General features: G+C 41.9%; 13 protein-coding genes across 17 annotated transcripts in view; 11 read left to right on the forward strand and 2 right to left on the reverse strand.

The window, feature by feature from the left end:
• Positions 1-3,047: 3,047 nt before the first annotated feature.
• LOC139215624 (lactose-binding lectin l-2-like) lies at positions 3,048-3,645 on the forward strand. The gene has a single exon (XM_070846640.1). The coding sequence runs from the start codon at positions 3,063-3,065 to the stop codon at positions 3,546-3,548; it is 486 nt and encodes a 161-aa protein (XP_070702741.1). The 5' UTR covers positions 3,048-3,062; the 3' UTR covers positions 3,549-3,645.
• An 859-nt stretch (positions 3,646-4,504) lies between these two features.
• LOC139215848 (lactose-binding lectin l-2-like) lies at positions 4,505-8,084 on the forward strand. The gene is made up of 4 exons (XM_070846881.1): positions 4,505-4,515; positions 5,705-5,825; positions 7,860-7,986; positions 8,074-8,084. The coding sequence occupies exons 1-4, from the start codon at positions 4,505-4,507 to the stop codon at positions 8,082-8,084; spliced, it is 270 nt and encodes an 89-aa protein (XP_070702982.1).
• A 2,588-nt stretch (positions 8,085-10,672) lies between these two features.
• Positions 10,673-11,205, forward strand: LOC139215637 (lactose-binding lectin l-2-like). Its single transcript, XM_070846658.1, has one exon. The coding sequence runs from the start codon at positions 10,687-10,689 to the stop codon at positions 11,173-11,175; it is 489 nt and encodes a 162-aa protein (XP_070702759.1). The 5' UTR covers positions 10,673-10,686; the 3' UTR covers positions 11,176-11,205.
• Positions 11,206-14,553: 3,348 nt separating this feature from the next.
• cdca7b (cell division cycle associated 7b) lies at positions 14,554-21,981 on the forward strand. The gene is made up of 10 exons (XM_070846773.1): positions 14,554-14,604; positions 16,394-16,537; positions 16,629-16,729; positions 17,249-17,495; positions 17,627-17,689; positions 17,885-18,067; positions 19,391-19,546; positions 19,656-19,805; positions 21,037-21,173; positions 21,500-21,981. The coding sequence occupies exons 1-10, from the start codon at positions 14,587-14,589 to the stop codon at positions 21,519-21,521; spliced, it is 1,221 nt and encodes a 406-aa protein (XP_070702874.1). The 5' UTR covers positions 14,554-14,586; the 3' UTR covers positions 21,522-21,981.
• Positions 21,982-23,100: 1,119 nt separating this feature from the next.
• sp4 (sp4 transcription factor) lies at positions 23,101-30,965 on the reverse strand. The gene is made up of 7 exons (XM_070846970.1): positions 30,519-30,965; positions 30,183-30,253; positions 28,874-29,224; positions 27,583-28,780; positions 27,052-27,250; positions 26,109-26,308; positions 23,101-25,492 (listed from the first exon to the last, which is right to left on the reverse strand). The coding sequence occupies exons 1-7, from the start codon at positions 30,523-30,525 to the stop codon at positions 25,221-25,223; spliced, it is 2,298 nt and encodes a 765-aa protein (XP_070703071.1). The 5' UTR covers positions 30,526-30,965; the 3' UTR covers positions 23,101-25,220.
• A 17,618-nt stretch (positions 30,966-48,583) lies between these two features.
• sp8a (sp8 transcription factor a) lies at positions 48,584-50,869 on the forward strand. Its single transcript, XM_070846777.1, has 2 exons — positions 48,584-48,650; positions 49,319-50,869. Exons 1-2 carry the CDS (start codon positions 48,630-48,632, stop codon positions 50,537-50,539), a joined length of 1,242 nt encoding a protein of 413 aa, XP_070702878.1. The 5' UTR covers positions 48,584-48,629; the 3' UTR covers positions 50,540-50,869.
• Positions 50,870-51,703: 834 nt separating this feature from the next.
• itgb8 (integrin, beta 8) lies at positions 51,704-68,419 on the reverse strand. Its single transcript, XM_070846519.1, has 16 exons — positions 68,326-68,419; positions 67,231-67,316; positions 65,162-65,333; positions 64,895-65,001; positions 64,310-64,449; positions 63,728-63,893; positions 62,649-62,807; positions 61,938-62,033; positions 61,667-61,759; positions 60,422-60,562; positions 58,497-58,917; positions 58,112-58,334; positions 57,899-58,002; positions 56,766-56,882; positions 54,314-54,477; positions 51,704-53,407 (listed from the first exon to the last, which is right to left on the reverse strand). The coding sequence occupies exons 1-16, from the start codon at positions 68,417-68,419 to the stop codon at positions 53,279-53,281; spliced, it is 2,412 nt and encodes an 803-aa protein (XP_070702620.1). The 3' UTR covers positions 51,704-53,278.
• An 18,981-nt stretch (positions 68,420-87,400) lies between these two features.
• On the forward strand, positions 87,401-100,978 carry LOC139215446 (transmembrane protein 196). 3 transcript variants are annotated; one of them, XM_070846416.1, is made up of 5 exons: positions 95,665-95,921; positions 97,775-97,831; positions 99,802-99,937; positions 100,630-100,748; positions 100,880-100,978. In XM_070846416.1, exons 1-5 carry the CDS (start codon positions 95,757-95,759, stop codon positions 100,949-100,951), a joined length of 549 nt encoding a protein of 182 aa, XP_070702517.1. In that variant the 5' UTR covers positions 95,665-95,756; the 3' UTR covers positions 100,952-100,978. The 3 variants fall into 3 exon arrangements, with proteins under 3 accessions (XP_070702516.1, XP_070702515.1, XP_070702517.1); XM_070846415.1 differs by lacking the exons at positions 95,665-95,921; positions 97,775-97,831; positions 99,802-99,937; positions 100,630-100,748; positions 100,880-100,978 and adding exons at positions 87,401-87,407; positions 89,546-90,618; XM_070846414.1 differs by lacking the exons at positions 95,665-95,921; positions 97,775-97,831; positions 99,802-99,937; positions 100,630-100,748; positions 100,880-100,978 and adding exons at positions 88,933-89,017; positions 89,533-90,618.
• LOC139215687 (4-galactosyl-N-acetylglucosaminide 3-alpha-L-fucosyltransferase 9-like) lies at positions 91,743-92,950 on the forward strand. Its single transcript, XM_070846717.1, has one exon. The coding sequence runs from the start codon at positions 91,743-91,745 to the stop codon at positions 92,886-92,888; it is 1,146 nt and encodes a 381-aa protein (XP_070702818.1). The 3' UTR covers positions 92,889-92,950.
• A 2,794-nt stretch (positions 100,979-103,772) lies between the features above and the next one.
• On the forward strand, positions 103,773-106,830 carry polr1f (RNA polymerase I subunit F). Its single transcript, XM_070846412.1, has 4 exons — positions 103,773-104,106; positions 104,687-104,828; positions 105,192-105,400; positions 105,581-106,830. Exons 1-4 carry the CDS (start codon positions 103,805-103,807, stop codon positions 106,059-106,061), a joined length of 1,134 nt encoding a protein of 377 aa, XP_070702513.1. The 5' UTR covers positions 103,773-103,804; the 3' UTR covers positions 106,062-106,830.
• Positions 106,831-114,608: 7,778 nt separating this feature from the next.
• LOC139215851 (uncharacterized) lies at positions 114,609-117,407 on the forward strand. The gene is made up of 2 exons (XM_070846883.1): positions 114,609-114,696; positions 116,920-117,407. Exons 1-2 carry the CDS (start codon positions 114,609-114,611, stop codon positions 117,405-117,407), a joined length of 576 nt encoding a protein of 191 aa, XP_070702984.1.
• Positions 117,408-119,463: 2,056 nt separating this feature from the next.
• On the forward strand, positions 119,464-121,063 carry twist1a (twist family bHLH transcription factor 1a). The gene is made up of 2 exons (XM_070846579.1): positions 119,464-120,197; positions 120,676-121,063. The coding sequence occupies exon 1, from the start codon at positions 119,619-119,621 to the stop codon at positions 120,168-120,170; it is 552 nt and encodes a 183-aa protein (XP_070702680.1). The 5' UTR covers positions 119,464-119,618; the 3' UTR covers positions 120,171-120,197; positions 120,676-121,063.
• A 10,493-nt stretch (positions 121,064-131,556) lies between these two features.
• snx13 (sorting nexin 13) overlaps positions 131,557-142,811 on the forward strand; it is an 85,438-nt gene continuing 74,183 nt past the window's right edge. For 2 of the 3 annotated variants that reach the window (XR_011585512.1, XM_070846192.1), the window contains exons 1-2: positions 131,557-131,769; positions 142,726-142,811. The exon at positions 142,726-142,811 is cut by the window's right edge and continues 27 nt beyond it. Coding sequence is in view for 2 of the 3 variants with exons in the window: in XM_070846192.1 (XP_070702293.1) it covers positions 131,653-131,769; positions 142,726-142,811 (203 nt within the window). In the remaining variant the exon portion in view is untranslated. Of the gene's footprint in view, positions 131,770-132,774; positions 132,909-142,725 lie in introns of those variants that run through there. The other variant, XM_070846193.1, reaches the window with a different exon arrangement.

Genomic DNA, 142,811 nt, shown 5'->3' on the forward strand with positions numbered 1-142,811 from the left:
GAATCTACAGCTCGGCAACTGTGACATGTTCTGGTATGATTTCAACTCTATCCACAGTCTGGAGGAACCGAAATTCGTCAAGTCCCTGATCAAGAACTTTGACCCTGCTGAGGGATGGACCCGGATCGGGCTCAGTGACACCCAGAAGGAAAGAGGATGGATGTGGTCTGATGGGTCTGCTGTCAAATTTGTCTTTTGGGGTGCAGGACAGCCAGACGACAGTGGAAATAATGAAGACTGTGTCCACAGCAACTTTGATACAGATTTAAAATGGAACGACCACCAGTGTTCCCAAACATTTACTTTTGTTTGTGCATCTCGCAGAATTTGTCCTTGGCTACAAAAAGGGTTTTGTCTGATTCAACTCTTGACTTTCCACCTTTTGCTCTATGCATTAAGACTGCATGCTAAAATTACAAAAGTGCAAGTGCACACTCAGAAATCATCTCATTATCTTTCATTTTCATGAATGTTGCTCACTATAATAATTCATATATATATACACACACACACACACACACACATATACATATATATATATATATATATATATATACATATACACACACACATACAGGTGCTGGTCATATAATTAGAATATCATGAAAAAGTTGATTTATTTCAGTAATTCCATTCAAAAAGTGAAATTTGTATATTATATTCATTCATTACACACAGACTGATATATTTCAAGTGTTTATTTCTTTTAATTTTGATGATTATAACTGACAACTAATGAAAAACCCAAATTCAGTATCTCAGAAAATTTGAATATTGTGGAAAGGTTCAATATTGAAGACACCTGGTGCCACACTCTAATCAGCTAATTAACTCAAAACACCTGCAAAGGCCTTTAAATGGTCTCTCAGTCTAGTTCTGTAGGCTACACAATCATGGGGAAGACTGCTGACCTGACAGTTGTCCAAAAGATGACCATTGACACCTTGCACAAGGAGGGCAAGACACAAAAGGTCATTGCTAAAGAGGCTGGCTGTTCACAGAGCTCTGTGTCCAAGCACATTAATAGAGAGGCGAAGGGAAGGAAAAGATGTGGTAGAAAAAAGCGTACAAGCAATAGCGATAACCGCAACCTGGAGAGGATTGTGAAACAAAACCCATTCAAAAATGTGGGGGAGATTCACAAAGAGTGGACTGCAGCTGGAGTCAGTGCTTCAAGAACCACCACGCACAGACGTATGCAAGACATGGGTTTCAGCTGTCGCATTCCTTGTGTCAAGCCACTCTTGAACAACAGACAGCGTCACAAGCGTCTCGCCTGGGTTAAAGACAAAAAGGACTGGACTGCTGCTGAGTGGTCCAAAGTTATGTTCTCTGATGAAAGTAAATTTTGCATGTCCTTTGGAAATCAAGGTCCCAGAGTCTGGAGGAAGAGAGGAGAGGCACAGAATCCACGTTGCTTGAAGTCGAGTGTAAAGTTTCCACAGTCAGTGATGGTTTGGGGTGCCATGTCATCTGCTGGTGTTGGTCCACTGTGTTTTCTTAGGTCCAAGGTCAACGCAGCCGTCTACCAGGAAGTTTTTGAGCACTTCATGCTTCCTGCTGCTGACCAACTTTATGGAGATGCAGATTTCATTTTCCAACAGGACTTGGCACCTGCACACAGTGCCAAAGCTACCAGTACCTGGTTTAAGGACCAGTTCTTAATTGACTAGCAAACTCGCCTGACCTTAATCCCATAGAAAATCTATGGGGTATTGTGAAGAGGAAAATGCGATACGCCAGACCCAACAATGCAGAAGAGCTGAAGGCCACTATCAGAGCAACCTGGGCTCTCATAACACCTGAGCAGTGCCAAAGACTGATCGACTCCATGCCACGCCGCATTGCTGCAGTAATTCAGGCCAAAGGAGCCCCAACTAAGTATTGAGTGCTGTACATGCTCATACTTTTCATGTTCATACCTTTCAGTTGGCCAACTTTTCTAGAAATCTTTTTTTTGTATCAGTCTTAAGTAATATTCTAATTTTCTGAGATACTGAATTTGAGTTTTTCATTAGTTGTCAGTTATAATCATCAAAAGTAAAAGAAATAAACACTTGAAATATATCAGTCTGTGTGTAATGAATGAATATAATATACAAATTTCACTTTTTGAATGGAATTACTGAAATAAATCAACTTTTTCATGATATTCTAATTATATGACCAGCACCTGTATGTATATATATATATATAATTTCAATGGCGTGTCAAAGAAAATATTTCTATCTCTATTCTCTCCCTCTATTTCTATTTTTTTTCCTCATTGGCCCACAGAAAATTGTATAGATGTAAAAAAAAGTAATGTAACAGTTGACAATAATATGGGTTCATATATGAATCAAAGATTGTTGATGATGATCATTTTTATCTCCACAAGTCCAAAATATGTTCACTGTGGTAACTTAGCTAAGTTAACGCAGGATGTGGTTTGTCTTGGACTTACTGAGATATCTCTCATTTCACATTGCACAAATGTTTTATTCCATATATGTAGAATATGTAAAGCTGTTATGGACACAATATTGAAAGACATGAAGTAATGGGAAGAGAATGATGAAGATGTTTGCGATGAATGTATTCTCGCCTCCTATTCTCCTTTACTGCATGAACAACACACAACAAAACTGATCTCAATAGATCCCTTCTGTGTACTAAGTGTAAATTGACAGCTGGATTGTGCATGCTTTGCTTTGGCGAAAAGCAAATGAAAAGCTCAGTGCCAAAATAAAGGGACTTGGTCCAAAGGTTGAAGGGCTGAAAGCTTCCCGGCATTTCTACTGAACAAATACCAGAGATGGATTTGCCTGTTTCAAATAACCATTGAGGGATAGTGTAGAGTATAATATAATCTATCTATCTATCGATAATTATAGCTTTAATGTGACATCCCCACGTTTGCCAAGTGCCTTGGACCAATGATAACACACCAACCGTGCAAACACCCTCCCTGATGCAGATAAAAGAAAGTGGCCTTTCAACTGTTTCTGCAAGATTCTCAATCTCACCCATCAGTGCAGATCACTTACTCCAAAGACTCTGACAGAGACTCTGACACCAACATGCTCTTGTTCCTCTTCTTACTTGGTCTGGCTCTGGGCGCCGTGTCTCCTTCAGATGACCGTCAAGTGAGGCTGCTGCGCGGCAACTGTCCCATGTTTTGGTTCAACTTCAACGGCCGCTGCTTCAAGTACGTCGCCACACGTATGACCTGGGCTGATGCAGAGCTCCACTGTGTGTCAGAGGGAGCCAACCTGGTGTCTATCCACAGTCTGGAGGAACAGAAATTCGTCAAAACCCTGATCAAGAACTTTGACCACGCTGAGGGACGGACCTGGGTCGGGCTCAGTGACATCCACAAAGAAGGCAAATGGATGTGGTCTGATGGCTGTGCTGTCAAATTTGTCTTTTGGAGTGCAGGAGAGCCAAACAATCAGGGAGGGGAAAACTGTGTGGAGAACAACTTTGGCACACATCTGAAGTGGAATGATGTCCGGTGTGCTTCAGTTTTTCCCTCTGTTTGCGCATCTCGTGTAACCTGTCCTTAACAACTGAGACAGTTGCATATTGTAATTCTGATTAAACCTGGTCGCTGTTGCTCTGTAATGACACGTTAGACCTGCATAATAAAGAAACTAATCAGCACTTTTATGTTTGTGTACAGAAGTCATTTCATTCAAAGGAAATACTTTAAAAAACTCTATCTCAAAGTTTAGAATTGTTTAGATTTCGAAGAAAAGTAATTAACATTTAACATTTACTTGAATTGATATTTAACATACATGCTGTTGTTCTGGTCCACATATCACCAACCAGACTAGTGCACTTTTAACTGCTTTTTTTTTTTAGAGGCCATCTAAAACATCCCCTCGGAGCCATATACATCTAAGCTGCTGGAAAAACTCCTTGTCTTTTCTGTCTTTGTAGGAATATGTGTAGTTTACTATTTAACTGGATCCACAAAAAACTACTACCACCATAACACAGTGGTGTCAGAGTTTTCCAGTGAAAAGAAAAGTGTATATATACACACACACACACACACACACGTGCATCTCAAAAAAATTAAATATCGTGAAAAAGTTAATTCATTTATATAATTCAATTCAAAAAGGGAAACCCATATACTATATAGATTACACACAAAATGAAATATTTCAAGCCTTTATTTGTTTTAATTGTAATGATTGTGGCTTACAACTCATAAAAACCCCAAATTCAGTATCTCAGAAAATTAGAATATTACATAAAGCCAATTAAAAAAATATATATACAGAAATGTCGCCCTTCTGAAAAGTACGTTCATGTGTGCAATCAATACTTGGTTGGGGTTCCTTTTGCTTGAATTACTGCATCAATGCGGCGTGGCATGGAGGCGATCAGTCTGTGGCACTGCTGAGGTGTTGTGGAAGCCCAGGTTGCTTTGATAGTGGCCTTCAGCTCGTCTGCATTGTTGGGTCTGGTGTCTGCCATCTTCTTCTTGATAATACCCCATAGATTCTCTATGGGGTTCAGGTCAGGGGAGTTTGCTGGCTGATCAAGCACACTAATACCATGCTCAATAAACCAGGTTTTGGTAGTTTTGGCAGTGTGGGCAGGTGCCAAGTCCTGCTGGAAAAGAAAATCGGCATCTCCATTAAGCTTGTCAGCTGATGGAAGCATGAAGTGCTCTAAAAGTTCCTGGTAGACGGCTGCATTGACTTTGATCTTGATAAAACACAAAGGACCGACACCAGCAGATGACATGGCTCCCCAAATGATCACTGACTGTGGAAATTTCACACTGGACTTCAAGCAACTTGGATTCTGTGCCTCTCCACTCTTCCTCCAGACTCTGCGACCTTGATTTCCAAATGAAATGCAAAATGTACTTTCAGTCCGGCAACAGTCCTGTTCTTTTTCTCCTTGGCCCAGGAGAGACGCCTGTGACATTGTCTCTGGTTCAGGAGTGGCTTGACTTGAGGAATGCAACATTTGTAGCCCATGTCCAGGACACGTCTGTGTGTGGTGGCTCTTGATGCACTGACTCCAGCCTCAGTCCACTCCTTGTGAAGCTCCCCTTCTTGAATTCTTGAATCGGCTTTGCTTGACAGTCTTCTCAAGGCTGCGGTCATTCCTGTTGCTCGTGCACCTTTTCCGACCACAATTTTTCCTTCCACTCAACTTTCTATGAATGTGCTTGGATACCGCACTCTGTGAACAGCCAGCTTCTTAAGCAATTACCTTCTGTGGCTTACCCTCCTTGTGGAGAGTGTCAATGACTGTGTAGCATACTGAACCAGACTGAGAGGCCTTTTAATGGCTCAGGAAACTTTTGCAGGTGTTTTGAATGAATTACTTGATCAGAGTGTGACAGTGTGAGCCTACAATATTGAACTTTTTCACAATATTCTAATTTTCTGAGATACTGAATTTGGGGTTTTTATGAGTTGTAAGCCACAATCATCACAATTAAAACAAATAAAGGCTTGAAATATTTCATTTTGTGTGTAATGAATCTATATAGTGTATGAGTTTCACTTTTTGAATTGAATTACAGAAATACAGAATTAACTTTTTCATGATATTCTAATTTTTTGAGATGCACCTGTATATTAAAAAAAAGATGTTCATGGGTTGAAGCTGCAATGCTGGAAAGTAAACATACTTGTTTTTTTTATTTTGTGAACCATAAAGTGAAGCTACTGTGTGCCAGCTGTTCCAGTCATGAGTGCATCGCCACACGTATGACCTGGGCTGGTGCAGAGCTCCACTGTGTGTCAGAGGGAGCCAACCTGGTGTCTAACCACAGTCTGGAGGAACACGAATTTGTCAGATCACTGATGGTATGTAGGACATGGATGTATGTAGGAGGCTGGAGGACATGAACATTGTGTGAACAAGTATGAAGCACTTAAATGGACTGACAACCAATGATCTTCAGTCCATCTCACATAAGCTGTCCTCAGTAACTGAGACAGTTACATACATCTGATTCAACCTGGTCACATGTTGCTCTGTTGAAATGCTTTATGTCTCGACAATAGCGGCATAAATGTACACTCTTATGCTTGTCATTTCACTAACCTTCATTTTCATGGCTATTGGGTATTCTCACTGTTAACTCCACTGGCCGATCAAAGGGAATATTACAAAGGAAATATAATATACGTATGTTACTTTTAATAATCTCAAAACAAAAGATATAGCAGAAAGTGGCAATGATTGGGGTCCAAGCAGTTTGGGAGCATTGGGATGTTTGTTTCTTATTTAATTGTAAAGAAGCAAAACTCCAAGACCAAGACCAAAGAAAGATACACATGCAGGTTAATCTTTTTTTTGTTTTGCTTTTGGATATCTTCTCCAGCTCCAATACAATATAGGATATTGCTTTGACAACACATGAGCACAACTGATCCCAGTTTATCCCTTTTGTGTAAATAGACAGGACTTACTTGGTCCAAATATTTTTAAGACCTCAGCCACCTAAAAGGGCACCTTGGACTCAAATGTAAGCTTTGAGCTTTGAGAAAATGTTTAGACTAGGTGGATCCAGGAAAAACCTACTACTGTAACAAGAGTTTTTAGTTTTTCCAATGAAAAGCTCAGTGCCAAAGTAAAGGGAACTGACAGCATCTTTATTTAGCCTCTGATGAATCCCTTGTGCTGTGATGGAAGTGACTCGGACCAAAGGATGAAGGGCACATTGGACTGGAAGCTTCCTGGAATTTCTATGGAACACATATTCAGCAGGGATCGTGTGTAAACTTTATTTGTTTTGTTCCCCTATATCTTAGGCTGGTTTTGTTTGACTGTGATAACACTGATAAGAATTGACCTTATGAAAATATCATTACATAGAAAAACAAACACTTAATCAAACACTCTCCTGAATGTTCAACAACTGTTGATGAAGAGGGAACATTTATTGCTTGTCTTTATTGCCATGTCCTTGTTCCAAGTCCTGGTTAATTTTTATCTGAACATCCGTTGTAATTATTTTCCCGAAAGACATTATTATTATAAGATATTATTTCCTTTAAAGATAGACTCTGATCCCTTGTTCCCACCCACACGCCCCTGAATGGAAATGCAGCCAGCTTTGTGGACACTGATTCTCCAACTAATTCAAATCAAAAGCATATTTAAGTACTTCATATTATGTGGATGTAAATTCTAAAGACCTGAAAAAGTCTGTTTATTGTACAGAAGGTATTGCTTAAGGTTGTACATAATATTCCTGCTTTTCAGGAGTTATTTATGTCCACAAACATGACATAAAACATCCAATATGATAGTGGAAGGGACTCGATCAAGAGGAACACACACATTGTTAGCCTCCTGTCTGATAAACCTGTACGTTCAAATAAGAGGAACTTGAGCTGAATGAGTTTTTATTCTTCTATTTTTCGAAGAGAAAACTTGCTAGGAGTACAAGTTTTCACCAACATTAGCTAACGTGAGCTACTGGTAATACGGGACAAAGTCAGGCTGTAGTAGCAAAGAGACAACATTGTGTTATTCATTTTCTTATGGAACAGTTTTGCTTTAAAGATGCAGCTTGTTGTGTTCAAAGAGCACAAGAGCTCCTCTGCTGTCCTCAAGTGGCCACTTGAGGACAGCAGAGGAGTAAGTCAGTGTGATGACGTTCATCTCTGTGCTCTGGTGTCAAACTCTGTAATGGACAGGAGACCAACAGGAAGGTGTATTTACTGTTTAATCAGCCGCTGTCATGATTGTAAAATTACATCATGACAACAATGTTGTTTGAAACCTTTTTGCATGTTCAAACAAAAAAACACAAAGTTCACAATACAAGAGAGGACACGTTGAACGTCTGGAGGAACACAATTCTGTCAAATCCCTGATTAAGAACTAAGAGAGGCACCTGGATCGGACTCAGTGACGTCCACAAGGAAGGAGGATGGACATGGTCTGATGGTTGCGCTGTCAAATTTGTCTTTTGGAGCTTGGGTCAACCAGATAACGCTGGAGAAAATGAACACTGTGTGATCAAAATCTATGGCACACATCTGAAATGGAACGACGTCCCATGTTCTTTAATTCCTCCCTCTGTTTGTGCGTCTCATATAGCCTGTCCTTAACAAATGAGATAGTTACATATTGTAAGTGTGATTCAACCTGGTCACTGTTCACTTGTTGCTCCGTTGGCATGCATTTGTCCTCCACAATAAAGATATAAATAAAAACTTTTCTGTTTCTGTACTGACATCATTTCACTAACGTATATTTTCATTAATAAATTCATGCATTAACTTAACTTATTAACTTTATTAACTTATTTGGTGTGTGTGTGTATGTGTGTGTGTGTGTCGATATAGCCCTTCTTGGACCTTTTGAGATATGTATGATTAATTTCCCAATGAACAAAAGTTACATTTAATATTTTTAGCATTGCAAGAGAGCTGTAATGGGCATAATATTGAAATGCATGAAGTAATAGGAAGAGAACCTTCACAATGTTGCTGCGATCAAGATGTTTGGGAAGAATGCATTTGGACATTCCTGGCTTCCTGGTATTTCTATGGAACAGACATCATTCGACTGACCTGCATCATAGTTTTAGTGAGGAATTGTGCATAAATCTTCCTGTTGTTCCCCTCTCTGTTATAGCTCAGCCCTGTTGTGTTTGACTGTGAAAATGTTGATTTTTATTAATATGATCCAACAAAAATATCATTATGTAGAAAAATAAATACTACAGTTTTCCTGAACGTGCAAGAGTTCAACAACAGTTGATGAACAAGGAACATCTATTGTTTGTCTTTATAATTATTTCCTTGTTTTCATTTTAGAATCATAGATAATTTTTTAATCAACAATTCCTTATCATTTTTCCCTGTATTATTTCCTCTAAAGGCAGACTCTGATCCCTTGTTGCCACCAGCTCGTCCCTGATTGGAAAATGTATTGCTTCTCTTTTACTTCCTTGTTTTAATTTGGTTAATTTTTATCTCAACACTCCTACATGTTTCTCATTGGATTATGATATTTGTATTTCAATAGATAATAATCATTTTACATTGCTCTGTAAATAATATTGACCTTAACCTTTTTCAGTGACAAATGTCACATTGAGTCCTGCAGCATACGTTCTGTAGAACTCTTGCTTTGCTTAGAAGTCAGTGTCTTTTTTCACCACAGAGTTTGATTTCCTTGAATGAGTCCTGGCATGACTTCTGTCCTGTTTTCACGAAAAAGCAGATTTAACTCAGAGCAGAGATGCTTTTTGACATCATGATAACAAATTTCATTCAACACACAAACAGTCATCAAGCACAAGGTGTCCTAATCTCATTTGATGCTGAGAAGACATGAAATAGATTGGACTTACTTAGTTAACGTCATGGAAATGTTTGGTTTTGGGGACTTATATACTATTAGCCCTGCGGCTAGTGCACTGGTTAATGGCATAATGGCATATACAAACGCTTTCTCGTGTAATCTCTGTACTTGGGGTCTCAGCAGTCTTCCCATTAATGCTATGATTGGCAACCTCAAGTCACACTGGTATGTTCTGTTCATATCATCTGTTATATTTTCTCCTGTGAGAATTAAGCAGCTTACAGCGGCATATTGTACATTAAATGGTCATATTATCTGGCATAATCTATTATGTTCAATCCATCAGATCAGTGAGACAAACATACATGTTGATTAAGCCTGTGATTGACATTTTATGTCAAAAAAATTCCCACTGATGAATCACTTGTCCATCGATCTAAGTAACTTGGTCCAAACGGGAAAGAACACATTGGACTGAAAGGGTTCCTGGAACAGATATCAGAAGTAGATATGCCTGCATCATATAGTCATTTAGGGATTGTAAGTGAGCTTTCATTGATTGTCTTTTACTTCCCTGTTTTCCTTTTAGTGCTTAAGTACTTCATGTCACATGGATGTAAATTGTAAAGAAGTGTCACTAAGCTAAGCTAATCGTTTTATTCTTGAGATTCTTGCTTTTCAGGAGTCATTTATATCTACGAATATTACACAAAACCATTTAAGATCAATTATCAATAATGAGAAAAGATTGACATTGACTGAAACTACATACACATCTTTTGCTGAACAGCAGCCACTGTGGATACTAGAGACAGTTACAGGAAAGTACTTGATGCCAAACTGCTTTTTAGATAAATAGTAATTTAGCAATTAGCTAAAAAGACAAGCTTCTGTAACAATAGCACAAGTGGAGAAGAGTCAGCAACTGACTCTCCATGATACAGCTATATTTACCTGAAGTTTGCTAACATTATCTAACGTCAGCCACCATGAGCTGATTATCACACCAGACCGAGTCAGGCTGTAATAGTGTGTTAAATTGAGCAACAATATGTTTTATTGCATCATAGTTCAACTTTTCATTTGTAAGAGGAACATGGTCGCATTCCTTGTCTTCAAACTGACCCATTTTAAAGCTGATCAATCAATAAATTATAGCTTTTACATCTCAGGGTGAGCCAGTGGGCTTTTTTTGGCTTATGTTCAGATATGGTGTGGTTGTGTGACACGAAAGTGTTTGCCAAGTGCCTTGGACCAATGATAACACACCAACCGTGCAAACACCCTCCCTGATGCAGATAAAAGAAAGTGGCCTTTCAACTGTTTCCGCAAGATTCTCAATCTCACCCATCAGTGCAGATCACTTACTCCAAAGACTCTGACAGAGACTCTGACACCAACATGCTCTTGTTCCTCTTCTTACTTGGTCTGGCTCTGGGCGCCGTGTCTCCTTCAGATGACCATCAACTGAAGCTGCTGCGTGGCAACTGTCCCATGTTTTGGTACAATTTCAACGGCCGCTGCTTCAAGTACGTCGCCACACGTATGACCTGGGCTGATGCAGAGCTCCACTGTGTGTCAGAGGGAGCCAACCTGGTGTCTATCCACAGTCTGGAGGAACAGAAATTCGTCAAATCCCTGATCAAGAACTTTGACCCTGCTGAGGGATGGACCTGGATCGGGCTCAGTGACACCCAGAAGGAAAGAGGATGGATGTGGTCTGATGGGTCTGCTGTCAAGTTTGTCTTTTGGAGCGCAGGACAGCCAGACAACAGTGGAAATAATGAAGACTGTGTCCACAGCAACTTTGGCACAGATGTCAAATGGAACGACCACCAGTGTTCCCAAACATTTACTTTTGTTTGTGCATCTCGCAGAATTTGTCCTTAGCTACAAAAAGGGTTTTGTCTGTACCTGTTGTTCTATGCATTAAGACTGCATGCTAAAACTACTACTAAACCTTGGACTCGCATAAATTGAAGCTGCTGGAAAAACTTTTCTTTCTTTGTAAGAAAATGTGAAGTCTACTGTATCTATCTATCTATCCATCTATCTATCTATCTATCTATCTATCTATCTATCTATCTATCTATCTATCTATCTATCTATCTATCTATCTATCTAGTAACCATGCAGACGACCCTCTCCAAAGCATATTAAAGAAAGCACTCTTTAACCATTTACATACACATAATATCTTCAAAGCCCTGAACTTTGACCTCAAAGCAGGCAGATGGGTGTAGCCTGATGGTTGTGCCATTGACTCTTTTGGTATGCAGGAGAGCTAAACAATGTGGGAGGATACGAACACTGTGGACACACACATCATGGCAGTGTTTTGAGATGTAATGACACCAAGTGCTCTGATACTCTTCCCTCTGTCAGCGAATCTCACATAACCTGTCTTTAACAAGTGAGATAGTCACATATGTCTGATTCAACCTGGTCACTGTTCACCTGCTGCTCTGTTGACATTCATCAGGCCTCCACAATAAACATACACAATATGTAAAAATGTACACTTTATATGTCCAGGGGTTGATCAAAGGGAATACTTTCACATTTTAAAAAAAATGTAAAAATAATAATAGAAATAATACATAATAATTATCTACCTTCATTGTGAAAAATTAACATGTACTGTTAAGAGAATTAGAAGTGAAGACATTTACAGTAAACATAATGACATTTCAAGATTCCTGTGCCCTGGAGGATTGTGCAGATTTACATTGTTGAGGTGTTAATCATGTCTCCTCCTGCTGTCCATCATATGAGTGTTAAATTTGGGAACAACACAGGTTCAGTGGACAGAATCACAAGAACACTACGTACCCAGTAAGATATTTATACAGACATTTATGTACATCTCAAGATTTAGGAAATACCAGTTCTCATTTGTGATGAAACCCTGATAAGCCTCACTCTGGTGTGAGCTAGAGAAGCATAAAAGCTTCCTGTCTCTTGGGAGTCTTTATTATTTAGTTTAGTTAACATTAACACCTCCATAATGTAACTTTTTAAATATGAAGATTTGTTCAGCAAATCTTATGAAACGAATGATAATCAAGCTAGCATGGAGCTGCCTTGTTGTTCCAAATAGGACCTAGAAGAAGATACCAAAGTGTTTTCACTTGCTGAAAAAAGTCAAACAGCAAGGCACACATTTCCAGTTTTATTTGATTTGAGAGTTATTGGGAATTCTGTCAATCTGTATGTGCATATTTTATATTATATATTGTAAGATAAGGACAAAGGCAGTGAAAGGAAAATATAGAAGAAGAGGAACTCTATTTCAATTTGAAAGACTTACTGTGGAGTTAAAGCCAAAGGGTCTAAGTTGTCAGTGGAGGGGAGGACAGAGCAATTTTGCAATGTGTGAACAGCTGCTTCTGTCTCATCTCAGCTGGTTTCTGCTGGCATGAACTGTGGTGAGAAGTGGTAAGCACTCCCTGTGCTAAATTGTGTGTGTGTGTGTGTGTACGTGTGTGTGTGTATAGAGGGAAGGTCAATGGTAGTTTAGACCCAGGGTGCAGCAATACGGTTTCCTGACGCTGCTAACCCCCATCATTTTGCAGTCATCCTGACGAGTCATTTACCCAGCAGGTTTCTGGTGACTAAACAGCAGTGGAGGATGAAGAAGAAATAAGGGGAGTGAGATAAACAGATAGAACAGGCAGGCTGGGTCTAAAGCAGGTGCTGTGTAATAATCAGTCTGGCAGAGAAGCAGGGTTGTTGCCAGGCTTTTACAAATATATCATAACCCAAGTCCCCCTTCCTCTAGTTTTAGCTATATCGTCCTTATATTTCTATTTTCCAATGTGAACGTCTAAATTCACTTAATTCTCTGAGGTATATATTTCATCACTTCTTCTTGCCCTAAAAGCAGTGTGAATAAAATATGTTAAGCAAAAGTTTGACATTTTGAGAAATACTCTTGTTTGCTCTCATTATAGTATTCCACTGTGTATGTATCTATATTACTGCATTTATTTTCCGAATAGAACAATGCAATGTAAGATACATTCTAAATATTTACTTATTTATTTTATCTTACAATTGTATAACCTTTCATATACAATGCAGAAAACTGACACAGCATGGCGTCTTAAAATAATAAATGTTGTGAAAATCATGATTTTGTCAATTTTGGTTTTCATTCATTAGTGTTACAAGTTATTGGTGTGTGATTTTGAACACCTCTGTAATACTAATATATAATACATATCATTATAATACCCACATACACATAAATAATGATTATATAATATAATAATTAATAATAATTTCCCCAAACATGGTAATGATAATGGACATGATAATGGAGGACTTTCAAGCTCTGGTTTATCTGCATTCACCATTAAAAGTTTGCTAAATAGTTTGCCAAATTACTGGCAGTCTACATTTGTCTGCACTGTATTTGTTCGGTGCACACTTACTGAAGCGAAAGACCCATACTGAACTACTAACCGTAGTTGCTGATGCATTACTGTGTAAGAATCACTTCAGTGTTGTACAAGGACATCATGCTGTTCTGAGAAATTGTGATGGGCATCTTTTCTTCCAATTTTTGATATTTATAAAAGATAAACGATCAGGCTCTGGAAAATTATTGGCAGACAAATTGATAATTAAAATAATCTCTTATTGCAGCACCAACTAACTACTGTATATCATGTTTTTATAAACTGATGATATGCTGAATCTCAACTGTAAGATAATGAATGAATGTAGTGGAGCAATAGGTGCAATATTTGCTAGTAGAGTATCCTAGATATTGGCAGCATACAATTGAATATTTAAAGTACTAAAATTGACTTACGTACTTAATTACTTTCTACATAGAGCCACTGCTGAAAGTCTTTTTAAATGCACAGATATTTGCCTACAGTACAATGGCAGACTAAGACCTCCTTACAGCGTGGTGGGGGCGTGTTGCTCTCCCACGTAGTCACGCCCATATGTCGTTTTCGCGCGAAAGAATGGACTGCACCATTGTGAGTGCGGGAGGGGGGGCAGAAGAGAGACTGCTCCCAAACATAGAGAGAAACATCTTTATTAAAAAAGTGGAAGTAGGCGAAGGTTTTTTTTTTACAGTATATAGTCATTAGTGGGATCACAAAATTACAGTTATTGGGCTTAACTACAAATGTAAGTGTAAGTTTACCAACATCAAAACCCCTATTTTTGCAATAGCCGGACTTCTCTAGCGGTTAAGTTTTAAATCCACCTCTACTCATTGATTTTCATGTTATAAGACAAAACTTTCTGTTGGACGGAAATTTACCACGAAACGGAGATAAAATGACCCTCACGTCAAAGGTAAGCGCCATAGGGCTGTGTAAATGCAGTTCCTCTTTCCGTGTTGGTTTTTGTGGTTAAGAACAGGTCTCAATGAGGCAAAAAGAACACCATTGTTAACAGCTAACGTTAATGGCTCAGTCGGCCATTGAAAATAAACGTCCATATGTTTCTCCTGCGAATAAACTGGTGTTTGACTGCAGCTACTTCAGCTCTGTAACCCAGACTTCCTGCGATAATGTTATGTACTGAACACTATTTGTGAAACTTGTGTCTTTGTTTTGACGAGGTTAACAGGCTAGCTTACACGTGTTCGTGTTCAGGTGGTCGTTTTCGTTTTGGCGGAATACCCGAACGGTGAGCTAATGCTCAAAATTCAGGAGTGCAGGTTCAGTGTTTGGCCAAGGAGCTTGATCAGTGTGTCCAATCTCAGGGGTCCTCTTGTGGAAAGGTCAGAGGTCAGCACCCCTTCGGCTGCAGGGGATGGTTCAGCAGATATCAACAAGTGGTGCTTTAGACATCAACTGCACAGTTTTTTATTTAGATTTAGGGGCTTGAAAGCCAATCTTGCCCCTAAATAAATGCTTGTACACTGTTGTCATAAATGACAATGAAAGCACAACATTTTACCTCAGTATTCTGATAGGGGTCCTGGAGACCTTTGGCCCTCTTAAACACTTGAATAAACACACTTAACCTTGTTGTATCGGCTTCATATTTCATGATTTTACCTTAATTTTACAAGAATTGCTTATAAAGTTGATAATGAACTGATGGCATCTTTATAAAGCTTTCTACTGAAAATAATGAGTTTTCAGACCCCTGCTGTAAAATCTGGTTGAATACAATGGATTTGTATATGGTCTATATTTGTGATGGTGCGGGCAGTACTTTCAACACAGCAAAACCCCACGCAAATAGATATGCATATGCAGAGCCCGTATAACATAAAACTTTTGTGAAATAACTCGGGTGGATCGATATTTCCATATTTGCTCACCTTCATCAAATATGCAAGGCCATATTTACTTTTTAGATCAGAAGAAAGTAAAAAAAAAAAGGGATATGTGTATTGATTACATATACAGTATTAGGATCTGTGGGACCCCAAGCAATGAGGAAGCAAAGCCAATGTCAACAAAGCACAAAAAGTGTCAGTACAAGCTGTGTGGTGAAAGTCTTTGTTTCCACAGCATTTACTCAGTGACAGAGGATGTCCACTGAAAGAATGATGCTCCCTCTGGTGGAAAAAGTGAAAAGTTCATCTAAGAAATTGTGGCTGTGGCTTTAAAAGGGGCCCTGTGGAGTTTTCCAAACAAACAAACAAAAGTTGTAGTTATAGCCACTGTTACTCACCAAAATGCATTATTCGTATACTTGCGCTCTAGCTAACACCTTGAGGTTATTTCCTTCCTCACAAAACATTTGCAAAGCTGATTTTTAATTTATTTTAACCCATCTTTTACATCCATGTTTACTAGCTTGAAGTCTTCTTCCCAGTCTTTGCTGGTGCATTGCAGTGTATCTTGGCATCAACAACAAGACTGGGACCCACTCATAGAAAAACATAGCTTACTAGAGGTCAAAAACTCCCCATCTGCAGCACCTTTACAGCTATAATTTACACATTCCTAGGAGAGCAACATATTCAGCCTTGTGCACAGAGAGTGCATTGTTGCCACAGTCACTAATATTTACTAGTTGAATTCGGACTTCTAGTTCTGAGTTGTGATGCCAACTCAGGACTTCTTGTAGAACATGTTGTCTGTTAATACTAGTTTAAAATGATGCTTGATATGTCTGCCAACAGGCTCCATGTTTCAAATCCATGTTTATAACTGCAGAGCTGGCTCGTCTGTTCAGCCAGTCGGACAGTGAAGAGGAATTTGAAGGTTTCAGTGAGGATGAGGAAGAAGAGTGCAGAGGCTTTTTTAACAAACGGCTTAAGACCAAGGTATGATACATTTATTGTTGACTGTATTATTTGATGAAAATGTCTGTGATGTGACAGTGAAAGCACAAGGCTAAATTTTTTTCTTCTCCAGACGGTTGAGTCAGAGGAGGACAGCGATGTGGACACAGGCTTCTACTCTGATGGCGAGGAGGCCCCCCCACCAAAAAGGAGGAGTCTTTTAGTAGCCCTGAGGTGTGTTCCAATAAGTAAATAAGCAATGGGACACTTGGATCCACGTGTTGAAGTCTGCTCAGTTTGTTATAATGCAAATGCATTATGCACAAATACCATCTTTGAGCAATACCAGTTATGTCTAAATATCCCTTAGAGTTGCTAATATAAACAAAGTATCTGATTTATTTGCATAGTGGTTGGGAGGTGTCCTGTCTTTAGATATGTAGTATACACTGGAGTGCAGAGGCTTCAAATGCAGCATAAACCTTAACCCACATGATGTGTCTTTAACAGGCAAAGCTCACAACTGCTTGTCACTAGTACCACTGCACCCATTGATGAGGTTTAATTATTTGCGTCATATTTGACGCTTTGAACCCTGATCAGGCACAAATACAAAGATGCCAATATTTGTAGTTTGGTCAAAAAAAGCTTATTGTTTTTTTTTCTCCATTGTATTTGTTCTGTTACCTGTTGTTTTGTTGTGTTGATTCTGGAGTTACTGAAAAACAATCATATTTTAATCTTGCTCCTTAGGTTTCCTGTCAAAAGACTGTCTACCCCCAAACAGGAACTGCAAGAGAAAAAAGTAAAAAAGTCGGTCAGAGAAAGTCCCCCCCTGCAGAGAGGCAGACGAAGGCAGGGGATGAAGCAGCAGCAGCAGCTGCAGCAGCAGGATGAGAAAGAGGAAAAAGACGAGGAGGAGGAGGAGGAGGAGGAGGAAGAGGTCTTGTCTCAGAGCCTCAGGAAACGAGACAAGAACATCCAGGAAAACAAGGCCATGGTAATGAGTCCTTTTCAACTTTCTGTATTTTTTCCATATTCTGATAAACTGTGTGATCTGTATACTACAGTTTTATCTGTCCCTCCCTCGTCAGATGTCCTTTCACTCTGGTCTTCTCTGTTGTCTTTCAGCTGGCTAAGCTGTTTGCTGATCTGAGCACCATGGATGACTTGGCTCAGTCCACCACCCCTCAAGTGAGTAAATGCACCAGATTCTCATAACTGTATAACAGAAAAACATGCACTTTAACATGCAAGTTAACCATCCATTTAAAGGCTATTGATCACCTTTCACAGTACATTACATTCATTTGGCCATTTCATTTAAAACAAGAATGATTTTATGGGCACTGATTTGCAGACATCATCATCTTTGATTTGTTTTTGCAGAAGAAGAAGCGAGCACTAGAGAAAGCAGCACCGCGTAAACGCAAGTTTGAACCAGAGATGGGGTCAGAAAGGAGGAACCCGTCCCGTAAGGCTCGTCCTCCTGAGAACTTTGCGGTGGAGGAAAAGAGCGAGCCACTCGCCCGCAAAGGCCCCAGGACTGTGGACATCACGAGGCTGGTGGAGGTACAACAGGCAAAATGCATTTCATACTAGAGGTGCCATGATTTTACATGGACGATTACATTTTTTCATATTTATTCATATTTTGCAAACATTTTGAGAGACGCTCCAACAAAATTTTACAACTAGGAGCACTGCTACGTCTTGCCCTCCATTTTTTGTTACCATGGGGCAACACGGTTCTGAACCTTAATGATCTTCTGTTACTGCATGAAGGAGCAGAACACTGTTTCACGAACAGAGCATAGGCACGTAATTGGTGGACATGGATTCTACTTAAAAAAAAAAAAAAATGCTTTGCGCATGATGAACTAAACCCCACCCAAGGCGTAACGAGACAGCGAAGGCAGAAATAATCTTGGCAACAATTAAGAATATCAAATATCATCAGTCACTGGTAAAACAAACTGGAAGCTTTGCATTAAACTGTTCAAAGTTACACAGAAACATGATGTTTATGTATGTATGTACAGTGCTCGTATAGTTAAATTTTTTTGTATATAGTAGCTCTTATGGTATGATTATTCTGTTGTGGCTGTTGTGCTGACATTAATGTAATGACCACATACCTTATGTTGGCATTTGTAAATTTATTATTTGGTGGCGGTGTTAAACAATGCTTTTTAAGTAGTTTAACTAAATGTTTTTTTTTCTCTTAAAGCACTAGTTCACTGTATGACTTTGTCTAGGTATATCACACTTGATACCGTGAAGTCTATCTTTATAAAGAAAGGGACATAAAACCAATGATCTGTAGATCTGTACAAATAAAGGCTTGATAGTCAAACAATGGCAATGCCATGAAATAAAATGTTTATATTGACAGTTAAATCCGATTATGCATTTGGAGAGTTGTGACAGCCCTACTTAACAGAGTGTGATGACCGTATACACCGCTCCTATACCGGTCCAGTGTTTTTGTAATGCAATGATGTTAATAGGAAAGGGGAACTTGTGTGATATTAGAGGTTATTACTGAGGATTTCTTCATCTGCCATCCATACCGTTGCTGCTGTACCACAGCAATTTTGCTTGTATACTGATAAACTTACAATCACATGCTTAATTTTGTGTTGGTGTTATGTGTCATGTTAAATTTTGTATTTCAAACAGACTCATTCTCTATTTAGTCAGATGCTTTTTGATATTAAGAAGTTTAACATCTTCGGTGAAGTCATTTGTGCACTCAAAATACACTTTAGTCTCAACATGCATTCTACAAACGAATTTCAAAGAATAAATTGTATTTAAGAAAAAGTGCATGATTTTATGTATAAAAGTTTACATGAAAACCTAATTGGCCATCTGCTGGTTGTGATTGTTCAGGTGGACGAGGAACATGTCGGCGAGGGACGGAAAAAGAGGAAGAGCCACATTTTCAGGAGGAGCAAGTATGTGGTGAGGTCAGTCGACGACATCACCAAAGAAGACCTGGACAACATAGCTTACCGCAGCAAAGACAAGATCTGGGATAAGGACAACGTGAGTCACATCAGGCGTTTACCCCCTTAGTGCTGTCATGATTGTACCACACTGTCAGGTTTCCTCGGTTGGTGCAGTTCTTCACTGTGTCTGTGTGTCTTTAATCCAGGGCAGCTCGTGTCACCAGTGTAGACAGAAGACTCTGGACACCAAGACAGTGTGTCGCAGTGGAGTCTGTGTGGGGGCCAAAGGTCAGTTCTGTGGGCCGTGCCTGAAGAACCGCTATGGAGAGGACGTACGCGCTGTGCTGCTCGACCCGGTCAGTACTAATACACACCTGTTAAACAGAAAACACTTCAGATGTGGTAATCTTTAGGTGAATGTGGTGTCTTCCGAGACAGAAAAAAGACAAATTTGAATGTCAAAAAATATTGTAAGTAACAAATGGATCACAAAACCATTTTATCTGCTTACAAGTAATGATCTCTTAATTAATTATTCATTTTGGATTTTGTAACTTTTATATATAAAAAGCTCATGCAAAGTCCAACTGAAGGGATGCATAACAGCAAATAATGTGCAGGAATGTGAAAATATAGTCATTAACTGCTAGGCTAATAAAGCTGTCAGGCACAATGCTGATGAGCGTTAAAGCTTTGATATGCTGTCATGTTCATAAATGACTACAATAACATTTTGATTTTCTTTTTCATCTTTTACCCCTCTTTCTTTTGTGTTGTCTTGCTGTGTCTTTGAAACATTTCCCCTGTAAAAATGTGTAGTTACTGTGATTTTACATTTGGAAACAGTACATGATGTGTATGGGTTTTTTTATGGTTGCATTTTAAAATAACATATTTTAAGAGAGAATCAGAGGGGCTTTCAGATAAATACATTTTCTGTTATACTGATTGATATGTAGCTTGATCAAAGCTTTTATATTTTCTTTTGAAACACCAGCATCTTGCTGGAAATGGAAACCAAGTGCCCATTTTTCCTACAACAGCGCTTTGTTTTAAATAAAAGCTAAACCGAGTGGTCGGCAGAAGTAGTGAGAACCAACACAAAGGAAAGAGCACCACCTACAGAAATTTCAACTGAAATATTGGAAAATACAAGAAAAAATTTAGTAGCCTGTTAGCTGGTGTTTTAAAGCCACTTTTATTAATGACAACTAAATCCTTTTATCCCTTTTTTCATAGTGTGTTCAGTTAACAGATATATTCATACATTGCGTTTTTCAGTCTCAGTAGACTTGGTTGTTTTTAGGCACGTCTCAATTGTGTCTTCGTCTTTTTGCAGTTGGAAGCCTCTTTTTTTTTTTTTTTTTTAGGTCAAGTATCAGTGCACAGTGGGGGACTTATTACAGGGAAATGCAGTGCAAAGCACCAAATCAGTGGCACCACATCTAGTTTACATGAAGTGTTCACTTCCAAAAGCAGGCGATTTGAAAATGCTAAAAAGACTAAAGGTAGAAGGAACATAAAGCCTCAACATGAACTCACAATACAGTTGGTCACCCACATTAAATTTGGACCTTTTCTTTGCAGACGTGGTCGTGTCCCATCTGCCGACAGATGTGCAACTGCAGCCTGTGTCGTAAGAAGGAGGGCCGTTGTGCCACCGGCATCCTGGTGGGACTGGCCCGCTACAACGGCCATGACAATGTCCACGAGTATCTGGAGAGGTACATCCCTGTCGTTCTCATTGTACACGTAAATGTTCCAGACCTGAATGGGGTCTCCATAAAACTACCATGATGTGAAAGATTTAGGAATTTAATTAAGAACCTACATGTAGTCAGTGTAAAATAACTGTTGCGACTTAATTAGGAGAGTCTACAAGAATTTAACTAACTAGCGAATTAAGACTGACATTTTAGATTGAATTGTTTATAGATTAGTTGGAAAAATTAGCAACAGATGAGGACTGAGAATAATCCCTAGTTGCAGTTCTACTGAGAACTGTTCTTGTAGCAGATAGAGCTCATATCTTGTTTTGTCTCCATCACAGCATTCAGAAGGAGCTGAAGTAAAGTCCAGAGAGAAGTCCGGGGAGGAGAATCTGCTCTTACAGCCGGTACCTGGAGCAGGCTCTCATGCTGCACAGTACTGTAGAACTCATTTTAATGCACACTTTTAGGTTTAGATCAACCTTTAATCAAACTAGAAGAACAAAAGCAAAATGATGTGTTTTTTTTCCTGTGTCACCTTAACGTAAGACACATACACTGTTAATATGTTTTATATATCCTGATTTAAGGCTGCATAAGATGCAGGGATGTTTTTATTCTTTTAAAGTCAGTACTTTTGAGTTGTATATTTTCATTTGAATATTTCTACCCTTGTTCATTAGAGAAAATGTCAGGTATGGTTATTTTCTGTGTTAAAGATGCGAACAAGCTTTTTATACTAGCTACTTTTCTAAAAGTTAATAACTTTACAGCATTTTGTCAGTCCACTGTAAATTTTTAATAAAGAATGGCATTATCTAAATGATTTGCCATGTGATTTTTCATCTAGTTGTTGCAGTCTCTCATCTGTTGGATGCTTGTTTCAGCTCTAACAAATTGTACATTTAAGAGACGTGCATACAACTTTTATGCTGCTTTGTGTGTGTGTACCTGGTGTGATTTCCCCAGGTGAGTAGGGTCAGGTCCAGGTCAGCTGTGTGCTCCTGAGGTGATGTGGGAGCCAGTCAGCTGATTTCCTGTAATGACCAGGTACCATTGCTGCAGGGCAGAGGTCAACCTGGGGTCACTGGATCTTCACGAGGCTTCATTGTCATGCAGTCACAGTGAGAAATCATCTCAGTGAGAGACCATTTTATCATAACATTTGTCTACATTATTAATAATCTGTCCTCAGTGTCAGTCTTAGAGTGCACACTACAGATACATACAGATGTGCTGGAAAAAGTTTCAGCTCAAAGTTTAAGTTAAGCTTGTTGTTCTTAACATTTTGGTGTTGGATTTAATTAGCCTTACTTTCTTGGTCAAAATAGAACCCAGTATGTCATTCTCTAACATCAGTGAATTTATGGAGTCAAAACATTAAAAAACATGTTTTCTTATACTTAAAGAGCACATCACATTAAACTCCTTTTTACCTTCAAAACTCTACAAAAAATGCCCGAAGGTGCAGACGGAGGTTATACTTCACACTTTGATCGCAGCTGTGTTACACTTGGGGTGTTTAAGATCACGTTTTCTGAAGCAGACAGTTTATTGGCTCATTATCCGTCCACACATACAAAAATAACTCAATCAGTCAAAGCAGCTGTGTGGTTTCGAGTGGTTAACAGATTGTGAGTGAATGGTCACAGGTTTGATCCTTGTAGCATCAATTTGGACTCCATTAGCAGCAGAAAGAATAATTGAGAACAGGAATCGTTCCCAAAGGAAGCACAGATACACTCCCCATCACTGATGTCACAACACAGCTGAGAGATTACCCAGTAATAAGGAGGTGGTAGGCGTTTTTGTGTGTGTGTTGAGGTCAAAGTGTGCCATGTGTTGATGTTTACTTACCATTGGTTTCTATCTGATTTGAGATACACAAATACCAGAGCATCAAAGGGGAATTTAAGACAGTTTTTATCACTTTATTGTCAAGTGTTATGCAGGCAAAGCAACTTTTCCGCTTGAAGTTGTCCTTTTTTTAAATTTTTTTTATTGACATAACACGTTTGTACAAACCAGTTTTAAAAATATCAATAAACTGGAGCCTTTGAGGCTAACCTGGCAAAAAACCCATTATCAAATGTCATGGAGACGAACAAACATCATTTAGAAAAAGATTTACAAATGAGATGTCACTACAAAATATCAAAGAAAAAAAAGTTGGTTGTCACACAAAATATTACCAAAAACATCTAAATTTGTTTGGTATCAATCTTTTCAGCTTTAAACAATAGTAACTTTTTTTTTTGCTTTCTTCTTCTTTTGTTATTTATTTTTCTCCAAAAACACGTTATGGCGCAAAGAGAAGAAGAAGAAGAAATAAACAGCAATGGTCAGACATAGACAAATAAAACAGAAGCACAAAGAGTAAAGAAGAGAAGCAGCACTACGGCAAAAAACTGAAACATGCTGTACACAACCTCAGAATCAACGCGCACAAATACAAGTCCAGCAAAAGGCAAATAGTACAAATCAAGGATAAATAATAAATTAGCCGTACACACTGGGGTCCTGTGTGTTAACATATGGGGACTTTTTAAAACAATTGATAAATTCTATAAAATAAAAGCATCTTTTAATTTCAAAAAAGAATGTACGCACTGAACTAACACAGAGCAACACCACCAGAAAACATCTCATAATATCCACATAGCTAAATAGCCTGACCCACACCCACCGACAGCTCTCACCACTCTGTGTGACTTGACCTCTCTGTGCTGTGGTCCGCTCTCCTTGTCTTCCCCCGACAATGCAGGAGAGCCCCCATGTTTCTCCATCCCCTCGACGCCGAGGTTCCCTCCGTACTACAGCTTGTGTTAAGGCAATTGTGGTACGTTGGTCACCCAGCAGGGTTAGAGGTGTAGAGGGTTCATCGCCGGAGCACAGAAAGCGAAAAGCAACACCAGTGGTCCTTTTACCGCGGTCCGACGAAACTGTCGTTACATCTACCAGGTACCATCTGATGGTAATCGATCACATAAAAATCACAAACTCGCGCTGGATAGACTGCAGCTGTGATGTTAAAGCCACCCTGTAGTATCTGCAAAGTAACCGGCTTTGTTCAGACGACAGCACTGCTTTCAGATGTTTTCCCTAACCTTAGAGCAAACTGGCTTGTTTTATTAACAGAGAAAACTTCCCCTGACAATGTAAACATGGTTTCACTAGGATTGTCATTATAGTATTGCTTTCACTACACAAACAAAGTTGTAGAAAGCTAGATTGTTTTTCTCTATAGAAACCTTTTTTTTTCTAATGGCCACTGCGCCTCAATAGGAATGCATTATTTATAAATCTTTTTATATGTGCTTTTTTTCTACTCTTTTATTTCTTGTTTAGAATCAACCCTTCTCTTCTTCAATAACAGTTTATCTGTTGACTGGTCTCAAAGGAATCAACACCTGAATCTGATCTGAGGACTAAACCTGAACCATGAATAAAACTCAAATTAGGTAGATCCTTTCCACGACAGCATGGGAATACAAACGCTCGTCATCCATACAGGTTCCACACACACACACTATCCCCAAGACTGACCCCGCCCCATCACTGCTCTCCAACAATCCTGTACCGTGATTGACCCTCAGCACTGTCTGACAGGTATGAAACAGGAACACAACTTTGTGCATAGAGTTAGATTCTGTTGCGATTAAGAAAATGTCTCTCGGTATCAGATGGTTTTAGATTCAGCAGGTCCCCCTGTCTTGTGCTAATCTAGAGACTACTTACACTCCATTCCCCACCAGGCAAGGAATTATTATAGATTCATTTTATAAATGCCAAACTAATCTTTCATACGTTTAGGCTAAATTTTTGTTATTATATGTGTTAGTTTTTTTTTCTAAGATTGTGATGTTTTATAGTTCTCAGTGTCTGTTCATTGCATGATCCTGTCGCTTTTGAGTCCCTTTTCACGAGAGAGCGACATTTTTAAAATGAAGTAAAAGTAAAAGTAAAAAAACAAGAAGAAAAAGTAGCCACCCTTATAGTCCCTGCAAAGACTCCCAAAAAAACAGGAAGTCGGCCTTCCGCAAAGAGACAGGAGTCAGTTGCCTATTCGAACTCCTCCTCTTCCTCCTCCTCTTCCTCCAGGTGATTAGAGGTGGTGGGTGTCGCAGGGTCAGAGTCACGCGAGAGGGTCGCCACAGCGACAATCTGAGGGGAAGCGCCCAGGCCTTCAGGGGTGTCTTCCTCCATGTCATCAGTGGTGATGATTGCCACCGCAGCTCCACCCTTCTTGTTCTGGTGGGTCTTGATGTGCTTGGAGAGGTGGTCGCTGCGCATGAAGCGTTTGGAGCATTCGGGACACTCAAAACGCTTTTCTCCTAGAGGGGAGGAGACACAGAATTACAGAGAAATAAATCAAGAAAGAACCCCTGGTTTTCAACAAATACTCCCCAGTTGTGTAAAAAAAATCTGCTTTGGTTGGTTCTCAGAGCTCTGTTAGTAAACGGCTGAGGAATGGGCAAGAAATTATATTATTTGAATAAAGTAGAAGTGGTAGCTATGTTGTAAATTATGAAAATCCAAACTACTTTAAATAAAGGATTTGAAGGGAGTTTGTATTAGAGCTGAAACGATAAGTTGATCGAAAGCAAAATAATCAGCTGCTGTTGTCATTTTTCAAGCAAAAAATTGTGAAAAAAATTCCCCAAATTCTCTAGTTCCAGATGGTTTCCTGCTTTTCTTTGTCATACATCTCTGCAGACTGAATATCTCTGACTCTGGCTCAAACAAAACATTTGAAAATGACATCTGTGAAGTTGTGAGGGGCATTTTTTTAAAATTATATTTCATGTACCAAAATTAATTGATGATGGAAATGATTGTTGGTTAGAGTTCTTTGTGAATTCAGTATAAAGACAAAATACTGCCAAAAGTCAAACCCTACCAATGAGACTAGGGTGACCCATATCACCAGTCTACGTATGTGTTTCCTACCTGTGTGTGTTCTCCGGTGTCTCTGCAGCTCGTCGCTCCTGGTGAACCTCTTGCCACAGAAGATCCAGTTACAGACGAACGGCCTCTCGCCAGTGTGCCAGCGCAGGTGGGCCCTCAGGTGGGACGTCTTGCCGTACACCTTCCCACAGCCCTCCATGTGGCAGATGTGCTGCTTCTTCTTTGTGGGATCCCCGCTGTTCCTGCAACACACACACAGAAGTGAGCTGGAGGGTGTGTGTGCGTGCGCGCATGTGTGTTTAGTAAAAGCCATCAGGACATAAAACAAATGGGAAGGTTTTTATTATCCTAAAGATAATTTCCACAGGCAATTCTAAAATATTTGAACAGTAAACAAGCTCTGTTCTATGAAGTTCACATAGTCAGACTTTTACAAAATGGATTCAGTGATTATTCTAGCAAAGTTGAATACATTTGACTGAATATTCTCAGTGTATGTTTTGGGTGCCAGCTCCTCATTACAATGTGAAGCTCTTGGTGGTGAGAGGTCGGATCTCTCACTTTAGGGTACAAGCTGCACTGTTTTCTGACCATCTGTCAAACCAGTTCTCCCACCATGTCATCAATAATTTTGGAATAATCATAAAAACCAAAGTTAGTTCCCCTGTTTTTTCTTAGCTCAGTGAGAACTGTGGATGGGGAGAAAAAGTTAGGAGTTAAGAATTTTCTGCCCAAAGGCTGTTTCGTTGTGAAATACTACATAACAACTATACATGTATTGTTGCCTAGTGCAGGTTTTTCAAAAATGTACATTATGTGTGTTTAATTTGTCTAAACCGACTGTATCTTAAAAGCAAATAGAATAAATGTCCCTTCAAAAAAAAGAGAGACAAACCCAGTAATTGCCCATGTGACAACATGTTTCATTCTTGTTTTTTCCTTCTGCACCCATACAGGGTGCTCTGTGTTTCTCATGTGTTCATACCTCCCTTCTCCATCCCTGCAGTTTGGACAAGAGCAGGCAACACGACGAAGCCTCTTACTGGGCGGCCCCTCCTGGTCGGAAGAACTTTGTACGGAGCCCAGCTGGTCTGGACTCATCGATGAGCCTGATGCCACGTTCCCAACAGTGACCGTCACGGGAGAGGACTGAACTTTGACCCCATCCTGACCCTGTGGCTGACCTGAAAGGTGATTGAAAATTACAAGCGTTACATTCTCTGCTGGGTAGTAGAAAATATGACTTTTGAGAAAGCTGAAAAAGTAAGATTTTGAGTACAGTGTCGCACACACAATTCAACTGCGCCAGCAGGGCATTCAACTTTGAATGGTATATGTATGAAGTAGTGTGCCACACTATTGGAGATTAGAACTGGAAAGGCATTAGAGCGTCATATTTTCTCAAACTAATAATGCTTCCTCTGCCCAACGACACGGCTTCAACCAGACTTTTGTTGTGAGTACTAACAATGGACCAGTCTACACATTCACACAGTCACTCTTGGTTCTTTCTTACCCTGTAGACCAGTTATGGTGAGGGGAACACCCTGCACCTGAACTCCAGCAGTGCCCAGCCCTGCGATGCTGACCGTCTGTACCCCAGACCCAGGGTTGATCTGGGCTGCGCTCAGCGTCAGGGGAGCTCCACTCAGGGAGACCAGCCCTCCACTCCCCACTGTCGTCCCACCGGCCACCGGGGCAAGTGTTAGCTGCTGCGGCACAGCCGTTCCGAGGCCGCCCTGCAGGGAGACTCCACCGGGCAGCTGCAATGTTTGCCAGGTGATCTGCCCAGAGGGAGACAGGGTTGGGGTACGAATGAGGACCTGGGCTGGGTTCTGGAAGGCCTGGATGGGCTGCAGGGTTTGTCCTGGGGCCAGCTGGAGGGTCTGGATGTGCTGAGGTTGCTGCTGACCCTGAGCCTGAGCCTGACTCTGAGGCTGCAGCTGGATCTGTTGCACCAACTGGTGCCCCACTTGGCCCACAATCACCTGCTGAATGGCTCCTGCTGTATCTGTCTGGTTCTGCAGCCCGTTGGCCTGGTTCTGGCTTTGAGAGTCTGCCTCACTGCTCTGCACTTGGGTGTCAGCTGGTGCTCCCTCTGATACAGCAGAAATCACTTGTGTCCCATCAGATACGCTGTCACCTTCGGCTATTGCCATTGTTGAAACTGTTGATGCTGTAGCAGGAGCTGCCCCAGACACTGTTGTCACCAGCTGGTTGCCATTGGCAACAGAGAATGTGCCATCTGCAGATTGGATGAGCTGCACGGCCCCGCCCCCTCCAACATTATTTATCACAGGCAAAGCCAGGGTCATGCCACCGAGGTTTATGGGTACAGTGGTCATAACAGGAGTCTGGGAGCCCTGCAGAGTCTGCAGCTGCAGTGGGAAAGACTGTGCGGGGCGGATCTGCAGCGGGACCGTCTGATTGGCTGTACTTGTCAGGATGGCCTGCTGGTTGGCTGGCTGGAGGATAGCCTGGGTCTGGCTCGGACTCTGGGTCTGGATGAGCTGTACCTGCTCCGGTAGAGCCCCGATGGAGGCTGTCTGAGCTGGGCTGATGTGAATCTGCTGTCCATCTGCAGTCTGCAGGTGAGGGATGACCTGATACTGGACCCCGCCCCCAGCATTGGGCAGGTTCTGAACCTGGATGATCTGGAACTGCTGCTGTTGCTGATTGGCCGCAACACTGTTGGTCCCACCTAATGGCTTCACCTGCACAACGGGAAAGGACCTGCGATATAGTTAAGGGGACAAACACTGACAGTTGACAAAAAAAACATTTACTGAAACCCACTAATTCCCCACCTTGCGCCCGCCAGGTGAGCTGTCATTAGCCAAGGTGGTGGCCACCGTCACAGCAACAGGTTGATTGGTGTTCTCTTTGGCCATAGTAGGCGCTGCTGTAATGATCTGCCAGCCGTTCCCTGTGAACTGAGCTGGGACCAGTTCCAGCTGCTGAGGCACCAGGGCCTGACCTCCAGCTGTGTCCACCACTATCTGACCTTGGAGCTGGCCTGCCTGCAGCTGGATCTGACCAGCCTGGACCTGGATCGGTTGGGCCCCCACCTGGGCCTGGGCCCCCTCCGCTCCCCCCTGCCCTCCGATCTTACTGCAGGTGGCCGCTAGCAGAGCCAACGGAGAGGGCTGGGAGGAATCCTGGAGGAGACAGGGTAGGAGGGAGGGCAAAGGACGGGCGGAAGGGAGGGGCAGAGAGAGAAACTGTTAAACAAGAGTGACGAGGGAAGGAGGAAACAGAAACACACACAGAGAGCTCATATACATACACAAACAAGAAAGTACAACATGTGACTAAAAGAAAGAGCCAGAAGGGATGGGCAGGTAACATTATGCACACTCACACAATGAACAATCTGAAGCAAAGAGGAGAAAGAGAAAAAGAGCGAGGGGTGGGGAAATACATGGTGAAGAAAAAAGAAACTGAGTGAAAGAGAGAGAGAGAGCTGTCAGTGGAAGTGGGCGGTATTACAGGAAGCGAGTGGGTGGGTGTGTGAGAACCACATTTCTCTTTTCTCAGAACAGTGGAAGAAAATGCCGCCTTCTCTCCCCCTCTCTCTCCTCCCTTTCAAAGGAACTAGGTCGCAGGCAAATTTTTAATGCCATACACCTCTCCAGACTGCAGAGAAACAGTCTAGGTTCTGTAACAAACATATTAGCAAGGAATAATATAGCAACAATGCCTGTCATGCATGTTTCACAACAACAATGCACTTAAGAATAACTGTCTGGCTGAAATTAATCTCCAAGACATACACAACCTATGAAAAGCAGCTAAAAATAGAAGTTGCACAGTTGAAAAGCCACATACCAACGCTGCAGGTCTTTAAAATAAATCCATACGCAGAATTAAACCAGTCTGACTCTAATTCAAACAGACAATTCAAAAGTGCAGTGGTGGAAGTGTGACAGCCATATAAGCCTATTCAAGAGGCTCTGGGCTGGCTCTCAGCAGGGCTGCACAGAAGCAGGAAGTGGAATTCACCAGAGAAACGCCCCCAGAGGTGTATGGCTGGCTGGGAGGGAGTAAGTGCATTTTTGGCCTACAGGCAAAGCAAAAGTAATGAACTACATTAAACTCTTATTTCATTTCTTTTACCTGCGATCCAGAACTTTTCCCCTTTTTAGATGCTTTCCCTCCTTCAGATCCAGATGATTCCTTCTTCGAGTCTGCGAAAACAGTGAGAATATTTCCAGTTATATCATCACAGGAGTATTTCTGAGAAGTACAAAGTCCCAGGTTGAGGGACAGTCATGCAGACGCTATGTGGCCTAAATAAAATCTGATCATAATGCAGATATGGCACAACAAAGGTGATCAATAAAGAAAGAGCAGAAACCAGTAACCTCATCATCAATATCAAAGGGGCTTGGAGCCTCCTATCTGTCAGGCAGAGAGAGAGGGGTGGAGACGGAGAGGGGGGAGGGTACCTACCACTCATAACGCATTAATATACCGAGAGGGAGAGGGTGTAGTTCACGGTAGAAGGCCGGCCGGGTACAGAGGCGGAGGACGGCCTATATGTTCGGCGCTGGGCCGTGGCGGATCTGCCCGTCCGACGAAACCACCCACCGGCCAGGAAGGGCGGTGCCAAGCGCAGGCACAATCAAGCAGCGCCAAATAACGGAGATAACGGAGAACACGGTGACCGTCCCCGGCCCGTCGGCCCCCTCGCAGCCCCGCCGTAGGTCCCTTTCAGCGGAGAGCCAGTCCATAAACGAGCAAATTAGCGCTTGTCAGAATGATATCCACAGAGAAGTTGACGGTGTGTGACCGTACAGGCCCACCCACTTCCATTTAAGCATCAGGACAACACCCTCTCCGCTGCTCCTGCCTGTCGCCGCCGTTCCTCTCGCCGCACGACGTGAGGACGCCTCGTCGCCGTCCGTCGTGCACCGAAAACAAACCGTCACCAGTGTTTGTATTTTACGCGTATTCCCTTTTTTTCGTGCACAATTGGTTTTTTAAGGGGTTGATACGGGGAGATAGCTGTGGCTTTTGTGGGCGGACGCGCTCCTCCCACATATTCAGATTGGACGACGGAGCTCGGCGTGCGAGGGTCGAGATGGGAGTTGTATTTTGGTGAGGCCTCGCCTTCTTGAACTGGATTGGGCGACGGGGACTACAACTCCCATGATGCTCCGGCGCGTCGGACGGGTTGGAGCCGCGGTAGTCATGTTGGTGTGAGAGCGAGAGGGAAGGGCGGTGACTTCTGTGCTGTGGGGGGTTGGGCGAACGGGAAAGGGAGGTGTGTGTGTGTGTGTGTCTGTGTGTGTGTGTGTGTGTGTGTGTGTGTGTGTGTGTGTTATTTCCACTTTCTGTACTCGGTGGTGACACAGGGCGACAGCTCTGGTGGAAAAAAAAAAAAAAAGAGAAGCAGTGGATCTGATGTGTCTTATAGTTTCATTGCTATGAAAAGTAAATAACAAAGAACTTCACAATGTGGTAATGTTGCTAATATGCTGAAATACTTGTATTTTCTTCCCCTTTATTATATTTTCCTTTCATCAGTCCCTGTTGCACTTGTCCCCATGACCATGCAACAAATGCCTTATTTTCAATGTTTGCTGGTTCCATCCCAACAAATATGAAGATGTACTGCCTTTTCTCAGTCAGAATAATTGTAGATGTAATATTTTTGAATGCATTGCAGCAAAAAAGAAGATAGTTTTGGGATATGTTTTGTATGAGCTTAATAATCAGTCAACCAACAGAGTGTTAGCAACTATTTTGATCATTTTTAAAGCAAATGTGCCCAAAAAATCACTGGTTCCAGCTCCTCAACTGTCAATATTTGCTGCTCTTCTTTTTCTTCTTTTCTCTTTGCCCACAATAATTGGCTATACAAATGACTTTTACTAATACTTAATAAATGTATTTGTGGAAGATTCAGCTAAGAGTTGACTCATGGCTACTTAGCAGAAGAAGAGCAGCAGAGGATGTAACTGATAAAAGTCATTAGTTGCGGTAGCAGCAATCACAGAGAAGTTTCTTGTTTGTGTAGCAGTCTGGAACAGAAGTCACGTCTCCCACCCACACGGCAAAACCTCTTTCAGTCTACCAAAGGGAAATTAGCTGTTCAGTTCATCTATGCAAACAGAGCTACATGCTTGCGTGGTCGGCCTGTGTGGCCCCAGACTGGGGCTTCTCCTGCCCAGTTTGTCCACTCCTTCAGAGAAACCCTCTCTGAGCGAGGAGTGACTTTAGCCGAGTGGAGTCACAGCCCTGGTTCGCCGAGCAGAAAACATCATTAGCGGGCATCCAACTGAGGATATGCCCCTGGCACACGAGGGGAAACATTTAGGCGTATAGGCTGTAATTCTCTGTCTCACCAAGATGCACCCAGTCACATTAACACTAAGTCAGGATGATGCACAAAGTTGGTCAGTTCTCATATAGGTTTCAACAATCCTTTGTGATACCTCAAATGATTTAGTGAGTTTAAAAGCTGACTTTTCCTCACCAGAGGCCTAAAAAGAAAAATTACTGTGTTGAACATGGCTGCTGGTCTGCTCCTGTGTTTTCTCTGATTCTTTTTGGTCATGACACCACTAGTACTCTGCACATGTTTTCACAGCTGAACTACACACACACACACACACACACCTGGGGTGGCCCAGAAAAATACACACACACACACACACACATGGACTGTAATTACTGCGGAAGCCAAGTGCCTTGTTCCCGCCCCCTGGGCCACTCGGCAGGGCGTTGCTAGGCAACGGGGTCTGGTCTGAAGAGGGGTTGTTGTCTGTGTGTGTGTGTGTGTCTGTGTGTGTGTGTGTGTGTGTGGTGATGGAGGGGTGGGAGACAAGGCCATAGTCTGTTATAGATAACTACACTTGCACATAAGAAAGCACATTTTCAATATCCAGTGCTTTAGTGCCTCACTGAATAGTAAGGAATTAATTCAACATCCTTGATAAAACATTTGACCTTTGGTGATCGCACTAAAGGACAAAAGTCCTCGAGGGGCTCTACAAATGTAGGGTCAGCTTTAGCATCAGGACATGCTTAAATATGAATAGCTAATTTATGAATATTCCAACAGTGTGGAGAAAACAAATGTGGTTGTAATACTTTCCAGCTCCTGCCACTAGATAGCGCCATATACCAGATAGGTACACTCATCGTGCAGGTGTGAGATACTCCCACCTGCACCTTTTTTTCCAAGTATTCAGAAAGTTTATTATGTCAAAGCAGAAATGCTACAGTGTAAAAACACTCTGTTACAAGGAAACCTTCTGCAGCTAAAGAATAGAAGTTCATGGCTCCATCGTGTTCATAGAAGCAGAGATGCATACAATACATATTTGTTTTGACTTCAGCACACCCATTTAGGGTTGGAAACTTATCCCTAGTCAGTGTTTCACTGACAGTAGATGGAGCAGTCCCAGCACAGACCCTAAGCAATGTACCACTGTGGACGGTGGAAAAGCAGCAGAAAAATCCCCTAAAAAGAGCCCACTTTAAATAAAAATCAGTGTATATCTAGAATATTTTCACTGCTTTACATTGCCATCTGACAGCCCTTTCGACCAGGAGCTGAGCCCACTCTGTCTTTCTTTTTGTTGACTTCAAAACCACCAGACTTCATTGACTTCTGCCTGCTCGTCCAAACTGGGGACAAACTGACCCCAATCTACTGTAGGTAATACTCTGGATTATTTGAAGCCAAGCTGTATGAGGTACTTATCCATAGTCAAAGTATCCCTTTAATAACAAAAATAGTGAGCGAGCACAAGTCTAACAACTTAAAAACTGCATGTTACAATTCGGGAATGTGCAAGAGCAAATGAAAAGAGAGTAAATTAAATCAGAATTGTGAGCTTCTCAGACATTTTGAGCACAAAGTGAGTGGAGTGGGGTTCACGTGTTCTCTTTAAAGCTCTGAACTCTCAGTTTTGGCAGGTTGTAGGTCTTACTTGCAGAGAGCAGAGCAAAACGCTGTGGATTTAACTTTGAAAATTAATTGTCACCCTGATGCGTGAACTGGCCAAAGTAGTTGAAATATAGAAAAATATGAGAGCAAATTCCAAACTGAACATATAATTGGGCTGATCTGTGTATTTTTTAAAAATGTTTTACTATCTTGACATGGAGATTGATCAAAGCTGGGACATGTTTTGTGCCCAGTCAATAGTGTTTTTATTAATAAACGTCCTTGTCAGGCCAAATCAAAGCAAAATAATCCTTCAGACATAAAGCTGCCCCTCTAAGCAATAGAACATCAAACTGACGGATCTGATATGTGGCTTGGAGGTGATTGCGTTGTCCACCTTACCTGCAGATGTCTCATGCACACGAGGCTGTGTGTGTGCACAGGAATGTAAGGCTGAAACACTGCATCTATGCGTGAGCATGTTGGCATGTGTGAGTCAGCGCATGCTTGCGTGCAGTGATGTGTTTTTGTGTGAAATCCCCGAGCTTTCTACACACACATGTATGCATTAGGTGTGCATTTGTCACACGAGGCCTCGGCGTCAGGATGTCTCCCTTTCCTAAGGTTAAGTGTAAAGACAGAGAGATTTATGACTTGTACCATGAGTTAATGTTTTGGCAGATGCCTCTGTTCATACTGTAGTTGTGTGTGTGTATATGCAGACCTGGAGAACTTGTTGACAAGTGACAACAGACATGTATCATGTAACTTTCTTGTAACAAGCTGTGATGATGGATGGATGGATGGATGGATGGATAGATGGATAGATAGATAGATCAGACAGTCATTCTTTACTCATCCTTTACTCACAGTAAGTGTGAATGAGAAAAGGTGATATCACTGCTTTGCTGTCGCTCTACTGGTATTACACTACAGCAGAAGCACAGACAAATACGTAACACACACACACAGTTTTGGATGATTAAGAAACTGTAGCTATAAATGTTAATTGTTTCCCCGCTCTCTATCTATGAAGTCTGACAAGATGTATCCTGGCGTGATAAAAGATCTTTTTCTGTTCTTAATCCTGGAAACATGACACATCACATTGCACTGAACTGGACTTGCATGAAGCTCTGTGGAAGTCGGCAGAGTCTCATTTTAATGACAGATGAATGATTGATGCTTCCTGATGTCTGGATCAAGTGGAAAACAACTGGTGTGTCTCAGAGGGCACCGTGCCAGTTTTTCAGGGTGTGGGAGGGCTGCGTGCCTAACCAACAACAAGGTACACCCTCATCAAGGTGATTTTCCTTTTCTCTGTGGTTAAGCACACGTTACAGTATGATTTCAATAAGTGCATCACTGAAAAGTTCAAGGTTTTCTAGCCAAGGTTCAAAGTTTAGGTCAGGTTTTTCAACCTCCAACCCCTTGAAACAAAGCCGCATCTACTTGTGAGCACATTTTATTTTCAGTACATGTCCCATTCACTTGTTTTCATACCCACCCTCATAAACAAATGAATAAGTTGTCTGTGTCTTGAACTAGTAAATATGTTACTAGGAATCTTCTGCAGACTCTGGCCTGAGGTTAAAGTATCCAGTTAATTCACAGGAAAAAAAGCAACTATTGGAGAAAAATCTGGGAAAAAAATAATTTTGTGTTACAGAAATGTATTTATTCTACATCTCAGATTTGCATCGGAACTACCTTTGGGTTCCTAACACATGGCAATGCACTCCAAAAATTCTCTTTAAATAAAATGAGCATTGTATTCTACAAAAAATCGCCCTAATAGCTGATAACTGATATCTGATTGAATTTATTGGCTGTTACTGGGATTGATTCGCATTTACACTTTGCTCAAAACAAGTCAAGTCTACCATCACCTTTGACCAACAAGAATTTAAACCTTGTTTGGGCTCAATCAAATATTGCAACACAGATGTGAATGATAAGTTATGAGCTCTCCTGACGGACATTTTCCAAAATATAGAAAACAGTTTTGTTACATCAGATCCTTGCTGTTACACAAGGATCTGCTGTTATGTCTCTGTTGTTAATGTTACAAGATTCACTCATAAGGATGACGGGTGTGTCTTTGTGTGTGTCTGCATGTGTGTGTGTTGTGGATATGTATTATTCATGTTGTGGGGACATAGCCTAGATCTGTTTACACTGTCACTTTGTGGAGACTCACCTTCCTTTTGGTAACAAAGTGCAAGTCCCTGTAACATAAGTCATTAAACTTTACAGTGAAGACTTGGTTTAAGGTTAGAGCAAGGCAAGTATTGCTTATGGTTAGTCTCCAGTAAATTAATATAAGTCAAAGTAATGTTGTCTGAAGTGATGAAAAGACGATTCTGTGTGTGTGTAAATGCGTCTGCCAACAGGATACAAATTTGACAGATTCTGTCAGTGCCCAAAAGTGTCTGGTGCTTTATTGTCTGGAATAATAATCCTTTTACTTGAGAATAAGTGTGTGTGTGTGTGTGTGTGTGTGTGTGTGTGTGTGTGTGTGTGTGTGTGTGTGTGTGTGTGTGTGTGTGTGTGTGTGTGTGTGTGTGTGTGTGTGTGTGTGTGTGTGTGTGTGTGTGTGTGTGTGTGTGTGTGTGTGTGTGTGTGTGTGTGTGTCTCTGAGGGAATTCTTTCGCAGTTACCCAGATCATTGGAGTGCAGAGCTGAATTGTTAACCACGGTTGTCATGGCAGCGCCCAGAGAAGCAGCCAATCAGTGCCTGAATAGCAACACATCAACTCTGACTTAAAATGAAACTCTCGAAGAAGCGTTCACGGAGAAAAACGTTCAGCCATCACGGTCAGTTCATCCACTCAACTTGTTAGATTTGAACACTCAAAAGATCCCATTCAGCAGTTAAAAGTTTGCACAAATGTTGACTTCCTAACTCAAACTATTTCAGTTTGTCAGAGGTGGTCTGAAGAGTGTAGAGTTATCAAACCTTTGTTAAAAATTAGAACAGCAAGGAAATGCTCCACTTGTAAATGGACCACAGGAAATCCATATAGGATAGAGGACTGCACTCAGTTGCTTCTCATTTTTGCATTTGATTAAATTGTTAAACTTGACACCATCTCACAATTGGAATCACACCAGCCCTAACATCAGTTTGATGTGTGTGGTGCAGTGGAACACATCACATGGATAGGAACATCCAAATAACTGTTTAATGCACCTACTACTTAATAATATGTTTTATTTATTTGTGCTAAATACTATTGTTAATATTTTTTAGTTATTTCAATAAAAGTTCAATGTTATCTAAACTGCACTGGATTAGTGGATGGAAATGATTGATTGAAACTAGGATACAGTGACCCGTTACTTCATCTGAATGTGGGCCAGGGGTGTGGGATGGTGGAGGGGGGGGGGGGGGGAAACTATCAATCAGACAAGACATTTTTCTGGGAGATTCATCGATGATGAAAAATTTACTTAAAATTTTTTGTATGAGATAAGTCCACCAACTCTTTTATAATTGACATATACTGTTAGTTAAGAGTGATTGTGAAATATATTCATATATATTGAATATATTCAAGCAGATAATGCTGGTGTGCGTGCAAATATTATTCATAGTAACAAATGTTTACTGCCCTGTGTACAACTCTTTGTTCCAACAGGGAAGCAGAGAGCTGAACGTAATTACTAGTCCTGCGACTCAGAAGACACCTTCAAAGACTCAGTCTGAATGACCAGAATGTGCAGAATGTGTTTGTTGGCAACAACTGCAGGTATTTACTATATGCTCTCAGACTATTTTTGACTCGTCTCCGTTCATCTGTGCTGCTGTGGCCATGTGCACATGCATGTTACACATACTCTTCTCCACACTCACATGTGCAGACAACATTGGAGACGTTACATACAGTATGCACCAAGAGAGGGGAAAAGTCAACCTGCGGTCAGCCTCCAGAGGTGTGTGACCCCTGAGGTTCAAAGGTCACAACAAAGAGCTCCACAGGACAGGAGATGAGATGCTCAAAGATGTAGCATCATTATGAGAGAGATAGGAGCAAAACTGAGACTGAACTCTGCGTTGAACTGTGACCCCATAAATCATGTGTTAAGCTCAAGTCTTAAATGTAGTTGAATATGTGTAATGATTAGTTCTGCTGTTGTCAAACAAGGCAGTGTAATGCATGTTTACACTTTGAAATTATTCAGATTGGATGTTATGGAAACAATATTCTCTCAAGCAGCTGTATTCAGCGAGATTTACGTGATTTCTTGTGATGTATTTGATTGTTCAAGACGCTGAAACCTTCTCTCTGTTTATGAGGGGCGACATGTGCACACAGGTTATTGAGAAATGCACTGAAAAGGAAATGTCCTCTCCATTATCTCAGTTCTTTCACCGTTATAATTTCTAAATGCAGCTGAACTCAAAGATGCAGAATTAAGCTGAATTGAAAGACTATTAAAGAGGACGGGACCCATGCTGTGCTTTCAGACAGTGAGCAAGCATGTGTTTAAACAGTCTCTTTGAAGCCAAACGTGAAATGATTAAGTCCGCTTAGAAGTCTGCGTGGCTCTGCTGTGTGAGTTTTTGTGTGCGTGCATGGACTTCTTTGAAGAAGGTACTCTTGTATGAGTTCAGGAAGACCTTTACAGCAGTGCTAAGTGGAGGGTGCAGCACACCATAAAGATCCAAGATAAGTGTGTAAATGTGTGTTTGTGTGGAGCTCAGTGCAGGACCTGACATGAATTGCGGGCCTGGTAGAGCTGACGCCAACCCCTTGTTTCTGGCTGTCTGTGTATGTCATGAATGACAGCCTAGAGGCAGTGCATGTGTGTGTGGTTTGGTGGGAAAAGAAGCGTTTCATGTTTGACGGGAACCATCAATAAAACAGCAACCATGAAATCACCCCCAAAACCACCTGAACCTGGTCCGAGAAAGTGTGTAGGAATGTGTGTGTAAGAGAAAGAGCGAGAGCAATGGTGAGACTGAAGGAGAGTGGTGGATGTGTATTGACCTGCGTTCTTTTCTTTAATCTGTTTCGCGCCTTCTTCCACCCCACCCTGATTGATGACCACGTTAAGCAAGTTTCTTATGTGTGTGTGTGTGTGTGCAGAAATGGTGAGAGTGTAAATGTGACTGTCGCATAGATGATATGTTCGATTTCAACTCGCCTTATAAAGTGTGCACATTTCCAGCCAAACTTGGGGGTGTTTTGCATTTCTTTGTGGAATAAATTAACAATTTGTTGCACGGCAATTAGCATGAAAAAGCAAGCAGCTTTTTTCCAGTCAATTTAACATCAAGCCATCTCTCAGTGCTTTTCTTAACCCCCTCTCTTCTTCTGCTCCCTCAGCCCCTGAATTTTATGGCAGGCATTGTGGCGAGGTGAAGCGCAATGAGTGGGAGGAGCACTTGTTAACCAGGAGCATAGCATGAATAGTGTGTGTGTGTGTGTGTGTGTGTGTGTGTGTGTGTGTGTGTGTGTGTGTCTGTATATCTATCTATCTGCATGTATGTGTATGTGCATGGCTGGGTGTTATTGCATGGGTTTGTGCTGAAAAGTGCTTTAGTCCACACAGAATAAGTCATGGTAACCCTAGCCGCACACCACACATAAAATAGTAAGTACACATATCTGAGAAGAAATGGCTCCATTTTCTGAAGGAAATTTATGTGAACTCTTTGTCACTGAAAACATTTAACCCTCTCAAATCTCTGAGAACTGGGGCTTTTTTGAAACTGGAATTATTTGCTGGTGACATATTAGACTTGATAAGATAATATAAGGCTAGGCTTATTGATCCCATACACAAAATGGAAGTGTCACAGCAGCAGAAGTTGAATTTGAAGTTAAATCATGTCAGTATGTATAAGCATTTAAGAGTTAAGGCATCAATCAAAATGTAAGTTGAAGTACGAGCGCTGCAGATAATTGTGGAAATAAAACTGTCAGGCTAGATGTAAGTATTTATAGTGTTTGATATTTTAGCAAGTGTGTAAATTGCTAAAAGTAGTTTTCAGCTGTCGGCTGAAGAGTTTAAACAACGTTTACAGGGAATCACAGAGTCTGCTTTCTGTATTCATTTTTTGGGGAAGTTTTTTGGAAGTTTTCACATCAGCATGACCAATAGTTATTATAAACAAAATCTGAGAATCAAACTCTGGCTGAAAAATAGCAGAATTTCCTTTTAAAAAAGACTCTCAGCCCTCTGGTGGGGATGGGGGCGTCTACTCAATCACTACTTGCCTCAGACAGGCAGATGGACTGCTGGCCAATAGGACACATAAGCACAGACCCACACACACACACACACACACACCTCAAAGATGACCTAGACCCCCCACGCTGAGGTAGCAGTGATCAGATGCATCAGGTCCATCCATCAAGACTGAAAGTGAAAAATGACGTCTGGAAGTGTATGATTATGCTTTGGGGCTTCTGCGCATCAATCAGCGAACACACACATACACATTCGACCACACATTAAACACAGAGAAGACACAGAACTTGAAAAATGAACAAGAGTAAATTAATCTCCTTGTCTGAGAAGTGTGTGTCTGTGTGTGTGTGTGTGTGTGTTGGTGAAGAGCAGAAAGAGGGATGAACAGTGTTATTGCTGAAGAGAAGAGGGATCACGGTCAGAGCAGGATTTAATCAAGGAGAGAGTGAGAGCAGATTTGTGTGTGTGAGAGTGAGCGTAGAGAGGTTTATCTGAGTGCTCTTCACCGGTTCATGCTGAAGAACATCACCCACTTCAGTGAAGGAAAAAAAATCTCACAGAAGCTCTAAAAAAGATTAGAGAAATCAAAACATGGCTGACATGTGTGGAATCACTAGCCTGTCTGTCCTTATGTCTTCATCCCCGCTCCTCATCTTCTTCTTCTCTCCCTCGCATCACCCTTCCTCCCTGTTGTGCAAAACACAGTGCTATTAGAGTGTGAGTAATTCAGAAATGGATGTGTGTGTGTGTGTGTGTGTGTGTGTACGTTGGATGTGTCTAAATTTGTGTGTCAGTGCCAGCTGTGGCAAATAGACCATAATAACAGACTTTAAATGCCACATCCGCTCCTGTTTGTCATGTTAACCCCTACAACAGTCAGCACATGGTACAAAAAAAAGTGCCACTGGTTCTTCTGTCAGGAAAACTTCATATATAATCTTTGATCGTGTTCGTGATCCCATTGTGGTTACACTATATAACAGCGATTCTATGAGAATTACATCCTGTTTTATTCACAAACGTGTGAACCTGTAAAGACCTTTGAGATAATATACTGTGATTCAAGACTCTGACGTCAGCGAGTGTTAGCTACATAAACAACAGCCACATACACAACATATGGATGTATTGTGTTAAATTAGTGTTAAATCTATGACACAACCTCACAAACCACTGCAACACAGGATAAAGAAGTTAGTACTCCAATATTGACTCATGTTTTATTGCATTATGTGGAGCGTGTCTTCGTTTTTTTCCTTTTTCTTCAGGACTTACCGCCATTGAACCAAGTTTTCACTGGCGTCTGAAGGGACGTGCACATACATCAGCCAGCAGATGTGATTGGCCAAAGTCTCCTATCACAGGCTGGATTTTCTAAAGCCTGAAAACAGAGCCAAGAGGAGGTGCAAAAGTCTCTGAATTTTCTCTCAGACAACTTGAATTACAATATGCTGAAAGGCTATTATGGAATTGTCCAATGACACCAAAATTAAACTGCCTACCCCAGATTTAAAGCAACAGCTTGGAAATAAGCTTATTTGCTTTCTTGCAAGTTAGATATCAAGATCGATGCCATTCTCATAACCGTCTGTAAGTGGTTAGCTTAGCTTAGCATAGACTGGAAGCAAGGGGAAATGGCTAGCCTGGCTCTATATATTTCATTTTATTAATCCGGGAAAAAATTAATGAAAGTGTCAAAACAATAAAACAATGATTGCGGTTTTATGTGCCGAACTATTTCTTTACTGAGAGCAGGGACTTCCTGGAGTCTCAGCAGGTTGCCTGGCAACCTGATGGTGATGAAAAGACTGGAGGAACATATAAGACATGTTTAAATATCATATGCTGAGCTGTAAAGGAACATACCACTGTATTTGCGATTAATATCTCCTTAATTAGTTTGTAAGTAAGTAGGAAAGCAAATTTTCAAGAGCAGAGTGTCACAAAGTGCTTCATAATTAAGAACAAAAAGAGAGAGAGAGAGAGAGAAATGAGGTAACAGACCAAATATGCTTTTAGCCCTTTATTGGGCAAGGCACCATATTTGGTAACTTAAGTAGGAGTTCAAAATGCCGTGGCAGTAGAACTACGAGATTTCTCCAAGCCAATCAGCGACAATCAGGCTACATGACAGACCGGCAAGAAACCATATATGGTAACTTCATTGACCTTGATTTTCACCATAACATTAAATATTTTTTTGAAAAACTCACAAAAGAAAAAAAGTCTTGTAATGACCACCAGTAATGGTCTAGGGTTGAAATTTTGAACTTCTAAGTGTTTCAATGAGTGCCCTATAAAGGCTTAAGAAGAGAAAAATGCCAAACTTTATTTTCTTGTAGACAAATTTTAAATGCATGTTGTACAGTTTGAAAGTTTTGGATGTACTTCTTTTACAGTCATGCAGCAATTGGTTTCCATTCATTTCTGTTGGATAGAAAAACTCAGTTAGTAGAAAGTTACTTGAGTTGTGTAACCTTGAGTCTGTGGTGTAACATATAAATGATTTGTTGTAAATAACCAAAAGAAAAGTATTAAATACCCTGATCTGGCCTTTAAAGGTGTTTGTGTTTTCATGCAGGTCGGCGTTGATCAGAGCAGATGTCAAAGATGGCTAACTGACGGTGAAACACCAAGAAAGCAGGTAAGAGAGGAAAATGGTGGGACCAAGGTGAGTAGGAGGAGGAGGAAGGAGGTAAATATGTGTGACCAGAGATGATGCTCTTCAGACTAACTCGTCACCTCATAGCTGCTGTGGGTTTGGTAAAAAAGCACACTGTCTGTAAGGCAACTGAGGCAACAGGGTTCAGCACAAGTGTATAAAAGCTATTGATCCGCAATCAACACACACACGCCCCGTCTGAAACGTCTAAGATAAAGCCACCTCACAAACGGCAACAGCATCTGAAGGAATCAATGGAGACTCCTCCCTCAGAGGCATCTCGTTAATATCTTGGCGTGCAGAACGGCTGCGCGGCATAAATCAGCAACTTTATTGTCAGTAGTTAACAGAGACAAGACGAAAGTTGATGGAGGAGCAGAGAAACTCATAACGCAAGCAGCTTTGGTGAAGGCGCTTGTTAAAAAGATACCACTTTGCAGCATGAGCGAGTGTGTGTGTGTGTGTGTGTGTGTGTGTGTGAGGGAGAGACACAATTAGAGCTTTTCATCCACTCCAGTTACTAATCACAGTCTCATTCTCTCTCACCCTGCATAATTCCCCCCCTCGACTTTATAAATCTTTCCTCTCTCTCCACCTCTTCCTCTCTTTCTGAGGGCAGAGACAGCAGATGTGTTGGCAGGTTAAATGACCTCTGTGATGTATGACTTAACAAACCCCAGGCATCCATCAACCCTTACCTAAGTGTGTGTATGTGTGTGTGAGTGTGAGTGTGTGTGTGTGGAACATGGAGAGAGAGAGAGAGAGAGAGAAAGGGAGAGATGCTACTCATAAAGTGCAATTTCATTTCACCTTCAGCCCGAACTTGTGCCTCTCCTCTCTTCATCCATGAATCCATCCCCTCATTTCATGAATGAGTGTGTCCTCTGGTGTATGTAGATGTGCTGTATACATGAATGTGAATGAAGCGCTTCAACAGTATAATTACATTGGCCAGGATTCCCTCTGTCTGCTGCATAGATAGACTGATGAGAGATGCCCTCTCTGACCCCTGTGTGTGTGTGTGTGTTAGAGGCACACAGACACACACTCAATTGAGTTAAACTTCCATAGATTTTATGGGGGGATTTGGAGAAACAGGTCTCTTGGCTGAAAAATATTTATTTGCATGCCACAACCAAGGAGAAGCCATGAGACCACTCGCATGTTTTGTTTTGTTGTTTTCTGTAATCTTAACATGCTCATAAAGCGTGATTTTAGAGGAGGAGAATTTGCCAGGCAGTGTGCACAAGATACTTATAGCAAAATAGACTGAGAGTGTGTGTTTGCATGAGAAAAAGGGATTTCAGTGCTTATTGATCCTGTATTGTAAGTGCGGATAAAAGGGGATCTTTTAAAACGCTAAATGTGAAAGTTTTCATGGCAGCAACCCGAATACGTTTTCCCCGCTCTGCTGCCACAGTCGTCCATCAGCTCTGTGCTGACAGATGGCGGACGTGCCCTCTTCACGCAGTAATTACAGGAAGCCAAGGAGGAGCTGCTCCAGGCACATCCTGGCACACTGCTCACCTGGACGACTGTTTACCTCTCAGTTTGTTTTAGGGGTTGAGTTTAAAGGGCATCAAAAAGGCAAATTCAGGTCGGAAATACTCCAGAGATTAAGTGGCAAATAAAAAGATGGGCAAAGCATTATGCCATGGCAGCATTTATCATGAGGCACAACAACCACTAAAAAACACTAAAACACACAAAACACGTTTCCTCTGGTGATTGTTATACTCTGGAACATTGTATGATGTCTGTAGTTTTGTTTCAAACTACAAAAGACTACAACAAAAAATTTAAAATTTTGATTTTATAATAACTATCAGTTTGATAATTAATATATTACTTAATAAATAACAACAAAAAAACACATGTAAAAGTGAAATAAACATTGAGACATATTTTGGATTGCACATCTAGCTGTCGTTTGAGTTTCTGTGAACATTCTGAACTTAAACCAACTACAGCTGCCTTTCTCCAACAAAAGATAATACTTTAGGTAGAGTGTCATAGATTCACTAAATGAAATTAACATGGTGATACTGTTGGTCACGCTTCACAGAAGATCCATCGAAATTGTAACTGTAAAATGTAAATCTGAGCTATTTTCATTCATTCATTTCTGTCAGTACGGACTGAACTATTGTGTGTTTCTGCTGCTGTTATTAAAGGCCTTAAAAAGAAGGTCATTGTGATACACCACGTGAAGCTCTATGCACCGATGATTGTGATTTCACTGGCCATATTATAGTGTACAGATGGACAATGGAGAAGCGGACTACTCTGCAGGAGAGATCTGGCAAGTTGCTCTCAGTGTTTGGATACTTCTGTGAAAACTTTATTAATCAAAATCTATTGTAACCAACTAGATTCAAGCTGATCACATCTGTACTGTTTGAAAACATTTTACAGCCATATGTCAAGTCCACCGTCAACAATTCATATTCAATAGATTAAATAGAACAGAATAAATTGATTCTTCCCTCTGGATCAAAGTGACTATATTCCTCACAATATTAGTTCACAACAAAAGTACCGCTGCTGTTTGAGCACAATAACAAGAGGAAGCATGAGGCATGAATCTACACAGCTACAACATTGTTACAAATGCACCACAGGGCTGCAGAATCCTGCAAACTATTTGCTGGTCTTCTTTCTTTTACACAAATTGATTGGCTTACCCCCTGGCTGTGATGAATATTTTTTGTGTCATGTTTAGCAGCTTGTCTTTTGACTCACTGATTCTCCTGCTAATTGTCCCAGCAGGGCAGCTGACCAAGATGGCTGCCCTGCCCCCTGGATCACTCTGACTATACTCCACCAACAAAAGAGGAGTTGAGGAAAACACCAAGGAGAAATAAAATACTACACCCATCCCTCTCCCCGAGCCGTGCCAGATCTTTATTTCACTCTTTTCTCTCTGCTTTTTCTGTTTCGGCGACCACAAAGCGACTGGAAAGCACACGACAATCTTTTTTTGTTGACGTTCGATGGCGCGAGATAATGTGGTCATTATCATCGCTAAAGGAACAGGTTGGGGCTCAGACAGGGTTTCACTGGGGGCCTTTAAAGCACACACACACTTTCAGTGTGGGAAAAGAATGCACCTAATAGAGGGACAGCTGTTTGGGTAGCTTGTGAGGATGGCAAGATGGCCTACTGTAAACTCCACCTGTGCATACGGCCATGCCTCAGGCTGTGGGGCCCATCAGTGTGGGAGTCTGTGATTTTCCACTGGGAGGTGTGTATTATTGTGTGGGGCCTCCCAAAATGACACCCAAATAGATCCGTAATAGACCACATTTTATTGTGATATTGTCATAAGGAATTGTTATATCCCAAACTCAAATTTTCAGATGGGTTAAAAACTACAGTGGACAGTGTTCTTCAAAGGCACAGAGCAGTAACTACAGAAGCTGTGAAGAGGCGTCTGAACAAATCTAAAGGTTGTAATTCCTTCATTTCATAACTTTTTAGGCAGATTATTTCATGCCAGGGTGACTAGGCCTGCTGCACTTTGTCTTTAAATAGTATTCACAGAATGCGATTGTAAAATGCAGCATCTATAAGCAAAATGTTCCCTCAGCTTGTTCCAGAAAATAAACTAATAAGAAATAATTCATGTCTTTGCTTATAATTGCTACGTGTCTTTCCTCACTACCAATACTATTCAAACTGAAATCAATACAATAAACTGATTTACAACTTACTTACATTGAATTGTGTGATTTAAAGGTAGCTTACCACAGCAAATGGAATTGTTTCCACTCAAGTCAAAGGCTGAGATAGCATCTGTACCAAGAGTTGTTAAGCTAGTTAGCTTTAGCAGGTTTCTCTGTCCTGACTTCATTTAGCTGTGGCATCATTTGGCAATGTGAAATAAAGTGCATTACCCAGATGTCGGCTCATCAAAGTGGTTAGTTTCTATTTACAGATATCAGCTAGATATTTTCTAAATTCACTTTTGGCTAAACCAGATAGCTTTCATTTGATGTGGTCCGCTTGCTTTCGCTGTGTAGTTGACCAGCTGTCTGTGCCAGCTTTTAAAGCCCACACAATAAAATGAATAAAATCATATCTAAACCACTTTACACAAATACAGACGAGAGGGGGAAAAAAAATTATCCCGAAGTGTAACATTAATGCAAGTGTATTGCAGACATAAGCAGACAATAACCTTCATGGCTTAGTATGGATATTTTTGTCCACTAACCTGCTGAGTGTAACATCTTTTTAAAAAGGCATGAGGGTTAAATATGCCTTGTTTTAGCCACTAAAGCTAATTTAGAATAATGTACGTGATCTGTGATCTTACCCATCTTTATATGTTTTGAAAAATATCTTCTATACGTTTTTTTTAAAGAATAAAATCGTATTGCATCGCATTACCAAAATGAGTCTTGTGCTGAGTGGATGAAGAATGTGATTAACTTTTCCCTCTATGTGTGTCCAGCTGACTTCATCCAGTCTGATCATTGAACGAGAGATGAAGAAAGGGCAGGGAAGCAGTTAATACCAGACAAATGAAGGGAATGGATTAAATCCTGCTGTTTTATTAAATTTGAAATTCAAATGAAATGCTCCCTCTCTGGTTTTGCTCATATATTAAGAGGCAGAGGATTTTTCTGGGTTATTTCCAGCTTGTGTGTCATCATATTGGTTAACCATCCATGATTTAAGACTAGGATTATCTATTTACCTTGTCCAGAAATAAAGGTTTGGCCTCACAGCACACACAGTCTGAGTCTGAGCTTGGGTGTGTATTCAAATGATCTATAAAATTTACAAAAGGAAGAGGATTTTTTTCCTTCTTTCTTTCTTTTTTTTTGAAAGCCAACATTTGTTTTGTGGCAAATGAGATGAAATTGCGGAGGCAGTAGTGGTGTCCTCCCCTCCCTCCCCCAGGGCTGACTGGATACGCCCCAGGGACAGGATAGGATGGACTGGGCCAACCTCCCATTCATCAGTCTCTCCCTCCTCACTGCTTCACAGCATCGGGCTCAAACAAAGCTTCTCTGCATGACACATCAGACCAGCTTACTTTACAGCATTTACCTTTACCTAAAAACATACTAAATCTTAATTAACTCCTCTGTCCCCAAGGTGCCCCTCTATCTGTAAAGTGCTGTTGCTTTTGAAGGTTATCTGATGTTGACTTTTTTGTTGGTGAACTTCTGCATATATGAATTCAATTGATTACTACAGTGTCCTACAGGGGCCTTGCATTTAGCCTGCCAGGCTGTATGACCTTTGAGCTCTCTAAATAGGTAAATAAATAATATGTGATAAAATTATTAGCATATAAATAATTTGCCAATAAAACTGCTAATTATTTATTGACCAAATGATGACTTGCACAGCCACTAAATTATTTATTTTATTGTGCATTTAAAGTTTATTATTAAAATAATAAGCTTTTCTGATTTGGTCAAACAGCTTCTCTAAATTTACTGTCTTTAACTTTATTTTGCCTCCCACTTGTTGCAGTTTGGATCGAGCCACTAGCCTGACCTTACCTTTGAAAAATGTACGACGACCTCAAGCTTAAATGTTTAGACGCTGGCTGAGCTGCTCTCTGATTGGTTCCCCACTCTGAGCTGCTCTCTGATTGGTTCCCCACTCTGAGCTGCTCTCTGATTGGTCCCTGTACTCTCAGCGGCACTTCAAAGCCACGAAGAAGCTACAACTATCCAAGCAGTCAGAGAGGAAACACAGATTCATCAGACACACGCACACACACACACACACACACACACACACACACTCACAGTCAGCCGAAGACACCAGAGCACGGACCATGGCTGCTACACTGTTAGGGGTAAGTTCACATTTCTATTTATTTCCTGAAACGTATCAAGTTGCTAAAATATTGGTTTAATATGGTTATAAAAGCGTAAAGGGTTTAGTTTATATGTGGTGTTCAGGGAACACAGTTAACTTCGTACTTTACGGTATTTTCTCTGCTGTAGAGTTGCTGTTATGAATAATATTCAAAATATTGCCTAATAATAAACTGATAATCTACATATACGATTCCTACAGTTTTACCGTCAGCAGCTGTTTTCACTGGTCAGTTTTCTGACCTCTGTTGTCTTCAGTGGTCGCGACAGCAGGTGAAGGCTGATACCGCTGTTGGAAGCAAGATAAATGCCTGTAAAAGTGGAAAGAAAGTGGCGCATAGTTGAGCTTTTGCTTTTAAAAACCATCTAAAGCCCTCATTTAGAAATGACATTAACACAAGTGTTCATTTTTTTGGTATTTGTTTTGTAATATGAAGAAGTTTAGCATCTTAGTGCCGTGCTCTTCACTGACTAAACACCTGAATGTGCTCCTCCGTGTCTCTGATTGATCCAAGTAAAACTTAAACCATGTCACATTATTCATGTACATGACTTGAGCTTATGCGCGTCTTTACGCACACCATGTTCAGCCATGACTCTGCCAGTATGCCTGAGTGCCAGCGTAATGTTTGTGTGCTCCCCACAGGAGGAGCCCCGGCTGGGCAGCACCCCGCTTGCCATGCTGGCTGCCACCTGCAGCAGAATCGGTGACCCCAGCTCCTCCTGCTCCCCTGCTCTTTCCGATGGAGCCCCGGGACTTGTCAAGGGCTTCCACCCGTGGAGAAGGGGCGCCCCGGGCACCAGTAACCTGGGTGCCTCCCTCACCTCGCTCGGGGTTCACTCTGGAGCCCCCAGGAGTAACGGGAACGGGCTGACGGAGACATCCAGCGCTTTCTCGGTGGCCAGCACTCCTTTTGGGCATGAATTTTCTATGTTCCAGACCGCTGTGCCATCGGACAGCAATGTCCCCGATTCCGCACACTCACAGCGGTCTGTGTTCCTGACTAAATTCCCCTCTTCGGTGGAGGGCATGCCCGGGATATACCCAAGGATGCATCCCTATGAGTCGTGGTTGAAACCCGTGGGAGATGTCAGTAACGGGTCTACAGCTTGGTGGGACATGGGGACCAGCTGGGTGGACACACAGAGCCCGGCCGGGTTACCCTCTCCTCTGAGCGGCTACAGCACCGACTACAGCTCCGCCTTCAGCCCCGGGGCCTCTCAGCACCTGCTCCCCGCCACACAGCACCTGTTTGACGGCTTCAGGCCGCCTGTCCCGGCTCCCTACACTGAGTCTACGACTACGGTGACCCCAGCGCTGACAGGAGCTCCCGTCGTCTCTCTGCCCGCATCCTCCCGCTCCTCCTCACGGCGCTACTCCGGCAGAGCCACGTGCGACTGCCCCAACTGCCAGGAGGTAGAGAGCCTTGGCCAGGGCGGCACGAGCCCGAGGCGCAGGGGCTTGCACAGCTGCCACATCCCGGGCTGCGGTAAAGTTTACGGCAAGACGTCTCACCTGAAGGCTCACCTGCGCTGGCACACCGGGGAGAGGCCGTTTGTCTGCAACTGGCTCTTCTGCGGGAAACGCTTCACGCGCTCCGATGAGCTCCAGCGGCATTTGCGCACGCACACCGGGGAAAAACGGTTCGAGTGCGCCATTTGCCACAAACGGTTCATGCGCTCCGACCACCTCAGCAAGCACGCGCGGACGCACAGCGCAGAGGGCTCAGAGGATGGCGGAGAACCGGGACTCGGTAAAGGATGCAGCGACACAGACAACAGCCTCTCCGGTAGCCCGAGCCAGTCTCCCGGGCTGCACGTGCGTGAGACAGTCCAAACCTCAGAGAGACAGAGCGCGGTGGAATAATGAGCCACAAAGTTAGACAGGAACAAAGCAACACTTGGACATCTGATGACACTGTACCAGCCCGTATGGAGTTGGGTTTATTTGGACACTTAAAAACTGAAATGGCACTTTAAGATTAACTTGAGCAGTGGATGATGAACGCTGTGTCCTTACCTCATTACTTTAAAAATACATTTTACTCTACAGTTTGTCAGCCTTGTGTTATTTGAAGACATGTTACATGCGCCTAATTTATTTGATTAGAATTATAATGGTGGCCTGTTATTCTCTGGGTTATTTCTTGACATCATGGCGTTATATATTAATTTAAATTCGTGACATATTGTTAATATTTTTTAGTATCCTTATTTGAAAGACTAAATTGTAATGATTTATCTCTGATTGTAAGTCGTGGTTATAACTGGTATCAATAAAACAGGATCATATCTGGACTTATTTCGTTTCTCTTTGGACCTGCTAGGCGCTTAAAGCTTTGCTTGTATTATAATTTGTGACTAAAGAGTATTTTTTGAGAATTACAACTATAAAACAGCATATAACTAATATCTCATATCTAGTTAGGCTATTCTAAACCTTAAGAGAAAAGCGTCACATGAATTAAGAATCAGGTTCACACTAATCACAGAAATTCTTAAATCAAGCATCTTAAGTTTGTTCATTCATCCAACATGTGTTTAAAGTTGAGTGTTATTGTGGAAAATTAAATTTGTTGATTTGTTGATTGAAATGATCACAGCTCTGCTCTACACTGTTGGTTAAGAATGATCATTTACACTGTATTCTGCACACTTTCTCTAACTGAATGTTACTTCAGATATTTACAGTAATCAGTCAGACTCCTCCCAGTTGCCTTTGTGCGCATCTCCACCTAGTGTTCAGTTTAAAGCATCCCCTGTTTTTTGGTACCACAAGGGTTGATCACACCTTGATCTTTTGTGCATTTTGTCGCATCACAAACTACAACAGCCAGATCAGCACAAAACCTTAACACTGACTTTACATTCATTGAAATATCAGGCTAACTTGCTTCCTCTGGGGCTGACTTAGTAATAAATAGCTTTTCATATGTTTCACCACGCTACCACGAATTAGACCTAAACACATTTTCATTCAAATTTTTTTATTCAAATACAGCTGCAGGCCTGTTGGTACAGAAAAGCTGAAGAACTCAGGAAATGATGAAAAAAAATATCTTGCACATTTTATTGTGATGAAAACATTCATGCTACACAGCTAGTCACATTAATTGACAGCAAAACTACACAGAAAAGTGCTGTTGTTATGCCGAACTCAGTACCCGGTTAGATGAGATGATTATTACCTTATTGCTGAATTATTCTCATGTTTAGAGAACCCTCTTCATAAACAGAAACAGTACTTCCTACCTGTACCTCAAGTAGCCTCATCATAAAATAGTACAATTAACATAAATACAAAGAAAAACATAATAAAATCACAATAAATAATAATTAGTGTTCCTGACTTACAGTAAAATAGAGCAGGTGTTGCTGTAAACAATATTGTGTAGGTCTCGGTGTCTAAACTTGTCAGTCCTGATAGTAATGGCTCTGGGATGATCAGCAGATGCATGCAGACACAGTTCTGGTTGTGGCTCTGTTATAGGGGCCACATGTACAGACCTTTGATGGTGCAGTTGTCATTATAGCCAGTAAAAGGTTTTTTTTTTAAATGTGATTTTCCAGTCCATTGTTATTCCAGTGTTGTGGATTTGTCACATTAGCTTCAAATGCATGTAATGCGTAGATGCCTTCTAATGCCCAACATATAGCAAACCAAAACGTTTCAAACCCACCATTACAGTTCTCCTGTTCTCAGTAGTATAATGCAAGACAATTGTTCTAGTGCAAGTCTAACGAGATTATCAAACAAATGACAATCATATGAAACTATGTTCTCACTTATCGTGGTATAAAAATGCCATAAAATAACACTAATTTGGAATGCAGTTGATCGGTTAACAAAAACAAAATGCAACAAAGAGACACTAAGACACTAAGAGACAAGATGCCCCACAAATAACTGAAAATCAGATTGGGCTAAATGATAAAAAGGCATACAGAGTCATGGGTGAGTTTCATGAATTAAAACCCAAGGAATTACAGCTGAGGTCAGTACCGTGTAGACAATGTTATTGGAGGAAAAAAATGTCGTACCTCAAACTGGCCACAGGGGGGCAGACAGAGACAGAGAGATAGTACAGTTGGTGTGTCACACAGTCACATTAAACCTCACACATGTAGTGTTTTTACTATAAAATCATAAATAGAAAGCCTAGATAGAGCATAAATGCATCTACCTGCACCACACACTCTCTCATACACTCTCTTTCTCTCTCTCTCTCTCTCTCTCACACACACACACATAAGTTAGAGCAGTGATTTCTGCATGGCTAAAAAGCGAGGAATGATCACCCTCCACCCTGTGGAGGAAGCAGCCTCCCTGCTGCTACAGAGGAAGAAGAGATGGGGGACTTTGTGCTCTTTGTTTCATCTCGATTTCCAGCATACTGGCCACATTCGTCACACAGTCAATGAGAGTTTGGTCTTTTATAAATGTGATCCTGTGGAGGTTTCATAGTTTCGCTTAGCATTATCAGAGTCTCCGCGTACAGCTGGTTGAAGTTCTTTGAAGGTTAAGAGGCAGAAAAGAAGCCTTTATTTAACTCTCCTTTTGCATGTCTCTACTGACGTCCTCCTGACCTTTACCTTTGACCTCTTCCTAGCACTGCCAGGGGTCACCGAGGGGCATCTTGGGAACCTGGATGTGCATCTCCACGGGGCGGTCAGGTGGACGGTCCCTCCTGTAGGTAACTGTCTTCTCATTGGTTGTGGGAATGTATGACAGGTCCTGAATGGTGACAGAAGACAGTTATAGACACACACTTGCATGCAACTAACATGACGCTCGATGTAATGCTACATTTATATAGATGAGGGGACTCATGAGAGATTACAAATTCAATGCAGCAGAAGCTGAGATATCCTGACCTTTTGTGCCTTATATGGTCAACCTCCAAAAGACCAGTTGCAGAGTTAAAAGTACAGTGTATTGACAGTCTTAACACCGTATCTTTCCAAAATTACTAAAGTGATATCAGTCTCGACGAAGCTCGTTTAGAGCAACAGAAGAAATTATAAAGCTGTTTTCACAGGCTGTGCTGTTGTCCCTAAAATTAGTTGAGTGCCCCTTTAATATCAGCAGCTCCTTTGAGGTGGATTTCATAAAGCGGATTTCAGCATTACAACACTTGCAAAACTCCCACGTTAAGGCAAATACGAACCGCATTTCCCCAGAGAGTATAATGTTACATCTGAAACATCAGCAGGGGATTGTGCTCCATGAAAGTGTTCAAATGTTACCCAAACAGATGCATTCATTTGTTTTTACAGTCTGCAGTGTCAATAAGATGATCTGTGCTGGACCATGAGCAAATGAAGGGTTTCCATATGCTTATAAACCATATCTCCACAAAAAAATTTCCATCATTTCATTCTTCTCAGAGGTGCTGTACATCATTGTAAGGTCACAAATCTGGACACTGTAGATGGTGAGCAGGGAGTTGAGAGGAAATGTAAAATACAGCTGTACCTCCAACAGCAGACTCAAATTCCGCACTCCATAGCGGACGGTGCAAATGATCAAATATATCCTAAAGAACTAAGCGGTCCATAATGCATCTAAGGGCTCCAGTGACATCCCCGCCTCTGCTCAATTAAAACCCTGCTGAGCAAACATTGACTTGTGAGAGCTAACCTTTCCAGTGCAGTGATAGCCTCCATCCTCAGCAGCGCCCCCTGGTGGCTTGTTTCTCTTCTGTAGCAGCAGCCGGGACACTGCCACCACCACCAACCCACACAGCACGGTCAGAGCACACACACTCAGGAATGTTCCTACCAGCCGGCTGCTGCTGACACACTCTGTGGACACACACATAAGGTTTCACTGTATACAGGGTTCCTTTTACTGCTGTAAAGTAAAGTAATGCTGTAAAGTAAGAATGCCTTCAAAAATATAAAATGTAATTGTAAAGGTAGTTATACTGCATCAGCAAGGTCTCTCCCAGGCAAAGATTTCAAAGCAAACTGGGGTTTCGAGTTGTGCTGTTCAAGCTCTTTTGAAGAAGCACAAAGAAAGGGGCAACGTTGAGAACCGTAGACACAGTGGTCGGCCAAGGAAACTTAGTGCAGAAGATGAAAGACACATTATGTTTACTTCCCATCGAAATCAGAAGATGTCCAGCAGTGTCATCATCAGTATCATCTCAACTATGCACGAAAACACAGGAACTGGGGTGCAGAAAAATGGCAGCAGGTGCTCTGGACTGATGAGTCAAAATTTTAAATATTTGGCTGTAGGAGAAGGCAGTTTGTTCGCCGAAGGGCTGGAGAGCGATACGATAATGAGTGTCTGCAGGCAACAGTGAAGCTGGTGGAAGTTGGGGCTGCATTTCTGTAGATGGAGTTGGGGATTTGGTCAGAATCAATGGTGTCCTGCTGAGAAATACAGGCAGATACTTATCCATCATGTAACACCATCAGGGAGGTGTCTGATTGGCCCCAAATTTGTTCTCCAGCAGGAAAACGAACCCAAACATACAGCTAATGTCACTAGGAACTATCTACAGCGTAAAGAACAAGGAGTCCTGGAAGTGATGGTGTGGCCCCCACAGAGCCCCGATCTCAACATCATCCAGTCTGTCTGGGATCACATGAAGAGACAGAGGGATCTGAGGCAGCCGACATCCACAGAAGATCTGTCTTGATAAATGTGATATTTTTGAAAGCATTCTTACTTTACAACATTTCTTCACACCTGCGTAAAACTTTACTGCGTACTGCGCAGGTGCAGAGGTTCTTCATGACCTTGTCTACACATGTTTGAGCATCTATATTTGTGAAGACCCTAGTCCTTAACCATCATAATTACATGCCTAACCACAGTCCTTATACTATTTCCAATCTTCACTTAAAATCTCAATCCTCAAACAACCCTTTAAAGAGGGAAGGACAGACCAAACTGTCCTCAGTTTATAAAAATGTGCTCAGCTATGAGGTCTAAAATTCAAATTGGTCCTCACAAAGATAGACATACCAAAGGAGCAGGAGTTGAATAGGTATTTAGATACAACAATGTAAAGTTCACTAATTCATTAAAAAATCATTACATGTAAAAAAAAAACTAAAATAATGCAAAATACAAGTTAAAGTGTACTTAAAAGTGTTACATGTAAAAGTATACTCAACAGAAAAATGGCCACAGTTTGTCATATATTATGAAATATTTCATTATCAACGTCGTTAATACTGATACATTGATATGGAAGTGGCATTTTTACAGTGTAGCTGATCAAAGTGGACCTAGTTTTAACTACTTGTGGTGTAACCAGTAATTGCAGCTGTCTAATAAATGTAGTAAGAGTAATAAAGTAAATATCTAGTAAATGTCCCACTATAATGTTGTGGGGTAGACATATAAAGTAATAAGACACGTGCAGCTCATGTAAAAATACAAATACCTCAAAATTATATTTAAGTGCAGTACTTAATTACTTTCCACACAAACACACACACACTCCCACAGATCGGTCAGCAACAGCTGTGCCAGTGGTGCTGCACTGAATAGTCCGCTGGCTGTGGATCTGCTGGGGAGCATGTGTGGATGACGGGCTCATCGCTCAACACAAAGAGCCCAAAGAGTGCTCTGACATTTTGTAACAGGGTTACCATGGAGACCTGGCTCCTGCTGCACCCGGGAGGAGTGGGCGTGAGCAGGAAGAGACTGTCCCGTTGGGTGGAGAGGGGGGGTGAGGGGATCGGGGGTGGGGGGCGCACAATGAGCAGTGCTGTTCCAAAAATTGGGAAGGCGGGGATGAACTGTAACACTTGGATGTGCAGTGGTGTGTGTGCGTTTGTGTGTGTGTGTAGGCCAGGGCATGTGTGAGCTAGTGGGTTTTAAATTATGCTCTGTATGTGTGTGCGTGCGTCTGTGTTTGTATGCATATGTGTGTGTATGGCTGTGAAAATCAAGAAAGCGAGCTGGGAACTGAGGGGAAATGTAAAATACAGCTGTAACACTGACAGCAGGCTTGCTGACTCAAATACACCAGGGTGCTGTAGTGCAGCAGTGGTAGCAACGGAAGTGACCTCGAATGAAGGCATGTGTGTGTAGATGTGTGTTAGTGCGTGTGTGTGTGTTGACATTATACCTGGTCTTGTGCTAATGTGAAGCTGGGTCCGACCAGACTGTGAGCTTGTCTGAAACCGATAACGGCAGTTGTCATTACTGATGTACATACACTGAATCCGCATATCCCCCGCATGACCTGAAAATGGAAAGAGAGAGAGAGAGAGAGAGAAATGAAGTGAGATGTTGTTCAGTCCAGACATGTTAAGCTCCAAGTCCCAGTGAAAATCCTCCAGGACTTCTAAAAACAAAAGGATCAATGGGAGCAGCATTACAAGAGAGCTGCTGTTTTTTTTTAAAGCTCTTCAGTTCTCTCCTTAAAGATGCACTAATCAATATTTTTATACTACTGTGGATCACGTTACTATGTGTAATACTATGTGTTGCTGGCCGTGAGAAATCCACAAAATTACCACACAAACTGCATTTTCCCTGAGGTCTACAAGTTTGACAGATCCTTTTGGACTCAGTTAGTTAATTGTTTTGGTTTGCTTATCTGTTCTCAGCCGCATTTAGCTGCTAAAGAGACAGATAACCTTTTTCAAGAATTAGTGAAGACCAACACAGGACTAAAGGGAGAGTGCATATTAGAGTTATATTGTATTTTATATTACATCAAGTCAGAAGCAGAACTCCATATGAATGCTAATGTTGTTCTGTGTCTGCTGAGTGTGTAAATAAGCAACTGTTTGCTAAAGGGGTCAGCTTAAGAGCATTATAAGGTGATACAAAACACGTCAGTGTTGTGCTTGCTGGCTGCAAAGATCCAAAAATAATCAACTAATACGGCTTTAAAGAGCAATTAAACACCAGCTGAAAGTCTTGTTTTTGCTAACTTCTCACCTTGCTGCAGTGATGAAGGAGTGTCACCGTGACATCGCAGTTGGGTGTGTTCAGTGATGCATCAGACATTTGACCAGAGAGGGCAGTGAAAAATGATGCTTTACAGCCTAGTGTTAAATTAGTCTTTAAGTTCTCAGTCACATGGTGAATAAGAAGCTGAATCTTTTTTGACCAGAACACTAAACTAAACTAAAATCCAACACAGTCCCTTTGCAAAATCAACTTTCCTCAGATCCACAAAACTGCAAATGTTCCATAGCCAATGTATGAAAATGCGCTCAGAGCAGACTCTCTCCGCTAAAGTGGCCGTACCTGACACATCATCCATGTAGTCCACCAATGGGGCACAGCTGTTGTTGCAGTGTCCTGCCTGTTTTTGTGTAAGGCCATGAGACAAGTGGCAGTCCACACAATTCCTGAGAGAGACAGAGAGAGAGAGTAAAACAGTGCCTGCTCCAACTACAAGTAGTTCTGTAAGGGCTCTCCCATCATGCTTTGCAGTATTGAACAGAAACTGACAAGTACCAGTATGATTGGCAGGTGTTTTGGCAAGCAGGACATCTCTCACAGAAGTCTCCAGAGCGTCGGGGGTCGTCACACACACACTTCCCACACACACATTTTCCCTGCCCGCTGCAAAGCAAGCCGTTGGCTGATTGACAGGTTGCTGTGGAGACGGGACAACCACAGCCATCACCTGTCCAGCTGTCCTCGCACACACACTCGCTCATTACACACACACCCCGCCCTGAGAAGGACAGACAGAGACAGGAGTGAGGAGCGTTACAGAGGCAGACTGTATATGTTTTTACATCAAACTCGCACAACTCATCACTTTTTGATTTCTTGCGATATCTTGATGAACTAAATGGACATGACACTTTTAATTTTTGGAGTGTTCCCCCCTTACCTCCACACAGCAGTCCCCCTTCGTACGGGCAGGAGAAGTCGTCTATCTCGCAGTATTTCCCAAAAACTGCCCCAAGCCTGCTCTGGTCACACACACACTGCCCACACTCACACACTCCCCGACCACTGCAGTCCACATCAGACCCATCTGCTCTGCAGTTCCAGTTTGAATCTCTGTTTGAGTCCCTCATTAGTCCATGATCTGGCCTCTGCTCCTGACTGGCGCTGTCTGGCGTTCCTTTGCATGGTGATGTGCTCTCGTCTCTGCAGCGCTTTGCTGGTCCACAGCTGCAGCTGCATTTAGAGTGGATCCTAACCACGGTGGATTCGTTGTAACCTACAGGCTGAACCAGCACAGTTACATCTTCATCTTCCCCATCGTCGGGACAAGAGCGCAGGCCGATAGTGATATTGAAGTAGACCTACACGGCAAAACAATTATGATAAGAAACATCAACTAGAATTTAGAACACACGTTCATGGTGCCCAGAGGGTGAACCCTAATAACTCTGATGACTTTTCATCAGGTCAAAGTTTAAATTAACACAGTAGACTAAGATGGTGAGTATGGTAAAGATTATACCTGCTACACATCAGTGTTTTAGCATTGTGAGAATGTTAGCATGATGTAGTTAGCATTTAGCTCAAAGCACCACTATGCTTAAGTACAGCCTCACAGAGATGTCAGCATGGCTGTAGACTTTTAGCCTTGGGAAAAGATAGAAAGGTAGATTTAAATAGGTAAGACTGCAAGCACCCAGTCTTGACTCACAGTAAAATTGAAATTGTTATGGATGAAACACATAGTAAAGCTCAAAGCTTATATCCGTTGTCATCCCTGTTAGAAACTTGAGAGGGTGCCAGTCTAGACAGGTTAAAAACATACCAAGAAACGATATTAATGAGTGACAATTTAACAACCACTTCCTTCTCAAGACTCTGCTGTCGCTGCAGAGATCCCATACTGTTTCACAGAGATGTAAATGGTGTTTTTCCCCATGAAAGTCCTGCTGTAAATCTAATAGGATAAACCTTTCATTGCACAATTATGGCAATCCCTGACAAGACTTTAACATTTGGATAAATAAGCAGGATGTGTATGCTAAGTGAGAATAATTATTCTGGTGGTTGGAAAATTGCACATTCCAAAGCTTTGAATCTACAGGCAGGCCTTTTGCTTGATTTTATCGCTATTCTGGTAAGTGTGGGTACTTTCCGTAATTCACTTTAATCCACCCATGGATTAAAGGGCTGAGCTTCAGTCTTTTTGTACAATGGAGTAACTATAGAGCAATGATTGAGCATGTTAATGTTAAGAGCCCCAAAAGGTTACAAAAGAGAGGAGTCTCACTGGCAGTGTGGGGAGTGAACAGAGAGAAAATCTCCAAATGTAGCGAAAATGTTATTATTAGTACCAAAGGGGGTCTCTTCGCTCACAGTTTAACCTCTTTTGACAGTAGCCTTTTGTATAATCATCACTGCTACATAAAAAAAATGCTCCTTAACCTGAGAGGTTTCAACAAAAGCTCTGCAGTGGTGCAGACTATTTAAGGCTTTTTCTTTGGATAAATGGAACAGGTATGAGAGCCGAGGACGTCCAGCGACCTATTTCTAAAAATAAAGGCTCTCATAATAGTAGATATAAGGATTTTAGGACGAAAAGTTCATGAAATCACATGGAAATGTTTTCCTGTTAAACACAGCCTGTAATCTGCTCAACTGGGATTATTTAACAAATCTTTAGCGCCCAGAGATATGTGTGTGTGGGTGTGTTTGCATGTGTCAAAGTAATCTAATACAACCAATAAATGTCCTGTGACATCTGTGGGAGTTTAATTCAGAGATTTCTGCATAAAAATTAGAAACATTTAGCTAGATTTGGTGTTAATGTGCTGTGATACTATTATGTGCTGAATGTGTTTTTACCGTCTGATCGGGCTGCACCCCCGAGCAGCTCTGGTCCTTAGCAGTGGATCCATGAGGACAAAGAGGAGACACAGACACCCAGTACCTGCTGACTGCCTTGTTCTCGACTGACACTGACACTGCCACCTCAGACAACAACCTCTGCAAGGAGCGGGGGTGGAAAGAGATGAAAAAGCAAGATTAACTTTACTGCCTGATACGAAGAAATTCTTTAAAGCCAGTGTAGTATTCTGGTTGCAAGGAAATGCAGAATAAGATAAAAGAGCAGGAAGCAGGAACAGCGACAGTTTAAAAGTTTAATGAATATAATCTGCGTGAGTGAAAAGTAATGAGCTGGAAAGAGTACAATTAATTCTAGTTGTCACATGTTCCCAGAAAGCCCTCATTGTCACCCTTTGTTCTTTCTGAAATACAGGAGGGTTTATGGGAACATAGAGGTGGGGCCAAAACTAGCATCTTTGTATTCGTCCATGATTAGGACACATGGTTTCTGTGGGGATCTGATAGCTATTATAATGCCAGCTTCTGTTCGGGCTCTGCTGCTTGTGTGTGCATGTGCATGTGTGTGTGTGTGTGTGTGTGTGTGTGTCTGTGTGGCTGTGCACCCGGATCTGTGGATTCGGCAGATTCTCGAAACAAACAATGGAGCGCTGTGCCTGAGGCAAGATTATAGCCTAGACTGCTGCCAACTGAACGGACCCCTAGTCACACACACACTCACACAAGGCCTTACCCCTCCATAACCTCATGTTCTCATCTGTGTTTTGCTGTTTCATTAGGCCTTCAACGCTCAAAAACATCTCCAATCATCTGTTTTCACAACTTCAGATTTTCAGTTTGCATTACAAGATTACACTAAATCTCCTACATAGGCAGTGCACGTAGACACATGATGCAGTATCACTGACTTGGAGTTCTTCTTTTTTGAAAACAGGAATGCGTTATTAGTCAGCTTGCATGATTAATCAAAGCTGACAGAAAACTGAGCTGATGTTGCCTCAGAGGATCAGTGGACTGACGCCTAAACACTTCTGGACTGATTCTACGTGGGTTCATGAATTCAGCTCACGCTGAGCTGCTGCTCTCTTCTCTCATATAGTGAGAGGTTAGAGAGAAGAACGTCCCCCGTCCTTCTTTTCCTTGTCTAAAGGATTTAATAATTTACAGAGGGAGGACAAAGGGATCTGAAAATGAGAAGGAAGTTATTCTTTAAAGCTGCAGAGGAAATAGGTGAGAGTTCTGTACCTTGTATGAGTCCACCACCAGCTCTATAAGGTTTGGAGCATGGAAGAGGCCTAACTTTCCCAGGTAGGAGCCAGGTAACAGACGCACCAACTCCTAGAGAGGCAAAGAAAGATGAGGATGAATAAATGCTTTTAAACTAATTCCCCCCAGAGTTGAAGCTGATACTGACGCAGGTAGGGATTCACTATCTATACATCAAAACTATGTGTAGCAACATTTGTGTTGTCACTTTCATATGTGGGCATGTGCTGTTTTGTGTGGGACAGATTACCTCGTACCACTGGTACTGCTGTTTTTCCACAGCGAAGATTGAGTAGATATGATTTTCCAGCAGCTTATCAGACAACTGCCCCAAACTGGGATGGTCCTGAAAAGCAGACAACCAGCAGACTAAATAAAAAAGAATCGTTTTTTTCAGGAAAGTGTTTTTGTCTCCCCCCTGGTGTACCGTATCAAGTTTAGGTCTACTATTCCTAATATACAGTCATTTGTTGTGTGAGTGTGTCATTGTCAGAGACAAAGTCCACATTTATCCATACATGGTCCACATTTCAAACTCCACCTCATGCACCAGTGTATACACAGTCCATATCAGAGTGTGACTGTGTTGGCTTTAAAGGAACAGTTCGACGTTTTGGGAAATAAGCTTATTAATTTTCTTGGCAGGAGTTGGATAAGAACATCATGGTAAGAACAGTAAAATTCAATAGCCAGCTAGCTTAGCTTAGCACAAAGACTGGAAGCAGTGGTAAACAAGCTGGGCACTGTCCAGAAGTGGCAAAATTCGCCAACCAGCACCTCTAAAACTCACAAATTAGCATGTTATATCACGTTTATTTGACCCAAACAGAAATTCATTTACCTATGATTTTAATGTACTAGTCTGCATGAGGACATGTGAACTGTAAAATGTTGAATCACCAGTTAAAATGTTAATTTATTTTATGCCTGACAGTAAGTTTCCTCCTCCTCCTCCTCTCACCATCGTAGTGCTCCCTGTGTACACATTGTTTTCCAGGTGACATAGGCCATCATGCGGCACAACAATCCCTGCCAGCCGGCTGTCCAGGGCGAGGTGAGACGGCTGGTCGGTCATCAGCAGCAACAGACGCTTGGCCCCTGGTCGCCAACCCACCGCTTTCTGAAAAAGAGAAGGAGGGGAAACAGGACATTGTGTAACGTGAGCAAATCATGTCTGTTTTGACTTTTAATTAAACCAAATAACCATCACAAATCTGTGAGCTAGAACCGCACCTCAACAGAGATCAGTGACAAAATGCTTCTGTTTCTGGGAAATAGTTTTTTAGACTAGATATCACTTGTCAGCTACATTTACAGACTGATGTGAAAAATATGTGCATGCTTCATGTTTTAAAGGTTTACACATGTGGTAAGAAACTGCAAATTCAAACATTTTACTCATCTGAACTACATTAGTTCCCATGGTGATCAGCTCTTTCTGTAATGCCCAATTAAAGGAAAAGCAGCAGAAATTCTTCTAGCAGTCACAGAGTCTCCGTCTAATGTATGTGACTCATCATAGACAGTGAGAGAGAAATGCCTCAGTGTGAGTCTGTAGCAGTCACAGAGTCTCCGTCTAAAGTCTGTGACTCGTCTGTGTGCACATGTGTATTTAAGGAAACCCAGTGAGCGAATACGTAGGCCTGACATAATGGAGAGTCTATTTCTAGAGTCATGACCACTGTGGTGTTTCCCTGCAGACTAGTTACTCACAGCCCCCCTGCATGGTGTGACTAACAGCCCCCCTGCAGCTATAGTATAAGCAACTGTGTGTGTGTGTGTGTGTGTGTGTGTGTGTGTGTCTGCCATACCCCTGCAGTAGTGTCATTACTTAGTGGGATTCCAGTGGTCATATCCAATGCAGACTTACTACCAAATTTGGGGTTATTGCAAATTTTTCTGAAAATATTCAAGTAATTTGAGGAAACTGACAACATCTTATAAAATCTTGTATTTATCTCAAAATGTTCTCTTTCTCTTGGTTGCAAGCTCTTGTAGCTCTTGCGAGCCTGACCTCTCATTGTCCATGCACACACACACCTGGCAGACAGCAGCTTGCAGCATAGCATCCAGTCCTCCCTCAGGTGTGTCCATGTTTCCGGAGATGCGCTGGCGTTTGATCACACGTGTGAACTCGCTCATATTTCCTGTCATACTCAGGACGTGATGGAAGCCGTGGGCCGGCCGACAGCGGATCTCATAATCACTGGTGAGACAGTCCAGAAAGTTTTTAATTACAACATTCAGTGATGTAGATCTCCAAAACAACCGCCAGAAAAATGAATGTCTAAAGCCTGTCTTTTGTTTCTGTCTCCCAGCACAGCTCATCATCATACCAGTGTTGCCCACTAACAGCTGAAAAATCCTTCCCTGAGTCACACAAAATTGGGAGCAACTTGTTTGGATGTCTTTTTATAGTCACTCAAATCAGCACACCACTCTTCTTGCCTCATTAAAAGAAGAAAAAGTTAGTGGAGGAATATAACAAGACAAACGCTGTAGGTGTTAAAGATCTTTTCTGTTCATGCAATAGCTAGAAAATTCACAAAACGATCAATATAGAAATGATTTACTCTGTGTCTTTCAGCAACAATAATCACGTCAACATATTCTGCGTCTTACCTGCAGGGGTTGTTGATCTTGGAGGGGTGGACGTTGATGTAAGGGGAGACAGGTTTGTCCACAAACGAGCCAAAACCCAACCAGAGGTCTGAGGAATGCTCTATCATGCGAAGAGACAGAGCCACACCCACTGTCTTCAGCTGGACCACAGAAAACATGCAGAATGGGAAAATCCAAGGGCAGGTAAAGGACGGTACACAGACAAAGAGGAAGAAACAAAAGAGGGAAAAGCAGAAGAGTAGAAGACAGTGATGGAGATGCAAAGAGGGGGCAAAAGGTGAGATAGAGATGGAAACAAGGGAAGAAAACATATTTTCTTGTATTCATTTGAAATAGATTTCTCATTCAAGTAAATTTGTTTGAAATTTCTACAGTTTATAGCCGCTCATACGCTCCAGTAATATAACACCAAACTGCTATCTGTCAGCTCTTGTTTTTTTCCAACTATGATGAAAAAACAACTTGAGAGTTTGTGTTGTGAAGTTGTGATGACTCAGGCTTGGAAAATGCACTCTTAACTTCAAATAAATAAGAGAAAAGCCTCAGCAGCGCAGACTCTCACTGACCGAGTGTATAAACACCTACATGATCAAGGTTTTCCTGCATAGACGCCGACACGTCAACCAGGTAGTACAGATCCACAGGATAACGTTTCAGCTGCTTCACAGCCACTACGACGCTGGCCTCTGAACCTACATGCACACACACACACATACACACATGCGTATACACATATAAAATAAAATAGCTAATTCTAAACTTTACCTTAGCTGCTTTATCACCCACTAAGGCAATAAGAAAACAATGCAAATCAGAGATCCAGCGTTGACTTAGAATGTGCCCGACGTCTACCTGGTCTGAGGGTGATGCTGATGTCTTGTGGGGACACTTGTGTGCTGCTGATGGTGGCATTGACCTCCACCTTGACCTCTGATTGCTCCATAAACTCCGGTTCACAGCCCCTCCTGAGCAGCTTCACTGGCAGGTCGCAGCGCTGGCTCTGGCCCGCCCCATTCAGAAAGTCCTGGAGGTCACATGGGGTCAAGAGGGGGAAATGGTGACTTGTGACATTTGCCCTTCCCTCCCTATGAACTTCTTTTAATGTATTTTATTCAAAGTTTTCAGATTTTACAATAACAAAATGTAGAGAGCGACACAAAGAAAAACATAGAAGAAGCTGCCAGGCAGTTGTAAGGATAACACAACTAAGCTGTCTAAGATGTTGCTGCTATAATCACATTTATACTGATGACAACAACAAATAGATGGGTCAAGTTGAATGCTACTTTATCCTCTGTGACCCCACAGGCAAGACACGCTAATACTGCCATATGTTTGACCATCATGAATGTATACTGTCATATCTGGAAAGTGCAGTGTGATAAAAACACAAGAAATCATGGCAAATTGAAGCTGGTTGCACAATTATTCACCCTGGTTTCACTTTTCGTTTCTGTGATTTTTATGACATTTGTATTGATTTGTGATGTAGTTACACTGATATGAGCACCATCCTCATCCTATTATGTGATCCCCAAGTTACTCATCAGTTTGGGATATCAGGAAGAAGTGTCCTATTTCAGTTTGCTCATCTGTGCCCAGATCTACTGTGATCACAGAAGAAAGGAGAGTTAAATGAAAGTAGAAATTCTGATGGATAGAAACGAGATTAGATTGTCCAATTGGATTTTTTTCTTATTCGGGGTTTGATTCAGTCATCACTTCATTGGATTAATCTTGTTGTAAATAAGCTCTCTGCTGCCTAACAGCTAGTTTTCCCAACAACACAGTACAACAGCGTCATGCCTTGCAGCTTTGCAGTGGATTAGTGACCTTTGGTATTTCAGTCTGTGAGAAATACACTCACAAATACAGCGACCGACAGTGGAAACATCAAACTAGACCATTAAATGTGTATTTGTAGCATGTGATGGGCCTGATTGGTATGAGTCAGTTTAAGGAGTGGGGCATAAGATGATGAAATATAGACAATGAAATGATTTAGTATTACTACTACTTTTAAAACAGAAACAGCAGAAAGAGCAAAGCAGCAGACAGTCTACAATAAGAGCTGAAACTGTAGCTAAATATGTAACCAAAGCCTGAACCTGAAAGCTTGACTGAATTCAGTTTATTTATGGCTGTCCCTGTGGCTGTAATTTGTCCAGTAACAACTCTGAATACCAGAAAGTTTCACAGCGACTGCTTTTCTCACAGAACGTGCCTCTTCGCCTAAAACTGAATGTGAACATGCATATTTACAGGGACTATACCTGCTTAATCTCCAGTGTTTGTCCAAGCATGGCTCTGCGACTCTGTGTGTGTAGGAGGTTAGAGATGTGTTGTTTGAATGCTTTCATGCACCAGTGGGACCGGCCCTTAACTTAATGATCTCGGATGAGCTCAGGGTTCACAGGGTGGGAAAGCACCTGAAGTCTGTAAACACACACATGTTGACAGTCTAGTGTAGTATCTGCGTGTGTGTGTTGTGACTCGGGCGGCGCTGGGAGGTGTTACAGCTTCTCCAGGCTGATTTGGGGTGGGCTCTTTACGAGACAGACTGACACCCAGAAAGCAAAGACAGACACAGACACACAAACACGCAGGCAGACACACACTTTGAGAGAAACGCAGGGATATGTGTGAGCGCCTAGACTAAACACATGGATAGACGTGTCTCTGCGGACACATGAGAAAGCACGCATGGAAACATTCACACACACACACACACACACAGATGCGCTCGCACAGGTCGTAGGTCACGCTGCTGAGCTCGAACACACACATTATATTCACATCTGCGGTTGGCATCAAAGCTTTGGTGTGTGTCATCTGAGGAATGCTGTTGAATGTCTGCCACGTTCTCTTCCACCACCCCCTCTCTGTCACACACAAACACACACTTTTATACACATTCCTACCTCCTTGAAGCACCAGGCGCACTGTGGTCCACGTCTGAGACACTCCGCACAAGAGGTGATACTGGGAGACCAACACACACTGTCACCTGCAGATGGAGAGAGGTGGGAGGGGGAGAGAGGTGGAGGGATGCAGTGAAAGAGAGGAGAAGAAGCTGTGATTAGCATATGAAAGAATGTGTGTGTCAACATTAATTAGCCATGCAGCAGAGCCCCTGTGGATATGTAGAGATCTCATGCACACTTTTGATGATGGAAGCACCACTTAGCATCTCATATGAGGCTATTCAGCACATATTAGCCAGCAATGCAGTGGGAATGTGGGAACAGGTGCTTGAGTTGTTGGAGTGGTGCAGTGGATCATTTCCCACGCCCACACACACCCACAGCCACACACAGAGGAGATCTAATCATGATTCAATCAGTGACTGCAACATGCACACAAATGTAGCCTATTATTAGAGTGACACTGTGATAAATCACTCGGACAAAATACTTTTTTGCAGCGTTAGCGGAAAAATACAGCAGGAGCAGAGAATCTGAACATTTTAGGGGGTGAAAAGGGGGATAAATTGGACCTTGGGTTTGGTTTTGTGGGATTTCTGATTCATTGAAGGGATCTATCTGCTGAAATCCAATTTTACAGTCATTTCAGTGAGCTACAGGGCTGGAATGTAGGACAGAGAAAGGCTGCAGGTCGCAGCATCACTAACAACCCACTAACAAGCTGCTGTGACCCAATTAGCAACTCCTGGCCTCTGGCAATCTCCTGAGTAGGTGAAGCATTTAACTTCTAATTATAACTGATCAATACAAGCTGGAACAAGAGAGCTTGTTGTGGTTTAGGCTTTTCCAGTGGGTCTAAGTTGAGTGGGTTTAAAATGAATAGTAGATCACAGTCTCTCCCAGAGTGGAAATACAATCCTTAAATGCTCATAAGGAAAACATCAGAAAAGCTAAAGCAGTCGACCCCCTGCAGAGAGCACCGCTGAGCGGTGGATGGGAGCTGATGTTGCGCAGTGATGTCTTGACAAGGTACAAGACGCAGGCTAATTGCTGGGATATGATGTAATTGGCACCTAATGAGCCTCCACTCACCGGGACCGGAGGCTTCTGCGCAGACAGCGACCAGCAAGCAGCAGAGCAGGACACACAGAGGGACGCTGCCGTGCGTGCGGGGCCAGGAAGTCATATTATCCTATCCACACCGGGAGGGCGACCTGGGCGAAGCAGCGAGGAGGAGGAACGGGAGCAGAGGCTGGCTGTTACTGGAGATGAACCGGGGGAGACCGGGCACCGCGCGTCCGCAGCCGCACGAACAATAGCCGGGAGTGCGGGACCGAGCCGCGGGGCATTGTCGTTCACCCAATAACCTTCTAATCCCGGGGAGGTATTCACATCCCCCGGGTTAAATCAGCTTACAAGCGCGCTCCCCCGTGGACCACGAGAGGAGGTGAAGTAATCGGGCGGCAGCGGCTGCGGCGCAAGTTCCTCCATCTACGTCCATCCAGCCGCAGGTGTGCGACGTGTCCCCGCGTGCTTCCACGATGGACCTCGTCTCACAGCTGACGGTAAAGTCTCATCCCGGGACAGAGCGCAGCACAGTCATACACACGAGGACCAACCAGCGCTGCGTTCAGCCGGTGCGCACCAGCATGCTGACTGAACATCCCAGACTGAAGCCAGGAGGGTGACCGTGTTTTAACCACTGTACTGACTGAGGCAGGCGGTGCCATGGCAACGACGCACTGTCCTCGCTGTATCAGAGAGAGAGAGAGAGAGAGAGGAAGAGAGGGGGGAGAGAGAGTTTAAGAGGGAGGGAAGAGAGACAAATAAGGAGAGAGAGAGAGAGAGAGAGAGATAAAATGCTTACTGCAAGGAGTTGTGCTGGGGTGCATTCCAAGTGAACTGTGGCCTTGAATTGAACACTGATGTTTATATTGCTTCTACAGGGAGCCATTTAACAGCACTGAGAGCTCCTGTGTGTGTGTGTGGGGGGACCCATACTGTGTGTGGAGGGATGATGGGGTGAAGGAGTGGGGGGGGGGGTTCAATAAAATCAGAGCTCTTGCAGAGGGGGTTCACAAGCTGGTGCTAAGGAGGAGAAGGAGGAGGAAGGGGGTTTGGGTCCATTGTGCACAGATTCCAATGACATGGAGTAACCTCGCCTCGCCGGCTGCTCCGCTGAGCAGGAGCCAAAGACTTACTAAACAACTCAACATTTTAAGCTGGAGGAAAACAGAGCCACGCAAGGACAAAACACACTATAGTCTACCATCTTTGGCATGATCTTATGCTTGTCTCCGGTAGAGGTCTACCAGATAAAGTGGACATGTTGTGCTTGGCATGCAGCCTAAACGGTGATTGTGAGTGTGCCAACAGTCCCAACTAATTCGCAGCAGTGAGCTCACCCAGCACAGCCACTCACACACAAGTCCCTTATCTACTCTGTTTGACCCCATCTGTCACTCAGGAGCCTGGAGCCCAGCCATCTACGCCTCTCCTCTCATTCATTCACATAATTTGTCAAACGGGAATTTCATAGGGGGAGCGCCAACAACATTTGAAACGCCCCCCCCCCCCCCCCCCCCCCCCCCCCCCCCGACTCAATGACACTTCTCTGCCCCGGCCAAGTCTCTCCTGTCTGGGCTCCAGTGGCAATGACGGTTGGGGAGACAAAATATGGATCTGTTCTCTGCTGATAAACTTGATAATGGACTCTTGTGTAAACACTTGCTCTGCCCTGTCAATACTGGTCACCATCAGCATCTTAATGACAGCCGGCACTGTTGTAAAGCTGACACAAAACACTCTTCCTCTTCTCTGTCATTCCTCCCCCACCTTTTTAACCTCACCGCCATCCCCCCCGCTTGTCTCTTTTCTCTCCCCCTGGTGTGTTTGTGTTAGCAGTCGGCTGGGCTTTCCATCACGCTGGTCTGGTCTCATCACTCTCCAAACACACACACACACACACACACACACACACACACACACACCATCTTGTCCACTTCTGAATCACCACTCCCTCTTTAACACCTGCCCAACTTTCTTTCTGAATCGCACATTAAAAAGTCAACTCATCTCACTGATTTTCCCTCCCACGCTCTCCTTTCTGCCACACATTCTTTGGCTTAGCTGATCTGAGGACAAAGTAGGGGTCAAAGGTGATTTGGGAGCCAAATGGGGATTTCCATGCCCAGATCCAAACCAGCCGCCACAAGTGCACAAAGTGAGTGACTCAGGAAAAAAGACATTTGGAGAGATTAGGTGTGGGTAAGGGTTAGGGTTAGGGTATGTTTTCTTTGGTGTCTAAATGTCTGTGTTTGTGTAGGTGGCACACAACTGTAAGTTATCTTCCCCAGATATCATTATCACATTGTCACTTCATCATAATTCAGCTATAAATGCTTCAATCTGAATTCCCCTCTCAAACTATATGTCAAGTTTTGGCATTTAGTGGACCAAATTTCCCCTTATCAGAGTCTTATCGCCATCCCACACCTGCATGAGAATAGTCACACGCACACAGTGCGTTTACCTACACAGACATGCACAGTATAGTCTTGTATGTTTTGTATGTGTAGTTTAGTGTAGCGTAGACTTACATTTCCTCATAACAGCATACCCAAAATCTGGTATGTGGTGACAGAGATTTAAATGTGACTACTGCTATTATTCAGATGCTGCCCACAGACAGACCCGTTTCACTTTGTGATGATATGGAAGTCCAAAAATAGCACAGAGGAACCTTTAGTGTGTTCCTGTTTTGTACATCTGAGCATTTATATGGTTATAGATTCAGTCAAAGAGTCTCCTCTGTGGAAACATGACGTAGAAGTGAAATGTTTTGTGCAGACAGTCACGTTGTCTGGTCTGAGGCCTCGTGTTACCATTGGAACCACTTCACTATTCTGAAGGCCACAATTTTTTGACAATTTTGAAGGCCAACAACCACTTTAGGGTAATTTTTGGTGTTACCATGGGATAAATAGTAACTTTCTGTGATGTCTAAAGCATTTAAAAACCAACAAAACTTGGTTTTACTAGTCAATACTAGTCTGTCTCTTGATACTGCCTGACTTCTGTAGCATTCAAACCTAAGCCCACTTGTAACAACTGATATCTTGAAAAATAACACAAAAATATATTTACATTCCCTAAAAAAAGCTAAATAACGTCCTAAAACAGCTGGGCACCAATACTGATTGTTTACCAGATTGCTGTATATGATATTGAATCAAAATAAACTACATACTACCACTACTAAGACTACAGCCCCCATGTTCATTGTAAGGAGCAAACATGTCAACCAGTGCAAAGATGCAACTCACTGATGTGTTTAGTTAATAGTTTCTGGAGAGCAATGAACAATGAGCAGAGGAATAAGATATATCAGGCTTTGGGCTACTAACAAGATAAAAACTTGTCAGTAGGATTAGTTTTCACAGTTGGTTTTGGTCTTTTCGTTGAGATCCTCTTGAGTTTTATCTATTGAACTCTCTCTGACAACTCACAGCCCTCAGAGTACAGGTTTGAACTCATTACATTCAGCAGTGATACCAACAGCAAAATTTCTCCCCATTGAATATAAAGCGCATTTGTGCACCTTGATACACGTAGCGTGGCTGCATCATTCGTTTGTCTATTGGGAAATAAATGTGCATCAGTTCTTTATGAATAATGTACTGACCCTCAGTGCAGAGCACAGAAAAACATCAACACTGGGAGCGAATTATAAAACATGGAATGGCTGCTTTAGCAAAGATATATTATGATGACAAAATGATATATTTTGCTATCAGATGAAGGATGAAAGTGTTTAATTAATAAACATATTTATGCACTGGGTTTTCTACACCTTAACATTTGACAGTGCTATAGCAGCAGTGGCAGTGAGAGCAGTGAACAACAATGAATATTCCCCCACAGTATAGTGCAAAGTCTTTCTAAGTAGCGTTTCTAAACATCAACACAAAATGTCAGAGATACTTCATTCATCCATCCATTGACTGTACCGCTTATTCTTAAAGGTCGCGGGGGGGCTGGAGCCAATCCCAGCTGACTTTGGGCGAGAGGCAGGGTACACCCTGGACTGATCGCCAGTCAATCACAGAGCCAACACATAGAGACAGACAATCATTCATGCTCACATTCACCACGGGCAATTTAACCCAAAGTAGAACATGCAAACTCTACACAGAAAGGTTCAAGGTTCAAACTTCAAACCTTTTGGCCAGTGGATTTGAACGTGGAACCTTCTTGCTGTGAGGTAACAGTGTTAACCACCTCACCAGAAAAAAATGGAGCGGCCTTGGCCTTAAAAGAATCCCCCACCTTCTCATACCAGTGGAATCATTTTCACAAGTGTTGTTCCATATAGAGACCACAATACCCATAAACCCCATTGCTTACTGTTGCAAAAATGCCCTTGCAAACTTACACCTCCATCTTCCACTTTCCTGAAGATGACAAACATGTCAGAGTTGATGTTGTAAATGGGAGTTTAAATGGATTCACTGCCTGCTATTATGAGGAGCTTGGAAACTTAAAGTTCTGCCCTTATAGAAGATTATTTTGTGTGTGAGAATATAACTTTAAGATGTTTGAATTGAGATTTATATCTCAGAGTGGGAACAAACAGGATCAAAAACTTCCTCTGGGGTTTCATGGTTGGACTAGTAGCATGCACTAGAATTTCTGAAAACATCCGTTTGCTGCCTCCTGGATGTGACCAAGGAAACCCCGTGGTTCTTAGTGTGTCAATGCTGACATTTACGTTGACCAGCAGTGGCCTTGTGGTCCGGTGCATACACGCACAGATACATGCAGACACCCATGCCTAACTCAACCACCAGCATGACTGTCAGCACATAACACTGACAATGGAAGACCACAGTGACCTATGCTTTTTTGTGTTTACTGCCTTATAGTGCTGAAGAAATTTGTATTTTACTGCTTTTTTACATCATGGCCAGGGGACTACAGATGAAAACTAGCCTTCTGGCTAATTCTGGCTTTTTTAACCATGTGTAATCATGTGTTTTATGAAATTGCATTGTCCCCTTTCAAATAAACTAAACTGAAACTGAACTGAAATGTATTCATTCATTTTAGTTAGTCAATGTGGTAGCAGGTAAAACTGAGATTAAGAGTAAAATTAAAAATCATCAGTTCAAAAATGTGGTACCCTGCTATTCTGGTACATTAACTAGATGTACAGACTGATCTATAATGAATTTGACACATTTCAGGTAAAACTTCTCTGAAAAAGTGATTTTCATTTTTTCCCCCCGATTTTAAGGAATATTCTTAATTGTTTTCTAGCCAAGAGTTAGATGAGAAGATTGATGCTATTCCCATGTCTGAATATTAACTTTAGCACAATGACTGTAAACAGGAAACCGTTGAGTGCAGCTCTGTCCGAAAGTTACAAAATTCTTGTAACAGCACCTCAAAAGCTCATTTATTAACTCTTTGTGTCTCATTTTCAGTCCATACAAAAGCCAAAAGTGTAAAAACAACAAATTGCTGCTTTACACGGAATTATGTGTCTTCCTCCTGGTCCAGACCAGTTGCCAGGCCACCAACAGACACTGCAGGAAGTTGGTGGTCCTTGGTACCATGGAAATCTGTCACTGAGTCATCATATGACCTGAGTCACTCATGTGGGACCACAATTGGACAAGTGGAAACACCAGAACGCATTCGGTCAAAACAAGAAGTCAAAGGTCACTGAGCAGAAGTTTACAACCACAGTAACATAAAGGAGGATGCACACATCCAACACAAGACATCTGATAAATAGACACACACAACCTTTAACACTTCTTGAAAAATATGAACAGAATATACTGAGTTAAATAAAGTAGTGAAATATCACTTTCACTCTGCATTCCTCTAAGTGAAACCAAATAGGATGACCACCTGCTACTGTAGTCTTTGTGACACATTTGAGGAACACACACTCATTGTCCTTGAAATGTGAAAGTGAAATGCTAGAGCAGAGTGCCTGGTGAGGCTGGTTATCTATTCTCCTCACTGTGCCCTTTTCTGCTCACTAGGGAGTCTTGGAGAGTCCCTGATTTTCTCACCCACATCCTGGGTGCCAGCTGCTGTGCACTTTAACTAACTTTAACTGTAATTCCATCAAGGCCAACAGAGCTGCTCGCCGGCTCAGTGCCAGCCTTGCCATGAGAAAGAAAGAGAGCAAAAGAGAGGGAGGGAGAGAGGTCACTGGTCTCAAGGACTTTCAACCACAGTGTCTATATTCAGGGGAATTACATATTTTGGACTGCAGGGCTGCAGCAGGGAGGAGTAACAATGATATACCATCCTGTGGTTCAGTTTGCAGTCCACTGTGCACATACACACCCACACTCACTATCGCTTCCTCTGAATCTCCACCCAGGTTATATTTCCCTGACACAACTCTGTGGCTGTGTGATGTGAGGTGACCCAGTGCTCATTTGGAAATTGTAATACAAAGCAAAGCAAAATTCCTGCTTCAGATGACTAATGTGGCCTCAATGTCTATTGCGTACATTTCCCACTCAAGGCTGTGGAGTAACTGGTTGCGTCTCTTGAGGGAAAGATAATTACTGTCAGGATCTGCAAGAATATGTGGTTTCAGTGTGTAGTGTGGTACTCTGGAGACAAGCAGAACTCGGTGGCAGAATGTAAGGAAATGTAAAATCCTCTCCTGTTCAAATTTACATAGATGACAAATCAAATCAAATCAACCAAAAGGCCAGAGGAGGTGTTTGTTTGCTCACCATGTTGCAGGGAGAATTAGATGGTTAGGGAGTCAAGTATGGATATTCATTCGTGACCTCAAAGAAGCTCGGGCAAAGACAAAAAGCCTTGTTCAAGATGGAGAGAAAGTAGACAAAGGCTTTTGAGTGACGTTGAAGCTAAAATAATAGAACTATAGTGTTACTGGCTTGAAAGCAGTATTTAAGGGAAAATCCACCACTTTATCATATTCATCAGTTTTCTGCTTCATCTCCCAGCCCTCTCCCTCCTTCCTTCCCGGCAAGAGACACCAGTTAATTCACATGGTGGTTAGCTGATACCAAGGACAGTCAGTATTGTAATAGATAACCTGAGTATGCAGACGTTCACAAAGTAGAAATAACTGAACTGTCAAGCTAGTTCTTAATTGTGAGTTCAAAAGCGTTGGTTATCTGCCTGACTGGCTGATAGTGAAATGTCAGGTCAAAAAGTAGGAGTGCCTCAAAACAACAGGAACACAGCTTCATCCCACTTGATTTCAATAATGTGTGTGTGTAAATTACTTTGATTTAGTTAGATATTTAGTTTCATATATAGCTTCCTCCATTGCTCATAGGGTCTAAATCGTCATCAGACGATAGTCAATGGACTTCAAGATGAACTATTAAATCTTGAGACTCTATTGTATCATAAAAGTACACAAACTGTATAATTGGACAAGGCTTTTGCACAGCTTTCAACTTTGAGAGGGTTCTGTTTTTCCAGTGAAAATTAAGTGAAAGCTTGCAGAGTTTGTGCCATAGATGTGTTACAGGAGGGATCAGTTTGTCCACTAGTCAAATGCATTAGACAAAGACAAATTTGCAAAAATGCTGAGTAGCGGTTTTCAAAGATATTTTCAATGTCCAATGTTAAGTCTCTATGGATAAATATTACTGTAATTTACATCTACAAAGGGCTCCACAACACAGCAGTGGACCAAAGTGCATGTGCTTACAACTTTCATTGAAATGAATTAGGAACATCTTTTGTACTGTATGTATTCTCCTACAGTTGGCTGAGGACAACTACTCATTCACTCTGGAAAACAGCAGCTCCAGGAAGTCTTAGATCACCTCTACAACTGTGTGTGTGGGTGTGTGTGTCGATCCGTAAATTTATTTGTCCAAGTTGGATTGATGACGTGAGGTTGTGTGTGTGTGTGTGTGTGTGTGTGTGTGTCCCTCCCCCTCCCTATGCGTCATTCACGGATATGTCATCCTTCAGCAAAACTACTCATCTGTAGTTTGCCTCTCAGCAGTTCTCTGATCTCCTTCAGATCTGCAGCAGACCTTCAAATACTAAAACTGCCGTGAGAAAGGAAGAGAGGGGGGATTGTTTTTAATAAAACAAACTGCTGTGAATATCAGAATGAAACTCAGCCTTTGAAGCTTTGCGGCACACTTAAGGAAGTCAGCTAATGTGTGTCTATTGACACAGCCCCCCTCTTTCCTCCATCGCTTTCATAAAAACATGCACACAAACACTCAGCTGCTGTAGTGGACTTTGGACTGACGTCCATCGGGAGGGCAGGGAGTTTCCTTCCTGGGTGAACTAGTTTCTGTGTCATTCAGTGGGCTGGTGCTGTGGTCAGGGTTCGGCCAAGAGAGGTGGGGAATAAAAACATCAAGGCAAACTTTTCACCTTCAGAGTGGACGCACACACTCATGACCAAAATCTGCCGCCCATCTTCCTCACACTGCACAAATGGAATCCTAGTTGCAAACTTAACAGTTTTCAGCCAGAAAAGGAAGAAAAACTAATGTGACTGATATATTACTGTATGTGACATTTTTTGATTCTTAATACTGATGCATCATTGTGTAAGCAGCATTTTACTGTAGTAGCTTGTGGTGGAGCTAGTTTTGACTACTTTATGTGCATTTAGTTCATTTAGTTCAGTGGTTCCCAATATAGGGGTTGAGCGCTGTCCAAAGGGTGATCAGCCAAATCTAATGCGTCCTGAGACATCAATGTTGCGGGAAACAAGAAACAAGAAAGTTCTGCAACACAAATTTATATTGTTTTTATATTGTTTATATTGTAATCTGAGCTTGTTTGTGAAGTGTTGGACAATTTGACCTCTTTGGGTGTCACAGAGGTGTGGAACTACTAACAGCTCCACCTCCACCTCCACCAAGCATCTCTAACAAGGGTATCAAACAAATGTAGTAGAGTAAAATAAAATATTTCATTCTGAAATGGACTGAAGAATAAAGTAGTTGACAGTGCAAGTACCTCAACTTTGTACTGACTGTCACCTTTACATGCAGTTACCCAATCTTGCTTCACTGTGTCACTTGTGTTTGAAAGACACTAATTGTGAAAGCAAGCAATGCAGATGCTCTGCACTCCAGTTTGTTAGTAATATAGTGTTGCTTTATCATTTTTTCTTTGTGCAGGCAAATATGTTTCAGGAATATTTGACAATAAAACACAATGGAGCTGTAACAAATTACTGTTTAATTGAATGGTAGATCTGGAAAATATCAGCCTGCAGTAATTTTCACAATCAGTGAGGTTTTTTTAGTTATTTAATCAGGCTAAAATGCCACAGCTTCTTTTTTGTGTTTTATATAATTGTTAATTGAGTATACATGGTTTTTGGACTGTTGGAACCACAAAACAATCCAGTCGCATCCAGTTCAGCTTGCTAACATGTTCCAAGATGTGCACAATTTCTGACCTGATGACAAATAACATAATTAATGCACCAGTAATTGAAACGTACAGTAACTGATTTAAGATAAATCAATGTTCCATGACATTGTAATCCTTTAGTTCTTTGCTGTGGAGGTGCTGCTTATTCATGTTCCTACTGTGGCTACTGACATGCTCTGACTGTGTGACAGGGCCCTCTTGTGGCGCCACATGGAAAAAAGAAGTCATCAAATAAGAGGAAAAGGGATTAGAATATCTTGGATCTCACATCCTTTTTCTTCTTCTTTTCCATGTTCCCTCTAAAAGCCAATGCTAAAAAGCAAAACAGATCATTTAGAGTAAAACACAAACACGAAGAGGTGACATTTTTGCCTTTAATAGCGATATGATAACAATTATTGTGACGTTACAGAAGCAGGTCAAAGATGAAGGTCCAGGGATTCAGCCAACAATTTGTCCTTAATTCAGCTAAAATATGGTTTGTGTAACCACTCGCATGGTCTTACATTATATGCTAGAGAGCGTGTTTCAAGGTCTCAGCTGTCTGTGGTGGCGCTGAATCAGGTTGGCTCGCACTCTGCTTACTAAGTCATTCATCTGTCCGTCCATTAGAGGCCAAGGGGGACGTGGACCGGCTGGTGTTTAAGTGTACAACCTCCTTCCAGAGGATGGAGAGAGAGATCCAATTTCACTGTGACTGGAGGAAAAAGAGGCCACTGACTCTGCACTGGGACTCTCAGCCACTCCTCCAAACGTACTTGCATTTGTGCACCGCTGTGTTACCTTTAGGTGTGTGTGTGTGTGTGTGTGTGTGTGTGTGTGTGTGTGTGTGTGTGTGTGTTATGAGGTCCTTGCTGTGAGGTGTTTAATAGTTAATAAGACGCTTGTTTACTTGGCAAGGCTGCTGCCCACACAGCAGATGCTGCTCAAATGCTGAGAAGCACAACTTAGGAAATACAGGAAATACACACAAAACATAGTTTGGATTTTTTTTAACAGTGTCAACACAAAGTCTAACACTCATACACCAATCTGGAGAGTATTCTTGTTGTTTTAAAAACTAAGAGAGGGAACATTTCTTGAAAGATGTGTGTATCCATCCTCAGTGGATACATACAACATTTTGCTAAATGGATAACTTTTCCCAACAAAAACTCTTAATTTTAACCCAGTCTGAAAGTAACACATATTTAGCACTGTCCTTCTCCAGGATCGTCTCATTTTTCTACAAAACAAACAAACATCATCCTCATCAATTGGCCTCTTTATCAATATGTCTCCCTTGGGAGTCTCCTCAAGAGAGACAGCATGTTGCAGCTATCTGGCTCACCATTCCCTTTCATAACTCATCACACACACACACACACACACACACACACACACACACATACGCACACATGCACACACAGGAACACATTTTGCTGTTTCCTTATATTGTTTCCCTTATTGTTGGCTATTCTAAAATCTAAAGTTTATATAATTTATAATTTATAATTCAGTATGACAGTATTACTAGTACTGTGTTATGAGTCTTTTAGTGGTATTATTATTACTGCTTTTTTAGGAAAGTTCTCAATCTGTGTCACTACCAACAACAGTAGTTTCCTTTAATTGCAATACACGTTAATAGTCTACGATAATGGATGAGCTCTAGTGTTTGCACAAAAGAAAGCGTCCATTCTACATGTCCTAATGTTTGAGGGGGCTTCAATTTTTTGTTGATCTGTGCATGTCTGACGCAGCTGCAGTGAAAAGGTTTACAGCCAACTGACAGCTGATAAGTTGCTGCTGCTGTTGCTGTTGATATTTCTCTCTGCAGTAGGATTGAAACACTGAATGTTTCATAAATAAGTAATGTCCCTGCTGTTTCTAAATTCCCTGCAGAAACATTTTCCTTAGTGGTAGCAAAATCATTTCAAGTTACCTACTTTGATGGGATAAAGTAAACTGTAATTTTAACATGAATTTATCAGTTTTCACACAGTAATTGTTAGATTTTGTTACCTTTAATACATATTGTTAATCTTTGCACGCCTGAAGTCATGGGAGATGTACTTCAGGAAAGAAGATAAAGTGTGGGGATACTTTCTTTAAGTGGGATGAAGAACTATACTGATTCTGTGGTGCTTTGACGCAGAGACACCCCGGTGTAGAAATAAAGAAAAAGACGGGGTAAGTTAGTTATTTTGTAAAAAAACGAATCAGTATTTCATCACTGAAAACATGGGAATACATCTAATATCACAAAGTGATGATCTTCAATCTGTAAGCAAAGTTGCATTGTCTCAGAACACTTCACAGATGATAAACAAGTAAAACCCACGTTTCCCATCTACCACCCACATAGACTACTGTTGTCTCTCACCACGAGAGAGCAGCATACGAGCTGCACAGCAGGGAGTCAGACCGAAATCAGCCGTGCTTCTTAGCCTTAGCTGGCTTGGTGGTGGAGACCTAGATAGGTGTGTTTGAGTAACCAGGCTTTATTAAGTCTCTCAGCTCCACCTCTTCCCCCTTTTTTAGGGTTAGCTTTGGAGTCAGACGGAGTCAGACGCTGCCATTATGATGATGATGGGAGCCTCCCACTGAGCTTCACTTTGGCTCTTCAGAAACCTTTGGGTGACGCTCCAACTTTTTAACACATTTAACCGCTAACAAGCTCCTTTTATTTCTGACAAATGACCTCAACAAATGGGACAATACGATCATGAAAGGCAGAACATTGATTTCTGCTATAATGACCATACCTCTGTGTATTGTTAGCTGCTCAGCTGTGTGTTTAAGTGTGTCCACAGGGAGGAATATTCAATTGTTGTGAGAGAACACACACACACACACACACACACACACACACACACACATACACACTGTAGTATATATTTAATAGGCCATATGAAAAAAACATGATCCAAATGTGGATGTTTGGGCATAACTTTCCTGCCAAGAGTTAGATAAGACTGATACCACTCTCATGTCTGGCACAGCAACTGGAAGAAGGCACAAACAGACAGCTGGGCAAAATGTTGTTTTTTGTATGGAACTAAAACGATATGGCCTGTTAATTAGTGAGCTTTAGACGTGCAGGTTGCTGGATTTTGCCACCTTTGGACGGAGCCAGGCTTGCTGTTTTTTCCTGTTTCCAGTCTTTGTGCTAAGCTGCGCCGACCTGCAGCTGGTAGAAGCTTCATATTTACTGTCCACACATAAGAGTGGTATCAATGTTCTCATCTAACCCATGGCAACAAAGTGAATAAGCGTAGTTCCCAAAATGTTAATTAGTGAGCTGTAGAAGACTGATTTTAAATACTGGGGAGATCCAGGCTAGCTGTTTCCTTTTGCTTCCAGTCCTTATGCTAAGCTAAAACCTAACTGACTTTCGGCTGTAGCTCCACAGACAACAGATAGAAATGAGACAAACTTCTAATCTAACTTTTGGCAAGAAGGTGAATATCTGTATTTCCCCAAATGTCAAACTTTCACAATGTGCCTTTTCTTCGACCATCTGTCCAGTTTTTCTTTTACTCCATTCTGTGTAGGATGTAGGATCTTTCAGTTTCTCTTTGTTTGTTTCTGTCTTGGTCATTCCTGTGTCACTCTCTTGATGTTTTGGTCACCAGTAAGAAACAAGAAAAGAAAGCTCTTGCAAGTTTGGGCAAAAACAAAAGTCAGGTTTACTCATGCAGCAAGAGTCAACAGTGACTGGCGTTAAGAGGCTCTCTCCCTCTCTTTCTCTTTCTTTGACTCACATTGTTCCTTGGGAGACTAGGAATGATGTGTGTGTGTCCTGAATTCAAGGGCATTCCTCCACCATTTTCCTGGCACTGACTACACCAACATGTCCAGTAGCTGGAAGAAATATACCTTACTGCCTGGAGAACACACACACACACACACACACACACACACACACACACACACATAATATATAATAATATAAAAGTCCTCTGTTTGCATTATGAAACAAGACATGATTGCTCTGCTTCATGTTTCTTGACAAATGTGACAGGTGATTAAAAGCTTGTGTCACATTGCCTTCAAGGTGGAGGGGCAAAGCACTCGCCTCCTCCAGCTTTTAGTTCGCCATAACAGACACACACAAGTGCTAATTAGTCATACATTGGGGAGGGATCTGTCTTTCTTACAAGCAAGTAGGTCCTTTTTGTTAGCCTTCCCCACTGCAAAAGTGTTAATTAAGCGAGCCAGTCGCGTGACCTTCGACTATCCATGACCAGCATGGTCTCATCACATGCTCAGCGAGTTTGGCATCCTGTCAGGAGTTGACAGAGGGAGTGCTGGCTGCGTCTTTTAGCCAGGAGGGGAAAAGAGAGCAAGGTGGAGATTAGAGCTGGAGCTTGTGCTGCAATTGGATGCAGTTTAAAGAAGAAGACACTGAAAAGGAGTCAGAGGCAGAGCGAAATCGTAAGGGCTGGAGAAAGATGTGCCTCTTTGCTGTGAGCCCCAGAGGATGAATTGATTTTAGAACTGGCTGTCTTTGTCAGAGATCACACAGTAAGAATCTATTGATTGATTGTGTAATCTCTCTTTTCATCTCCTCCTCTACCTCCTCCTTCATCCCTCTGCTGTACCCATGTCCTCACTAGTCCTTCCATCCCTCTACAGGGGTCTCTGTATTGCTTTTCTATTTTCCCCTCCCTTCTCCTCCCTTTTCCTGCCAACCCAACCATATTCTATACACACACATAGACACACCCTGAGACACACTATCTTCTCAGGTTCAAGCAATTTTCCTAAGTCATCAGAAGGAGGTGAAATACAATCTCTCCTGTGTTACTCTCACTTCTTGTCCCAAGAAAGGAAGCAAATGTTTTTTTTTTAATATGCAACAGATATAAGTGATGAATAATCCCCATTGCTGTTTGACAGCAAAGCAACATTGTGTGTGTGTGTGTGTGTGTGTGTGTGTGTGTTTGTGTGTGTGTGTGTGTACATGGAAACATCTGGTGCTCTTGATCGCAATGGCCACACACCAGCTTGAGACTTTGGACGGACAGAAGTGGGACACATATGGTGTGTGTGTCTGTGTGTGTTTGTGTTTGTGCTGCACCGATATTGCACCTCAAATACATAGTTAATAGTGCCTGAAAATTGCTCAGTGTGATTGTGAGTGTGTGCGAGTCTGATAGTGTGAGTTAATGAGGTGTGTGTAACAGGGTCCTCTCACATGACTGACTGAAGTGGCAGATATACAGTAGCAAAGACAGCAGAAAACTGCTGACTTTGCTATATCTTTCACCCCAAAAACTGTGTTTGTGACAATGTAGGTTTGTGCCTGTGAACATAAACAGTATGTGTGGAAATCCATTAAATATCAAACCAAATACCCTTTTTTAAAATGAATATGCTTTTCAGATTTATTGCATTTAAGATCTGACTTGCATAAAAGTACAAAATTATTCTCAGCAAAATGTACGTACAGTACACATTATGCAAAATGGCCGTGTGCAGAGTATGATGAACTAACCTGTAGACTGGACAGACTGAATCTCATTTGAATCACTTTATGCACTGCACGTTAGTCCACAACAAGTAATTAACAATCAGATAAATGAAATGGCATATAAAGTAGAATATTTCCCTCTGAAATGTAGTGGAGTAAAGGTATAAAGTAGCATAAAAGTACCACAAAATTGTACGAAAGTAGTGGATGTTTAGTCTCTGTCCTTGTTGTGCACAATGAGGGAAATTGGTTCAATCTACTAACAGACTGAAACATGGAGTCAAAGTACAATTATTCCTAGCCCATATCAGTGCATCTCAATAGCTCCTGGATCCTTTAGGAGAAAATATAACAGAAGAGTCGCTGTCTAACTTGGTGCAGTCACACTTTCACTGTAGCATCTGAGATACAAAAGCAATATCCAAGTGGCCCGCGGTGCCTTCGATCTCCCTCACTCCTCATCTCCCAGGAGCGATGACAGATTGACGTTTGCCCAGTGCTACACTCATTATGGGCCGGCAGCCATATATCTCCTAATGATTCAGAGCCACACTGAGAGTGGATGGCACCACTGAGGAGCTTATAATGGGCCTCTGGGGACACCGTAGTTCCAGGCACCTCCTGCTAGCTCCTCTCTTTATCCACTTAACTGGTTAGAAGTTTATATATCTTATATATCTTCGCTCTGCTGCTGCCGTGGGCCAACATAAAGGATATGTGTGGAAGAGCAGGGCTGGTCTGTATCGTTCTCTCACAGGAGTTTTTGCTGTCTTCATTGTAATAACAAAATATTGTGCAGGAATGATGATCCATAGTTAAAATGACAACCAGCTTTAACCCTCCAGAGTCTGTAAAATGGTCGTTTTTTTACTACTTTTCATTTTACCTTTGTGTTTCCCATTAAAACTGTTTAGCTTGCTTTCTTTGTGTTTGTGACTCTGAAGAGTTAATAAGTCTGAGATTTGAATAGCTCTGACTTTCTCAGGAAGAAGACAACAGCAAAACAGGAAAAACATTATGGCTCTAAAAATAGTACATGAGTCTCAGCAGAGAGCATAATGCTCGCTCCTGTGATTCAGTGAGGCAGAGACATGCGCGCGCACACACACACACACACACACACACACACACACACAAACATACTGCACTCATCTCAGTGATTTTAATAGGAGTTAATTAATACATCTATCTATCTATCAACGTTTTTCTCAGTCAGAAGAAAGTTTAAGGTTTGTCTTTGAATCTGGCTTGTTTCTACCTTCCTTTTCTCCATCGTGGAGCCTTCTGCATGAGGACATGCCAATAAATACTGCCAAGTCTGCCAAGCCTTAAAGTTATTGTTTGACATTTCAGGAAATACGCTTATTCACTTTCTTTCCAAGAGTTAGAGGAGAAGATCAATACCAATACCAATAGCAGTGGCTGTCTACAGTTCGTATTGTTCTTTTGTTATTCTTCACTTACTCTGTTAATAATCACATCTGACTGATGGATGGGAGTTGTGTCGAGCCGGAATAGTAATAAAAACAGTAAAACAACAATATTGCTCTCCTATATGCTCGTTTATCAACACAACAGACTTCAGCACAACAACAGTGTTCTTCTCTTTCTCTGTTGCAAGTGTACAGAGGCTGAGCAGTGAGACAGGGGAAACTAAAAGCAGTTAGCTCCTATAAAGGAAATAAAATTGATTAAATATTAAACACAATTCTCAGTATCATTCAGGAACTTGGTTGTTCATAATATCCTAACAAGTCAAATAATTAACTTGTTGCTAGAAAACAGTCTTCATATATGGAGAAACAGCTAACCTGACTCTGTCCGAAGGTCATCTTTCTTTTTTTTTTCAAATTGAAAATGCGCATAAAAACAGGTGGATGGATACAAGCTTGTTGAACGTACAGTACCTCAAACTTTAGTGCATGTTGCCTACAAAGATCATCTCGCAGGATTTTACATGCACTCCACAAACACAAAGGCGGAGGCATAGGAGGTTTCGGTTTTGTAAATTAGTGGTTAATGGGGGAAACACTTATTTCCAGTTTCAGCATGGGGTTTCCTGTCTGACAAATACACACACACACAGCCACATGGAGTTGTTAACGTCAATGAGACCGTGGGGGTGGGGGGCTTTTATTTTTAACTCACTGCAGTGTACGTGAAGGAAGGCTACACACATACCACAATGCCTATGATAGAGGATGAGCATAAAACAAAAAAGTAAAAAAGGGGCCAAGATGCTGGAGATGGAGGAGTTGAATGGGTGGTGTCTGTTGGTTTGAAAGGCAAAGAGAGAGAGAAATCCAGTTTGTCATCAAGTCTGACATTGATTATAAGCTACTGTATGGTTCAGGCAATGGGCCAAAGGCTGCATCCTATCCTATCCCACTAATAAAAGTCTATTGGGCAGAGTGAGCAGCAGCTTTCTCTTGAAGCTGCTGCTATAAAACATGTTTATGTAACCAAATGATCCAGAAACATGATAGAGAGTCAATCTCCTGACGCCACATTGGGTCTGGCCAGAAGTGACTTAATGCAAACTCTCACTGAGGTCTTTCCGGCAAAATGAAACATGTTGCTGGTGGTTACCATCCATCTAGATAAATATGTATCCACTACAGCTCCTCTTATTAAAATCTTTTTCACCTTTATTACAGTTACTGTGAACAGGCAGACAGTAAATGGGGGAGAAAGATTGGTTCAACAAGAAACAAAGGCGTACTGCTGGATGTGTAGGAATTTGCATTACTGCAAATTTCAGCAGGATTTTGAATGAGGTTTTCTTACTTCTGTATCTGAAGTTCCAGTTTCACTTAAAGGTATAATATGTGGCGTTTGCACATTAATAGGTGTAAAAATGACCAGACCTATTGTATGTTATATATTTTGTTGAATTTATATTAATGTTTAAGTGTCTTAAACCAACATTCTTTCTAACGGCCAACAGGGGGCGACTCCACTGGCTGCAAAAAGAAGTCCAATTGTATGGAAGTGTATGAGAAAATGACCCTACCTCTCATTTGATTTATTACCTGAGTAAACATTTTCTTAATGAGTTTATGGTCTGATCTGGCTTGTTTCAAGTCTTCTTCAACACAGGGGCCGGGATGTGCTGCAAGCAAAGTTCCCAGATGTGACAAATGTATGGGCACATTTGTCTGTTCTGTTGTTGCTATAGATCTATACGTCTCTGTGACGGCAGAGCATGACGTAAAATCACACACCTCTGAAGTCTGTCACCCTCTTCTTCTTCTCACCTGCGCCTCTTCTACATCATTACAGATGCTTTGTTGTATCATGACCTGAACAACAGGCCAGTAACAGGATTTGAATTATGGATTAGCTGCTTGACATCGGCAAACATGGAACATAGAAAATCATTCTGCAGCCATCAGTCAGAGGTGTCCTTTACCTGCCGATTATTTGACCTTTTTTCATTCAACTGAAACAGTCTCAAAACAGGCTCTAAAAAGAGCACATATATAGACACCACCAATGTTGCACATGTGTTTGATCATGAAATAACTGCATGCATCACATTACTGCTGATGCTGTATGTTGTGTTGAGGTCAGTGCTACAGCTCACATATGAGCTTTCATCAGCAAAAAGCAAACGTGATCAATACTTGGTCATACATACAGGTGAAAGAGTCATAAAACATGGATTAGCCCCTATGTTCAAATGAACCCTTGTTGGTTTTAATCTGGCATGTCATTACTTCTTTTTTCTTCGGCTGCTTTAGGAATCCTAGAAATAGTGCAAGCCGTGCTCAAAACACGAGCTCCAAATGTAAACAGTAAAGCTAAAAGCAACACACTCTTCAATGATTTTGTATCCTGTAGTAGCTACTTTTACTCAGTCGATCATTGATCAGTTAAAAACCTTTACATGCGCACACACACACACACACACACACACACACACACACACACACACACACACACACACACACACACACACACACACACACACACACACACACAAAGAAAGTCTGAATCAGTTGATGTATATTTACTTGTTGTGTCGACTACAGGCTCAGTGCAAATGCTTTGATTTTATTTTAGAAAGATGAGAGGAACCTACCGTATGCTGGATTATTGGTTTTCTATCTATTTTAGAGTTCTGGGAAAGGCATGCTGTTAGTGGAGAGCTTCATTGCCTACATACATTGGCATCTAGATACAGTTAAAAGTGGCGGTGCATTATTATTGACTGGCAAGGGGTGGTAAAGCATTTAATTAACACCTGAAAATGCCATTTCCTACAACACAGGGCCTTCAATAATGACCAGTAAAGCTGCTCTTTAAGTAAAAAGCTTAATTTATATTGTTACATGAAATATTAGTTTGTCATTGCTCTCTGTGCTAGTTTCAGCAATGAGCGACCAATTAAATGCTGTCTCTAAGTGTACGTAATGCATAGATTTCATAGTTTGCTGGGGTAAACTGCAAAACGACTTAACTCATCTGGACATGTTTTGATTAAAAAACACACTTTTGTTGTGTTTGTGACCTGATCAACATCATGTGCATTTCATATAACAGGGACAGATATACAGTACCTAATTTTGAGCCAAACTCACCGAAACGTTAAAAAACAGCAAAGTTGTCTGATCAAAAAGTGGGGGTGAAAAAACACACGTATGCTTCCCCCAACTCTCATAGAGGGGGCACAGCTGCTCCCCCTGCTCCAATGCTCAGGCACATATCAGCATTCATAGAACACCATAGAGAGCCGTACCATACATATAGAGAAAGGATGCTATGATTACTGTAAGATCTAATTTCCAAGTTATTCATGTAATTGACCAGCTGGCTTCAATTTTGATGCTATAGAACTCAAATGAAACAAAGATGAGATAGCACACAAAAATATAAAGGATTGATAAATAATCATCAACCTATAAGTGCCCATTTAAACAATCTATAGTGCATGATCAAAGGTGAATGGCACAATTACATTTGGGAGATGTCAAACTCCACTTTTGCAACGTAAACAATGCATAATCTGGCCACAAAGTAGGACACAAGGTGGAAAATGGTTGTATTTAGTCTCTTGATTAATCATAGGTATGCTTTGGGCATAAAATGAATTAAATCAATCACAGTGTCATCTCTGAGGCGCATCTGGTGCATTGCTACTTAAATGGCAGAATCAGCAAGTCGCAGAAGAAAACAATTGCTTGTTGCACACGCAGGGGCAATATGTTGTGAACCGGCCTATTTAGGCCAAGCCCCCAGGAAGTGCACCAGGCTTTGAAGCCTGTACTATTGAAGCCATCTTTATACATCCATTAGGTATCTTACTATCTGTATAATGCACCCTTTAAATAGCAGGAAAATGCTGTGCCATTGACTTTAGATCAGGTTTTGTTGGTCACTGGCACAATCACTTTCTGCTGTCTCAAGGTAGCAATGCGCCAGTAATGTGCCTGACTACGCCTCATTATGAGACCTACATGGGTTAAGTACATTTTCAGCTGCCAGCCGTGGGGCTGGTCTTTTCTTACTCCCTTTTACTCCTCTTCTTTGTTTTGTGGTTTTTGGTTCTGTTTGTTTTTGCACACCTGTACACCATTTTTTTGTTTGTTTTTTTTTAAATGTGGGGTGTGTTTGCCACTAAAAGAGCATCCATTGTTTCGTCTGTGTGAAGCAGAAACATTTTTCTTCCAGTCGCTGACAGTGAACCCATTAGACTTTCACCTTTAAACACAAATCACGCATGCTTGGGTTTGTTTGTCTACCAGGGTGCGGTGACATCTGCAGGTGGATGAGTGAGGACTAAGCGAAATCACAGCTACTTTTCCTTCCTTCTCTTGTTGGGCTCAGGAGGTTAGCCTCGTCACAGTTGGTCTACTGAATACCAGAAAGAGATATCCAGCCCTCATACTCTGTGGAAAGGTAAGCACAGGATTTTTTATTTAATGTTAATCTGAACTTCTCAAAAGGATCAGAATGTTAACTTTAATGTTGGATTTCTAAATTATGAGCATTGCATAGTACTGTCTCTTGTGTTTAGTTGCATTATAATTTTCAGTTGGTGTTCTGTTTGGTACTTACCGTAATTCTATTTTATGCAGTTCTTCAAAAGATCATTTCAGAAGCAGAATATAATTGTAGTCAAGTCATAGTCGACTCACCCATCATTGTTGTGCGCTGTGATTTCAGACAGAGACAAAAGTGCAGGCTAAAGTTACGTGTCCCATTAGCCCCAACATTAAAAGTAGAACAAAGAAAAATGCATTTACTTATTATTTTTTTCTAACACAACCCTGTTTGGTTACTTAATATGGTTGCTTACATACATGAGCAAGCAATGCAGAGGTTAGATATACTCTGTGATTGTTAATTGTGTGTGTTGCAATTCATGATGTAGTTGTAGATCACATCAGTTTCTTTCTCTTTTACCTCCACAGATGATGACAATAGCTTCCAATAAAACACTGTGCCTAGCAAAGATAGTTGCTCTTGGCCTTATCTGCTCTGTTGCATTTTTTCTGTATTTCGAACCTCCATCTCCTTTCAGCTCATTTACATTAGCTGATGAGGAAAATTATAAAGGCATGGATCCCAATGAGAAGCCCATAGTCTTGCTGTGGTTCTGGCCTCTTGGTGTCAAGTTTGATTTCAAAGCTTGCTTCACCTACTTCAACATTGACAGCTGTGTGCTGACAGATGACAGAGCCCTCTACAGCAAAGCACAGGGAGTCATTTTCTTCCATAAAGACATAGACTGGCATTTGCGAAACATGCCGCAGGCTCCACGTCCAGCTTTTCAGAAGTGGATTTGGTTCCATGTGGAATCCCCGTCAAACACGGCAAAGACACCTGGTCTGGACAACCTGTTCAACTTAACATTGAGCTACAGAAGAGATGCTGACATCACTGTGAGGAACGAGCTCACTATCAGAGAAACAGAAATGACTGATGACTTTGTTCTGCCCAAGAAAGACAAACTGGTGTGTTGGATTGTCAGTAACAAAGACCCAGCCACCGGAACAGCAGTGAGAGAAAGATATTACCACGAATTGTCCAAACACATCAAGATCCACATATTTGGTGCAGCTTTTACCGGGCACCGTTTGAGATATGAGGACTACTACTCAACCATTGCTAGCTGTAAGTTTTACCTCTCATTCGAGAACTCGATCCACAGAGACTACATCACAGAAAAGGTCAACGGGCCCCTCGTGGTGGGGACGGTCCCCGTAGTTTTGGGTCCCCCAAGAGAAAATTATGAGCAGTTCCTCCCCCCAGATGCCTTCATTCACATAAATGATTTCCCTGATGCAAAGTCACTGGCAGACTTTCTGCTCTACTTGGACACGAAGGATGACCTGTACATGCGATACTTTGAGTGGAGGAAGTTCTACAAAGCCCATCCTCATCTTCTGTCCACTAACAATGAATTCATTCAACCCATCTGCCTCGCCTGCGACCACATGTCAAGAGACAGGGATTTCCATGTAGTTCATGATGTTTATAAGTGGTTCTTTTCATGAAAACCTCAATGTGAGCGTCCTTTGATGGTGGCCCACAAATGCACATTAATATACATTTTATATCCCAGATACGTAATATTCTGTTCAAAGTTGCCTTTATACAGTGGCTAAAATAATCTAAGCTGCCAGTTTTGATGGAATAGTTGGACATATTGCTCAGAGTTGAATGAGTAGACTGCTCATATGTCTTTGTGGTTAAACATGAGGCTACCGTCAGCAGTCAGTTAGTTTGGGTTAGCAAAAAGACTGGAAATGACTTGAAAAAACAGCTGATACAACTTGCTTTTTGTGTGTGTAATCTAGTTGAGAAAAAATATAGGACTTTTTTGGGATGTGGATAAGGAGTGACATGATTAATCAATTGTTAATTAATTAATTGATGACTGTTACACTAGCCTGTAACAGTTTTGATAGTCAATTAGTCATTATTTATTTATTTAGTCTTCTGAAAAATAGCTTTTTAAAAATATCTTCTACAGTCTCTTTTTTATTTAATTATTTTTTTACAATCTGACATTTTATGGACTAAGACATTATTTGATTAAAACTAATGAAAATAAAGTAAAGATGTTTGCAGGTCTGCATCTATGAGCACAACATTTGTGTAGTAAAACAGTATTGTGTTCCATTCATCTATCATGTCATGTGCCTGGAAGCTCAGTAAGACTGAGGGTGATGCAAATATGCACAAAGGGACTGAGTCTCTGTGACCACACACACACACACAACCCGCATTTCAAAGTCAAATCTTTCAACTGCTAGACTGCCCAGTCTGACATAGTATTGGCTGAACTAATGAGCAGAGTGAGAGCAGAGCACACTTACCTTTCCAATCATTGACAGCTCCAAGTTACAAGCAGGCTTTTTGACCAAGATCCAAACAAACATTGGATTGGATGACCATCCATTTGTTATTTCATGCTTAATGTGGTTATACTGCGTTAGTTTTTTAAGGGAACCTTGAGATAATCAAATATTAGATAAATTACCCTTGCTGCTGATTTAACTGTTTGACTCTTTTTAATTCTGTAAAAACTTAAAACAGACATGCTGCCAATAATTTGCTGAGGGAATGTGTTGCCAATGATTATGATACAGGATTCTCCTTTCCTTGCAGGTTTTAAATGGCTTCCACTCACATTTTTAGTGTTTTACGAGCCCTGCTGACTGCGATTTTCACCCTATCAGGAGTCATAGCTCTGTTTTTAGTTTACCACAAGTCATTTTCATCTCCAGAGTGTCATCCCCCCCTAGCTCATGCAGGGTGCCTGACAAATCAGACTAATTTTCAGAGCACATCAGTGGTTAGAAAACAGCCAGACAGGCCTGCAGTGATACAACAGACAGACAAGCCTGTGATGCTGATGTGGTTCTGGCCTGGAAACAAAAGGTTTGATTTGAAAGACTGTAAGACGCTTTTCCAAATTGACAGCTGCCACCTCACAGATGACAGATCTTTATACCCCAGAGCCCATGGAGTTTTGGTGTTTCACAGAGCTATCCGGGATGACCTCTCCAACCTTCCCACCACAGCTAGAGCCAGATTTCAGAGGTGGATCTGGTTCAACATGGACTCACCTACCAACACGCGCAGGATTGCGGGCATTCAAGGCCTTTTTAATTTAACCATGAGCTACAGGAAGGACTCAGATATCCATGTTCGCTGGGGGGTGACTCTCAAGAAGAACGCAGATGAAGATTTCGTGCTACCAAACAAGGACAGATTGCTCTGTTGGATTGTAAACAATAGCAACGACCTCCACACCAAATCGGAGGAGAGATACAACTACTACAGAGAGCTTGTAAAATACATCAAGGTGGATGTCTTTTACAACTCCTCTGCTGAGATCCTGAAGGGCCAAAACTATTTTCTGACTATCAGCAGCTGCAAATTCTACCTTTCTTTTGAGAATTCAATTCACAGCGATTACATTACAGAAATGTTCAATGGGCCTCTGGCAGCTGGCACTGTGCCGATAGTTTTGGGCCCACCGAGAAGGAACTATGAGGATTTTGCCCCAGGTTCTTCCTTCATACATGTAAATGACTTTCCTGATGCTGTGACACTGGCTGAGTTCCTCCTGAGGCTGGATAAAGACGATGAGGGTTATATGAGATACTTTAATTGGCGGCAATTCTATACCGCCAGACGTCATCTTACTGAGGAGCGACATGAGTTTACACACGCTATCTGCCTGGCCTGTCACCACATGGGTGTGAACAAGGAGTACAGAGTTGTACCTGATCTGTACAAGTGGTTCTTTCTGTGATGCTTTTATTGAACTACCTTTCCTTTGTATCATTACGTATCTCTAGACATTAACAACCACAGATTCCCTCCATTTAACATCAGTGTCCATTAATTTGTAAGTGACTGCTGACATTATGATAAACACTTACAATGTGTCACATTTAATGAATTAAACTGGATGTTGTTAAACAACCTTGGTGTTACAGGCTTACAGATGAGTGCATATTTCTTAAATTATTTGGATTTAATTGCAAACACTACACATACCTTGTATGAGTACACCTCACACTAATTTCCTGCTGGTTTGTTTATTTTGTAGCCTCTTGGATACTTTGACACGTTCTAAATATGTTTTATATTGCAGAACCACGTAGGCATTTCATTGTTGTTTTCTTTCATTTTTACATACAAGGGAGACTCCAGGCAATGGCTCAAAAACACAAGGGTGAAACACCAGGACAGGAACCAATAAAGAGCTGAGGACGAACTGACATGGAAATAATAGAAACTGACTGATGAATGGGGAGAAGACAGGTGAGGCTAACAAGGAACAGGTGCAAACAATCACAGGGGCGGGAAAACACACAAAGGCAGGAAGTAATAGAAACAAGAGGAGAGTGCTACAAAATAAAACAGGAAACCATTAATGAATAACAAGACTACAAAATAAAGACATAACAGGGAAAATGGTAACCAACAGTACCAATTTAGTCAAACGTTGCCAAAACAATGTAAAGTAGGAGGAGGTCAGATAATGATAATTTTAGGATTAGTAAAAACTGTATTTTAGTCATTTGTCAAATTTAAGTTTAATCTACAGCCACACATGAGCCTGCAACCCTCTTTGGTTTACAGTAAATGAATCATTGAACAATGAAATAAATCTGAGTCACCCGCTTCCCGTCTCATGTAGTGGAAGAAGTATTTCTGAATGAACGGAGAGTCACCAAACCTGTAAAATGCGGTTCATTCTTTGCAAAGAGGAGCAAACTGTAACAGCGTGGTCATGCAGTCTGTTAGAGAAGCTCCCAGAACTTCACCAGGCATCATCCTGTAAACCAGAGGTGTCCAAACTTTTCACTGAGGGCCACATACAGAAAAACATACAAAGGGCTGGGCCACTCACTAGAAGTGAGCTATATTGCTAACTGTAATCCACTAGAGCTGATGTATATCGCCTCACCTCTAGTGGATTAAAGTTGGCAAAATCAATCAAATGTAGGTGAATTCTGCTTGATAACTGAATATGATTCAAGAAATTTTCCATTAGTGGGCTTTCATTTATTAGTTGTGGTACAAGCTGGTCTTTGCCTTGTAGGCCCTTGTTCAGGTGAAAATACTAAAAATGCCAACCAGAGAGGGTCACTGAGCTCATGAACAGGTCTTTCTCTCTTCAAAACAGGTCGATTTCTGATCTCAGGGAATAAAATCGCTGCAGCACAGAGCCACAACTTAGCCAGCGCACATGAGAATGGTAAAGCAGCGGGCCAATGAAAATTGGCGGGCCGCAGTTGGCCCACGGGCCGTAGTTTGGACACTCCTGCTGTAAACCATCAGTTGCTTTTACACCTCTTTGTTCCCTATCTGGCCAATACACATCCTGTAAACCAACTGCCACTTTTATATTTCTTTGTTCTCTATCTTGCACATTTCATTACACTCACCTTATGACACCACAACTGTGAATGGGAGTACTGACTCATAAAGCCCGTGTCTCCTTGACTATTTAATGAGGTGTTATAGAGCAAATATTACAGCGGATCATCCTGATCTGATATTTGATGTTTGGTGTCATCAATTAAGTCTTATCTTATCTTATCTCATCAAGTTAACATAATTTAAACCAAATTACATCAAAGTGTGGGAGTTGAGGAAAGAAGGAACAAGAACCTGACCATAAATGGAAACGTGCACACACAGCAGAACCCTACATACTGGTATGTTTCTACAGGTTGTGTGTGATTGTAGGAAGAGTAATAAGGACAATAAGGACACGTCTGAATTACCATGACAATAATCTTGTGTATGTGAGTCCTGATCCATAAAAAGCTGCATGCGAATCTTTTGCAGTTGCTGGGAACTGTGTTATCCCAATTCAGTGATAAAGTTAATGGGTCATGAATCATTCGGTTTCTGTGCACCACAGTTTTCACTTCAAATTCACTTTTTTCTGTTGGACAGTGCTTTTAGTAAATCAGATTTGGGGTTATATGCTCTGAACTACAGTCTACTGTGATGTACTTTCTTTGTTGTTTTATTTTACTCCACTGAGCTTGTTTTTATCGTCTGTTTTATTGCATTGTGTTAAAATCCTGGGTATAAATAAGATTTTAAGTCAGATAAACTTCATTATCATTATTGCTCTCGAAATGTTCATATCTGTGGTGTTTGAATGTTTCCTCGTGGGGGCTGAGGCTGCGTGGTCTCCTGGATTGCGCGCAAGCCATTTCGTGCATTGAGTGCGAGCGTGTATGTGTGTATGTGTGTGTGTGTGTGTGTGTGTGTGTGTGTGTGTGTGTGTGTGTGTGTGTGTGTGTTTGCAGCGGTGCTTAAGTACCTTGGACAGCGCCAGACTGCACTCAGACATACACACACATGCACACATGCGCGCACTTCTGCAAGAGGAGGAACTTCACTCTTTGCAAACAACATTCGCGCAGTCGGTTCTCTCCTTCTTCCAGCTGTTTGTGGGCTACTTTGCAGACCTCTCCAACCTTCCCTCTAACCTCTCTACTCCAGTTGGACCTACTTGCTCGGATATCCCCTCTTTTCCCAGCCGGGTATGAAGCTGTAGAGCCGCGCCGGCCTCGGAGCACCGAGAAGCGGACTCCTCTCTTCGTCTCCTGCCGCCTCCTCCTGCTGGAGCTGGAGCGATGCCCGGGGAAGGATGTGCTCCAGCCGCAAGATCCTGTGGAGCCTGCTCCTGCTGTCCGTGGTGGAGGTGGGCCTGGGTGTGGCGAGCATCGTCCTGGGAGCGGTGGGCATTAGCTGGGTCCGGGGCCAGCACAAGCCGCAGCAGGGCGACGCGTCCCCGGTGTGGAGCGGACTATGTGTGCGTCCTGGAAACAACTTTTGTCCTTACTTTTCCTTATTTACCTCCAAAGAGGATAAGTATCTCCGGGGAGGATGTGGAGGGTAGAGGCACAGTTAAAACTCAGGGGAGTTTGTGAGCCTTTGTGAGCCATGTTGTTGAGAGAGAGGCTGCATGTGTATTAGGATCCAAATAAGGCATGTATGGATGTAGATATGTCTTACAAAGTACAAGCATGAGTGATTTTTCTTTAAAATAATGTTAATTGCTCTCCTTTTGTGACGTGTTTTCTCATAAAGGCTTCATATTAATACTTAGATATAAAACTAACTTACCTTATAATTTGACAAAATATATTTTAAACTTACAAATCACAATTTGTCTTAAAATGTTCTAATGTCGTCCTAATGAAAGACTTTTCAATGGTTCAAGACTGTTGAAAGCTTTTGGTTTAAGGAACCAAAAGCCAATTGGAACCAATTGATTTTTGTTCATCCTGGTGGTTGTTGATCTGAAAGCACTGACTGGAAACCCCAGGATGTGTGTAAGACTAACTATTTTGTCCATGTTTGCCCTTTATGTGACTTCATGTGTTTGTTCGGGGGGGGGACACTTGAACTACAGATGGGTTTCATTAATTCATGCTTGAATCGTTGCTCTGTGCTTGGGAGGGTCAAAGCTTTTGCACACAATCATCCTCTGTTTAGTTAAAGGCATTTTTAGTAGTTATATTTAACCTTGAATGAGCTACTTTACTATGATTGCTGCTCCAGCTGGAGCTCAGGCAATATAAACCATGAAGAAATATATCTGAGTCAGATTTCTGCAAAATTACATGTGTATATGTATACTTGAGTGTGAGTGCATGTAGAGAGTGTGTGCTTCCAGTGTTTTGCAATGTGATGTCTGTGTGTGTGTTCAGCTGTTGAATGCTGTCTGCTGAGTCAGCCAACCATGACTCGCGATTACCCAAAGGTTTAGATCTCCTGTAGGGAACTGGGAGTCATTAAGCCTGACTGACCGCTGTCCTAGAAGTAGATTGATTGCCGATTGTCCTGCGTTTGATTGCAAATTGTTCTGTTGAAACTATCTGATATTTGTCAGTACATTTGGAGATATCAGTGTCTTCACCCACATCATGTAGCATATTATAACTACAGATATACATTAAAGGATTAGGACATCTTTTTATTTGTACCTGCAAATAATAAAATGATAAGAATATTTTTAATTTGAACCTGAGAAACTCAAATTCCTGTTCACGTTATTTTATGTCTAACAATACAATCAAAGAAACTAAATGAAAATAACTAGACAAGAAGAAAAACAACTTGGCAAACTCCATCCACTGATAAGGCCATAATATAGGGCTGAGAGCTCCGGAAGACACCATAGTAAGTGGACCTTGAGTTACTCCTATAAATATCAAAGGTCAAGAATAAACCTTTAAACTTAATGAGCCTTGGGCACAGGTACACTGTGACTGAACCTTACATTGAAAGTGAGAGGAAGCCACACACACACACACACACACACACACACACACACACACACAAACACTGTCTCCAACAACTTTCAGCAAAACAATGTATCTCGCAGCTCATTGTGCTGTCCCACTTATAAGTGTACTCTGCTAGCATAATCCACCGCCGTGCTGTTCCAGTTCAGTCTGAAGCGTTGACATCCAGGACAATATGGCTTCCTGCTGGGAGGCCAGGATGACACACTCTATTTTTAGAGGCAGAAAATTACATCTGAATAACGGAGTGTAAAGAATACATTCACCCTTCTGGTTTAAAGACATAGAGGAGGCTTCATATAGTTTCTTAACCAGCCATTGATTTACTCATTTGTTGCCCTCCTTTTCTTTCCAGTTTCTGGTCTGTGGGATGTGCGGAGTTCTGTGTGCTCGAAAGAGGACCGGTCTTATTGTAAGTACATGTACATAAATAGCTGTGAATTAGTTTGCAATATTTCACCTTAAATAGCATTTTCTCGCTGCAGCAAACAGGAAAGGCTCTCCACTGATATGACACATGGGAGAGTCAGAGTGATTTAAAGTAAAGAATCCTACGTTTTGGGGGTTACATTTGTATGCTCTTTTGTCAAGGGTTAGAGGAGAAGATCAATGCCACTCTCACGTGAGAGTGTTATCGATCTTCTCCTCTAACTCTCAGCTAGAGAGCCAATAAGCAAATTTCTTAAAATCTTAAACATTTCATGCTTTCGAAAAATGCCCACTCTCGGATGTAGATATTCAAATATGACAAACTTTAATTAATCTCTTTGCCTGTCCTTTATTCTTACTGTTGTATTCCACAATTCAGACACACAATTTTCTGCGATGATTGGCAATTGTTCAAGTAAAAAAGACTTTAACAGATGCTGAAGATGAAACCCAAATCATTATTCATCATTATGCATTGAAAAGCTGTGTTTTTCCTTTGAAATAAAGAAAACACTCCTTAATATTGTGCGCTTTCACTCACCAAGCATCAAATATTAATCCACATATATGCACTCTGCAGTATTAGTATCATGTCAGAAGTAGACAACACACAAAAGTATTGCACAATCTGCCCCAAGAAGCTGTCTAATTGTGTGAAACACCCATAGGTGTGTGTGTGTGTGCGTGAGTGTGCGTGTGTGTGTGTGTGTGTGTGTGTGTGTGTGCGTGCGTGTGTGTGTGCGTGTGTTGTCCTCTTCCTGAACAGGTGCACACAGTACAGTGTGCTCTGAAAAAGACGTCTGAGGAAACCAGAGGAGACAAGCAGTCACCTCTCCTCTTCTCTTTCTGTCGTTCTTTCCATCTTTTTTTTTTTTTTTTTTTTGCTCAGTGATCGCCGCGCAGTCTCTCTGTATGTCAGAGTCCTCGTGTTTCTCTCTGACTGTCTCTGTCTCCTGCGGGGAGGGCACTAATCATGGATCAATGTCAGCACAATCTGCTGTAACGGAGACATTCCTCAACCTTTCTCTCCCTCTGTCTCACCCTATCCATCCCCAACCATTGTCTCCCTCGCCATCTCCGACCTCGTGCCTCTCCCTTTTTCTTCACTTTCTTCATCTCTCTACCTCCTCTGCTCAATCTCACCCCCCCCCAGTTGTTTCTATGCTCTGACTCTCTTCATCTTCTTCCCCTCATCTCCCTGCATCCCCTTCCACCATATCAGTCTGTGGGGTGATGATTGCATTAGGTTGGTTTGGCTCCGGACTCCTGCCAGCCGCTTTCCACACTTCACCGGGTAATGACTGAAATTGGAGATGCCTTTTTTTCCATGCGGTTCAAGGCACTAAAGGCATCTGTGCTGGGAGCAATGAAAAAGAACCTGAACTCCAGACACAACACACACAAACACACACACACAATATACATAATAAATTGGAATATAATTGAATTGATTGGATTTTATTATTCTAACTGCAAAGTATCAGAACTGCTATCATTTTCCCATGAGATCCTGCTGGAAAAAAGACAATGATTCTCATACTAGGTTTGAGTTTTTCAGTTGTTGATTACAATTCTGTGGAAGTATTGTGCTTGATTAAATACTGAAAGAAAAATTTCACCAAGAAACTAATCAGGCACACGCACAAAAGATGAAATACAGCAAGTGAGTGATGCAAGCATATTTGCAAGCCGTGTAATAATTCTGGAAGAGACAGTGTGCTTTGAGAGTGATCCAATTTTCTAATAGGAAATTAGATTTATTTTGACTGATACGCATTACTCATCAGAGCAGCCGTCGTCCAAACTGCAGAATGATGGAGATGGAAGGTCAATTGTAGTTTCTATATCTCCTACCTCATCAACTTTTGTCAGTTTGTTTACAGTTTTGTTGATAGGATGTCAATTCTGCCATTTGCATCAACGTAAAACACTCTCTCTGTCTCTGTGTCTCAGATGATCCTGTTTTCAGCATGCTGTATCTGTGGTCTGATTGGTGGGATCCTCAACTTCCAATTTGTTCGGGCACTGAATAAGCGACCGGACTCCATGCACTCAATCCATCTGGCAGCCATGACTCTGGCCTGTCTGGGTAAATAAAGCAATTGCACAACACACTGTGATGCAATGCAACTGAACACACTTATTAATGTGACATGTGTCATAGTAAAGGAAATTTATTAGAATATGTCTTTGTAATAGTCTGTGTAAAGCAACGCTTCATTTGTCATCTATAAATACAAGAAATGATTCCAGATCTTATTAGTAAGAACCACCTAAATATGTCTATTGTCACTTCTCTTCTGTTTTAACATCACTAAGAGTCTACTACAGCCATGCTAGCAGCTCTGTGAGGCTGTACTTAGGCACAGCTGTGCTTTAGGTATAATGTTTAACATGCTCATTATCTTAGTTTAGTGTGTTAGCATGCTAACGTTTGCTAATTAGAGCGGAGCACAAAATAGAGCCGAGGCTAACGGATAAGTGACAGCATTGTCCAGCTGGTGACGCAAGAGGAAAAGTCAGTCAAGTCACCAAAGCCAATAGAATTCATCCTCTTGGGACCATGAATGGTTGTATATAATTCTGTGGCAATCCATCCAATAGTTGTTGAGGACCAAAATGATGGACCAACCAACAGAATGACATTGCCATCCTAGAGGAACATCACTAGCTGGGTAAAAACCACATAAAAACTACAGATGGGACAGCCCACTCTTCCTTTAAAATAGAGAGTTCTTCCATTGTTTCTCCAGCTCGTTTCCCTCTTCCTGTCTTGTCCAGGTATCTCCTCCTGTACCTTGTCCACGTGGCTGACCTGTCGCCTGGCCAGCTCCGAGCAGCAGAGGATGTTTCTGGAGAGGGAGCACTCGCTGCACCACTCGCACGAGATGACCGATAAGGTAGGACATGACAGCAAAGGAGAGCTTCTTATTGGTCAGCTCGTCTACAGTTGTAGGAAGATGTGTGTTTGCATTGCAGTGTTTGTTAAGTTGTTGTAAGTGTTTACGTGTGTGTGTGTGTCTCCTAACAGGAGATCCTGGACAACTCCAGTAACGGCATCCCTCAGATCTCCTACAACGGACACACCACGGCATCACCATGACGATGTATCACCAAAGGCGACTTGCACACACCGAAGCAGAGACAGTTCATGATTTGCTTGCTGTCAGATGACAAATACAGCATGTGCTTCATTCTACATATCCTGCGGCACACACAGTAACTATAGCCTGACTGCAGGGAATAAAACCACGTCTGGGACCCTTTTCTTTTCTATAAGATGGACATTTTTGACACATAAGAGGGCGGCGTTTGTGTATCTGAATAATTATGCAAACACATGTCAAAACCGGGGTGGAGCGCTGCCATTTGGGTGACAATTTTTTGGCTACAACCATCTGTGTGACATCATCTGATTTTCAAACCAATGAGCAGGAAGGAAAGATTGTATCCAATCAGATGCCTCAAACTAATGAGCACAAAGCAAGCATGCAGCTGATTCACTTGTTTTGAAAAGCTATTTCAATCTCAATGTCCTTATTCTCTCTCTCTGTCTTGTTATGGGTTTATGGAATGCAGATCTTGAGATAGCCTACAGCAAACTGTATGTATTGTCTGGTAATGGAATGCTTTCACATGAAAATACAGTGATGCGCAATGTACTGTACTGTATACCCACGCCTGCGTATCAGGAATCTAGCCGTACCTATAAATCAAACATATTTTTATAAATGCTTCTTATAAAAGTCAGTTCAATTAAAGTATGACAAATCTGAGTGACGTTTTATCTCGCATGGATTATATCAGGGTCTGACAGATTCATTTGCACACACACAGACACACACACACACAAATAACATGAGAAGCAAAATGACTTTGATCTTATTATCCCAAAATATGCATTTTTATATATGTTTCTGTTTGCATGTTTCTGTAAGTATGCAAGTTCTGTGAGTTATTACTCAGCTGGTGGCCACCTGGAGCATTTAAATCATTACACTAAATGTTTCAATAAATACATGCATTTAATCTTGAAAATCAAGCGCACAATATCACTCATTGGCACCCCGTCGTCAGAAACAGTGTGGAGCACGATTTAGGAATTCAGTGCATTCATATGGGTGGTCGTTTTAACACGGGGATGCCCTCGGCTCTGCTCGAGGTTCGCACACTCATCTCGAAGAAGATGAAGTAAATCTGATTTACAGAGCTTCCCAAAGCCTTAACTATAAAGTGCTTCACAAACCAAAAGTAGAAACATCCATCCATCCATTATCTATACCGCTTATCCGTCAGGGTCACGGGGGAGCTGGAGCCAATCCCAGCTGACTTCGGGTGAGAGGTCACCAGCCAATCACAGGGCCAAGTAGAAACATAAACATTAAAAAAACAATATCCTACTCACACACACACACACACACACAGATATGACCTCCACTGCAGACGATTGCAGACTACATCATGCTGTTCAATACCTCATTATAGTGTTTGCCCACTCGAGCACCACACAGTGCATGTGTGTGTGTTAACGAGGGCCCACAGCAGCAGAAGCCACTGGGAGCTCTTGCTGACTAAGAAACAAATGTCACTATTTATCACCGTGACAACAGACAGGAGTGTGCCATGACGCCCCAGAGAGCACCATATCTGCACTGCACTGTGTGTGTGTGTGTGTGTGTGTGTATGTGAAATGCTGAATCATGTGACTTCCCGTGCTGCTGCTCTGTCAGAAAACTGTAAAACTAGATTAGCCATGTGAGTGTGTGCAAGTGTATTTGTGTGTGTGTGTGTGTGTGTGTCTGCATGTGCACTAGTTGCACTAATTGACACCTCAGGTCACCTTAATGATCTTAAAGTGCCATTGAAGGTACGAACAGGATACAGAATCAATAACTGTCTCTTATGAGATAAATAGCCTCACAGCATCCTTGGCAGGCTCGTCAGTGCTCAACTTTCAGTTTACAGAACAAAGGGCATGTTGGTAAGGAAATGTGTAATTTTAATGGTATGTAATGAGAAGCTTATGTCTGCGAACATGATTTATTACTGGAGGAGATGGACTGTCTCTACTGGGAGCATCGTCACATTAACCTGCTGGGGCTGCGCTGCTGGACCCCAAGTAACTCCTCTTTCCTCCCACTCTGTGCAGTGTGTACAGTATCACTATGCTGGGTTATAACATGGCTCCAGCTTTTCTATCTGCCTGATTAAACACAATACACCGTCAACTGCAATAATCGTCTTAAATCTAGTCCCTCTTTGAGGCATGGCTGAAAAATCAGGTAATAAAACAGCATCCAGCTTAAAGACCGCTAGTCCCAAACAAACTATGGCTATTCTGTGAGCCTGGGGCTTTAGGGGGCCTCTGGGGAGCGAGAGGTACCTGCTTTGCCTTGCTGGCTGGGTGGGGACAGTGTTTGTGCCTTTAAATACACTAACTTAAGTAATAAGTAATAAGTAAACTCCATTTACCTACTTCCATTTTGGGAGATTTAAAATACTGTGCTACAACAACACATAGAATTAAAATTCAGCTTCATGTTTATGCATTGATGATTTTTATACACATAATTAACACTAGACAAGTTATAATTATTTTCTGTTACTATAAAGGGCTTGTTTACTTTATTTTACTAATTTACACACAATGGTGATTAGTAAAAGTTTTACTTTTGATCATTAAGCCAAAGCTTTTCATTTATATATGTATATATAACTGTAATTCATATTTCTTTAAAGATTAAATTAGACAGATTAGATTTTAACTGAGTTTTGAGAGTTTGATTTAATATTTTGAACGCTGGGCTGTCACTGTTTTACCTTTTTGTTCGACTGTCGTTCCACCTCCTGACCACCAGGGGACACTGTAAAGAAATGTTTAAAGGCTTTAAACGCTGTTGGCCCGTCCTTTCAGCGGAAGTAGGCTGTTGTTGCTCTTCCGGTCTTCCTGTACAGTATGGCGAACCTCGAGCATGCTGAAGACGACCCAAAACATGTGAAAATGTCTGGGGAAATCTCCGTCGCCAGTGCTGAGGTCCATCCCGTCAAAATGTCCTCTGTGGCGGACACAGACCCCGGCGCGGTCCCGTGCTCCGTCCCGTCGTTCGCAGCGGCCTCCGGGCTGCTGTCAGCGCCGTACTCGTGTCTGGTCATGAGCACGCACCGGAGGCACGTCGTCCTGCCGCCTATGTACCTGAACAAGAAGAGGACAGGCATACAGGAGGAGCTGGAGGCCGAGCTGCTCAGGTTCTCCCAGAGGTAACAACACCCACACACCACATTTTATCTTCTTTGACATTTTCAGCTTTGTCGACTTCTCTGCGGCAGCGTTACAGCCATTTCTAACACCACGCCAGGTTAAATCTGTCTGTGCAGCAGTCAGTGTTTGAACACAGCCGAGGTTTGTAGTCACGGTTTTAACTACCTTACAACAAACTTTGCTCTTGGCTTTGGACAAAAATGTAGTCAGGCCTGTTAGTTTAGTAAAAGTGTCAATGCTTCAAGGTTAAAGTACCGTACTGCTAGGAGAGGTATGTATCCAGATGTTTTCTTAAGTATACCTGCTCAAGTATGAGCAGCAAAATGCACTTTAAGTATCTAAAGAAAAAGTACTTGTTGTGCACATCAGACACATCACTGTTATGACATACTAGGTTATTGTTTGATTAGTATTGAGCTGAGTATTCAGCTAAACAATCGTGGGCCAATGTACAAATATAATTGTTTTGGTGTTTTGTGTTTTTCATCTGTCTATAAGTGTTAATCATACAATATTACTCTGTATGAAGCTGTTATGATCCCCCTCAATCATTCAGCCTAATCTGTTTGACTCTTGCAGTCTAAAGGGAGTGCCTTTGGCGTATGACAACATCAGGGTCGTGGGCCACCACGGACACATCTACGACGACAGCGGCTACATCCACATGGACATAGAGGCCAATTTTATTGTCTTTCAGCCCAAAAAAGGACAGAAACTGCTGGTGAGATTTATATTTACAGCACTCACCAGATGCTGTTATCCTGAGAGTAGTTCACAGTACTGTTTTGGCCTTAATGTGATGTTATCTGTGAACGGGGTTTGGGGAGGAAACTTTTACAATCCCTGTATAAACATAAATGTTCTGCAGTACAGTCCATCCATGTGATTAAATATTCATGAGACAATATAAATAATGTTGTGTACTGTACAGGGATTGTGGGAGTAAATGATAAACATAAGGGTTACTAGGTTACAGTATCAAACCAGCATAGTTGGCAAAATACCAGCCTCATGTAAACCAAGAAAAGAACATTTTTTTACTTTTACGTGTGTTATTTTATTTGCACTATGTTTCTGCTCCCAGGGTAAGGTGAATAAACTCGGAGTGAGCCATGTGGGATGCCTGGTGCACGGCTGCTTCAACGCCAGCATCCCCAAACCCAACCTGGTTTCTGTGGAAACCTGGCGGGACACAGGACCGAGAATCGGTGCAGAGCTGGAGTTTGAAGTGACGGCACTGGACGCTGACGCTGTGGGGGTGCTGCTGATCAGAGGACGACTCGACAGGACCAAGTAAGTGTGTGGTGATAGTGGTTTGTGGGGGCTAAAGCAGTCTGGCTTTCTTTGTGTTACATGGCTGCAAGCTTGTTGTCACATTTTGGCAGAATTTGTCATTATGATACAGACACACCTACACTTGATGTAGGACAAAAGCCTGAATTGATTAGTGTGTTTTGTGTGTTTGTGTGTCAGGGTGCAAGAACTGCTGGCTATGGGTGAGAGCTCAGAGTCCAGCATCCCCGCCGACCAGCCAGAGTCATCAGAGACAGATCCCGACCCAGAACCCTCAGAGGAGCCTCCTGAAGACACCCCCAAGAAAAAGAAGAAAAAGAAAAAAGACAAAGTCGAAGAGGAGGTCGCACCCTCCTGCCAACTGGATGGCAACACACAAGCAGAGCTGAACGGAACGATGAATGAAGCAAACAGCAATGAAGCTGGCGAGAAAAAGAAGAAGAAGAAAAAAAAGGACAAATGTCTGAAAGAGGAGGAGGAGGAGGTTGAGGTCTCAGCCATGGAGGTCCACGGCAGTGACTCCAGTGGTTACCAAAGTGACAAGCCAAGCAAGAAGAGGAAACCTGGTTCTGGAGCAGATATCACGTCTAGTTTTAGTGAAGAACCTGAACCACCAAAATCCAAGAAGAAGAGGAAAAGTGGCATTGAGCAGTTTGCCTGAAAAAAGACCATATTCTATATTCAGAGGTGAATTGTGTATAACCTTCGAGGAACATACTGACGTGCCTTAACAGTCAGACACAATATTGCTGAAGCAGCTTTTCTGCAGTCGCATGTTGTAGCTAGTGGAAAAGCTCATGAGAGGATAGAAGCAGACTTGACAGATCAGTCCTCGTTGGATTGCAGTTCCATTACTTTGCCTAATGGGGGAGCAAAACTGCTTCGTACATCCACTCCGGGACACACAAACTAAGGGGTGAGACCATGTCAACTATGTATGTCAAACATGGTGCTGAGAGTAAGTAGGCCATGTTTTTACTTTGAATTTATAGAGCCAAATGAAAAAAAACAAAACATAATTTGATATAAATTCTGTGTACCTGCTTTGGTACGTACTCTCCTTCTTTGATACTGAAAAAGGAAGGCTGAATCTGAAGCCGAATACAGAAGCTTCTCTCTTCTCCTGCCTGATGTGCCTCTGTTCAGCCTCTGAAAGGCTTTGTACTGAATATTGGCTAGAATGGCTACAATTATTTTTTCACTCCCCTATTTTTCTAATCTTCATTCAGCATCCCATAAATGCATCGTCGCGCACAGTTACAGACAGCACTGTCATGAATTATGTGTGCTGTTTCACTGTCTTCCTTAAGTGTGGCATTGGAAGTTTTCACATGAAGGTGTGTTGTCTGTCTTCGCCTGAAAACCACCGCAAATGGAAATTAGCCATTCAGGTCCCATACCAATTAAAGAGCTCTATATTTTGAAAAGTTTACCCTGCTTCCATTTTTTCACTTAGGAGGTGAAAATCATTGCTTTTATTCTGAGAAAAATGCTTCTCTGTAAAGATTAATACCAAGCTTTCTTGTTTTTCATGGCAAATTTTCTCCCACAACAAACTCTTTCATGCTGACCGTTGGGTGTCGAGTGATAAAGTGCCGAGAAGCAGCCTAAAGATCTTTGTGTTTTCTTTACCCCCAACCCCCCCACGAAAAACACACACACACACACACACACACACAGCCCGCTGCCTTTCACTGGGGAGTCTCATAAGCCGTGAGGTGCTAAGAGTTGGAGAGCTTATCAGGAGCTGCCTAAAGAGGACAGATAAGAGGCTGCAATTAACTTGGCTCATCTTCATCTGTCACACCTGATCGTGCACATCTGGGCTTTGGAATTGAAAGCCCTTGAGTACGAGTAACTCTCCTCCAGTGCTCGTTCATTAACACATTATATCTCAGGTAAGTGTAAATACAATGCTCTGATGTGTTACAGGGAGTTATTTGTCGGCCGGGAGCACCAACTTCCTGGAGTTTCTCCTGGTTGCCCAGCAACTGATCCCAAGAAGACAGTTTATATTTTTAAGGCAAAGACAAAGGAGCGGTGTCAAACCTCTGTTTTAACTCTTGGCCAGAAAGCGTACAGTTCTTTAAAAGTTGGAACTACTCCTTTAATGATTCCCAATATTTGTATTTATATTTTTAACCAAAGGATTTTTTTTACAACCTGGCAACACAAGAAGTTCTTCTTAGTGGCTTACAACTAATCCTCCATGTGTTTCTAAATGAATCATAACCCATTTATAAAGGCATAGTTACAACTTATACACCCTGTATTAAGTGTGCCCAATCAGGAAACTGGTACTGAAATAAGATTTAAGCTCTCCATGAACAACCTCACCTTTAGCAAAAGAACATTAACTCCATTTAAAACTTTTTTTGACAATTTAATGTACGTTGTGCAGCCTCCACTGTTACTTAAAGCACTTAAAACTTGTAAACTTTAGATATTTAACCATGATCTGAAAAGTTCAAGAGGAGTTTTAATGCTTCACTGTCATTTGTCCTCCCATGACCTCCCTCCACCTTTATCAATCTTTTGCCTGAATTCAACCCAGCCTGTCTGTGTGCACCTGTCCCCCTCCCTCCATTGCCACTCATCTATCTTGTCATTCTTCGTATTACTCCCTCACGTCGACTCTCCCACTCTTCCCTCATCCTGCTTTCCCTCCTCCTCTTCTTCCTACTTGTCTGATTTATAGGAGGCGGTGTGCAGTTCACACACATTCCACTTCTGACACCTCCCCGTCCCCCCTCCGCCACTGGACTCTCATATCTAGGCACGCTCGTTCATCTTCACTATCCTCCAATGGAGAGAAGAAGAGAGGTGGGGGCGAGAGAGATGAGACAATAGGAGGAGTGTTGTTTTTGTTGAGAAAACCAGACTGTCTTTTCATACACCTCTGTCGCCTCTTGCTGTGTGTATGTGTGTGTAGATTGGCTGCGTCTCTCTATCTCCTGCGTCAAAGTTTCCAGGCTTGGCGGTTCCTACATGAAAGAGCCCCTGAAGTCTTTATGGAGAACAAGCGGCACCCTGACGCAATGCTCCAGGTTCAGGTCGCACACACACATCGACCCATGCCACACACTTGCTGGCTCGCTCACTCATTCACTCATGCAGACACACCACATCCACAAACCCACAATCCACAAATCCCCATCCTTGCACACCCCCGTTGGCCAGGCCTAATTAGTTATGTGGTCGGCACTCTGCTCTATCCCAGAGCCCCAAATGGCAGCAGGTCATAAAACCTTAAGTGTTCCACCAGTCAGAGCCATGCAACTGTGGCTATATATCGTCCAACACGGCCCAGCCATGGCTTAGTCGTATCAAAGCCCATCTCTCACAGGCCTACTGACATCCATGAAATCCCTTTATGGCATTTTCAAAGGCATTTCTGAGAGATTTTTGGCACTTCTGCTTTGCATCTCTGTTTTTTATGCTCCCTCAGGTAGGCAAGTAGCCCGTGCTCACACAGAGTCAGATGGGCTCAGGCTTTAAACTCTTTCCCATGGGATCAGTGTCCACACACGTATGCAAGAGCACATGCACACACACTATTAACCCCAAAAGTAAACATCACTTTTTGTTGGTTAGTGATTTTCCCAGTCAGTTTGTTTCCTTGGCACCCGACACCCACTGTCCTGCCCTTAGTAACCTTAGCGACGAGAGATGGGTGTTTCTTGTGGCACCGTGTTGCTCAAGGGAATTGCGCTTGGATTCACTTGTGTGTGTTTGTCCAATTTCAAACGTCTATCATCTTTTGGATACCCTAGGGAGTCATCAGCGAACATGTTGGTTTAACAGATGATTAAATAACATCCAACTAAGTCCAGTGATCACTGAACAATTTGGTCTACGGGTTTGTATGATTCACACTATCAATATCAATACCAATAGTCACACTAGAAGGCGGATTGAAGGGCTGGTTGTAACAGAGAGGGGTGGACGAAGTCTCTCCTGGAGGGCATTTGCAGCATTGCACAGTGTTGCTCACATGAAAAGTGAAACCGTTTTATAAAGAATGAAAAAAGACGGAGAGAGCAAAGGAAAAATGAATATATTCGTCAAGTGTAATCTGTGAGAAACATTAACAATTTGGCCTCAATGTATGTATCATTTATGCACAAAATAAGAGAAAATCTGAGGCCTAACAAAGTGCCCTGAGAGAGTGAGTGAGGGCCCCCACGAGTGAGAGTAAAATCATTTTAATGTTATTCTTCTTGAAGTTATTTAACTTGAAAATGTGTAACCTCCCTATCACCACATATTTCCAACTTCTTCCATTTTTTTCTCTCAAACTAGATATGATAGACATAATACATCACGTCAATATGAAAATGTGTAATAGATGTAATAGATAGAGGTCTACAACATGTGTAATACATGTAGTAGACCTGCAGGTCCACTGAGGATACCCCTGCCTCGCCCAAAGCTTGATTTATACTTCTACGTTTAACTTATGCAAAGCCAAAGCTGTAGTCTATGCAAGTGGCCTATGCCGTTGTGAACACTAGTTGCCAGTAGGGTTTCTGTGCCACTGTGTTGAGTTTTATCTGGTTTCTTTGTGTATTGCAAACAATGCTGACTGAAACTGAGCAGATTAAGTTTTTTTGTTGCAATACCACAAGTGACCCCTTGGAAAAAATGAAAGAAAGGCTGAGCGGCAGCCCATTATCCGTTTTTTATAATATATCCATGTGTAAAATAAGTACATTAGTTACAGAAGTGATGTTACATAATGTTCATGATGTGAGCTACGTTAAAAGTTACATTTTCACATCTTTTTTTTCATTTGAATTTTGACCTTATCTTCTGTTTCTGACTCCCCAGTGAAAGGCAGCGGGCTGTGTGTGTGTGTGTGTGTGTGTGTGTGTGTGCACTCTGCCCTGGCCAGCCAGCCCACTGAGATTAATAGGGCTCAGCATAATCAGGAGGTAATGGGAGGCTCATAGGCGTCTAGACAGTGTTCCGACCAAACTGTAACTCCTACACCCAAAGCACTGGGGAAATATAGCAAGGAAAGGACAAAAGGTAACAACAGAAAAAAGTTTTAATCTTAGCTGTATGCAACTATTATGATAGTAACATCATCCGCAGAGACGAATGAGGCCAAATCTTATGAGCATACACATAAATGTGAACACAGTGATTTACTGTGGAACAACAAGCTAATGTAAAAAAATGATTTTTTATCAGTCCCTATACCTTTTGCATATAAATCGAGAGGAGAGCAGAAATGAGGAGAGGAGTAATATGGGGAGGGGTAAGAAGAGGAACACACACAGCATATCATCAGACTTTCAGCCACAACCTCCCAAAACCACAGAAAAATAAATAAGCCAAAAGGGAGAGAAAAAAACTTCTGGATCTGGAAAAAATGATCTCATGTTTAGTCATGTAGCTTTATAGGACAATACCCAGGATACATCTAAATATTTTATTATTATATTTTTATGACAAACTTGTCAAACTGCAGAGCAGAGCTAATGACATGTATAGGAAAGAGGGCAACATAGAAAGAGAAAGAGTAGAAAGAGGGAAAGAGATGAAGAGAAAGTGAAACCTGGGTGGCCAAAGCGCTGCTGATGTGTACGTTAGTGCTGATTACTGGAAAAGCACTTATAAAGCCATCGACACGAAGATGAAAGAAACTCCCCTGATCTGGTGGGCAGGCTAATTTAAAAAAGACTACACGTAACAGATATGTTTAGCATTAAAGAAAGACACAAAGATCTTTCAGTTCACCTGAAACTCAGCGCTTAAGGCAAGCAGCTCACATTAAAAGGTTTAGCACTGGAATTAATCAACCTGTGCCACATGTTCAACTGTAAAATGCTGATAATCTATAACAACTGTAAACATCTGCATAAGCTCTGGTAATTGTACATGTCAGTGCTTTGTGAACATGAGCTGGAGTGGGGTTATTATAAATATTGCAATATTCCAAAACTGGAAAATTTATTCACTTTCATTTTGAAGATGTGTGAAAGATGTGACCACACACTTTAAAGATACGCCAACAAGAATTTCCCAAAGACTTGAGAAACACTGGAAATCATCAAGCTGAAATCCAGCTAATGTGCTCTGATTTGTCAGGAGGTTCCTGCATTCATATTTACCCCCCCAAATATGCAGCAGAATTCCCAAACACTGAGTTGTGTCATATTTCACTGATTACAAGATATATGAGTATATTTATTGGGATGCCTTCAGATGCTGGTGTTACTTTACAGGGTGCTGAAACAAGGCTCCGTCCAGCACCGATCAGTAATCCAGCTGTGAAGACAAACAGTCATTGATTCAAAAGTTTTGTTTTATTGTTGTTGTTAGAGTTGGTGATGTTTCTTTTCAGCGCTGTCCATATTTTCCAGCTCGCCCCTGTTGGAAAGCACTTCTGGTATTGTGGTGAGTAGAAAAAAGTTTCATCTATCTGCGTGTGTTAACATATTTTACATGAATGATCTCAGTGTAAAGAGGAAAAACCACTGATTTAACAGATTTTGACTTGCAACCAAACAAACCCAGACAACACACACACACACACAACACACACTTTTATAGCATGGAGACAAACCTACAGAGCCAAAGTGCTGTAGGCACACTGCTCCTATCTACGTCACCACCATCATCATCATCATCATCATCATCATCATCACTAAAGAGTGGCATCAGTCTCCACGGCCTATTAGGCATCAGCATACACCATAGTTGAAAATATGACTGTTAAAACAAATGAAACATGGCACCCTTAAAACACACAGTAAAGAGTGGGTGACCTTCTTTCAGAAAATAAACACAGACATTACTCAGACAGCAGAAGGGGGTGGGAGTGAGTCGAGGCAAGGTGCTGACATGGGTGTGTGTGTGTTTTTAATGCGGCGGTGGCGAGGGAGAACTTTGAGAGGTTGGATTAAGAGAAGGAGGGTAACTCGGTAAGGAGGAGCTGAGGGCTTGCAGCGGTTTGGCTAGTGAAAGAAGTAGGTTTGGAGAAAGAGGGGGAGGGGGAAAGGAGATATATGATGTGGTGTTGGGGTTTATCCAACTTCCACACACACACATGCATGAACACTACCTTTCACTGGCCATCCAGCCGTGTAAACGCCCCATGACTGGTTGTTGGCTAAGGTGCCCAGCCAATCAGAGGGTGAGATGTAGAGGAAGGTGGGACGAGTGAACCAATGAGTCAGCTTCTGGGTGTGGAGAGGGAAGGAAAGAAAGACCAAGAGATTCAGAGTGACAGAGGTCAGGAGTTAAACTCATCTCCCTAACTCCCTTTGTCTCCCCCGACTCCCTCCCACTCACATTTTCAAATTTGCTTTATTGGCAAGACCCTGATAAAGTGCAGTATTGCCAATATTATACAAGACTTACAATCCATATATGCTAATTCTACCACGTAAACAGTGCCTATAAAGTCTGTATATGTGGTACATATAAAACTATATTAATGTGTGTCTGCCTAGACCTGTAAATTAAGTGAATACTTTGTCACAAGTCTTTGTTTGTTGAGTTGTCCCTCTCTCTTAATTCACAAAACAGGGAGGGAGCGAAGGCTGTACTGCATGTTCAACCAGTGAGTGGAGAGAAACAGCACAGTAACAGGCAAAACTGAGGAGGAGGCAGAGTCAAGGAGAGAGAAAGAACCTGAGAAAGAAACAGAACGAGAGAGACGTGTCTAGTTTCAGATTTACAGTGGTGGTGGGAGAGATTTGGCTGTGTTCTTGCAGCACACTGAGGACCGAGCCAGAGGAGGAGTAAGAAGACAGATTTACATGGTGAGAACAGCTCTGGCTGCGCTGCAGCAGCACAATGGACACATACTGTTCTCTAGTGATCTCTATATTAAAAAAAAACTACTACATGACAACTGCTTCAGCATGAAAACACAATGCTTATATCCTAAAAATTCACACTTTTACCCCACTCAATCATGTTAAATTAGTGAAATCACATTTTCCAACACACAGGATTTAAAGTCTGATCTTCCTCAGTCGCCTACTCAGATTTTACTGTGGTATTAAGAAGATATATGGACCCAATATCCAAGAGGGGTTTAGTGTCAGGATGGCCTCTCTGCAATGTGCTAAAAGATAACACATATGTATGATTTATGAACTGAGGTGCTATGTAGCATTTGGATATTTTGGGTCAATTCACTTTGGGTTCACACAATATCAATTACAAACTGATGCTTCATTGTCACACTTTTAGAGTCCATGTTATTGATAATTTCATCAAAAATATGTATTATCTATCAGCCACACTAGCATTGTGGCCAATAAAAACAATGGCAGTATCAGTCAGTCCATCTCTTTCATCCAGACTACCGACAAATATGATCCCAAGAGGACAAATCCTAAAAAAAAAATTTTTTCTAGCACCACTAAAAGGTTGGCAGCTGTGGGTTTGAACAAAATGTCTCAACAGCTGTTGGATGTGTTCACACAAAATATGTGACAAACATCCATGTCCACCTCTGGATGGATTGTAGTAACTTTGATGACTCCCTGACTTTTCATTTAGCACCATCATCACTTCAAAGGTTTGACCAAATACAAACTAATGGCAATCCCATCAGCCTCAGTTGTACTTTGGTTTAAGGCCAATTAGCATGTTAGCATGCAAATTAGTCGCTAAACTAAAGCTAGTGAACATGGTCAACACTATACCTGTTTGCATGCCAACATTAGCATTTAGCCCAAAGCACTGCTGGGTGTAAGTACAGTCTCACTGAGCCACTCCTATGACTTTAGAATGAGGAAAATTCACTGGACTGAACTGAATATCCATATTTCATGACAAAATTTCAGTTTCACTCTGAGATCCTATCTATCAGGTCTGCACAGTTTACCTCCACAAACATTTATTCACACCACAAACCATCATTAATTTCACTCTGTGTAACCAATAGTAACAGAGCAGAGCAGGAAACGGGCCATTATGAGCCTCTGTGTGAAGGTCGGCCTTGTGTGTTTCCACTCAGACAAAACTGGTATAAACCCCTGTAGGTGTGTGTGTGTGTGTGTGTGTGTGTGTGTGTCTGTGTCTGTGTGTGTGTGTGTCTGTCTGTCTGTCTGTGTTTGTGTGCCTCTTTTGGGGTTTTACTCCTTATTTAAGACCAATATTTACCCAGCAGCCCCAGGGTGAGATTACCTCATATTCTCCCGCCCAGCTGTGCTTTCTCAGCGTTTCCACGACAACCAGCGGAATGTCCCATCATGTTTATCCGCCCGCCAGGAAAACAGAGAGCGAGAGGAAGAAGAGGCAGCAGAGGGAGATGGAGAAGACACACTTAGGTTTGAGTGTGTATACAAGACTGACACTGGTGCACTCACACACACTCTAACACTTGTGTATGTGAAACAGTCACGTAGGAATGCATGAGGCACTGTTACTGTTGGTATGTTTGGTAAAACCTTCTGTTTACTCTTGATTCCCTATTTAGCATTTAGGAGTAGAATATAAACACTTAATTAACGGTTTATAACACATTGTAATGTTGGCGAAAAAGCAAATATAAAGGGATTTCTAATTGTCTGCAATGACGGAAAAAAAGCATCCTTAACTAGGGTATAAACACTCAATTAATAGTTCATATATATAAAATCATATATAATTACACATATGACTGTTTCTTGTAGTTTGTTATAAAGCATTCATACAAATACACAATCTATCAGACAGGTTTAAAACTATTCAAAACTCATGAAGAAATATCATTACATATGATTACAAATATGTATACACAAACTATGTTTTGTGTTTATACACCAATTATAGACACTTCATATGAGGAGTTATAGTTGTTGACATTATTAAACACTTATATGACCTAAATGACCTTACATATGTCTGCAACATCATTATAACTGGTCATAAACCATTCATTGCTTTTTAAATAATGCCCAAAGTAATGGGATAAAGATAAGGGGTTAAAATAGCGTTGTCATTTGTCAACTTGCTATCAGCGTTAATTAAGCAGTCTAACATCATAATAGGCAGCCTATTCAACAATTAGTATTCAAGATGACAGTCGGACCTAAAACCTGCACAAGAACTTTTCTCAGATACATTCACATGTTCAGATCGGCTTCATTCTGTCAATCACCTGTTAACCGACTGCATGAAAGAAATCTCTGAGCTTATCCACGGGGATCAGACCATTTTTACACTATTAATGTGATCAGTTACCTAATTAATCCAGAAGCAAAAGTTTGAATTGGAACAACTCGTCGTTATGAGTGGGCTTTAAAAACCACAAGCACAGCACCAGCTGAAATCAGCAACTTTTCAGACGGCCAAGTCTCTCTTCCTTAAAACCACAATAGTTGAGTTGCCCTTGAGTCAATTATTTGACTCCAAGAAACCGAAACTCTGGAGACTGTTCCTGAAATGCAACCTTTCCTGCTGCCTATTCAATTATGAGGCAAATCTGTGTTTGTATTCCTAGCCAAACTGGCTGAGTATAATAGAATTAGATTTGAAAAGCTTTATTTGGTGAAAATATGAAGGAAACTCTATTTGGAGTCATAACTGGAGTTGGTGTCTCTCCACATAACTTCACCAGCAATGTGAAGCAATTAGAATTAGAAGTTCTGTCTCTGACACTGTAAATGTCTCCCAGTTTTTTGTTTTAACACAGCATCCGGACAAAACAGTTCTGCAGATTAGGGCAGGTCAACTAATGCAGAATGAGAGATGCACACAGCATAGTACCTCCACCCAGAACTTCCTCATACACAAATAAAACATGTGAAGTTGTAGTATTCAGGTCACACATCGTCATCACCCTCAACATAATCAACAACAATGGCACATTTGGTCTTCACTATGCAGAGTTGTAGTGAAACACTCTTTCCAGACGCATAAGTTGTACCAGTGGCTCTGTCAGCGGTCCCTGCTGTGTGCACTCAGTCCTGCCATGGGAACGGACAGTTATTTGCTTTAATTTGCAACAGAAAAGCTTGTGGTGTATAGCGACTGTTAGGGAATGTCCTATTTGGTCTTCTCCTGGCCTGTTTAAGTGATAAAAGTGTCATTATTTAGCCTCTGAAGCAGAGGGGAGAGTGCAAACAAGACTGCATGACCCTCTGTCAAGAGCCTCCGTTCTTCAGAAGCTCATTAAAGGCCTCCAGGAGGACAGCACATCAATTGGCGAGGCCCTCCAGCTTCCTCTCGGCCTTTTTTAAGTCTCTCTCCTCGGATTCAACCCACTCACAGGCCGGCGAGCGTTAGAAATGGACTCAATTTAGAGCCAGAGTGGACATGAATGATGTCGCGCTGTGAGGAGGCATAGTGACTTATTAAAACAGCAGGAAAGGCCCTTGGACTTGAGCCAAATAGGATCTCACCCTGTCGTGCTCCGACCGGATTTGGAGAAGTTTGGATTTACTTGGTGAGATGCTGTCCTGCCTCGGTGTCTGCTGATAGCCTTGAGCCAGCGCTGGAAGCTTTGATCGGCGTCAGTTTTCGCGCTTGACTGAATAGCAGACATATAAAAGTGACATAATCTCTGCCAGGCTGCCGTTTGGGAGTGAATGTAGGGATGCAAGGCCGCTTAGTGGACTCCAGCTTCATACATTTTGTGACTGATTTGAACCGGATGGACTTTGCGCAGAAGTACACTTTGGAACCGAAACAGCAGGTGGATGATGCCCCATCCAGTCCGATCAGCCAGACGCGGCTGAGCGACTCTCCCTGGAGCCCGGAGCTGGGAAACGACCAGCACCAGCATCTGGTGATGGGCGCGCCGAGGTGCTATAGCGGGAATCTCAGCAAGTCCAAACGGAGGAGGATCATCACCGTGGTCCAGCGGCAGGCGGCCAATGTGCGGGAAAGGAAGCGGATGTTTAGCCTGAATGAAGCGTTTGATGAGCTGAGGAGGAAAGTGCCCACTTTCGCCTACGAGAAGAGACTGTCCCGCATCGACACGCTCCGCCTGGCCATCGTGTACATCTCCTTCATGACGGACCTGCTGGAGCAAAATAATCAAAATAGTCCATTATGAACTTTAATCCATTTATATGGGACTGGACTGAGTTTAACACTGATGTCCGTGATGACAAAGACACTGAAACTGGTGAACTAAATTAACTTTCACTTCATCGCCATCCCAACTGTGATGTGGGTCCATCAAACAACTAGACGCACATAAAGAAGTATTTCCACCATTACAGACTTTTTCTTTTTTTTTTACAACGTTTTAAAAACAACTTCCTCCTTTCGAAAAGAAGCAGTGACAGCAAGATATTATTTTGCCAACGGCATAAAGTTTTAGACCCTAACAAGCCGTGAAAACCTCCTCCAAATATTTCACTCAATAGATCTGACTTATTCTTTAAAATACACGTGTATGCTATGATACTTTGTGTTAATTGTTCTGCATCACAATTGGGCTACGAGGAAAACAACATGCAATTTGGGCTGCATGAAAAGACAGCACACACTATTATTGTAAGTATAAATGAAACAAATAACATTTAATATAATTTCAGGTAGCTTTTCGGAGGAGGGCGCTGTGCAGGGCTGAAGCTTCAGGTGTGGCATTTCAGCACCTTGGAGAGAGAGACAGAGAAGCTCGCCTCACCTGGCTTAATGCGGACATTGAACATAGTCAGATGTGAAGAGGTGTGGCTGAGAACGAGCAGCTTTAGGGTTTCCTCAAAACAAAGCAAGAAAAAAATAGAAAGATTTATCAGCTAGAAAAAGCCCAAATCAGCCCTCGTGTCATGTGCAAATGAGTAGAGATTCAGCAAATTCAAGGCTCACTGCGTGACCCTGGATATTATCTTTGGCACTAAGGTGTAAATTGAGTCAGAGGGATGTGATGGGAGAGAGGAGACAAACTCAGGAGAGGAGGAATTGACCCCCAGACTGAAATGTTCAGTGCAGGGACATCGAGGCCCTAAAGGCGCTTCCTAATAAAAAGGGACCAGACCGGACCTGCTGTGGTCCTCCTCCTATATCATCGTCCCTCATCAAAGGTGAGGCCTCCCGGTGGATAATTCACACCACAGACCACCTTCGAAAAATGCCAAATCAAATCTAATTTCAGCCACACGTAGAGGTGTCTCCAGGCCCCAGAGCTGGGTGGTCATGCGTGCGCGTTTGAATCTGGAGTCTCTCTCTCTCTTTCAATCTCTCCCTTCAGTCCATCTTTATCACCTCCAGTGTTTGCATTGAGCTCCAGCAGTACACCGCCTCCAGCGACCCCGCTGTGAGCACGGATCCGCCCTGAGAGCTCCCTGGGACGGCCCGCCTTTTAAACCTGAGCCTCGGTGTCGAGCTCCCTGTGGGAGTCCGACCCGTTTAAGCGCATACCTCAACGCGGGCCCGCTGACGGGAAAATAAACACCTCGGTCTGCTTACGAGCAGAGGCCTCCTGCTGTGACAGGCTCCTGTGTTTCTCTGATATTCTTCATCGCCACCACTGCTCCCAGCTCAGGCAGTGTCTAGACCTGCACAGGGAGACTTGAGGCCTACAACAGACAGCTGGTTTGTGGAGGAATTTCTGTTTATGTTCTCCGTGTCTTTGATTTACTTGCAATAAGAAATAAGTTAAATCAAGTTCATTTATTGGCAACTGGCAACTATAAAAAGATTCGGAAAATCACACAAAAATGGCACAAAAAATAGTCTGAACACAAAGAAATTATTGATTTATTGTCCTAATTAAATGTATACACTAAAGGTATTCCAATGCTCTGAATAATTTATAATAAATACAGTTTGATGGAAAAACAGCATTTGAGGCAGAAATAAGTGGGCAAGGGAGAAAGAATTCACTCCTAAAGGCGGGACAGTTCCTACTGTCCTTTCACTAATCTGCACCTATGATTCAATAACACCCCGCCCCAGCTGCACCCCCTTGCACAATCTTGTGGAAAGGAGCCTGGATGTCTTAAACACCATTCCTGATATTATAGCTAGAACTCTCCTTCTCCTGCAGTATTATGTTACATCCCTCCTCACCCAATCACAGCGCTCCCCAAAATCCTCCTGCCCGCTCCCCGCTATAAGAGCCACGGTCGTCCAGGAGTTGCCAGACACCTCTCCCTCTCTGTGGCGCACGAGATTTACTGTTATACAAGCCCACACTCCTGCTGCAGGCCGCACGTATTATTACCTGTCGTGTTTGTTGATGTTGTAACCAGTTCAGTGGATCAGGGTCAGGGGTTATAACGGTCCTGCAGACCACAGAAAAGTTTTGGAAGAGACGATGCGGGAGGAGGACTCCACCCCGATGGACAGTGCGGGGAACAGCGAGGAGGAGACAGACCGTCAGCTGCCGCGGAGAGGCGCCAGGAAGCGGCGAGCGACGCGGAGGAGCGCGGACGAGGAGGAGGAGGAAGGAGGCATGGAGAGCTCGAGCCCCGGGAAGAAGAAATGCAGAAAGAGCACCGATGGGGGAGGCGGCAGCGCAGGGAGCGGCATCAGCGAAGGTAGCAGCAGCCCCGAGCCCTCCTTCGATGACCTACAGACGCAGCGCGTGATGGCCAACATCCGCGAGCGGCAACGGACGCAGTCCCTCAACGAGGCGTTCACGTCGTTACGTAAGATCATTCCCACTCTCCCGTCGGACAAACTCAGCAAGATCCAGACGCTGAAGCTCGCGGCCCGGTACATCGACTTCCTGTGCCAAGTTCTGCAGAGCGACGAGCTGGACGCGCGAGGAACCAGCTGCAGCTACGTGGCGCACGAGCGCCTGAGCTACGCGTTCTCGGTCTGGAGGATGGGGGGTTCGTGGTCCCTGTCTACAACCTCCCACTAACAGGGCTGCTGCGGATGGTACAGCACGGTAGGCTGAGCGCCTTTCACTTCTCATCCTGCATAGGGATGTGCCAAAATGTTCCTATGCGCACTTTACGCACCAACACCTAATGAAAATAAAAGTAATATAGTTACAAATTTCTATGTGGGATAGTTTTGCAGCAATACTTGTATAGCACCCACCCAAAACACCACTGCTAGTCATCAAACTGTTTCATGTTGTTATGAAAGGAGAAAGAGGTCCCTGTAGAGTGTACAAAAATACACATTATTTATAAAACAACCCCAATATTTCACTATCCATATATTTGATTACTTATAAATATGCATTTTCCCCTGAAAACATAGATTTATGTATATATTGCTTTTCTCATGGATCATTACATCACCACTAATGAGCTACAGTCTACAAAACATTAAGAAATAATTTGCTACCTGAGTCGTACAAACTACACATAACTATGTATTGGCTGTGTTTCTTAATCAAAACAATATTTCTTTCACAGATTATCCGGACTGAAGGCCCAGTGGATCAGGCCGACCCTTCAGACAGACTGAAACAGGTCCAGCCACTGGGCTTCAGGCCTCAGAGGAGAGCGGACTTTTCATATTTCCCGTTGCATGGACTGTTATGTTTGCAAGGGAGCACTTAGGACAGACTGGACGGATATGAAGAAAGAAAGACCACTGCGACTATGAATGTTGTAAAAACAAAATGAGCTCTGAGGAACTGCTCTGTTTTGAAACATGAGAGGAAAAAAAATGACAATTCATTCCACATTCCCTGTGACAATGTTTCACAGCAAATGAAGTATTTTGTATTTATTTTTCTACACAGGTTCAAAATTCCTTTCCCCCCACTCCAATAAAAGTTATTTATTTTTGGGATATCTCAGAATGCTGAATGGATCTGGAGTCTGCACATTCTGAGTGTTGTAAATATTTGGTGATATCTTGAATTAAAAAATGGAAGTATCATTCTTACCTCTTAGTCGTCTGGATATTCATTATAGCCTTCAATTTACGCTCTATAACAAGAGGCTGAATAATAAAGCAATAAACTGGTCAGTTCCAAGACCATCAGCTGAAGGCGTGAGGGTGCTTATTTGATACACAAAAACACTTCTAAATACCTGACATTTTTTTGAAACAAACTCATTTCCCATAGTCTCAGTACTCTGGGCCTACATTGAGAGTTTATTTTCATTGGTTGTTGCTGAATCCCAGTTAACTAAACCACAGCGGAGGGGGCAAAAGAAAACATTTCACGCCCGTGGCTTATTCTGTAGTGATTTCTTGAGCTCAGGGATCTGGGAAAGCCATAATTAGCTGGTGGTCTGTTTGAACAGGGTGAATGTGGAGCTGTGGGAGGCATGCGCGATATTCCCAGATGTCCTCTGAGCCACAGGTCAGAATGGGAGTCTCCTGCAGGTGCTACAGCAGCTACCCCAAAACCTCTGACAGATAAAAGGGGTCACAGTGCAAACTGAATAGCATGTGCGATTACATATACCTGCAGTTTTGATGAAAACGAAGTAAATATTCACATACGGAACATCACAAATGATCAAACAAGACCTATAACAGTGATAACGGGGAAAACAACATGATTTTAGAAAGTTGTATGATGTTTAACTCAGAACTGGCTTTAAACATTGGATGCTGGCTTTTAATGCAGTCGGATTAAACATTTGCTATTTTATCAAATTCCTACTAAATATTACCAACTTTTTACTTTTATATATATATACACATATATATAGGTATAAATCTTGATTTTCATTACTGGTTTCACAGAATTGCACTAACTGGGTAAGAGAGAAATAACGATTTCTTCATTAGGGACATTCAAGATTCTGAAGTCATTAATCTTCTCTTAATTGGACACCCATAGACCACACACACATCACCCTGCAGAAAATGAGCCTTCTTGAGCAAAATTAGAACTGTCTGATCACTCAGCCATTTGCACCCTTCCTGCCAAAAAATATAATCATCAGGTCTACATATACAAATATTAATGACTTTTCTGTGCTTAAATTGGTCCTTGTATGTATTTAGGGAGGGTAGAACTAGATTAGACTAGGACTAAATTGGACCTAATTGCCATTACTTGCCAAAAGCCAAACGTATCCTTCTCTTGAACGTGTAAAGACGACTATTTCATGATGAAACTGAATGAAATGAGATACTGTAAAGATCCTAAAGGAACAGGCTATTACTGGAGTACTGCGGTGGTATCAGTTGGACATACAATAGATGAAAGATACTGAGGTCAATGCAAACACCTCATAGTGTGTTTCATATCTCTCCACAGGGTTGTTGAGGGACGATTATGGGAGCATTACTGTGTTTTTGCATCACAGGTTGCGTGCGGAAGGTAAAGCCATCAGCTCTGACCCGAGGCCCTCGCCAGCCACCGGGGGGAATCGATTCCCACCCTTAGATCACCATGGCCGTATTATCTTAAACTTGAGGCTGTTGCTCTGACACGGAGGAATGTCACCTCTGAGGCTTCAAAACACACACACACGCACACACACACGCATATAGGTTATACACACACAGAGGAAGATTTCTCACGCCTACCAAACAGGGAAATACATTCCACAGAGAGGGGAGGGGGGGGAGAGGGCTCCTGCAACTCAGCTCCTGCCCCCCTTTGATGTTTGAAGGTAATAGGATGACCGCTTGTTATCAGTGTGAAGGCATCTGGCTGTCTGGATTTAAGTGTGCAATGATAGAGTCTTTGATGACTGACACTCACACTCTCTCCCGCTCATTAATCACAGTTTTATATCTCTCTCCTTCGGGCCTGCAGTCCTTAAACTGATCGCAGAGTCAAAGGTGCAGGCCTGTGTGTGTTTTAATAATGTCAGGAGCTGTAAATCTCTGTCAACATGAATTTCTCACCCCTCTACATCGACAGTAGGGCCACATTGTTGTTTGTTTGGTGGTTTAAACACTCCAGCAGAGGGCTACCTGTCTAACCTCTACTTTTACCTCTCTTAGCCTTCTGTCTCCCTCATTTCCACCTCTCTCTGAAGTTCCCTGTGAAACTGGTTTACATTAACCCTCAACACCACAAAAAGACTGGGGGTAGAGGAAGTTGGACTCACACACACTCACACACACACACGCTCACACACACACACACACACACACACACGCATGCACACACACACACACACGCATGCACACACACTCATGCAGGGGGAGAAAAGGAGACTAGATTTGCAAGTCTGGTTTCCATTAAAGCTAATTATCATCTGTGTTTCATCTCAACCTGAAGCAGTTAGTGTGTGTATGTGTGTGTGTGTCAAGTCTATATACTGTATGTGTAGCTGGGTGAAGATGGAGTACAGGTACTAATTTGTTTTTAGTATATAGAAGAAACTGTGAGCATATTAAGACTGATTGAGTCTGCCTTTGGTCTACAATGTGCACGTATTGAATATGAAATCTTGTGACACTTATAGGAAGCACCTAATCAGTTTGATGTAATGCCGTATAGAAAACAATACAGAAACATTCACAAAATGATTGATTTGGTTTAGAGAGTCTAGAAATTCCTGTTCAAAACACAATAGGCTTCATTATCATTATTTCTAAACATGTTCAGCAGAGTACTGCTCAACCTGTGAAATCAGTTGTATAATGTCTTGAATCACTTCTCAAAGTCCAAAAACTAACCCAGATGGTGTCATCAGGGTCATCTTGGCTTTGACTAGAAAGATATTTCTTAACAGTAAGACTATATTAAAAACTGGGAGTGTGGGGTTTGACAGGGCTTTAAGGAGGCATTGAGGTCTAATAAGAGATGCCACAGAGCTGCGTTATGAAAAATTTTAAGGTCCAGTCCAGACAAGGGATTAAAAGTCAGGATATCTCAGCTTCTGCTGCGTCACTTTTTACCATTTCTCAAAATCTTCGCCTTGTGAGTCGCACAACTTTTTGGGAAACATGAAGGTGATGAAGAGCTTCTTTTGACTCCAAATAAATAGGGGTAGCCAGAGGCCATGTTAAAGCAAGCAGGAAGGAACAGAGTGACAGTGAAGTGACAGAAAGGAAGTCGGGGTAAAAAACTGGCCCAGTAACATAATGAGCACTCACACACACACATTCCCTGAGGACGGTGCCAACTGCACCCATTATTCCTGACCTGTGACCTCTCAGACTGACCCTGTCCCCATACCACAGCGACCCCCAGCTGGACCACGAGCCACCACATTCACCTCCACAAAGTACCCACTCAGTTCACTAATACCTCTGAGATGGATGGACAGAGGAGCACAGAGGGATGGAGCTTGGATAGTGGAGAACTGTGTAGGAGGAAAAATGTCCGAGTTCGAAAATGAATGAGACAACCAACAAGTGAGAAAACAATGAAGAGAAGTCAAGAAGAGGGGGCAGGAAGAAGGGAGCAACTTATATGAATCCTCTCAGTGCTCCTGCCCGGGGCTGTTTATCTTGCAGATTGAGTTAAGCGCGAGCCTCTTATAACTCTCCACATACCAGACAATATCACAGTGACCCCCGCTTTACGAATATAAACATACGCGCTTTATCAAAGACCAGCACGGCTCGGTCAAACACATAGGCTCTTTCTCCTAACTTAATTTACCTCAAACCCATACAAAGTTCCTCTATTGGATTTGAGTTGTTTGAATGTCTAATTCTGGGTTAAAATTAGGAACTTTAGGGGGTCTATTGATGGAGATGGAAGGGGGTTTCTCCATGTTTACCTTATAAAACCACACTGCTCTGTTATCATGCACAGATCTATGGACTATCAGTATGGAAAAGCCTGAGGTCACGCACAACACACTGTGTGTTATTTCCACAGAGACAGGGCATTGTTTGGCTCAACATAGGTCCATTCACAGTGATTGGAGTGTGGCTTTCAATGAGGAAATGTATGTTTCCTTGTTGTGTTATTTGTAAAGTGGATTGTTCTGACTCTGCCCAGAGATTCATCATCGCGCACAAGCCGAGAGTGTTGCATCATCCCAGATTATATAAAATTTTTTAGCTTTGAGCTGTGTTGAAAGTAATAACCAGAGCACAGTCATAGTTTACTGGCGTTCTGAGGGCCCCTGTCATGAGGGTAAAGTGAGGGATGACTTGGCAGCTAGAGCGACTAAAGCCTCAGTGTTGGTCTAAGGGGAGCTGTGCTGGGAGAGAAATCTGCAGCTTTCCCTATGGTGTTCACTGTGGGGTGGTCTCTCCCTGTCTTTCTCCACCTTCTTTATTTCTCCCTCCTCTGTACCTCTCTCATTACTTTGAGGTGGTCTGTCTGTGTCTTTCCACCTCTCTTTTTCTCCCTCTTTCCCATCCCAAATCCCCATCCTCCCCCCTCCCTTCCTCTTCATCATACTCTCTCCTTTTATCTATCATATAATCTTCTTCGCTCTGTTTAATATTTCCTCTCTCTCATTTCCTTCTCTTCTTCATTCTCCCTCCCTTTCTCCCAGTTTTGTTTACCTCTACACACAAATACAATAACACTCATCATGCCTCGCTATGTACAAGTTTGACGGAAAGTGTGTGTGCAGTGCCAGAGAGCGTGAGTGTACTTTTATAAAGAAGGAAAACCCCATTAGACAAAGAGAAAGATGCCGGGTCTGTAAGAAAACAAAGTCTTGCTGATGCAGTGATTATCGTCAGCCAGCATTTTTCTAGCCAATTGTGCTCTGAATCAGTTTGTGTGTGGTTTTTTTTTTTACGTTGCAAAAAGTTTAATATTAGAACATTATATTTGCTTTTCTGGCTGTTGTTTCTATGTCTCTGTCTCACTTTCTCCTCTCTCTCAGAAGGTGTTGGTTGTGTGATTTTATAAGCCTGGCGTTTGGTGTCACATGAACCATTTGCATGTTTTTTTCAGGCCCTGTAAAACAGGCCTAAATGCCCCATAATTCTCTTCCCCTGGCTGCTTGGTGAGAGTTAGTGCTAACTTTCAAAGGTATACACACACACACAGACACACTGGAGTCATGGCACACAACTAACAGGAAAAGTGTCAAATAACACCACCTTTTTCAAAAAAGAGGCAAAAGGTCTTCTTGAGACCAAAAGCACATATAAATGGCAAAGACACATTAACTGGTGGGAAAGAAATTGTGTGTGTGGGTTTATGTGTGTGTGCACTCATCTGTCCAGCAAACTAGTCTCAAGAAATGATAGCATAGTAAAAACTCAGGCGCCTGGATTGCAACAGGGCAGAGGAGCTTTTGTGTGTGTGTGTGTGTGTGTGTGTGTGTGTGCGTGTGTGTGTGTGTGTGTGTGTGTGTGAGAGAGAGAGCACATGCACATAGGAGAGTTATAAATAGTTGGATCATCTGGAGCACATTAGAGGTACAGTGTTTAAGTGAACAGGTCCGCTACCTGCAGCCACAGAAACCTCAGAACAGACACTGCCAAGCCCCAAGCTACACACACACACACACACACACACACACACATGCACACAAGAGCATAAAGAGTATAAAAGATAGAAAAACAACCAATAACACAATCTGACCGTGGCTTTAAGATAAACGGGGGTTATTAGCAAGAACACCGCAGAGATATCAGCTCTGCTATTAAAGGGTGGGCCTGATGTGAATTTAAAGGGAGGGGAAACATAATGTCTGAACACGGTTGTTTAGCTTAGAACTGGCCACACACCACTTCCCGAGGCCACACACATGAACAGCACCTGCGTGCACTAATGCACAAATCCACACACAAATATGTGGGGAAGGTTGTGCACTGAAATAGTACAGGTTGCATTACATAAAACGGGTTAAATCCTTTATTATCCCATATCATTTAAAATCTCGCTGCACAAGGTTATCCGTTTACATTGTGTTGCATCTATCTTTTGTTTCAATATTTTACAAAGTCCTGCTTTCACTGCATCGTTTTTCCAAGTTTGCCACAAAGTTGAAGCGCCCAAAATCAAGGGTTGTTGCAGGAAGTGGACCCTCCCCCCAGAGCACATTTACACTCTTACACTCACACACTGAAACCTGAGCCACAGGAAGTGGTCCTGCGCAGCATCATGTCAGGGCAGACAAATTATTCACCATTTGAAAAATGCACCTTTTTCTGCCCTCCTATATTTTCCTCCTCCCCCTTTACTCCCTTGTCTTCTTCTGTCCATTTATTGTTGTCATTTCAGGTCCTCCAGAGGGGAACTGTCACAGAGACAAAAAGCTCTGCTACCTGCGTTATCTCAAAATGAGCCACATTCAGACTGAACGAGCTGCTGCTGTGGTTGCACAGGCCCCAAAATTCCGGGAAATATTCTCCTGCGGTGTTCCCTGAAGACTTGTGGTATTCCTGCCCACAGTATCCCCATAACGCTTTTGTGGAATTTCCTAAATGGATGAAAAGCAGATTTATTTGAACTCTTTTGAAAAGTGAAACATAGATCTTTCTTATCTATACATGGCTGTGTTATTTTACTGTACAGACCTGACTGTACAAAAAGGCTGAGGGAGAGAATAAAAAGAGCAATTTTATGCTGGTTTTATGAGAATAGAATGAACAAACAATAAAACCACCCCAGTTTAATGCATAATGTGGGCAATTAACACAGTAAGGCCCCCTCCCAGTTACCTTAGCAACTTTGCTTTGTGTAAACCAGTCCACAAGTCAAAACAGGGTGAAAAATAGATTGTTGTATATTTAGAATGGCACATAAAAATGCATTCATTCAAATTCAGATTCATTGATACGGTTTTTACAGCAAGTCTTCACATATGCATGAAGAAGTTGTTTTTTTTCTTGATCATTAGCTCAAGTGGGACTAATGTGATAGAATTGAAGCTAGGCTTTTTGTTCTCTTTTGATACTCATCGCCATGCTCTTTATGCTTTTACTGTTTTTACCCAACCGACCCCAATTAATATACACTTTGATAGTGGATGTGAACACAGTGTACAGACCACGTTCACCATTTTTACACATTAAATACAACTCCGTCCAAATTGTTATCACACCAAACTCTGATTACCTTGCTGTCAGTGTGTATGAGTGCATATTTGTGAATGAGAGACCTCACATCAAATTAACTTTCATGCTAAATGTAACTCACCATAATGGCAGCTTATTTAGCCAAATTCTAATTCAGATATTTCAGAACTAAACTCTATCTACTTGTTGTCATTCTGGTCACTTCTTTCTCTCACTTTTGGCATGCATGGTGTGCAACAATGTAGGGACCTCTATTCAGTATTGTGATGTAATTGTGGTGTCTGCTGCCAGTACTGAAAAGTAATGTGGCTTGTGGCTTGTTATGCCAAATGTTATTCACTGAGGAATATTTTCACCACAGTAATCATCCAGCTCATGTTGTGCAGTGGTTAGACCACAGGGGTGTGCACACAGCACTAGAGTGACACAGCTGTCATGCACCAGAAGTGTCCACTCTCCTCCTCCTGCCAGGACTGTGACTGTGTGGATTATTTGAAGGTCAGGGGGGAGAAGGTTGTGTTAAGTGGAGTTTGGACGGGCAGCGGCCTAACACACTTTCCCCTCGGGTGAGTGGTCAAGGGACAATTGTAAGCACACACACACAATCACACTCGTAGCCACAGGCGGTCAGTTCTGGGGTAAACATCTTGCCCCATTAATACCCACACTGCCTTGGGCCACTTGGCCCACTGGCCTACCCTGGTGACCCTTGTTACCGTGGTGATTAGATATTGGGAGCCCTCATCTGCAAACATTTAGCCAGTGTCACCCTTAATCTACCTTTTGTCACCCTGCCACCACAGACTCAGTAGCCACACACAAAGATGCTGCTGGGAACACACATTGTGCCACATGATTAACAACTGACAAATTAATTCATGCTCTCTCTGCTACTGCTGTGCAGGGAAAACTTTCTGATCTATTTTTTATGACTTTAAGTGATACACTGCCCAAAATATCTTTTGAGTATCAAACTCTCACCCAAGGTGGCTGTAAAAAGTTTATAGTTTCCTCTGTGATATGAAACAGTGGCTGCAGTGAGCCTGCATGCCTCCATGAGCATAATGCACTTCACTGCTGTCCATCTGTAGGTTCCAAACACTCGTGTTTGCCATAGCATGTCTCCAGACACACCTTTTGTTGGAAATGAGTTCTTTTTTTAATTACTAACTTCGTTTATTGGATTTTCAACACTGCCAACATTTCAAAGTCTGTGGAACTGCACTGAATTGTTGTTCAACATAAGTGAAGAGGGGGGTCCACATCGCCCAAATCTTTTTCACACCTTTAAGTGTGTATTTCATTTTTTCCAATTCCAGCTCCCATCTGTGTTTTTAGAAAGTAACAAGACATGAGCAACACGAAAACATGTGTACATGATTTTAAGGTGACATGTTATATCTTCAACAATTAGGGTTCAAATCCTTTAAATTCTAGATAGTCTTCTTTTCGCCCATTGAGCCCTAAGAATGAGTTCACATCGGATAAGACCACGCAGAGGGCAGATAGATGAGGTGTGTATCCTTTTGAGTGCCCCTTCTAATAATTCATCAGATATTTCCTCATCCAGTTCCTCTTCCCACAAAGATTTAATGTTGTTGAGCAAAGTTGTCTTTAGATAGCTGCCAAGTTACCTTTCAAAGTAGGAAGTGGGGCAAGAAAAGTATCAAACTGTTTTTCACCAGGAAAAGTAGGAAATCTGGGATCTATGCTGTGGACGTAACTCCAGGTATGTAAAAACCTTAAAAAAAGAATGTCTGAGGAGACCAAATTTAACTGATAATTGCTCAAATGTACTAAATCTACTGTTAATACGCAGATCTCTAAATCTTTTAATAAACTATGCTGAAAAGGTTCTACCCCCCATAGATTGGGTTTGAAACCACCAGTGCAGTAAAAGAGGTTGTCTGAAACTTAAAGTGAGTTCTTCCTTAGAAAAATCTCCCAATATAAAAGTAGTGCCCTGTAAGATGATTATTTATCTATATGTCTATCTAGTTATTTCATTTTTAATTTCATGCTTTATGGGTAATCCTCACAAAATTCAAATATGCAATGTGCCAGGCTGAAAGTGAGGCTCGTATTTTAAAAGGTGACATTTTGGAAAAGCGAGGTTCAACCCCAACAAATAAGATATGTACCTATAACACACATTTCCTTCGTCATTAAATTACAATTGGCCATCACATTCCACCTCCTGACCTCTGAACTATGACACACAGGTCCTCCTCCACCTCCAGGCCAAACCACCATGGACATTGTGCCTCAGGTCGCTTGTTGGCTTACTAAGCAGAGCAAAAGAGGGTGACGTCTGGAAATACGTCAACGACTCCTTTAAATGATATATACATTTTGAGTTGTTGACACATGGAGCCACAACAAATGAAAACAGGTTAATGTTATTGTGTCACTGTCTAATATGTGTTACAGGTATTCACAGCCTAAGCAGCCAAAATACCAACCAAAGAAGTTTACGTCACATCACTGATCTAAGAGCTGCAACATTAGGATCTGCAGTTGAAAAGTTGTGAACCTGTCCTGACCTGTAAATTGATCGTTCTTCACAAAGGTGAAAAAAAGTGGCATTTTTCTCACTGATGATTATCAGTGGCTGTTATCGCAATAAAAACAGCTAAATAAACTTCTAAAACCACTCCTGCAACTAACTTTACTCTGCCTCCCTGCTGTCAGTTAGGATGCTTGTATGGCAAATTCTCATAATCTCACCACTTTGCTGCTATAGACAGGATGACAGAAACAGTAAGTGACCTATATGTAACCTAATGTCTTCATGCTGTCGAATCTTATGGATGGTTGCTGCATTATATTGTGATCATGTGTGTTTATGGTCTCTGTTCTCTACTCCAAATCTTCTCAACTTGCAATTTGCTGCCAGACTTTTGGTATTTTATAGGAGACCTCAGATTCCTCCCCACATTTAATCTATGTGTATCATTGCTGTGCCTTTGTGCTCTTCTCTGAAGGGAATGATGGATATTTCTGAAACTTTGATTGTCATGCACAGCTTCATTTATCTGATAGAGTCCACTAACACTTCTTTTTAGACCATCCACATGAGTTTATTGATGGATTGACAGCGGCCTCTAGCGGTAAAGATCCAATAATGCAGGCTCGGAGCTCTAAAAACACCTGTCACTGGAGTCCGTGAGAAAATGCAATTCAGGGAGTTAAAGACATAGCGTGAAATGAAATGTTATGCGTTTATTATTATTATCTTTAAAAGCTGGACACGTGGTGCGCTGATGAGCACACCTGCAAAACAGGTTGATCACCAAGCCTATGAGAAGTAATTTCATCATTGCAAAAACACCACTTTGCTTGTCACATGCTTGTAAATCATAAAGCATGGGTATAAAGTCTACCGTTGTAACTGGCCTGTGTGTTTTTGTGAGTGTGGGACAGAGAGAGGGAGAAACATACAGACAGGGAAAGAAGAGGAAATACACAGGAAACATGAGAGGGCAGGAGAGAGATTTTTTTGTTTGCATCTGAGTGTTAGAAGAATGGGAAGCCTGGTGAGTGCACTCCGCTCCTCTGGACGTAGAGGAGCCAGAGACTTTATTTTGCCTCACCTTTGCCTGTTGCGTGACCCAGCAGGGACTCTGTCCACATGGAGACAGGTAACCCGACCCATAGCCACACAGAGATCCGTCGTAGCTAACAATCTTTTTCAGTCACTCTGAGACTCTTTGTTTCTGCCTCTTTGTTTCCATTCCCACCTCCCTACTCTGTCTGTGCCAGAAAGTGTAAAGTATAGCTCAGGCTAATGAAGGTGCCACTGGGGCTATTAATTATGCAGCATCACCAGGTCTGCAGGTAGCCACTGGTCAACCATTTCAGCAGACTGCACTCTTCCAGCAAGTCTTTTAATAATGCACTTTATTTTAATGTTTACTGTCAGGACGACACTATTTGAAGCTTTTTGGTAAAGACTCATCATAATAGGTGTATGTATCTTTTTTTTCATTGTTGGGTTATATAATTGGGCTATGAGTTGATAGTAGTATACTAATTGATAATAGTGTAGGAGATAATAGAAAATGGTCAGTTGTGCCTTTTTTCTCATTAGGAGCACAGAACCAACAACAATACAGGAACCAAAACAAAAACACAGGCAATAAGCTATCATATAAATTTGACACACCATTACGTCAAGGGTCTAAAAAAGTAAGCTACTATCAATTTGATTAAAGACAAGTGGAAGAAGTGGTTTAACTAAGTCTTAAAAGGTTTTATAATGGTACATGATTCATACCAGTCAGGGATTTTAGCATAATGGAGTTGCAGTGTGTATAACGAGGACTTTCACAATGAACTTTATTATTATTAAAATATTTAAGGGTAATCAGACAAACATTTTTCCAGCCAACACATTATTGGTTTGTTTATTTATTCATTTAGAGAGTGAGTGACCATTTATATATCCATCGCAGGGTAAAGCTGGGGGAAATATATGAAATATTGTTTAAATATTCCTGTATTTAGGTCAGTCAATCGTGATCATCGCTGCATTTGTGTCCGTCAATCAGTCACGGGTGTGTTTCTGCGTCATCACGTCCCAGCCAATCACAAGGCGACGTCCAAGAACGGGGCACCCGAGACATTAACCTAGCAAACATGGCGACGCTCCGAAGAGAGTACGGAGATTGGAAATACGACCGCTTTTAACCGAGAAAATAACCTCCTCCTCGCATGTTACAATGTGGTGGGGTTAGCCAGAGCCACCGCACGCACAGCCTTTTAGACGATGTTTGCAGAGGTAAGTCAGCACCGGCGGAATAGACGCGCGTATCGTGACAGTAGTTTGTTTTCCAGTGACAGACACGGCTAGTTAGCTTGTAGCAGCTAGCGCCTCGGCGTTAGCCCTGCAGGTAAACACACAGCCCGACAGGGAGAGGAAGGCACACTGCCGCTGTGTTTTCAGAAAGGTTGTCTGCTATAAGTGGCAGTCAGCCCGGGATTACACAGTTAACGCTAAGTTAATACGATGAGCTTAGGATATCCGCACTCTCAACACTGTGGTGGAATTAGCTCGACACAGGCAATGTCGTTAGTATGCGTTTAGATTATGAGTAACGTCCCTCAACAACGAATTTCTGCACCACAACAAACACAGGTGAGCTGGGCGTTAGCGGCTAGAAAACAACCTCATGTTAAAGGCGGAAGAAAGTTACCTGATTGGGGTCTTGATTAAACGCACAGGTGTGGACTTCTGCTCGCCAAACTGTATTATCAGTGGTTAGAGAACATTAATGTTGGTTCCAAGCATATTTAGCATTGACAGCTCATTAGCAGGATGATGAGCAGTTGTGACAAGTCCTTCTCGTTTTACTTTACCTCAGGGAAAGTCTGACACATGTTACACACAGCTGTCCCATGGAGGTGTTTCCAGTGGCAGACTGTCCATCAGCTCCCTTCTCATGTCAGACACAAACAACACAGGCTGCTTTTAAAATATTAAAAGGGTGTCCTGAGTCCACTGTTGCTGGTCAGTTATAGAGATTACACCTTGGATTTGTGATCATTGTGATGACATTGTAATTTTGCACAACTTCTCACACGATACAGTTCCACAATGCAGGCTGGTTTCCTGACTTCAATAGTATGACCATGACATGTGCTGACAATAAGACGACACTATCCACCTCACTTGAGCGACAGGTGACCTAACCACATGTAGGCACCTCTCCAGCAGTTTAAGTACAGGTTTAGCCCAGGTAATGAGGCTTTAGCTGCCACTGCACTATTCTGTGTGTCTGTCAGGGACTACTGATGTCTGTGTAATGTGTGGTCAGGTGTTATAATATAGCTTAACTATAACTCTGCCAAACATTGCTGCTAACCTTTAGTCTGACGTAAATGATGGGTTTGTGTTGGATCATTCTGTGATGAGTTTTGGCTTTACATCAGCTGTGATGTGTTTTTATTTAGGATCTTTATTTAGGATGAAAAGGAAGGTCAGAGATACTACAGTCGATCTAGCAAGTCACTTGCAGCTTTGATACATATGGGCCATTCAGTCATCACCATCGTCATCATTATCACTCAAGGGCTTAAACAGGAGGCTGTTGCCTCTCTGCTAATAATAAGCCTCTGGCTTCTGTCCATACGACTTCCCTCTGACCACTTCACCCTCTAGGTTTTGTCTCAGACTTTGAATAACATTGTATTCATCACAGTCAGTTATTTGGTTTCTTGTTATTTGCAATGATTTGCACTTTTCTGTTTTATTTAAATGAGTGTTTGCATAGTAGGTTGTAATGCAAATGTTATTCTTGTGTTTTGTTGTGCTGTTGCACATTGAATACTATAATCAGGTTGTAGACATTGGCATGGACTTTTTCCTGTCTGGCTGTGATTAACTCCTTTGAGTAAATGGCTTACCCATGAAATGGCTTACCCATGCAGCTTGATGAACACACCGTTGTGCCCTATTTAGTTTCTTGTAGAAGTATGTGGGTGAATTGTGTGTTTATCCAAAGGCACACACAGTTATCACAGTGCTTTTCACCTCTGGCTAAATCTCATTAAGGTGTTTTAATCAAAGCTTGGTGGACATTAAGGCCAGCGCATCAGGCTTCTAGTGCACCTCTCCTGCCGTCGTTGAGTCAATAGAAGCGCTTGCCCTGCCAAACAAGCTGACAACTTACAAGAATTAAGCCCTTTCAGACCTGCGTCTTGTACCCACATATATCCAGTGTGTCTAGGTCATACTGAGACACAGATGCAGTTCGCATTTCACAGTACACAGCTTTATGCATCAGTTGACTCATAACTGCTATAGCAGCTAAACAAACAAACAAACAGAAACGAATGTTGGGGCAGCACAGATGATGCAGACGTCTTCTATTGCAGAGGTCGGGGTTTATTTTCCAATAGGTGTGCCTCTGACTTGGTTGTGTTTTCCAGAGTGCTGCTGGCCTAGTTAGTCCAACTAGATAGTTTTGATCTTGAGTAAAGAACATAAACCTTCAGCTGCGTCCTCCTGGAGAAACTTGTCACTAGAAAAAAGTAACAGGGGATTCGGTATGTGTCAGAGGAAGCATGTGGCTGACTTCACCCTCCCCGGTGTAAAAGGGAGTTGGCAGCATCACACCACAGCTCAAGGGAGCTGGCCCCAACAAACTGGACAGAAAAATAAAGGAGCCATATAGTACTCATACCATATAGCCAGAGAGTAGATAGCTAATAATTGGTACCTCACCTTGACCACAGGCTGTGTTTGTGGGATGTATTTGCTGCAGCTTGGTGACAAATCAAAGGGAAAAAAACAACATTAAGTGACTTAGTAAGTTGTTGATCCACCATAAATTGAGAGGAAAGCACTAGTGCTCTTTGTTATAGAGTTTCTGAAACGCTACTGGAGAGATAAACAGCAGTTTTCCAAGAGATATTCACTAACTTGATGATGGAGTACCCCAATAGGTCAACCCAAGGCTTCTGCGTTTGTCATGCTATTCCACTCCTTATTTAAGATTTTTTTCTTTCATTTGTTGTCAACTGTACCACATGTGTTCACATGTATTCACATGTGCAGTCATGTTTCTTTTTAGTTACAGCTGTCCACCTGTTCAATATGCATTACAGTGCAAAGTGTGAGCAAATTATAGAAAGATTATATAGCCTGTTCAAGTTGATGATAAAATGTCCTTTTGTTGGTTTTTTTTACTGTTTCATCCCCACTGTGCACCTATCATAAATGGACGATAGTGCCTTGTATGTTGTATGTGCATACAGTATACTCTTACATACCCTACTTGTTACATTTTAACCAGCACTTGAGACCAGTGGAAAGTGAAGTACTTTACTGAATTATCTGTGCTGTGTTCATTATGAGATTGTTGGGCTGTTGAAGCGTGGATCATTCTGGCCTCATCTGCTCTCCTGCTGTACTTGACTTGTCGCTCCACCTAATGTTAATTTAGTTCAGTTAATGATAGCTAAAGGCTTGTTAGGAGGAGATTGCACAGCACAGGTTTCAAATTAGCAAGCAGCTAGATTTGCCCGGTATCTGTTCTGTGGACTGTGTTGTTTATTAGTGTCGGCTGTCAGTGATTTGACAGCGGAAGGCTGACCACCTTGAGATGACAGAATAGGTTAGACACTCTGGTGAGATCTCAGCCAACCTGTGGACAAGACAAAATACAAGGGCGAATCTTTCACACATCAACATTTTGATCATATTTTCAGAGTCAGAAAGATGTTATCTATCACTTTTTAAATGTAAACAAATGGGTAGACCTGCCACTACAAGTGAAACCAGCACCATTTGTTTGGTAACTTCCTTAAAAGAACAGACAGACAAGACAAAACTTCTGGAAAATCCTTACAATCCTACTAATTTCAATTCTCGGTTTAAATGAATGACTTGAGACGTTTTTTTTTGTCCCCCATGGTAATTAATCATCAATACTGGTGCAATTTTTAATTGCACAGTTTCACTTAAACTCTTTTCATTTAATCCTGAAGTAAATGTGGCAGCTCTTTCTATTATGGTGGTCCTGGTGGATTAGGCCAACATGATCAACCAGCCCACTCACTTTCACTCCCTCTCAGGCATTAACTGTGGATCTCCCACAGGAGAAGTTTAATGGACTGGGTTAACCTCTCGCCCAATGGCCACGCTGATCAGGGTTGAAGCTAAGCGCTTGTTGACTTGCATGCATGGGTCACAAAAATAGCATTATCCACCCTTGAGCAGTTCCTCTTACACGTGTGAGTCTGGGTATGTTCAGTGCAGTATGTGTGTAGCTGTGTGTGGATTTGTTTTCAAGTTGAGCCAGGAAATCTGGGAAATGATAATCTCCAAGACACTGATAAGAGGCTGTGTGTGCATGTTTGAATGTGCCTGGAGTCAAGGACGTCCAACGGTGGAGCGCTCTGCAAAAACCTTACCTCCCTATGTGGCAGTGCCTCTAAACATTAAGATTATACACAGCTCAAGTTTCTACTCGTCATTGTGAGTTTGTAAGCATGATAGAGAGAAACAGCAGATGAAAGTAGAGCTACGACTTTAATCAGTATATTTATCATAGTTTAAGACGATATTTGTGATTTGAGTTCTCATGAAGTTAAGAAACTTCAAAGTAATAGACATTTCTGAAGTTATTTTGGTGCTGCATTGAAGTGAATGTTGAATATTTCTCATTATATCGCATCTTGTTGCTAGGTGTACATTTACATATGTTTTTGAACAAAACCGTGACATTTGTCTCCATGTGCAGGCAGTTTGGTCAGAGACACCAAATATTGTTACGCTCATGTTTGTCTATTCCGTGTGTTATGTAAGGAATTGCCTAGATGTTTGGATGTGTGCATTCCCGATGGGCTTGGGTGTTAATCACTGGAACAGATGGTTCATGTTCAAAGCCCTGTGTAAGCTGTAATGACTCAAGAGTGTCGCTTATCATCTTTCCTACAGAGCCAGGCCTTCACAGCCTCATCACCTCATCACACGGCCACACTGATAGCCTCCACATTCACTGGCACCATTGACGTCAGACCGGACTTACGTTACCCATTTGAACCACATTTAAATACTTTCTCAGGGAATGACTTGGGCAGTGTTTCTTTTACGTTGGAAGATTGCCTTCACACCGAGAAAACGTCAAATGTCCAAATAAGAAATCAATAATTTTCCTGATAATGCTGTTCAAACAAAAGCTGTATGTGAACTGCTATTTGTTTTATGAAACTGATACAGGAACTTAACCACCTTACACCAACGCTACACCAGAGGAAACACTACTTACAGTTTGTTCTAACTGTGGGTTAATCCACAGTTATTTTGTTATCACACTGTCATCCTGTGCATTTGTAAAAGACAGTCACCTGCTAGCATGTAGCGTAGGCCTGGTTGTGATGAAGGTGTCAGTGATGACTGCAGTGAGCATGAGCTGTGGAGCAACCGCCTTCTCTGGGATTACTGTGTGGGTGAAAGGAAAACAGAGTAGATGTATTACTGCAGGTCAAGTTGTTCGTTGAGTTTTGCATGAAAGTAATTTATCTAGAGTTTAATTTGATTTTTTTCATGTAAACGGCGGCTGATAACTGTTATAATTGCCTTGGAAATGTCAGAGTTCAGGACGCTGCAGTTCATTTGAGATAGTCAAAGTCTGCAGTGGCATATAAACTGCTCTGTGAATAGCATTTTTTTGTACTTGTACCACTCCTTGTTTAACTAAAACAATAGTCCTCTATGTTGACTAGGTTTATTCTCTTCCTAACCCTGTCAGTTATGACTCAGGAAAGAGGGGGTAGTCTAGCCAGTTTGGACACATTCTGCAGCCCGAACACCATCATGTTCACATCCACTCAAGACACTTTTTTTTTTTTTTTTTTACAGGATTTCTTGAATTTCATTTACTTCAGAATCACAGTTTTTTTAATATGCACTTAATGTGTAAGATTGAAATTGATATAATAAATAGGTCTAAATTAAGATGGTTTCTACAGTAAATAGTATAATATTATAATGTTAATTATTGAGTGAGTAATAAGTAATTACTAAAGTAATGGAAGTAAGCAGGTTTCTATAGTGAGGAAAAATGTGTGTGCTCCCCTACAGCAGTCCAGTCCTCCTCAGGCTGCAACGTCTTACATAACTAATACAATTAAAATACGTCAGCCTTGGTTCATGTGAAGGGGGCAAGGGAGAGAACTGATTACTGACTATTTACATGTAAATGAGGGTAATTGCAGCACATGTAAACTTGTCTAATTTCCTGCCTAACCTGATTTTCATATTAACCAGGTTTATAAATGAAGCAGCTGTCTGCTGTGCGTCATATATTCCAAGGCGTGCTCAGAAATACAGTTGTTCTATTAATGTAATGACCTATATGTTTAAAACCAGTTCTGCTGTCTTGTGTCTACTATTATTATTATTATTATATTATTTAGTATTTGGTTCACAGTAAGTACGTTAAGTCAGACTCAGTGGGTCCTCCTTGACAGCCATCAGCATCAGGTTTTCATTTTTCCAGTGTGCTGTGTAATCAGATGGTCCTCAGCTGGTGTAATGACGATGGATGTCAGAAGCTTATCTGCAAGATCTGAATTGGAGCCAATCAAGTCATTTCTTTAATTGAGTAGTATCAGCTTTCTGACTGGAATGAGATCTTTTGTTCATCGTAGCCCATCATGTTCTGGATGCACCACAGAGCACCATAAACAACAGTGGCCAGTTTGAAAAGAGCTATCCACAATGAAAAGGGCTGTCAGTCAGCAAAGCTTGCAGAATAACAGCTCCCAATGTCAAACTTAAAGGACAACACGAGTACTTTTAGAACCTGTGACCTATTATTACATATTTTGGGTTGTAAAAGACTGGTAGGTACAAAATGTTTGGGAATTGGTCCAGTAGATCACCTCAGCTAGCAGCGGGGAGGGTTGGGGACTGGAAATGGGCTACTGTGACTGCAATGTAGTCCTTAGGAGCAACTCAAATCAACGAAGCCACCGGCTAAAAGTCCCTGACAACGTTATGAAAGGATCCTTACAGAGATAGACATGTAAGACCGCCTTTGTTAAACCAGAAACAACCATTATATCACTCTCTTTAAAACCACCAGACTCCTTTGACATAAGCCAGTAATTTTACTTTGCAGCACATGGGAGTTGCTGATCTACTGCTTCATCAGTCAGTTAATTTATTTGTGTAATTGTATGTAACAAATATTTTATTGGATGCAAACTAACCCTTTAAAGTGCCAAAGTAACGCATAATAATACAAACAAACTAACCGATCAAGGCAGCTGTAGAACAGTTACTCCTCTGATCTGCAAGGTAAAATTACTGTTTTTGTCAGTGGAGTCTGGTGGCTTGAAACTGAGCAATATAATGGCTGTTTTTGGTAAAACAAAACGGATCTCACAGGTCCATCTCTGTAGCGATCCTTTCTGTAATGTTATCCAACACTTCAAATAACAATCTGAGTCTGTCAGTAGCAAAGCCAAACACTTTTAATGGATGTGCTTTGATCATTTGATTTGCCTGAAAAGGCCATTGTAGCTTGTAGTTTGTATTGTACTTAATTGCTACCAGCTGAGGTGATTTAGTGGACCAATTCTAAAACCTTTTGTAGTTCTAAGTCATTTTGAAACCAAAATATGTACAAATAGTGCCCAAAAATACAGGAGTAATCTTTTAATCAACTAATAACGGAAATTATAAATCCATAACTTTATATATTGACACTTTGTGTCTTAATGCTTTTACTTTAGAGGTGACATATTATGTGTTTTCATGGCATGAAGTACACTGCAGTAAAGATTGTTCATACATTCAGGTTCAATGTGGCATGCTGTACCACGTTCAGCCTGCCCACTGGCATACTCTGCCAATCTATTTGGTACTGATACTTGCTGTGAGCAGAAACTTGATACAAAAGAACACCAGAAAATTTCATCTGGACATCATAGTCATGAGTCATGCATGTGAGCTTGGAGCTCAGCTGCGCCTCTAGACAGTTTGAAATTGATGTTGAACAAAACATGTGGTGATTTTAGTAAAATTTACTAATACTAATACCTAATTGTATTGAAGACTGATAATTTATTTAGTCATTAAAATTAGTAATGAAGTTCTTTAACACTGGTCTACATAGTACACTTGTGCAGCAACCTGTGTTTAGTGGTCCTTTCTCTTAAAGTTTCTGAGGAGTTTTCTTGTAATACATAAAACTGGAGTTGCATGTTGGTAGAGCGGCAGGTTGTACTTAGCCAGGTTCGCTGACCATATCCCTAAACAGCCTCCCTGTGTGTCGTGGTCACTCTGTACATTGTAAGCTGGCAGCCCATCTAATGTGTGTGATCCGATTGTCCATAGCTGGCCGTGGCAGAGAGGACAATGTGTGAGTGTCCTGAGGAAGCTCTGTCTGCCCCTATCTGGCTCCATCAGTGGAGCTGCTTATCTAAGGAGCTCTAGTATGAATGTAGGGCAGCCGAAGATCATCGCTGTTGATCATCATGGTGTCTGTCAGTGACTCTATCTTATGACTCCACGGTCAGAGCGTGAGCTTTGTACAGTCTGAGAGTTCCTCACATGGAACCATGTAGATAACTGCATTTTTTGCATAACCTCCAGACTCTGCATACATGATAGTACTTTGCTTTGCTTAGCAAGGCCTGGTTTCATTTGTCTTGTATGCACCTGCTGGGGCAGTCCAGTTTGTGGAGCTCATTTTTCAGATAACAACCCCCACACAAACGCAGATATATATTAGTGGTTGATACTGATACCAATATTTGGGTTTATAAAATACTGTTAACAATATAATGGCCAGTAGTAATACATTTTTAACATAAACAATCTTGATACAAATCCCCTTTGTTTCACAGAGTTCAGAGCTCTGGTGGTGGTAGATATATTATGTAATTGTGACACTGTTTCTAAATGACCTCAAAGCTAGTTTGGCATTTCTGCACTGTAATTTCTTGTTGCTTATTGGCTGATGCACATACACACTCTGATACATCTGTCTAGCTCATGTATATATACACAAACGCACATCCCTCCGCTATCAATTATCTTTACCTGCTTATCTTTTGCATGGTCACAGAGGGCTTCATAGCCGTTGCATATCTCTCAATGAATGAGGATGAATGCCCGTAAAGTTGAGGACCCAGGACCCAGAGCAGGAGGCTGAGCTACTGAATAGGGAGATTCAGGATTCAGTCCCCCATGATAACAAGAATCCAGTCATTCTTTACTATGTATCTCTGAGCAAAACACTGAGTCACCTGCTTTTGATGTCATGGGGCAACACGACCTAAGAAATTTCATGGGAACAACAAGTTAGTCATATCATGTTAAATGCGACAGCAGTCATGCTAAAGGTCACTTCCAGTTTAAGAAACCCTCAGCCTGCGTTGAGCTGATCTAAGTGAGCATTGGCTAACTGACCGTAGCTTTGGGCTGTCATCCTGGCCGTAGTGAGCGGCTAAAAGTCACACAAGTTTTCTGGTGTAATTATTTGCATGGTGTGGGACTGAAAAAAAACTAGAGATACTAGAGTAACCTATGTGGAAAACTGGGGGACAGAGTTGCTAGCTGCAAACGAGAGCTTGGTTTCCTGCACGGACAATAACAGGAAAACCATAGGATGTGTCACACGAGTGTGCTGCCACACACACAGTCTATGCCTGATACTGTCTAACAATACAGCACACCACAGTGTTTGTCTTTTTAAATAATCTTTTCCTGCACCGACATGTAAAGTGTAGACCAGTGTTTGTTTCTGCTTTGTGGGTGACATCATTGTACAGTAAAATTATCTAATCATTTGATTTAGTCCATGAGGAATTAAAGATGGGGCTGGGAGAGATGATCAAGCCGTTTTAATTAGCGATAAATATGGCGAAATAAAGTAGATAAATATTGCGTCTAGTCTTAGTCTGCGTGCTGTAAAAGATGGTGTCATTTAGTCTGCCAGTGATAGAAGATGTGATTGTCTTGATCATCAGACAATAGGGAGGGAGTCTTTCTTCTGACCAACTCTAATGATCCGCAGACTGTTGAAGTATAAGCTGAAGTGCAGGGAGTTTTTAACTTGTGTGCTGTGTGTGTGTTTCAGGCCAGTCTATCCATCTGGGGATGGGGGGGTCTTGGAGTCGTGCTGTTCCTCATCACCTTTGGACCCTTTGCCATATTCTACCTGGC

Source organism: Pempheris klunzingeri, chromosome 16 (assembly GCF_042242105.1).
Source record: "Pempheris klunzingeri isolate RE-2024b chromosome 16, fPemKlu1.hap1, whole genome shotgun sequence".
Classification (NCBI taxonomy): Eukaryota; Metazoa; Chordata; class Actinopteri; order Acropomatiformes; family Pempheridae; genus Pempheris; species Pempheris klunzingeri.

Excerpts from the sequence above, each read along its gene's own strand:
- LOC139215637 (XM_070846658.1), top strand. The coding sequence starts at position 10,687 with ATGCTCTTGTTCCTCTTCTTACTTGGTCTGGCTCTGGGCGCCGTGTCT.
- LOC139215848 (XM_070846881.1), top strand. Across the intron at positions 5,826-7,859 it reads AATTTGTCAGATCACTGATG|AGAGGCACCTGGATCGGACT; the intron begins GTATGTAGGACA and ends TTAAGAACTAAG.
- itgb8 (XM_070846519.1), bottom strand. The coding sequence starts at position 68,419 with ATGACTTCCTGGCCCCGCACGCACGGCAGCGTCCCTCTGTGTGTCCTG. Across the intron at positions 65,334-67,230 it reads GCGCCTGGTGCTTCAAGGAG|GACTTTCTGAATGGGGCGGG; the intron begins GTAGGAATGTGT and ends TGTGACCTCCAG. Across the intron at positions 54,478-56,765 it reads TCACATTAGCACAAGACCAG|AGTGTGTCAGCAGCAGCCGG; the intron begins GTATAATGTCAA and ends GTGTGTCCACAG.
- LOC139215624 (XM_070846640.1), top strand. The coding sequence starts at position 3,063 with ATGCTCTTGTTCCTCTTCTTACTTGGTCTGGCTCTGGGCGCCGTGTCT.
- sp8a (XM_070846777.1), top strand. The coding sequence starts at position 48,630 with ATGGCTGCTACACTGTTAGGG. Across the intron at positions 48,651-49,318 it reads TGGCTGCTACACTGTTAGGG|GAGGAGCCCCGGCTGGGCAG; the intron begins GTAAGTTCACAT and ends TGCTCCCCACAG.
- LOC139215687 (XM_070846717.1), top strand. The coding sequence starts at position 91,743 with ATGGCTTCCACTCACATTTTTAGTGTTTTACGAGCCCTGCTGACTGCG.
- cdca7b (XM_070846773.1), top strand. Across the intron at positions 16,730-17,248 it reads AGTCTTTTAGTAGCCCTGAG|GTTTCCTGTCAAAAGACTGT; the intron begins GTGTGTTCCAAT and ends CTTGCTCCTTAG. Across the intron at positions 21,174-21,499 it reads GTCCACGAGTATCTGGAGAG|CATTCAGAAGGAGCTGAAGT; the intron begins GTACATCCCTGT and ends TCTCCATCACAG.
- sp4 (XM_070846970.1), bottom strand. Across the intron at positions 28,781-28,873 it reads GCTCACCTGGCGGGCGCAAG|GTGAAGCCATTAGGTGGGAC; the intron begins GTGGGGAATTAG and ends CCCGTTGTGCAG. Across the intron at positions 25,493-26,108 it reads ACACCGGAGAACACACACAG|GAGAAAAGCGTTTTGAGTGT; the intron begins GTAGGAAACACA and ends CCTCCCCTCTAG.
- polr1f (XM_070846412.1), top strand. The coding sequence starts at position 103,805 with ATGGCGAACCTCGAGCATGCTGAAGACGACCCAAAACATGTGAAAATG. Across the intron at positions 104,107-104,686 it reads CTGCTCAGGTTCTCCCAGAG|TCTAAAGGGAGTGCCTTTGG; the intron begins GTAACAACACCC and ends TGACTCTTGCAG. Across the intron at positions 104,829-105,191 it reads AAAAAGGACAGAAACTGCTG|GGTAAGGTGAATAAACTCGG; the intron begins GTGAGATTTATA and ends TTCTGCTCCCAG.
- twist1a (XM_070846579.1), top strand. The coding sequence starts at position 119,619 with ATGCGGGAGGAGGACTCCACCCCGATGGACAGTGCGGGGAACAGCGAG.
- LOC139215851 (XM_070846883.1), top strand. The coding sequence starts at position 114,609 with ATGTCCCATCATGTTTATCCGCCCGCCAGGAAAACAGAGAGCGAGAGG. Across the intron at positions 114,697-116,919 it reads GATGGAGAAGACACACTTAG|GCTGCCGTTTGGGAGTGAAT; the intron begins GTTTGAGTGTGT and ends AATCTCTGCCAG.
- LOC139215446 (XM_070846414.1), top strand. The coding sequence starts at position 89,533 with ATGATGACAATAGCTTCCAATAAAACACTGTGCCTAGCAAAGATAGTT.